The sequence below is a fragment of the Meles meles genome, chromosome 17 (genome assembly GCF_922984935.1).
Source record: "Meles meles chromosome 17, mMelMel3.1 paternal haplotype, whole genome shotgun sequence".
NCBI lineage: Eukaryota > Metazoa > Chordata > Mammalia > Carnivora > Mustelidae > Meles > Meles meles.
The window spans coordinates 66,262,153-66,406,331 of NC_060082.1; the positions used below are offsets into that span (position 1 = coordinate 66,262,153).

At 41.0% G+C, this 144,179-nt stretch overlaps 1 protein-coding gene and 1 pseudogene across 1 annotated transcript; both read right to left on the bottom strand.

Annotated features, from left to right (window-relative positions):
• Window positions 1-6,704: 6,704 nt before the first annotated feature.
• On the bottom strand, window positions 6,705-102,893 carry MROH9 (maestro heat like repeat family member 9). Its single transcript, XM_045982310.1, has 20 exons — window positions 102,757-102,893; window positions 82,371-82,506; window positions 81,709-81,795; window positions 79,221-79,325; window positions 75,847-75,982; window positions 69,915-70,039; window positions 65,868-66,017; window positions 63,067-63,221; window positions 60,609-60,774; window positions 59,371-59,513; window positions 58,305-58,442; window positions 56,511-56,631; window positions 46,069-46,210; window positions 43,649-43,821; window positions 36,911-37,063; window positions 36,693-36,809; window positions 36,338-36,440; window positions 26,304-26,366; window positions 24,505-24,750; window positions 6,705-6,787 (listed from the first exon to the last, which is right to left on the bottom strand). Exons 1-20 carry the CDS (start codon window positions 102,891-102,893, stop codon window positions 6,705-6,707), a joined length of 2,679 nt encoding a protein of 892 aa, XP_045838266.1.
• Window positions 41,068-43,199, bottom strand: LOC123928207 (annotated as a pseudogene).
• Window positions 102,894-144,179: the final 41,286 nt, after the last annotated feature.

Consider the following 144,179-nt stretch of genomic DNA (forward strand, 5'->3'; position numbering starts at 1 on the left):
TCTCTGGGTCAACAGTGTCAGAACTGAATTGTAGGACTCCCAGCTGGTGTCTGGAGAATTGCTCGATGGCGTAGGGGGATGTGGGAATTGGTCTCAGAGCCATAATACTAATAAGAACAAAATGAATGAATAAACATTAGACAACATTTATGCAGTCTCCATAATGAAAGTCAAAGTTACCAAACGGTAAACTTGTTAGTCTTTTTAGTGGTGTGTCAAGCCAATGAATTATCCAAAGACTGAGAGACAAGCTGAAAGTGTAGATAGAAATCTACCTAGCACCAAGGTTCAACTTCCTTAGTCCTCAGGCCAGGAATAAGACTAAGAGATGCCTGTGGGTAATATGATGTTGTTCAAGACGTGGGCAGAAAAGAAAATGACGACCAAGAGGAAAAAACCGACGAAGAATGATTTCGACTCTGAAAGACCTGGTTTGAAAGTCAGCTCCAGCGGGTATTAGCTGCGTGAACTTGAGAAAGTTATTTGATTTCTAAATCCTTTTTTCAGGCAGGAAAACAGGGATGTAGACTGCTGCGGAAGGTGGCCGCAGGGAGAAATTAGCTGCTGTACTTGGAACAGCAGCATATGTTACTCGGCAGAGAGCACTTTTGGAACCATACTCATTTAGCACTAAAGCATGATCATTCGGAAAGAAAGCACAGCTGGTAGGGAAAATGTGGGCACAAAAAATATGCTCTTCTGTTTAAGAGAAGCTTCCTCAGGTTAAGACAGTGCATGTTGTAACTCTTGGTAGAAGTAAGCAAGTAGCTTGAGAAATCAAGCGGTGAATCACTAAAAGTGGCTTTTATTTAACTGCTTATACCGGAGCCAAACCTAATCTGTTTTTCCGTGACACATGCATTTGAGCATTAAAAGATTCTTAAACATCAGTGAACACCAAGAGTAACTTGAAAGGATTACGAAGAAACATAAAACAGTTTCCCAGGACCAGGCGTCATCCTAAGCCTGCTGGGTCAGAAATGAAGGGCGAAGTCCACGAATTAATCAAATCCCTTGTAATACCTCACCTCACCCACTAGCTCTGGAAGGAAAGGAAGCAAAAACCTTCCGCAGGCATGAGAACTGCTGAGTTAAAGGACTGGCAAAGTCCAGCATATAAACTTGCCCAGACCACGCTAGATTGGGTACCCTTGGTTACACAGGCTCCGGGTTCTGGCTGCTTTGGTCAGCTCCTTAGTGGGGAGCAGCGGCACATGCGCACAAACACCTGCTTCATGTCTTTTCGGGTAGTGCTACTTCTGTCTGTGCTTGACTTAGCTACAGGGAAGGCCTGCATCTGGTTCTTACTCCAGAGTGTGGGGTTGAGATACTCTTAAATTCCCATGTGACTTGCATAAAGTCTAGAATAAAAAAATTGCCTATGAGCTGTAAGTTTCTCTTTCATGGGATGGGGCTATTAATCGTAGCAACTCGATAGAATAACGTTATAGTAGTGAATTCCTACATTACATGACTATCTTCTATTCTAATCAAGATCCGGAAGCCTTGAATAGACAAAACTCAGGGAAACAGCATGAGTTCTATAATGTTGCCATCGAGATAGCTTAAACTATAGAACTACCCAGTACAGAGCCTGGCATAAACAGATTCTTAGAAGTACTATTGCCTTCTCTCTTTCCCTCCTCATGGCAACTTTTCATGTTCTGCCCTGCTTGTTATTTTGCACTGTTACTATTATCGCTTGCATTATTTAATCGCCTGTTTGTCTTGTCTTTCCAATTACGCTTTAAACCCTTCAGAGGAAGGGAATACATGTTACACTCTGGTGACATCCCCGTGCCTAGCATAGGACCTTAAAACAAAAAGTAGTCAATAAAAGTGTCATTTGATGTAGGACAAAACACCATAAAGAGTGTTAGAGAGGAGTGACGGGAGTTTGCAGTGAGCAAAGTGAAGAGTGTCAGATGTAGAGGAGAGTTCACATTATGGGCGTTTAATCTCTTCCAGCAGTTGGAGTGTGGCTTCTGCAAAGTCCTGTCTTCCTCTCTCAAGCTTCTTTTATCTAATCATTTAATTTGAATGCATATTTGAAAAACTTTAAATAATGGAAATCATCTTAAAAGATACAGTCCTTCAGGCTGGCTCCCCAGGGAGAGGTCAGGAGAGCTTGGAAGAGGCCTTGGTGGGAAAGGGGTGGTGGTGAAGCAGGTAGATGCAGCGATTTATTGGCACAAAAGTCACGCTTCCTCAGGGGTTGCATGTCCAGTTAGCATGTTAAATCTCTACCTTGGGCATGATTTTTAGTGTTATAATGAGGGGGAAGTGGGTGAAAGTTCAGTGCTGGGGTCCATCTTGGTGCAGACTGGTTGGGTCTGGGTTTTGCCAGTCTTTGCAGTCAAGTCCCTTTTTTGGGTAAACGTTCTGCTTGTGCATTCCTGCGACGTATGCTGCTCAATGGGCGCTGCGTTTCAGCTGTCAGAGAGTGCTGGGATTTGTGGTTAGGGTCAAAGGAACCCGAATCCAGCCCTGTTCTGTTTCAACGGGATTTCAAAATCAGGAACTGGACCTCGAGTTCTGTAGAAGAGTTCAGAGAGATGAAATTTGGAATGTCTTGGATGTAGTTAGTGGGAATGAGAAGCCCAAACTGAGGGCATGAGGGTGTAGAAATGGGATTATGAGTAGTAAAATGACCATTTATAGCTGCAAACGTATAACTGAACATGAGACATTCTGGACGAGATGAAGCTTTACCTGCATTGGCTGGATCTGGTACTTACAATGTAGAGTATGAATTAAAAATTGAGTGATACCTGATGAACTGTGGAAATTGCTCAAGCCTATCCGGAAGCCTGAGTCACCTGAGCTAACACATGCTAAATGCGCTTTGCCTACAAACCACCTTAGTAAAGGATCATTGTGGATCCACCTGAATTATGTTTCAAGTGGTGTAGCTAACTTTGGGAGAAGGAAGCAAAGCAGTGAGGTCGCCTGAGTTTTGGAGGCTCAAACCAAGAGATTAGACAGCACTGATAAGGAAACCGAGGCACAGTTGTGGCCAGGAGGCTGTTCTCCAGCCCATCACACTTCTCCTCACCCTTGGAAACCCTGGTAGCCCTGTGTGCTTGCAACTCCGTAATTGGCATGATGGCTCGCAGAGGTTGAAGGAGGCCAATAGTGGCCGTGTTGGTTTTTCCACTGTGGAGGGGAGATCTGATTGTCGCTGTGGATTTTGAGGATGGCTTCCCCCAGGAAGAGTAAACAGAAGGACTAACCAGTGGCAAAGATGACAGCGTCAGTGTTTCCCTCCTTGGTGCCATCTTCAAAGCGCACTACTGTTTCTGTAAATGCCTTCAGATTTGACCTTGTAATAACACGACCCGAGAGAACGACGCTGGGAAGATCACTATTACTGTGGGAAATTGCTGAGCAAATTATTTGTTGAAATTAAAGGGGTGGCTAGGATTCTAGGATGTGTGGCTCTTCATTCAAGCTTAAATTGTGCCTTATTCATCTAGGCTTTAGGTACAATATTTCACCATGCTGCTTAGAAAATGTGTTCTCTTTCCTAAAAAGATGGAGCCATGACTTCATAAAAGGGCGGGCATTTGGGCTTTTTTTTTTTTTGGTAGTAGTATGTGTGAGTTGTATAGACGAAGCTGCCTCTGCTCTCGTGTCCGGTTACAGGCCCTGGTGGTGGTTGATGGCGTTGTGGTGAGGGTGGGGCAGCCGCCAGGAATGAAAGTCTGAGGAGGCAGGAGAGTCTGCACCTTGAGCAAAGCCCAGAAAGTCAAGTGAGAGATGAAGTCCCAGGGGCATTTGGGTAAGGAGCTGAGCCTGCTGGGGTTCAGCTCCTTCAACTCTCTTTCGGAGTCAGCCTGGTTGTAGGAAGGTCACCTTCTCCTCCTCCATGCGAAAGAGTGGGCTAAATGCCAAGCCTTGCTACTTTGTTGCTATTAATGAAACTGACATAATTTCACTGTAAAAAGAAGAGTCCCTCGTCAAGTATATTACAATTTATTGTCTTACTATCTATAAATTCTTTACTTTTCTTCCCTTAAATTGAATATGTGTCAATGGGCCAAAGTGCTTGTATATGTGGGGAAATCTCTCATGACTATGACTGTTAGGCATGTAATTAAGATAATGTTTTGTAATGGGGAAATCACAAGAGGGCATCATCTCCTTAGATGACCTTAATACAGATTTCTAATCTGCAGAGCCCAAGGACAGACTGGCTCTGTCCTTGGTATCACTCTGCTGCAGGAAGTAATAAAATATCAGATGGTTTGTATTAATTTCTTGGAAACAAGTGCTGGAGAAAGTGAAAACATCAGATAAGTATACAATAAATCTTGGTTGGTACTATTTCTACTTTCTGACCTTCCTCAGTCCTCAGATCTTTGGTCCTAACCCATTTCTGGCTGTATCACATAGACGAAAGGCAGAGTGGCTGCAGGTACTTAATATACTTCTTTTCCCCCATAGAGTTGCACTAGAAGGCGAAGCATATCAAAGTAAAAGATCTCTCTGACTCGTCACTGATAACTGTCTAGATTACAACAAAAGGTCTAGATATTCTCTTGGGGGTCTTCATCAGTTAGCAACCTGGTAAGCAAAGACATCAGCACGATGAAAAATAAAAATTACAATACCAACTTTTGTATCAACATGGACGGGACTGGAGGAGATTATGCTGAGTGAGATACGTCAAGCAGAGAGAGTCAATTATCATATGGTTTCACTTGTGGAGCATAAGGAATAACATGGAGGACATGGGGAGATGGAGAGGAGAAGGGAGTTGGGGGGAGTCAGAGGGGGAGATGAACCATGAGAGACTGTGGACTCTGAGAAACACACTGAGGGTTTTGGAAGGGAGAGGGGTCGGGGGATGGGTGAGCCTGGTGGTGGGTATTAAGGAGGGCACGGATTGCATGGAGCACTAGGTGTGGGGCGTAAACCATGAATTCTGGAACACTGAAAAGGAATTAAAAAAAAATAACTCAGCAAACAAACAAAAAATTACAATAAAGTTCAAACTGGAGAAATATTCATTTAGTAGACTTGGCTCTCCCCACTAGCTATGTACCTGACCATGAGCAAGTCATTTAGAGCCTCTAGACATCAGAGTTCTCATTCATTTCGGTGTAGCTCACCCTGTTGTAATGGGAGGTATTACACGGAAGGCCTCTGGACATGGAGAGGCGCTAGGGATGGTGCAGTGGAATTAACCTGAGGAGTCTCTGCATGAAGTTCTGGGATCTTTCTATGACCAGGTGTGGAAGAACCGTCTGAGACATTACTTCTGGGTGTTTTAAATGCTCTCTTTATAGGAGTGTGGCTTTGAGCATGAACATAAAACAGCTTGGGTCCGTATTGAAGGAAAATGAATAGATGGAAAGAAGCTTGGGAATGAAAAAAGTCAGTAAAAACGTGAACACGTGAGAGATACTGAATTCAACCTTAGAAAACACTGCCAGATTTTTCATGTTAGTGATACGTCGATCTGCAGTGATGCAGAGTGAATGCTCAGAAATGAATCTTCTTTCTCAGTTGAGAAGGTAAATTTGTACTGTGAAAAGTAGGAGTGAGTCATAAAATACCACACGCACGATCTAACCTCCTGCAAGCTGGCAGCTGAGCTTTCCTGACTTTCTCCTCCGCTTCAAACACGATGGCCGAGTTAAGTTCTATCATCCCGGCAGCTCGAAGCTGACGGCGGTGCAGGAGAGAGAAGTGATTCCTGTGTGATCGCCTCACGAAACTGCACACAAGGAGCCAACAAACAGAAGCAGGAAAGATTTTTTATGAGTTTAAGAAGAAGCAAAGTGGGGCGCCTGGGTGGCTCAGTGGATTAAGCCGCTGCCTTTGGCTCGGGTCATGATCTCGGGGTCCTGGGATCGAGCCCCGCATCAGGCTCTCTGCTCTGCGGGGAGCCTGCTTCCTCCTCTCTCTCTGCCTGCCTCTCTGCCTGCCTCTCTGCCTGCTTGTGATCTCTCTCTCTGTCAAATAAATAAATAAAATCTAAAAAAAAAAAAAAAAAAAAGAAGCAAAGAGTTGGGGGTTGGGGGAAAGCCGAAAAGGAAGGCGAGGCCCGATGGATGTGCCGGGGACTCCTGGAATCCTCATCCAAATCCTACACGTTGATACCTGGTGGGATGGGCTTCCACCTTGGCCCTACGAAACAGCTGGAGGCCGTGGCCCTCACAAGCCGGTGTCTGCTTCACGTGCACACACAACCGCGGCTCAACCCCGGGGGCAGGTTTTAGTTTTCAAGCTTGACCCATAACTTTCCTGGGATCTTGTGATACCCTCCCAAGAAAGAAGGAAACTACAGACTTTTTAATTTGTCCCTGATGATTTTATTTTTTAAATTTTGGTATTAAGTTTTCTATTGTAATCCTGCCGTAGCTAACATTCAGTGTTTTATTAGCTTCAGGCATACGATACAGTGTAGAGACCTACATAATTTTAATAGCGCTGGATAGGATACGGTTTCATGTTAAAGCTCCCGAAACAAAATAAATAAATGTAAAACTCTGTATTAAAACATGAACACGAATTTTGTTTTTATTTTCATGCTTGGCTACAGATTAGAAATAACCATCTCGATAACACCTTTTTCCTTTTCTCCTGCCATTTCGGCTACCTCCTCCCTCTGAGAGAAACAGAACACAGGAGTTTTGGAATCAAATAGATTCCAAATCAAATAGATTGGGGGTGAGAAAGGGACTAGAAGCAAACGTTTATGGGTCTGGAACGTGGCGTTGAGCAGTTTCTTGGATGATGGCGTCTATTTTTTCTGTGATATAGGGAGGAAAGTCATCTGCTGAGAACGAGTGGGCAAGTGGTGTAGGGAGAAACTTTGGGAAAGTGGTAGAGGCAGGAACTATCTGCTTGTCTTGCCTGGGGCCCCAGGGGGTGAGTCAGCTTTAAGGAGCGCGCATCTCTACTAGACCTAACTTGTTCATCTGCGGTAGCGCCTTTTGGGTACTTGTGTGATTCTTCTCCAGGAGCAACGTCCATCTAGGATTTAGGATCGAGAAGGGACATACAACTGAAACTGTGCCCCACAGGGTTAATGAGGTTAAAACGATCCCTAGCAAGACCCCCCTGACTCCTCCCTTCTTCACAGAAATATTAACCTTATCTTTTAGCACAAACAGGGGACGCTCCCTGGCTAGACCAGTCTGGGCTTGACCACAGACTCACACCTGCGCAGACAGATTATGGCGTGTGCGCAGATTAAAGTGATCCCACCATAATGTTAAAATCTCTGCCTGGGGCACCTGGGTGGCTCAGTGGGTTAAGCCTCTGCCTTCGGCTCAGGTCATGATCTCGGGGTCCTGGGATCGAGCCCCGCGTCGGGCTCTCTGCTCAGCAGGGAGCCTTCTTCCTCCTCTCTCTCTGCCTGCCTCTCTGCCTACTTGTGATCTCTCTCTGTCAAATAAATAAATAAAAATCTAAAAAAAAAAATCTCTGCCTAAAGAGACACACACTGCCTTGTTAATGACACGACATGCGATGCGCGCATGGATGCGCTTCCCAAGTACGCACACATGACCTCATACCCACCTTTACACGGGATGACAAAACTCCCCTTTCTGAGTATTTATCCTAACCTAAAATAAAAGAAACCCACTCACCCACAGTTGGGCAGTCACAGCTTTGGAAGTTATTACCCATGATTCCTTATTTGCATCTGATCACGTTTCCTTCGGCTGACAATCCCGCCTGGCGTCTGTGTCTGTGCTTCACCAAGGGGCAAATTCACGTTCGTTCAGTTATGTAACAGTGAATTGAGCCAACCTTTGTGTCTTCTTAGAAGGTCCACCAGAAGAAGGCTGGGGGTATCATGTCTTTTGTTAGGAAGGTTGCTGAAGTGGAAGACAAGAATCCTAGGCTGTGCAGAGAAGGAAATGAACGTGTGAGGGGAGGGACTCAAGGGTCTGAATGTCCCAGGAAAGTGGAGACCTGGTGTGGTAGGGATGAAGGTTATGGGATGGATCGTGTTCCCGCAAATTCCTTTGTTAAAATCCTACCCCCAGCACCTCAGAATGTGACTGTATTTGGAGACAATTTCTTTAAGGAAGTAATAAAGCTTAAATGAGGTCATGGGATGGGCTCTGGTCCTGTATGACTGGCGTCCTTCTAAGGAGAGGAGCTATGGCACAGACACATAGAAGAAGGACCATGTGAAGATAGAAAAAGCAGCTGTGAAAGTTAACTTTAGATCTCAGCTTGCCTGGGATAGGTGAGGCCCAGACAGCTGGTAAAACATGACTTCTCGGTGTGTCTGTAAGAGTTTCTGGTTAGTATTGAGTCAGTAAAGTGAGTAAAGATTCCCCTCACCAAGGAGGCCATCCACCATCCAATCCATCGAGGGCCTGAATAGAACGAAAACATGAAGGAAGGGTAAATCTGCTCTCTTTTTCAGCTGGAATGTCCAACTCTTGCCCTCAAACATTGGAGCTTCTGGTTCTCAGTCCTGGTTCTCCAGCTTGCAGACAGCAAATTGTGGGACTTCTTGGCCTCCATAATTATAAGAGCCAATTCCTATAACAAATCTCCTGTATATACCCTATATAGGTTCTGCTCTGGAGAACCCTGACTAAGCCAGCAGAGAGTGGCCTCAGAAGAAATCAAACCTGCCTCATCTTCACCTGGGACTTCCCAGCCTCCACAACTGTAAGGAAATAATTTCTGCTGTTGAAGACACCCAGTCTGGGGTCCTTTGTGACGGCAACCCTAAGAAAGTCTAGAGAAGTTTCAGGGTTCTAGAAATCTAAGAGGTGGGGGTCCCGAAGCAGGATTGCTTGAATTTGAGGTACAGGTGGTGGAGTAATTCCTGGTGATGAGAGGCCCCGGGTGCAGCTGTGGGACTGAAGCGGGGAGGGGTGAAGGTCCTGAGATAAAGGAAAGCAAAGCACATGATATGAAGGGACTGACTGAAGACCAGTTTCACGATGTAGTAAGAAACTGAAATTTACCACGTTGAAGGCAGTTGAGGGATCCGTTTACAATATGCTTCCTAAATGTCCTTTATAAAAAATGATCATGAAATAATGTGAAAGTGGTTTTTTTATTTCAAACCGTAAAATAAAATCTCTGAAGCCTGGTTTGCATGAATATAGGCCTGTTAAAATATAAATGTTCTCTGAAGCATGATCTGATGTGTCTGCCCTACAAAATGCTATTATCCCATGACTTTTCCTCCCCTATAAACTCAGTTTCATATGGCAGTGAAATTCTGTGGGTGGAGAGTTCACAGGCAAAGAATCTGGCATGCAACTTGGTGTGTTTGTGGAACTGGTAAGTGACTCGGCAAAGGGAGAGCTGTCCAATTCCTCCTCCCAGTGGGGTACTTGCCAGATTGTTGGGACCTCCTAAGGTAAACAGCTTTAGCAATAACAGGATATTACCAATCCGTGTAGAAGCCGCCTCCCATCTGGAACTTTCCTAGTTCCCCATGTCACTGTCTTTCTGAAAGCAAATAGGCTCAAGTCGTTCACCCAAGCAACTCCAAGAAGAGCAGCTCTGTTAGCCATGATCTCCAGAGACAGGGAAAGAGCCCTGTTGCGATGCATCTAGCACCAAGAGGGCCTTTTCTGGTTGCACCATTAGACATGGGCAGAGTAGGGGAGGCTGCATGGAAGAGCTCGCTCTCACCCACGTTTCTCCCCCTCACCTACTTTATGGTTCCCCGCCAGAACTTCCCATCACCTACCTTCCTTCCTTCCTTCTTTCCTTCCTTTCTTGCTCCCTCTCTTTTTCCTTCCCTCCCTCTCTCCCTCTTTCCTTTCCTTCCTTCCTCCCTTCCTTCCTTTCTTCCTCTCTTTTCTTTTTTTTTCTCTTCTCTTCTTCTTGTCTATTCCCTTACCTTCTGCCAGACATAAGCTTCGTGAAGGCAAAGATCCTTTTGAATTTATTTGCTGCTGCATCCCCAGCACTTAGAACAGAGCCCGACACCCAGCAAGACACTCAGTAGCAACGTGAGCTGAAAATCCTGGAAAAATGTGTCCTTTTTGCCCTCACTGTGCCAAAGAGTCCAGTTTTTACTCATTCACCAGGAAGTTGATTTGGGTTTTTTAATTTCATTAGGGCCCAAGGAAGAGTTAAACCATGTGAGGCTTTTTGAGGTTTTAAGCTGTGCTTGCCCTGAGGCCACGAATCTGCTGGAAACTGTTCTCATTTACGTGGCAATATGTGTCCTGCGGTTCTCTGTGCACACGTCAAAGCACAGGGAGAAATTACAAGTTTCTATGGCAGTGGGCAGGTCACTTCACCCTAAGTCTTGCTTTCCTCCTGGGCACACTAATGTAACAATACCTACATCCCAGCCGTGTGCTGCCCATCCTGAGGTGTACATGCCATTGCCTGGTACCCCGCCAGGGGGCACTATTGCCACCTAAACGCCACTAAGCCACAGCCAGGAGAACATTTCCGTGATCAGAAGCCGTGGCAGAATACGCAGGATGACCTCTCTGTGGCCTCTGTGTCTCCCTCCCCTAATCTGGTGATTCTCGGAAGAGTTTTCCTTCATTTCCCCCCACCCCCTGTAGAGCATGGCTGGGTTTGAAGAATTCTTCTCCCTTGCCTGGAAGCGGGTGTCCGGGTTCCAGAAAGACTCTAGAATGTCTTACGGAACAGGCGGAGAAGGAGGGTTATTTTCGCAGGGACGTGGTACCATTTTGGCAGCTGCTTGTTCTTCCTCAGTTCACTTACGTTCCTCTTCCTCCACCAGACGGGGGGGACCGTCGCATCCAGGCTGTGCTCCAGTTTCTAGAGCAGTGCCTCGTGCTAGCAGAGAGGTACTCGGTTGGATGGAAATAAAATGAGTGAGGAAACGAAGATAAGCAGCCGTTTCCAACTGTACATAGTTCGCTAGTTCTAAGTTCATGGCCCGTATGTGCCTTTAATGCTTGTAAGAGTAGAGATTATGGTGTCATCTTAACGGGCTCACATACAACTTTTTCATTTAGAAGAGACACGGGGCTTTGTTTTCTCCCCTAATCGTAGGAACCAGTGGCCCGTGGTCGGTGACGGCCCGCTGCCACGCCCGGGAAGAACACAACAAGCTCATCAACAGTCACAGCAGCAAACAAACGGCGTTTCCTATGTGCACTGTCCTGATGTGTTTTGTTCTGACACTAGTTAGCTCGTTCAAAACACCTGAAACAGCACCATAAGGGACGTACTGTGATCACGTCCATGGCACAGAAGAAGAAATCAAAGCACTAAAAACAATCACCCACGGTCATACAATGGTTAGTGCAGCTGGGACCTGAGCCCGGGCCGGCGGGCTCCAGAGTCGTGGTGCTTAATTACTGCTCTACAAAGCCTCTTTGAATCAGTGAATTCACAGTAAATGTGACCAATGATAATAACTATGTAGGGGGACAATGTTTTTGATATTACTAACGATTTTGTTGTTCTTAGAATCTCCTGAACTTTATGATCCTTTCCCTCCAAATCTTAGCAATTTGGTGTCCTCAGGGAGAAAAGAACGCAGAATACACGAGAATTGCCCTGTAAGCTCTGGGCAGAAACAAAAGATCTGAAAGAATCCCACTGCAGGCGGACCTGTCTCCTTACTGGGGGAGAAAGAACTGGGAGGTGTGGTTCCGGCCACGCTTCCCGTAAATTCTCTCGATGGGAGAGAGGGACAGATGCCCTCCAGGGAGCCACAGGTCTGGGGAAGAAAGGATCGAAGCCTCTGGCCCATCCTCACAGATGCAGGGAAGCACCAAGAGAGCTTCCCTGGTCCAGCAGGAAGTGGGGACGGTGGAATACAGAAGGCAAAGTGCCCCAGGTGCCCCAGCTAATGTCCCACAGTTGGTGTCCAGAAGAAAGAACAGGTTTTCTCCTGCATCGGGGAGGCCCTGAGTGGCTGAGACAGCTGAGTGTCATGAGGTTTTGAGATGGGATGACCTAATAGTTGGCCCACAGAACCCCTGACAGACGTGAGGTCGGGTCAGCCGAGGTCATTGTGGGGATGCTGAGCAAAGGCGGGCTACACCCACTTTCTTGTCCCCAGAGCACCTGCTGTCTTGGCGCTGCCTGAGCCCTTTGACATCCTGTCTACAGGATGGACGGGGGGCAACCCCCTGAACGGACTGAGGAGGTTTCTGTCACTGGGTGGAAAGGGGGCTTGTGACAAAGATTAAGTTATTGTAGAAAAGTACAGTTAATATAGAGTAACTAAATGTGTTGCATAGTAGAATTTGTGCTTGTGAATAATCTTCTGTGCAGTAGGTAACATTTAGTGCTTAATGTATGCCAAGAACGATGCCCAGTACTTCCCGTCAGCTCCTCAGGCTTTATCTCCTTGGAGTTGAAATAAAATGACAGAAATTTGGGATGAATCTTTATCATCTTGTCCCTCTTCTCCTTTATATCCAGTTCCTTAATGACCCACTAGGGCTCAGGCTCCTTTTTGTCTCTTTGCTTCTCATGGTGGTTACACGTGGTGGCTGTTTTCTTCGCAATAGAGTGACCACATTCCGGCAGGCAGAAAGGACGTCCTCTGCCTCCAACCATGAGTATACAGCAGTGAGAAGGAACAGGGAAGCGTAGTAAGAAACTACCACTCAGAGAAAGGACGGATGGGAGATGTTGTGGTCACCGGCCCGTCGCTGTCATCAGATTCTGCTTGGTGGACATGGGGAGGACTCTGCGCCTGAGCACAGGGGTGAGCTCGTTGGTTAGACAGTCTGGAAACTCCCGATTTGACTCTGTTTTCTGGGAGAATCTCTCTTGTCCATTGTCCTCTGTGGACCTGGATCTTCCCTCTGCAAGGCGAGGATTATGATGGATGCATCATAATTTAGGAGATTGCCCAGCTTTCGAAGTCTGCTTATTTTGGTGGGAGTTTGAGTGCCCTGAGATTACTCCAGCACTTGAAAGCTGTTATGGGCCAGACTCGGGGCTCCTTTGACCAATTTCTTCTATTCAAATTTGCGGGTCTGCTTTCTGTTTGCTTCCAGTCATTTCCACACATAAGAAACAACAGTCAAAGATCTTGGGAAGACGTGCTTTTTACATGTGAAAATTCTGATCTCTTCCCTACAGCCTTCGGAGCTATCTTTTTCGATGGCTCCTGCTGTGAGGAAATTTGAGAAATTGCAAATTCCATCTGCAACAGAAGCTTTCTGCTTTTACGTGATGGTAGCCCTGATTTTACTCTGCTTGTAGGGCCTTCTGTTTGGAGTACACCCGCAGTGAGCTTTCCTAGCTCAGCAAGGCTACAAACTGTGGGGCTGTGGCCGACGGCATTCTCCCCAAGCGGGTGCAATGTTACCCCAATCCTCTGTGCCCTTCCTACAACCTTACCGTGACGCCTCTCCTCATGAATGATGGGTTCCAAGCTCCTTCCCCAAACGTCTGGGTTGCTATGGCTACAGCAGAAGCGGCACTTTGTGACTTCCAAGGATAGGTCAGAAAAAAGGGATTCAGCTTCCTTCTGTGCTCACAGGGCCTCACTCCTGGAGCTGTGAAAAAGCCCGGGTCGCACAGAGAAGCCGGGGGTCGCTGTTCTGGACAACAGACCCAGCTGAGGTTCTAGTAAGGGCTTCCATCAGCCTCCACTTACAAGAATGGTTGGGACTATTCAATCAAGTGAAGTAACAATAAAAATGGTCACTTTCACATAATGCTGGAAGTAAACAGAGATGTGGCGTGTTGGATGATAAACACTAGTCTAGAAGATGATTAAATAAAATTGTTTTAATTACGGGTTGATGAATTAAAGACCTCGATCATTGTGATCAGTTGGAACCAGTGAACAACGAACCTTCCAGGACTATCATTTACTCTGAAAAACACTGAAGTATTTTCTTTGCCCATATAGCAAGAGTTTTATTAAGGTAAGTAATTTTTCAAATGTTTGAGAACTCTCACTTGGCAGACTTTTTGAAAGACAGTTGCTGACTTATTAAAGGGAATCTAACATTCAAAATGGTAAATGGGTATTTGGCAACACCTAAGATTTTAAGGAAACACCAACTGTGTATACTAAGGGTATAACACGAAGATAAGGAAGTATGAAAATTGTGCATAAAAAAGTTTGTTTTGAAGACCTTATGTCTCAAGTGATTTATTATTTGATTTATAAGAAGCTATTACAAGTGAACATTTTCCAGTACATCTGAGTTCCCCATGAGATGCTATGTTAGCGAACATAATTAGGATACACTTTGAGAATCTGCAAACTTGGAAATCCAATGGTTTCACATTAGAAATGCATTATTTTGCTCACATGATGTGTGTTGGACACCTTGTTTGGGAAGTTTTCCTCCAAATAATGACTCAAGGATCCAAGGACCTTTCATGTCATGTCGCCATCATTTTTAACAAGTGACCTTTGATGCAGAAAAGGAAGAGCACGCGCATCCAGTGCCTAACCACGTAGGCACAGAAATGACACTCATCACTGTCACTCGTATTGACTGGCACTTGCCAACTTAACTCTGAAGGAGCCTGGGAAATCTCTTCCTATGTGCCAGAGAGCGTAAAGGAACTGCTAAGGATCGAGTCACTCTGATACAAATTCCATTATTAAAGCGATTATACAATACAATTGAAGCTCCTCGAAATAAGTCAGTCAGAAAAAGACAATTATCATATGATCTCTCTGATATGAGGAATTTGAGAGGTGGGGGGGTTGGGAGGTAGGGAGGGGAAAAATGAAAGAGAATCGGGAGGGAGACAAACCATAAGAGACTCTTAATCTCGGGAAACAAACTGAGGGTCGCCGGGGGACTGGGGGATAGGAATAGGGCAGCTGGATGACGGACACTGGGGAGGTCTGGGCTATGGCGAGTGCTGTGACGTGTGTAAACCTGATGATTCACAGACCTGCACCCCTGCGGCAAATGATACGTCGTATGTTAATAAAAAATAAATAATAAAATGACCGAAAATTCAAGCTCCTATACAATTGTCCATTTTTAGCACAATACAAAAAACCAAACTGGACCAGAACACGGCTCTAGTCTTGTCAGTCCAATGCGAGAACACCGTGCCGTGGTATATTGGATCAGACTGCGGGAATCCAGGCCTGACTCAGGGGCAGCCGTGTTGCCCGGAGGTCACAGCGTAGCAGCCCAGAGCAGTGATGGGATGGAACTACTGTTTTCCTCAGGGGAGGGGTTTCTCCTGCTGGGAGGAAGACTTGGGTGAGGTTATTTATTCTCCTCCAGAAAGGGCCCCTAACACTCACTTATTGGGAGACACAATTGCCGAAGAGTACTTCATTATGACAATAAAGTACAGCAGGGGCGCTTTACCGGGGGCGGTTTTATGGCAGGGATAAAGATTTGAAAGTGTAATTTCAGGTTGTGGGAATTGGGTGTGCGGAGCGGGGCCTCGTTAATTAGAGCAAAGACTCAGTCACTGCAGTGAAGGGGTTTGTAAATGCGAAAAGAAAAATAGTTGTTATTTCTGTGGATGTGAAAGTCTGCGATGGGTGGGTTCTGCTCTGAGCAGCCGTCAGATCCCCAGGCTGGCGGGGGCCCTGCTGTGCTCACAGGCGGCGGGCGAGGCTGAAGCGGAGTCGCCAGCCGGAAGGGAGACAGCGGAGGACTAGGGTATGGGACTTCCTCTGACCAAGTGATGACAAGGCTGTGCACTTTGCTCTGTGCGTCTTCCACTGGTGAGAATGTCGCCCCCCTCTAGTCTTCAAGGTCTCCGGTTGAGACGCCCTGTGCCCGCGCAGGGCCTTTCTCCACCCCACAGGGCCGTCCTTGGCCTTGAAATCACTTCCCAAGACTTTCCTCACATACTTCAGCACCACACAGGCCCATATTCAGATTATACTTTGCTTAGTTGCTGTGATAGGCAGAGTTTGAGCAGGGAAACCATTTCCTGCAGTGTGTCCACAACCATGGAAAGTAGATTTTCTTTTGGGCTTTGCTACCTTCACTCGCATTCTGGTTTCATTTACCAAATACAGTCACCGGTTGATCTGCAGGCCTCATAAGGACACACTGAGACCCTGAGGGCAGCTGTTCGCTGCCGAGGCTCAGTGCCCCTGAGGTCACATAGCAGGAGGGAGATTTGAGAGGCTCTTCCTGGGCTGGGACATCACAGGCGAGATGGGAATCATGGACACTGTAGCAGAGGCTAAAAGTGTCACTCTGGTGCAGATCATGGTTGAGAGAGGGTAGTGGGCTTGGTCAGGATGTGGGGTCAGTGTTCTGCTGCTCAGGGAGAGTGAGCCTGTTTTCTGGCACTCTTTGAAAAAAAAACAACTGAGATAATATTCGCGCAACTGAAGTTATTTAAAAGCGTACAGTTCAGTGGTGTTTCGTGCTTTCATACTTTTGTGCAACCACCACCTCTGGTTCTAGAACGTTTTCATAACTCCAAGAGGAAATGCTACATCCATTAAGCAGTTACTCCCCATTTCTTCCTGTTCCCTGTCCCTGGACACCACGAGTCTGCATTTTGTTTCTGTATATTTATCTGTCCGGGTATTTCATATAAACGGAATCATGTAATATGTAGTCTTTTGTGTCTGGCTTCTTTCACTTAGCGTAATGTTGTTACAAGATTCCTTTTCCTTTAGTGCCCACGGTCTTCAGTCACACCGCTTGGAGGAATAAAGAGGTGTAGACCAGGTGGGGAGTGGTGGGCAGCAAAGCCAAGCTTACTGAGTGACAGTACAAAGCTCCCAAAGACGGAGAGGACCCAAGAGGGTTGCCACCGGAATTTTCTAGGTCTAGAAACTTTTATGGGCTTATTGGTGGGCTGTTTTAATCTGATTAACCCTCCATGAGGGTTTCCTTAACCTCCATTAAGGGTGGTTTCCATTAAGGGGGAAGGGGCTTGTCCCTGCCTCCCTTTCTTCCTGACTATCTTCCATTAACATTTTTTTAAAAAGATTTTATTTATTTAATTATTTATTTATTTGACAGAGATCACAAGTAGGCAGAGAGGCAGGCAGAGAGAGAGGAAGGAAAGCAGGCTCCCTGCAGAACAGAGAGCCCGATGCGGGGCTTGATCCCAGGACCCTGAGATCATGACCTGAGCCAGAGGCAGAGACTTTAACCCACTGAGCCACCCAGGCGCCCCTTCCATTAATAATTTTAAGATTCAACCATGTCATAACATGTATTGTATACTCCACTCCTTTTTATGGCTGGATAATATTCCATTGTATGGATAAACCATATTTTGTTTATTCATTTATCTGTTGATGGGCATTTGGTTTGTTTTTCCCTTTATCTTTCACTTTCAACAGACACACTGTTATGCAATTCGGTTACTGTTGACTTCTTAACCCGCATACCAGATACTTTTGCATTTAAGGGTCTCCTGGACAGTATGTCACAGCGCAAGAGGAGGAGGCCAGAGAACCTCCAGCCACGTTCCGGGAGGAGCCAGCTCTGGGTCCTGCAGAGCTGTGTGTCAGTCCTCCGCTGCCTGGCACTGTCTCTCTGACCTTAGTCAAATCTTAGACGCTGTCTTCACGTGCAAGCTTGGGCTAATAAAGTTTGCCTTAAATGGTTATCATGAGGACTGTAGGAGTTAGAATTTATATGAAGGCACTTGTCCACGGATTAGCACACTTTGTACTTGTCAGTTCCCCTTCCGATGCGTAAAGGCGTTTCAGGGAAGACTGGCTGCGCGGACGGGAGATGCGTTGGGGTTGCCTGCTGTGCCTTCTTGACCCCAAATGGCAACTGCAGGCCGTAGGTCCCAGCCCAGGGGCATCCGGCCAAAGGCAGTGGCTGCTGTCAAGTGAGCTAAAGCTTCCTTTGCGTTTCAGGGTGGCTTTGGCTACTCACAAATTCCTCTTCCTCTGGAAGGACCCTCTCCCCAGGCCCGATAGCCGTCTCATTGCTTGAGTCTACATTCAGTCTTTCGTGGAAACAGGCACAGAAATGAATAATGAATTCATAATTAATTCGAATGAATTAAAAAATGAAAAAAAAAAAGATTCCTTTTCTCAAGGGATCTTATCTAGTGGACAGAACATTTGAATGCGGCAGTGAAAATCTGCTGTCATATTGTGCCTTTCCTGGGAGCACACGAGGACACCGCCGCTGGTCTCAGGAGGCCAAGGCAGGGCGCCAGGAAGAGGTGATGAAACGGCTGACTCCCAGATGAAGGGGAAGTAGTGAAGTAGAAACATCATGCGGGTGAAGCAGGCTGAAATCACTCGACTTAGATTCTGGGCTTCACCTCTGACATCTGTAAAGCTGGGTAATGTTAGAGTTGTAATGATAACAACACTGTTAGAAATTCCTGGGGGCGGCACTTGGGGGCTCTTGATGCTATTATAAGGGGAAAGGGGAAGAGGAGGGTTGTAAGGGCAGGACCAATAATAAAAACAGTAGCATCCAGGAATGATTGACTATTAGTCATTGTGACGATTAATCTATTAGCTATCCTACCATAGTAAGTATAGACTAGACAGTTTACTTAAGCAGTAACTTAAGTAGTAAGTTAAGTAGCAAGTTAAATAGTAACTTAAGTAACTAAAGTAGTCTACTAAGTAGACCTAGACTGTCTCGTCTACTGAAGTGGTCTAAGCTTACTATCTTAGGGCAAGTTAAATTAATGTCTTCAAATGCTGAGGGTTGGGTCCATTTGTTATCCCATTTTACAGAGGAGGAAACTGAGACACAAAGTTGTCAGCGATCCTGCCTGCACCCACATGGCTAGCAAGTGGCGGAGTCCAGGCCACCTCTTTCTAGAGTCCTTGCTCCTGATCACTGCGTTGGGACAACTGCAAGTAGTTCCTTAGGACGGCAGGTGCGGAATAAGAGGAGGCTGGGACAGATGAGGTTGGAGAGGTAAGCATGCCCAGGAGAGGGAAGGTTGGCCAAGCTCAGGAGTTAGAATTTTATGCTGAGTACAACCAGGACTTACTGAAGACTTAAGTTTTCCTGAAGTTTTCCCTGGGGGGATCCTATAGGCAGAGCGAGACTTCTAGTGATGAGCTCCAGATCAGTGGGATGTCAGCTGAGGGCTCAGAGTCCAGGGAAGGAGCTCTGCTGTGGAAGGTCACCCAGCTGTTGTCTTAGTCCCCACAGCTTGCATATCCAAGGGTTGGGGGAAGGTGCCTGGAGAGAACATCTCACCCAGCTCAGAGGCTTCCAGGAATAACCTACAAACTCAGGAATCCAAATCAGGGCCTTTACTGACGGCATGATTTGTTTAGACACAATATTTTATGGGGTGTTCCTATACGATCATACCATTAAAGCCTCATAGTAATCCTGAGCTTGCTTGGAGAATATTAACCCCTTTCACAGAAAGACAACCTGAAATGAATTATTTAAAAGTAAGCACAGAAGACAGGACTCAACCTCATGTCTCCTCAATTCAACAGTTTCTTCCACTGTTATCCCAAGAGGGAGACATTGCGGTAGTGGTTCACATTGATTGTTGAAGGGCTTTGGGACCACTGTGACACTTCCTTGCTGGGACCACAGTGACACATTCTGCACCAAATGCGCCTTCCTGTTTACCCACGTGACTACTATAAGGTGTTGCTGCCTCAAGACCATGCACACGATTCACTGCTCATTAACTTGGCATCAGTGTCTATTTAGAAATTGCAAAGAAAGCAAAATACACCAGAAAGTAAACCAACTAATGTAAGTATAGTAAATTTTCTATTTTTACTCTGTCAGATGTTTAGAATCTTGACCATGCTGGTCTAAACAATAACTCTATTTAGAATTCAGGTACTTTTCCTTTTTACAGGGAAATAGACTCTTCCCCTGCTGGTCACCCTACTGTGGAAGGAAGGACTGGAAATATCTTATTAGAATCATGTATCTGGAAATGTTTAGTTTATATCCTTATTGCCCAGTATAGTGCCTTGCGTGCACTAGACACTGAATAAATGTTTGTTTATAAATGATTGGTTCCTGTCTGATTGGTTCCTACTGTGTAATAAATACTAAACTTTATGAAGTTTTTCTCCACACGTCAGACACAGTGCTGGATACTGAGAGACAGAAATGTCTAAACCCAATCTCCAGGACAAAATGATGCATTTGATTTACAGTACTGTCTTCCCTCTAGATCCACCTGGGTTCTTAAAAAACACGAATGCCCAGGCTTTTGGCACAAAGATTCTGATGTCAATGGTCTAGATCTGCTTATTGTTATTTAAAACAAAACAAAGCAAAAAGTAAAACCAAACAGTCCAAGTAATTCCAGCGTATAACTAGAGTTTATCTCAGTGGGAAAAATGGACCCATAAAAGGCATGTACAATGGCATAGTGATTAAGTCTAGACTCAGGTCTAGAGTCCTTGAGGTCAAATGTACTACCTGCCTCTCCTTAAGCTGGTGATGATGTACCCAACCTCTCTGAGGCTCAGATTCCCTATGGGTACAATGGAAGCAGTAGTAATAGCCAACTATTAAGATATTTGGGAGAATAAATTTGGATGGTGCAAACCAAGCGCTTTGTACAGTGTCTGGCATATAGTAGCTGCTTAGTTTTATCAATTATTATTACTCTGTTTGAGGACAGTAAGCAGAGTGTGCTACGGGAACACTTTGAGAGTTGGAGAAGCTGCTCAGGAGGAGGATATTTTCTTCCCTGGCCAGGTGCCACCATCATTTTTTGTACAAAATAGAGGTCAGTTGTCATTTCTGGAATAGTGACCTCACTGGGAACTACTTGCGTAGTAGTTCCCTCCGGCTGCACAGATATCAAAGCTAATAGAGTGTATGGCGGTGCCCCATCTGCATGATGGGGCAAAAATTCTCTTTCCCAGAATTATTGTGAAGATGAAATAAAATAATTGTAAGAAAGTGCCCATCACATAGTAGGTGTGGAACAAAGAGGGAAGAGGAGATGGGAGGGAGAGGGTGGAGAGAGAACCAGGTGGTGATGAAGGAGGTTATACTGTAGGCTGAGTGAGGGCGGGTAGCCCAACAGACTTTGAAGAAAATGTCTAATAGAGAAGTATCAGAGAGTATCAGCTCTTTTGCGGTAATCTCAAACCTCAAACTTTGTATAAGGTCTATCACACTCATTGCTAAATCTGCTTGTTTGTTTTTTGGAGTGGGGAGAGTTATAGTTTGGTTTGGTTTGCTTTGTTTTATAGAAATCCAGGTGTGTGGGGTGCCTGGGTGGCTCAGTGGGTTAAAGCCTCTGCCTTAGGCTCAGGTCATGGTCTCAGGGTCCTGGGATCGAGCCCTGCATCGGGCTCTCTGCTCAGCGAGGAGCCTGCTTCCTCCTCTCTCTCTGCCTGCCTCTCTGCCTACTTGTGATCTCTGTCTGTCAAATAAATAAATACGATCTTAAAAAAAAAACCAGTTCATTAAAAAAAAAAAAAGAAATCCAGGTGTGTTCGTTTCCTTTTTCTACTCTGTCAAATTTAGCACAAATTTAGTGGCATAAAACAACATCAACTTATGTTACAGTTTTGGAGTTCAGATGTCAAAAATGAGTTTCACTGGCCAAGATCAAGGTGTTGGTCAGATCGTGCTCCCTCTTGAGGCTCCAGAAGGGAATCTATTTCCTTGCCTTTTTCTGGCTTCTAGAGTTGCATTCCTTGTCTCCTGTTCCCTACCTCCAACTTCAAAGCAAGTGTCTTGCATCTCCAAAAATCTCTTTTCTCTCTGATCTAACTTCCCTTGCAAAGACCTTATAATTATTTTTGGTGTCCTGGATAATCCAGGATAATCTCCCCATCTCAAGATCCTTTAAATAACCACATATATAAAATTCCTTTTGCCATGTAAGGTAACAAACTCGCAGATTCTGGGAATCAGGAATTGGATCTCTTTGGTAAGGTTACTAGTTAGCCTATCACACTAGGCATCTTGCAAGTTTAGAAGGTGGGCAAGGAAAATTTTTTTTAACATTATTTTAATCTGATTTTACAAACATTCCTCACTTTTTCAGATGCAACAGCACAAACTATTAGAGTTGTAGAGTGACTCAACTTTGAGATGTTAGTAGGCTTATGATTAAAATAATACATATTATGTTATATTTATAATATATATAATATATATATTTTATATCAACATATAATGTATTTGTTTCAGGAATATAGGTCTGAGAATCATCAGGCTTACACAATTCACAGCACTCACTGTAGCACATTCCCTCCCCAAAGTCCATCACCCAGACACCCCATCCCTATCCCCCACCTCCCAGCAACCCTCACTTTGTTTCCTGAGATTAAGAGTCTCTTATGGTTTGTCTCCCTTCCTATCCCATCTTGTTTCATTTTTTCCTTCCCTACTGCCCACAAACCCCCACCCTTCCTCTTAAATTCCTCATATCAGAGAGATTATATGATAATTATCTTTCTGTGATTAACTTATTTCACTTAGCATAACACCCTCCAGTTCCATGCATGTCATTGCAAATGGCAGAATTTCATTTTTGATGGCTGCATAATATTCTACCATCTATCTATCTATCTATCTATCTATCTATATATATATCATATCATCTTTATCCATTCATCGGTGGATGGACATCTAGGTTCTTTCCATAGTTTGGCTATTGTGGACATTGCTGCTATGAACATTTGGGTGCATATGCCCCTTCGGATCACTACGTTTGTATCTTGAGGGTAAATACCCAGTAGTGCAATTGCTGGGTCGTAGGGTAGCTCTATTTTCAACTTTTTGAGGAACCTCCATGCTGTTTTCCAGAGTGGCTGCACCAGCTTGCATTCCCACCTAAAGTGTAGGAGGGTTCCCCTTTCTCTGCATCCTTGCCAACACCTGTCATTTCCTGACTTCTTAAGTTTAGCCATTCTGACTGGTGTGAGGTGGTATCTCACTGTTGTATTTATTTTTATTTCCCTGATGCTGAGGGATGCTGAGCGCTTTTTCATGTGTCTGTTAGCTATCTGGATGTCTTCTTTGCAGAAATGTCTGTTCATGTCTTCTGGTGGGCAATGAAATTTGCCCTGATTTTGAAAAGTGAGGTCTGGAACATCTGGGTACTGTGAAGCAATATGGACTAAAGAGTAGATTAAAATGATCCATTCTTTCATTATTGTTAATAGTAAGTAACACTAATTAACATCTGAAAACTCTTGCTGAAACATGAGTGAAACATGGCCTGTTAGCATCTCGTTCATCTGGCCTGTGTTCACTGAGCATCCATTCTGAGCCAGAGTACTTAACCGAGTGGAAAACATATTTGCCTTCAAGAAACTTCAATTTTGTGGGGCAGAGAGAGAGAAAACAATAGTAATTTAACTATAGGCAGGGAAATGCAATGAAAGCTACACGGAACACTAAGGCAAAACATAGGAGCAACATGAACCTACTTGATCAAAGGGGTCTGGAAAATACATCTCAGAGGTATTGGTCAGGGTTCAAGTAGAGAGGCAGAATCAGGGATTTGACTGCAAGGAGTTGGAGGTTAAGTAGTCTCAGCAAGGCTGTTGTCTTCACATTGATGCTGGAGCTTGCCGTTTGCAAGGCATGCAGTTGGGAAGGGAAGGGGCACGTAGAGTGGCAGTGGGAGAGGACGGGGGAGAACCCACAATCTTGGTAGTATGTTACTCTCCTATGGCCTCTACCATTGAAGCTGTTGATGATGTGCATGGCTCGCAGGAGAAGCGGGTGTCCTTTGTCAACAGAATTAAGTCAGAGGAGTCGAAGGAGGACCCAAGGCAGACGCAGTGGCTGCTGCCCCACACCAGAGAAATGAAAACATCCATGCACTGCACGTGGACATATTACAAAGACACAACTCCTGAACCATCTGGGCTTTCAGCTAACTACAAGTCGTTTCCTGTAAGTGGAGGGTCTGATGTTAGGGAGGGAGGGCAGGGTGGGAGGGAGATACAGTGATGAACCCAAGCCACAGGTCAAGCGAGATCACTGGGGACTTTCTGATGGGTCAGGACAGTGTTCGACTGCATCCTGAGGGCAATGGGCCACCACTAACGAGAGTGGGTTATCCAATTTTCATTTTGAAAGTTTTCAAGTGATTAGCACGACATCATCTTCCCCTCAGGACTCAGCTCTCCCCATTCTTTCCTTGCCCACCTGTGTCCATGACCAAGTCTCCAGCTTTCCCCCAGTATTCTTCTTGCCTCAGAAATAACATCTCCCTATTTCCCTTCCTCCTTCCGTGCAAGTCCCATTTCTTCCGTTTTCAATACTGCTCTAGGCAGCATTTGTCCCAGAAGGATGGAAATAGGCACAATGGTGTGTCACTAGACCATGACCTTCCCGAGAACAGGAACCTTGTTTATATAATCCAAATGTCCCCACTGCCTAGCACAGTGCCTGGTACTTAGAAGGTGTTCAGTAGATGCTTATCGATTAAATAAAAATCCAAGAACTTCTCATCAAACACTTTGCTTATATGATTTTTCAGCTGTATTAATCGATCACTGTTGAACATAGGAAGGCAATGGATTTCGATATTTGAATAGAGAATTAAGTGACAGGAAAGGCTTCTAGAATCCTTCAGAAAAGCATGTATGTATAGACTCGTTATCAAGAGGAAAAGGAAAATCATTTCTCTTCTGAGACGTGCTCTGAGCCACAGACCAACATCTCATTCTTTCCTGAACTGTTTCCTAATTCTCACCCATATGAGCTTCCTTGTCATTCCTGGTGTCCTGAAACCCCACAGGACTGTCGGCCGGGTTGTCGGGCCACTTATAATTATAAAGAGGCTTCAGTTTTTTTGTGTAGATAGAGTTAAATACTCTTCGAAAGATTTGTTTAAGGTTGGAGGAGGTCAGTCTATGGGCTATTTCCTTAAAAACGGTGTAGGTTATCTCCGCCAACTCCCTGGTCTCAGGGTCTTTGTCGCGAAGCCTCTGGTCAATGGCTGTAAGAGAAGAAGGGCCTTAGTGCAAGTCGTCTCTCTCGTGGTCGAGAAGCTCTAACCATGGACAGAACCACCACCTTTCACAGATTCTCTCCTTTCCTTCCCCGACCCCCCCGATTTTCATTATTTTGACTAGAAGCATCCAGGAAGCTCTATCTGCTTATCCCCATCAGACCTCAATAAAGAAAACTAGGAACACTCACTAAATATTTACAGAGTGCCTATCATGTGCTGAGCGTGCTAAGTAGTGAGAACATATATTCATGAAGAGGTTCAGTAGTGCTCATAATAATGACAAAGTTGGAATCAGCCTCAATGTTCTTCAACAGAGAACCGCGTAAAAATTAGGCACATCATAAAATGAAACACACACACATCGTCACATGAGGATGTAAACCCACGGTCCTTGGCATGAATATGTGAAGTGAAAGAGTTATACAACCACGAAGGCAGTTTAAAAAATCAACGTGTAATAACTTACATTCTTTAAAAATGTCTGAGATAATATATAATGCCAAAATGCTAATACCATTCTATCCAGATACCAGACTCGTAGGAGTTCTTTTCTCCCTAACAAAAAAGAAATTGAGAGGGGAAAACAAGGACAGAGGTGGCAAGGGAGAGGAGAAGGAGCAAGAAATGAAGGAGAGAAGGAAGAAAACGATCCTGAGAGACATGTAGGCAGACTTATCGTGCTTAACATCGGTAGGCGGTCAGTAAATAGATGTTGAATAAACGGGTGGACGGGTGAACGAGCGAGTGGAAGAGGGAGGAAGATAATGACGTGTCAGTGTGGGCTCCTCGGTTGCAACAAACGTGTCACCAGGGGGAAGGATGTCAAATCGCGGGAGGCATGTGGGGTCGGGGCAAGGCATATTGGAAATCTCTGTACTTTCCTCTCAGTTTTGCTGTAAACCTCAAACTTCTCTGAAAAATAAACTCTCTGACACACATCAGAAAAGGGAAGGCAGTCAGGCTGCCACCCGATTTTCTACCTCACCTATTTGTGAATCTGATCCTGGGGAGGAAATGAGGCCAAGAGGGAGACGCATTCCTGGTGCATGAGTGCACTGCTCTGCTCTAAAACGTAAAGTCTTGGAGGGAAGGGACTTTGCCTGGTTCCCTGCTGGGTGCTCTGCAGCCGGAATAGTGTCGTCCCATGGTAGATGCTGCAAAATATTTGTTGGATAGATGAATGAGCGGATAAATCTTCAACTCTGTAGGTCCTGAGGGCTGAGGGTGATGTTAGGTCTCAAATAATGAGAGGGTTGGATAGATTTAAGCACACACACACACACACACTCAGAAAGGAAGGGAAGAGAAGGAAATGGAGGAGAAAGGAAGGGAAGCAGGGAAGGGGAAAGGAGAAAAGAAGAGACGCCCTCCAGCCTAGTCCTTCCACGGATTCCCCCTCACCACTCTCCTCCCATCCCCGGCAAAACAGCTGGAAGAACACACCTGTGAACTCAATTACTAATAGTGAGTTCACTTAGACATACACGTAACTTCAACACTTACCATTGTAAGTTCAACATTGTAACTTCAACACTTACCCTCAAGCATGACTTCTATTTCATCTCTGAGCAGTAAGTGGCCTCCTACTTTTGCTAAGTACCCTGTGCACAAAGTAAAATTAAAGTTACCCCCAAATATCTTATGCAAAGTCATTCTCTGATCTGGCTGCCTTCATAGCTTTCTTCAAAGGAAAACATCTCTAGGTTATCTTTGAAACATCCTTTAGAGCTTTCAGATAATCACTACGTAATGAAACTCTTTATTGAGATATATTTACGTGCAGAAATGTGCACAAATCATGATTGCACAGCTTGGTGAACGACTGCAAAGTGACCACTTCTAGCTACCACTTAGACCTTAAATAGAACAAGTACTAGCTTCCAGAAGCCTTCTTCATGCCTTTCCCAATCTCCTCTCCCATCCTTTCAAAATACTCTTTTGCTCAACTTGACCATTATTGTGACACTCATCCAGGCTCCTTACTGTAGCGGTCGTTCACGTGTCGCTTATTTATTCATTTCTCATTTAGTTACAGAATAGCTCCCATGCCTGCGTTTACCCTAAAAATGCAGAGCTGAGGAGCTTTGACAGAGACCAGATATATCCATAGCTTAAAGTATTTACAATCTGGTCCTTTGCCGAAAGGGTTTGCTGAACCCTCTTATAGGACGTTCTGTCTTATGAATGCAGCATTTTAAAAAAATCCGTTCTGCTGATGCTGGACGGTGTGTTGTTTTCAACTCATGGCTATTATGAATGATGATGTTATTATGGGCATTTTGTATGAATTTTGGTGTGCGTTTGTATGCACTGTTTGGTTTATAGCTACCAGACGACTTACTGGCTAATGGATATGTTTATCTTCACCTTTAATCATTACTGCCAAACAGTTTCCAAAGTGGTTGTATCAATTTTCACTCCCACCAGTAACTATGAACCTTTCCGTTTTATATCCTCTCTGCCACTTGACATGGTTAGTCTTTTTCCTTTCAGTTATTCCCATGGATTTGGTAGTAGTATCACCCTGATTTTCTTTGCCTTTTTTGGTGATGATTAATAAGTTTTATATAGCATTTTTTGGCCACTTGGCTATTTCATTTACAAAATATCTGCCTGTTTTTATATTGAGTTCTTTTACTTAGGTATTTGTGGGCATTTTTTATTTGGGATACTAATGTTTTTTAATGTCACATGACTTACAGACATCTCCTCCTACTTTGGGACTAAACTTTCCCATTTGTATTTTTTTTTAAATAAGTAGAAATCTGTAATTTTAATGCAGTCCAATTCACCATCTTTTTATTTATGGTCAGTGAATTTTGGAGTCCTGATAGGAAATATTTGCTGTCTCAAGGTCACACTGATATTCTACTATACGTACTTCTGGGAGCTTTACTGTTTTACCTTTTACCCTTTGGGATTGTAGACCGAACTGCAATTATAATACGTAAAGTAGGAGTCAATATATTTTTTATGTGTGCGTGATTAACCCAGCACCATTAAGAGACAAAAACACCAGTCCTTTCCCCACTGCTGTGCAAAGTCACTTACAACGTAACCTGTGTGGGGGTCGGTGCAAGGTCACTTACAACGTAACCTGTGTGGGGGTCGGTGTCTTGACTTCATTCTGTCGGTGCCACTGCGACACCACCTTCATGGATGACACGTCCCGACACCTGCCAGCAGCAGTTCTTCAGCTGTGTGGTTCTTTAAATTATCTTGGCTCCTCTCTAGCCATTAAATTTTCATGTGAAGTTAAGAATCAGCTTGTCTCATTTCACACATGCGTTCACACACGCACGCACGCACGCACATGCACTCTGGGTAAAATTTCATTTGGGATTGCGTTGAATCTACAGATCAGTTTGGGGAGAGTTGACATTGCCATAATATGGAATCCTTTAATCCACGAACATGATTTGTCACTCTGAAGTTTCTAAAAACTTTCTCAATGTTTTCTAGTTTTCTGTGTATCAGTCTTATACATCTTTCTTTGGTTTTGAGGTATTAGACGATTTTTTTTGGGGGGGTACTGTTGTATTAGGCATTTTCAAAAATTTTTTTTCCTGGAGCACCTGGGTGGCTCAGTTGATTAAGTGTCTGCCTTTGGCTCAGATCATGATCTCAGGGTCCTGGGTCGAATCCCACATCTGGCTCCCTGCTCATCAGGGAATCTGGTTTTTCCTCCCACTCTCCCTCTGTGCTCTCCCTCTTTTGCTCTCTCTCAAATAAATAAATGAAATCTTTTTAAAAAATGTGGTTTCTTGGTCATTTATTTCTGGGATATAGAAGTCCAATTAATCTTTGTATTTTGATGCTGTAGCTAGGAAACTCGCTAAATTTCATATTATTCAAATAGTTTTTTTCTGAATTCTTTCCAGTGTTCTAAATATTTTTTTTCTAAATATTTAAAAATATAATTATTTATCTGCAAATTTTAAAAGTGTTATTTTCTTTTGTCTAAATGCATATATTTTATTTTATTATCTTATTTTAGTTGTGGGAAAGCCAGGGGATATTTACTAGAGTGATCAGTCTATTGCAAGTTTTGGTCTTTCAGTTCAGTGAAACCTAAAATTATTGCACTGTTTTTCAGCTTCCCAACCACCCTTTTGCATTTAGAATTGGCAAAACCTAAAAAGGGAGATAATCCCCAGATATCAGGCATACTTCTTTGGGTATTCTATAGTATACTATAGTATACTTCTGTTTTGGATCCCTGCCTTTATAAAAGCTCTTAAATGTTTTCAGATAGGTTTTGAAACTGTTCTTGTTATCCTCATTTTACAAATGATACAACCAAAGCCTACAGAGGTTGAGTGACTTGGTAGAGGTCACGCGGCTAACGGGCATTCATTCTGAGATGTGAGCGCAAGCTGATCTAACCCCCACCAATATTTCATGTTGTCTCTACTTCAGCCAAAACAGAGATCACAAAAATCAGAACCATTGATCATTTTCAAAACCCATCTACAGATCATAAAGCTCAAGCTACTCTTCTTGGCATTGGGGGAGCATGGGCTTAAACCTTTGACAATGCTTGAAACAAAAATGTCTGTTGTGGGGTATCCTTATATGTCAAGTTTTTCTCCTCTGCTTAATTTTGTAATCCAATGCAATTCCTTTTAGAATGAGAGAGAGAAAACAAATAGATGAATGAAAGTTTCCCATGCCAGAATGTACTGATTTCCCCCCAATGTCAAATGGCTTCTTTCCTCTAGTTCTCTTACTAACGCTGCTGTGTTTTAGCTGGACATATGGCCACCCAGCAGACAGTGAGATTTTCATGACTTCTTTGCACTTTGGCAACATGTGTGTGTTCTGGGCTAGTGATCATGTAGCAGAGGTAATATTAACTGTTTAAGGAACTGGCTGTGACCTCTTGACATGTTTTTCCTTTCCAGTTGACTGGCATGTAGAAGTGGTTGCAGGTGCTGGAGCAAACGTCTTGGACTTGATGTAGGAAACTGTGACAAGGTCACTCAAGCAGTAGAAGAGCTGGTGCCAATGTCCTGGCACTTGGCCTGCTGTGTGAGAGAGAAAAAACTACTACCTTGTTTCTGCCACAGCTGTATTTGGGTCTTTCTTACACTGCAGGGACATGTTTCATAAATGCAATATAACCACCAAAGGAAAAGCAACAGGTGGCAAAGTTAGGCAGCAACTTTGAATGGCTTTGAACAGCAACTTCGAACACTGAATGGCTCTCCTGACATGGCAGTTGTGAAAGTCACAAATGAACGATCAGGCAGAATTTGAAAATTTGACAAACATGGCGGAATATCCAAAATGCCAACCATGCCCACATGAGTGTGACCTCAGTGGAAGATGGCAGTTGGTGGTGGTGGGGAGCGTGGTAGACAGGAAGTCCGAGCTCCAGCCATGAGTGTGGCGACTGTGGAGTTAACAGTCCACTCAGTTTGCTACCATGAAGAAATGCAGGTTCAGGGGCTCCTTATCTTTCCTTCCCCCACTGCCCCCAAGTAATTGGACATCCAGAGAGACTCGTGCGAAGTCTCAAATTTTACATGTCGGGACTAGGACATATTGCTAGCTGTCAATAGATATCATTGTCCTCTTCTTGCCCATTAAAAACAAAACAAAACATAATTCCAAGCATTTCTTGCAACTAATGATCGGTTACTGGGGGTATAAGATACACCATTGGTTGAGACTTTGTAGAAAGCTTTGTAAGATGGGGCCGAACCAGAAACAAAAAGCTGATTTTTGTTTCTTCCTTGGTGTAAGTAACACCATTGAAATGCTGAAAGTAATCAGAAAACACAGATGGGAAGAGATGCCACATGCTAAGGACGGCTAGCATTATACAGCCAACGATGCAATGAATATCTAGGTACACACGTCATTTCGCACATGCAAGTGTGTCGAGAATAAATCTTCCCAAGAGGAGGTTGAGTCAAGAGAGTACACATCTCCCATTTTGATGGATGCTATCCAACTGCTCTACTTACAGATGGTGGCTATTTACATTCTCACCAGTGAGGTGAAGAGATTACCTACTTCCAGCAACCTCACGGTGACCATTCAGTGTAAAACTTTTTGGTCTTTGTCATTGTGTTGGATGGAAACATTTCATCTCAATTTGCATCACTTTTTGGATGTTATGGAACATCCAAAAAAAAGTTATGAAACTTTCATGTTAATGAGCCAAATAATTTTTTCATGTTCAGTGTCCATTTTTCTAATGGGTTGTCTTTTCATACGAATTTGTATAGAATCTTTGGACAGGAAGAACTCACCCTTCATTTGTGGTGTCATAAGTATTTCATCTCAGTTTGGTTTTTTACTCTGTTTATAGTGGCCCCCGCAGAAATATTTACACTTTTCATAGATTATCAATATTTTCTTTACGATTCCTAGATTTTGACTTTTACCTTAGAAAGATCTTACCCAACCCCTGATTATAAAGCAAATTCTTCCATACTAATTTTTGCTTATCATTATTATGGTTTTATTTTCAGAATTTGAGCCTTTGACTATCTGAAATTTATTTAAAGTGAGAAGTAAGATGGGAATTTTTTAAAATTCCAGATGGCTCACCGGGTGTCCCTGAACTATTTAAGGAATATTCTATATTTTCATCACTGTTAAAGCCATGATTCATCTTAAAATAGTGCATGTTTTGATGGTTATTTCTGGCTGGTATTGTTTGTCTATTTATTCCATGTGATTTTATGTTCTGTAGCTGTATTAATATCTGATAGAACTAGTCTTCTCTGTCTTTCTCCCTCTCTCTCACTCTTTTTTTTTTTTTTTTTGGTCAGAATTTCCTGGATATTCTCGTATGTTAAATTCTATGTTAATTTTAGAATCAATATGTCACTTTTGAGAAAAGAAAGTCCTACTGATATTTTATTATTTTTCATTTTCTTTATTTATATTTAAGATTTTATTTATCTGAGAGAGAGAGAGAGAAGGCACATGAGCAAGGGGAGGGGCAGATGGAGAGGGAGAAGCAGACTCCCCCCTGAGCTGGGAGCCCAATTAGGGGCTCTATCCTAGGACCTTGAGATCATTGCCTGAGCCGAAGGCACACATTTAACAGACTGTGCCACCCAGGTAACACCCTAATGATATTTTAATTGGCATTTCACTCTATGCCTATATTACACACACATTAAAAATTTTTTAAAAATTTATTTTCCAGAGAGACCATTAGAGTACAAGCAGGGGGAACAGCAGGCAGAGGGAGAAGCAGGCTCCCCACGGAGCAAGGAACTGGATGTGGGACACTATTCCAGGACCCTGGGATCATGACCTGAGCTGAAGGCAGATGCTTAACCAACTGAGCCACCCAGGCATCCCTTCCATGTACATTTTAAATTTTGATTTTTTTTTTGCCAAAATATGGTTTATACCTTTCTATTTATTCAAATCTTCTTTGCATCTTTCAGTAATATTTGCAAGTTTTGTTTTTTTTTTTACTAGAAATATCATATATATTGTAGAGTTTTTTCTGGATCTCCCTTCCTTCAGTTTGTCCATACTTCTTCCTTTCCTTCCTCTCCCTCCCCCTGGGATGCTTTCTTTCTTGCCTTATTTCCTCTTCCCCCCTTGCCCTCCTTTCCCCTCTTCCCTTCCTTCCTTCCTTCTTTCTTCCTCCCTCCCCTTTTCTTTTTCCTTAGGATTTTGTAGACACTAGTCTTTGGTATTTTAGGGTTGAATACTGAAGTAGAGAAATCTAATGACAGATCTACTTATTTTGTAATTTATAGATGACCTTTTCCCCCTAAATGCTCAAGAATACTTGAACTGTGAAGTTTCATAACTTTATTGTGAAATGTCTTAATGTTGTATTCTGTATGTTTCTTGAAAAATTATTTACCACCTCAGTTTATTAATCAAGTCTTTTTTTCTTTCTTAAATTGTATCTTTGAATTCCTTTTTCTGCTCTAATAATTTTTCTTCTTCAGGGATATCATTTATGCATAGTTCCATTTCTTTTTTTAAAATTTAGTCAAGTTAGTTAACATTTAGTGTAGTATTGCTTTCAAGAGTAGAATTGATTGATCCGTCACCTACAGATGGATCCTGCAGAGCATCCTGTACTCGATACAAGTGGTCTCCTTAATGTCTGTTGCCCATTCAGCCCCTTCCCCAACCCACCACCCCTCCAGCAACCCTGTTTGTTTCCTGTATTTAAGAGTCTCTTATGATATGCCTCCCTGTTTTTTTGTTTTGTTTTTTTTTTCCCTTTTTATTAATTTTTTCAGCGTAACAGTATTCATTCTTTTTGCACAACACCCAGTGCTCCATGCAAAACGTGCCCTCCCCATCACCCACCACCTGTTCCCCCAACCTCCCACCCCTGACCCTTCAAAACCCTCAGGTTGTTTTTCAGAGTCCATAGTCTCTTATGGTTCGCCTCCCCTCCCCAATGTCCATAGCCCGCTCCCCCTCTCCCAATCCCACCTCCCCCCAGCAACCCCCAGTTTGTTTTGTGAGATTAAGAGTCATTTATGGTTTGTCTCCCTCCCAATCCCATCTTGTTTCATTTATTCTTCTCCTATCCCCCTACCCCCCCATGTTGCTTCTCCATGTCCTCATATCAGGGAGATCATATGATAGTTGTCTTTCTCCGATTGACTTATTTCACTAAGCATGATACGCTCTAGTTCCATCCACGTCGTCGCAAATGGCAAGATTTCATTTCTTTTGATGGCTGCATAGTATTCCATTGTGTATATATACCACATCTTCTTGATCCATTCATCTGTTGATGGACATCTAGGTTCTTTCCATAGTCTGGCTATTGTAGACATTGCTGCTATAAACATTCGGGTACACGTGCCCCTTCGGATCACTATGTTTGTATCTTTAGGGTAAATACCCAGTAGTGCAATTGCTGGGTCATAGGGTAGTTCTATTTTCAACATTTTGAGGAACCTCCATGCTGTTTTCCAGAGTGGTTGGACCAGCTTGCATTCCCACCAACAGTGGAGGAGGGTTCCCCTTTCTCCACATCCTCTCCAGCATCTGTCATTTCCTGACTTGTTAATTTTAGCCATTCTGACTGGTGTGAGGTGATATCTCATTGTGGTTTTGATTTGTATTTCCCTGATGCCGAGTGAAGTGGAGCACTTTTTCATGTGTCTGTTGGCCATCTGGATGTCTTCTTTGCAGAAATGTCTGTTCATGTCCTCTTCCCATTTCTTGATTGGATTGTTTGTTCTTTGGGTGTTGAGTTTGCTAAGTTCCTTATAGATTTTGGATACTAGCCCTTTATCTGATATGTCGTTTGCAAATATCTTCTCCCATTCTGTCAGCTGTCTTTTGGTTTTGTTAACTGTTTCCTTTGCTGTGCAAAAGCTTTTGATCTTGATGAAATCCCAATAGTTCATTTTCGCCCTTGCTTCCCTTGCCTTTGCCGTTGTTCCTAGGAAGATGTTGCTGCGGCTGAGGTCGAAGAGGTTGCTGCCTGCGTTCTCCTCAAGGATTTTGATGGATTCCTTTCTCACATTGAGGTCCTTCATCCATTTGGAGTCTATTTTCGTGTGTGGTGTAAGTAAGTGGTCCAATTTCATTTTTCTGCATGTGGCTGTCCAATTTTCCCAGCACCATTTATTGAAGAGGCTGTCTTTTTTCCATTGGACATTCTTTCCTGTTTTTATCTATTTTACTTTTCCTTCTCTTCCCCTATATTCACCTGTTTTGTTTCTTTAATTCCACCTATGGGTGGAATTTTATTTTAATACAAAAATCATAATCATATGATATGTCTTTCTCTGACTGACTTATTTTGTTTAGTTCTATCCACATTGTTACAAATGGCAAGATATCATTCTTTTTAATCACTAATATCCATTGTGTGTGTGTGTGGTATCACATCTTTTTTATCCATTCACCAATGGGTGGACATTTGGGCTCTTTCCATAATTCGACTGTTGTTGATAGTGCTGCTATAAACATTGGGGTGCACATGCCCCTTCAAATCAGCATTTGTGTATCCTTTGGACAAATACCTAGTAGTGCAATTGCTGGGCCATAGGGTAGTTCTGTTTTTCACTTTTTGAGGAACCTCTGTATTGTTTTTCAGAGTAGCTACACCAGGTTGCATTCCCACCACCTGTGCAAAAGTGTTCCCCTTTCTCCACACCCTATTGTTTCCTTGAGTCATTAATTTTAGCCATTCTGATGGATATGAGGTTGATCTCATTGTGGTTTTGATTTTAATTACCTCAGGATGAGTGATGTCTTTTATTTATCTTCCATATCTCTCATTGTCCCTTAGTTTTTCAAACTATTTCTTGCTGGTTTTCTTTCCTTTCGCTAGCATTTTTCAGCCCTGTACCCCTTGTCTTTTACTGTGTTATCAACAATATGTATTTTCTCTTCTGCTGGTTGTAGTGCATTTTTTAATAATGGCTATATATTTTTTCTTATGCTTCCCCCCATACTTTGAAAACTTATTTTTCCTGAGCTCCCATTTTCCCATCCTTTAATTCCTGTGTGTTTGTATCTATACCTTAGATCTTTATATAAAAAAGTTTTGGATTCACAGAAATACATATCCTCATTTTTATCTGGTCTGTAGAAACATTTTCTAAACTTTGTTTTTCTTTTTTCCTCTATTTTCACCCTGGAAATACCTCTGTAGAAAGATAGTGCTTTTTTTAATTACTTATTTTTGGATCTTGCAATATTATATACAGACTATATACAGAATATATAATACAGTGTTTGTGGAAAGTTCCAAGGTAGAATTCAGGATAGCAGGAATTCTTTCTGGTTTGAAATAAAGCTCTGATGACGCAGAGTTTTCTGTATGTTGTATTCACTGACTCCTCTGAGATCAACAAATATCAGGAGCTCTAGTGATGACCACAGTTCAGTTTGTCTTCTACCCTGACTGACTGACAGGCTCTTCTCTACCAGTACAACACGACTGTGTTTCCTCAGTCCTTGGTGGCCCTGCTATTCCGTGATGCCAAATAGGGCTGAGGAAAGATCTCACTGTCAAACTGGGAGCTCGCTTTCTGTCATTCCAAGTAAATGTTTGCTAATTTTGATCTTTATAGTGATAATTTAATGGGGAAAAAAACACTTTTTGGTCAGGTTTGTCCAAGATCAGAAACTTTAGGTATCTTCTGTTGGAATCTTCCTTCATATCCCCTCCCCCAACAACATTAAAAAAAAAAAAACTGCTGGATTTGGTAGCATTTCCTCATTTGTTGTAGTTTGTGGTTAGAGATGTCTATGTTTTATTAAAGATGGTATTTGTATTTTTTTATATTATTCTTATTCTTTGGGTAGTGATTGTTAAGCAGTGAGGGGGAATAGTTAGCAATGGTTTGCCACCATCCTAAATTTGAAATTCATCCTGTTGGGTACACTTTGTGTGAGAATTTAATCACACAGAAATACTCACTGCATTAGAAAGTAGAACTCTATTCTCATCACGGGCATTAACTTCGATTCATAGATGTCACCATGGCAGTTTTGTCCATCATAAACAAAGAAAATTTATATATTTTTAAGAAACTCTTCCAGCTGTTACCCTATTCTGTACCTTATAAGGAAAATTACATAATGAAAATTGAATTTTCTTTACCTATTAAAATAACCGACGCTCTCCTCAGATATACTCGGGAGCTTCTCAGGAATCCTAAGGTATCAGATATCAAATACGTAATGTAGTTCTCATGAGATGTAACCTGAGAATAAAATGAAGAAAAAAATACTCAGTCATTGGAAAAAGCACATTTGCTCCCTCTGGAGAGGCTTCCAGAAAAAAGAGCTTGGTTGCTTATATCCAGTCAGGGCTGATTTAAAACTAGGGGTAGGAATCTCTTCACTCTCTTGTTTATTGATGTTACTCAGGTTATTACATGACTCCCAAGCCTTTCGTCACTCGGGGTCGCCTTTGAAGCCAACTTGGTAACTCTGTAGCTCTCACGGCCACTTACGAGATTGCTGCAGATGCTGAGCACCACCACCTCGAAACTGTAAAACTCGTCCTTGAGCAAATGCCACGTTGGCCAGTTTAATTCTGAGACGCAGATCGCTAACGTATACTTACATGCCTGCGGAGTAGAAAAGGGTCGCTGAGGGTTTGCTCATCTGCGTTTACCTAAAACACTGCGGTTCTCTGCAAAGCTAAGAAAAACAAGATTGCAGGACTTACTTGAACGACTCTAATTTCTGTGTCTTCCAAAAACAGGATCAGAGGCACCAGGCCTCCAAGAATCACATCATTCAGCATCCATGTGTACTCACTCATGTCCCTGAGTAGTTCGCCGAAGTGCTGAATGGCCATACTCCGGATGCCCCCAGTGCTCTAGAATATGCACACGGAGAAAGGCCCCATTTGAGGATATCGCTAGGGTTCTTTTCTGTGAGCAGTGGGAGATATATATCTCCCATATATATATTTATCTATATTTATTTATATACATTATGTATAATATATACATTTATTTATGTACAAATATAATATATATTAAATATAAATGTATATATTATATATAAACATGTATATGTTTAAATATATTTACATGTATGTATACTATATGTATATATATACCATATGTGTTCATACATGCATAATTATCATTAAAAAAATTTTTTTGAAGATTTTATTTATTTATTTGACAGACAGAGATCACAAGTAGGCAGAGAGGCAGGCAGAGAGAGGGGGGAAGCAGGCTCCCTGCTGAGCAGAGAGCCCAATGCGGGGCTCGATCCCATGACCTTGGGATCATGACCTGAGCCGAAGGCAGAGGCTTTAACCCACTGAGCCACCCAGGCACCCCTTAAGTTTTTTTCAAGGTCATTTATTTATTTGTCAGAGAGAGAGCACAAGTGGAGGAGGGGGAAAGGGAGAATCAGGTTCCCTGCTAAGAAAGGAACCCAATGCGGCACTTGGTCCCAGGACCCCGGGATCATGACCTGAGCCGAAGGCAGACGCTTAACTGACTGAGCCACCCAGGCATTCCTATCGCTTATTTTTAGAAAAGATTCACCAGGGTCTAAGTAGTCAGCTCTTTTTGATTGTAAAATAAAGATTTGCTTACCAAAATTCAAAATACATTAGAAAAATTCCCTGTGAAAAGTGTTTCTTAAATTCAGGAAGACAGTATTTAATAATGTCCTAAAAAGATAAACTGGAATAATCTGTATAACCTGGAAATAATTTCTATAAACATACTTAAAGTAAAGTAACATGGTGTATTCAAATGCTGTAGACCTTTGCAGATTGCCAAGGAATACCAAAGGGAGATCTCTGCACACTGGCATAGAACCAGGTTTCTAAGGGCTTGCTTATGCCAGGTAGGAAGGTTATGGGATTATAAAAAGCTGGAAAAGAAAAACTGCAAGTTAGAGAAGAGGTTAATTTTTTAAAAAATATAATATCACTTTCCAGTTTTTAGAAATGTTCATGATTTCATTTTTTTTTAACTTTCTCTTCTCAGGAACATATCAGATATATTCCCAACAAAAGACAAATGGCTAACATTCCTTCTTGTGTTCCTTCCCTGAGTTAATAAATGTGGATCAAAACAAAAACCTAAAGCAACGGTCATCGAATCATGTCCTAAGGGCAGGAAAGCTGATGTAAATGAGCAAAGCAGATGGCATTGAAGGAAAGCAGGGAGAGATGGAGGCTGAGACAAAGCAAGCTCTGGGGCTCTCTCAGAGAGGGCATCTGGCTCCTGCAGACTGTTGCCAAGGGGGCTGGTGGGCTCCAGTGTTCTCAAATCTTCTGAAGCTTCATGAACAATTCAGATTTCTGCGAGAAGTCTCCCAGTTTAAAAATATCAGACTTAACACTGTTTGAGAGTCAAACTTAAAACACCGCAAGGTGCATTCGTCCGAGGGTTACCTGTTCATACCCTTGGTCTACAGGAAGACATGCGTTAACCACTGAAAGCCTATCTAGACCAGTGGAAAGAGCTTTGAAGTGCCCCACACCTGCCAAAATCCCAGTTTTGTCCCCCAAAGATGAGTCAGCTTGAGCAAGTTATTTTTTTCTTTTCTTTTTAATTCTTTTCTCATTTGTATTTTTTTTTATTTGTTTATTTACAGCATAACAGTGTTCATTGTTTTGGCATCACACCCAGTGCTCCATGCAGTATGTGCCCTCCCTAGTACCCACCACCTGGTTCCTCAACCTCCCACCCCCCCGCCCCTTCAAAACCCTCTGGTTGTTTTTCAGAGTCCATAGTCTCTCATGGTCCATCTCCCCTTCCAGTTTCCCTCAACTCCCTTTCCTCTCCATCTCCCCATGTCCTCCATGTTCTTTGTTATGCTCCACAAATAAATGAGACCATATGATATTTGACTCTCTCTGCTTGACTTATTTCACTCAGCATAATTTCTTCCAGTCCCGTCCATGTTGCTACAAAAGTTGGGTATTCATCCTTTCTGATGGAGGCATAATACTCCATTGTGTATATGGACCACATCTTCCTTATCCATTCATCCGTTGAAGGGCATCTTGGTTCTTTCCACAGTTTGGCGACCATAGCCATTGCTGCAATAAACATCGGGGTACAGATGGCCCTTCTTTTCACTACATCTGTATCTTTGGGCTAACTACCCAGCAGTGCAATTGCAGTCATAGGGAAGCTCTATTCTTAATTTCTTGAGGAATCTCCACACTGTTCTCCAAAGTGGTTGCACCAACTTACATTCCCACCAACAGTGTAAGAGGGTTCCCCTTTCTCCACATCCTCTCCAACACACGTTGTTTCCTGTCTTGCTAATTTTGGCCATTCTAACTGGTGTCAGGTGGTATCTCAATGTGGTTTTAATTTGAATCTCCCTGATGGCTAGTGATGATGAACATTTTTTCATGTGTCTGATAGCCATTTGTATGTCTTCGTTGGAGAAGTGTCTGTTCATGTCTTCTGCCCATTTTTTGATATGATTATCTGTTTTGTGTGTATTGAGTTTGAGAAGTTCTTTATAGATCCTGGATATCAACCTTTTGTCTGTACTGTCATTTGCAAATATCTTCTCCCATTCCGTGGGTTGCCTTTTTGTTTTGTTGACTTTGCTGTGCAGAGCTTTTGATCTTGATGAAGTCCCAAAAGTTCATTTTCGCTTTTGTTTCCTTTGTCTTCAGAAACATATCTTGAAAGAATTTGCTGTGGCTGATATCAAAGAGGTTACTGCCTATGTTTTCCTCTAGGATTCTGATGGATTCCTGTCTCAAGTTGAGGTCTTTTATCCATTTCGAGTTTATCTTTGTGTACGGTGTAAGAGAATGGTCGAGTTTCATTCTTCTACATATCGCTGTCCAGTTTTCCCAGCACCATTTATTGAAGAGACTGTCTTTTTTCCATTGTATATTTTTTCCTGTTTTGTTGAAGATTATTTGACCATAGAGTTGAGGGTCCATATCTGGGCTCTCCACTTGTATTTTTTTTTTAATTTTTTTTTTTTTATTTATTTGACAGAGAGAAATCACAAGCAGGCAGAGAGGCAGGCAGAGAGAGAGGAGGAAGCAGGCTCCCTGCGGAGCAGAGAGCCCAATGCGGGGCTCGATCCCAGGACCCTGAGATCATGACCTGAGCCGAAGGCAGAGGCTTTAACCCACTGAGCCACCCAGGTGCCCCTCTCCACTTGTATTTTAATCAAATCATTGCTATTCATTTTTTTCTTAACTCTTTCTTATAAGCACCAGATTTTAATATTTGTCAATAAAAGGTCAGTTTTTTGGGTAACAGCATCAAGAACATTGATGTTCATTCCTCCAAACAACCAAATTTGAAGTCTACCAAAGCAAAAATCAAAAAGCAACCCCTCCTACAAAAAAATAACAAAAATTGGGACGCCTGGGTGGCTCAGTTGGTTAAGTGGCTGCCTTCGGCTCAGGTCATAATCCTAGCGTCCTGGGATCGAGTCCCGCATCCAGCTCCTTGCTCGGTCGGGAGCCTGCCTCCCCCTCTGCCTCTGCTGCCACTCTGCCTGCCTATGCTCACTCGCTCTCTCTCTCTGGCAAGTAAATAAATAAAATCTTTTAAAAAAATAACAAAAATCACATTTTGGGGCTCAGTACATTTAGCAGCCTTCCCTGTGCTGTCTAATCATTCTTCAGATGACTTTCAAAAAAAAAAAAAAAAACCCGAAACAAAATCACAAACCCCCTAGGTCATCAACATATACATTTTCTACTTGCTTTTTAAAAAAATAAAAATAATAATAATAAAAAAGAAAATTGAAGGAATTCACAATCAATTGCCTGACTCATACTGATCTAGAGTATGGCCTGTGAAGGTCAGGAAGCCTATCTGCAAATATGTCAGAGTGAGTCAGGCAGTTAGGGGGTACTGGTCTTCAAGGTTTGGCTTTCTTCCAAACTGTAAAAGACCCACAAGTCCAAGTATGAAGGGACACAGAGGAACTCCTTCGAGAATTCCACAGGACAATACAGGTGCCCATGCTGTTCTTCACAGAGTGACAGGGCTTCCCTCAAACTGACACAGTGACCCTGTGTGAAATATTTCCCATCCTGTTTCAGTACTTTTACTGAGAGGTCGAGAATCAGTCTGAGAAACTCCCATGTGGACTCTTCTTCTGGAGATACGGGGATTGGATCAGCTGTCCCATCATTAATCCTGTAGTCAAACTCTCTCCCTTCTTGGGTTTACCTCTTCAGCGCTGGTGTAGTCTTCTCCTAGAACCTGAGAGCAGCATCCTCTAAGATCGTGTAAGACACATGTTTAGTAAGACATGTTTCTGACATGTGTTTCTTACGTCCGTCCATTTGGCCAATCTCTTGCCACAGTGACTGTCTTTGGTTCCAGTTTGACTATTTCAAGTAATATGCCCCATCTCTGGCCCCAGAATCAGGGGGTCTTTGCCACTTTCATCTTTCCCACTGCACATGATGGCCTGGGGATACCCAAACCACTCTCTGCCAGAGTAATAGCCCCACTAAGGAAGAGAATATTCCCGAACTGCGTCTGTTGTAGAATTTTAATGTTTTGATGAAGTGAATCTCCTCATATACCCCTCTATCCATGTCTTCCTCAACCGACGACCATCGGCGGTGGGCGGGTATCTGTCAGTGGCCCTTCCCCGAACTATGGGTGGTCATCGCTTCACCTGCCCAGTACTGTCCTGACTTAATTCTTTCATTCTTTCTTCTATTTTGTTCAAAAGACTTGTGATAATTCTGAAGATCCAACAACACCAGTCCATGTGGGTAAATTCTCAAATTAGCAAAGTTGTCATTTTTGTTTATGCAGGTCGCTAAATAATTGTGGTCTTGACAAGTGTTCACCAACTCTGTCATCTCTCCCTCCGGGAACATGGGCTGGGGCCTTCTAGAATGTTCTCACCATCAGCTTTGGTGTGGACCTTGGAGTTCAGGTTCTGTGCGGAGCTGCTGCCCTAGGGAGGCAAGGCCTTGTGTTGTGCCTGGGGGAAGTGGCCATGGGAGCCTGGGGGCTGCATGCCTATCATTGTTTTTCTTTAAATATGGAGAAACACAGTAGCATAGTTTCATTGATATCCTAATATTTTTCAAACAGTCAACCTCCAAGGAATGACTTAACTTAAAGTGATATTTAGTAATTTTCTCTTCTCTCTGATTTTGCTTCTTTTCATTTGGTGTGGTATGATTGCTTATTTATTTAGTTTAGTTTAGTTTTATTTTCCCTCCAAGTGATTTAATTTTGAAATATTTTTTTACATGGACATTCCAACTATTTATTTAACTGTCTGAATTTGGCCAAATATTCGCTTCTCTTTGCTTCATTTTCCTTGTATGTACACTGGATAATAGTAATAGTTGTTTAGAGAATTATATGAGTTAGTACATGTAGAACCCTTAGAATAGTGACTGGTACTTAGTAAATGCTCAATAAACCCAGCCATTATTATTATCATTATGTTATTTTGAAAATAATTCTTGTCATTAAATGACTTCTTTCTATAGCTTAATAATACTATGCTTTCTTCAATGGAATCTGAATAATTAAGAGCTTAGAAATTTTTGGAAAATAATTTTCTATGAAATAATTCTCCAATTCACAAATGACTCATTACAGAAGTCTTTAAAAATAAATATTCCCTATGGCATACCAAAGTGTCTTTGCTTATTAAAATATGTTACTGTCATCCAACTTTTCTGGAATACTTTACCATACATAACAAGAGTTTTCAAAATGCCTAACTTCTTGATGAAAGACCTTTTATTTATTTTTTTAAAGATTTTATTTATTTATCAGAGAGAGAGAGTGAGCACAAGCAGGGCGAGAGGCAGGCAGAGGAGAAGCAGGCTCCCTGCTGAGCAAGGAGCCTGAAATGAGACTGGGTAACAAAACCCCGGGATCATGACCTGAGCTGAAGGCAGATGCTTAACGCACTGAGCCACCCAGGCAAGCTGATGAAATACCCTTCAGTGTTTTATATGATAAGAACAAACACACTGGGGGCATTAACATGTCCTCTCTCATGCCCATAATGCACCTGCTACTCTCTCTGTTTTACAGGTGGGAGACCAGGGCATAAGGAACTGAATAACCTGCTTAAGATTTCCCAGCTGGGAGGGGCCGGATGAGGGATTTGAACCCAAGCAGGCCAGAGCTAGGCTTAGCCGAGATATAGCCCCTCAGCTATATACATTTCCTCTTTCCTCCAAAGACGGAGGATGCTCTTTGATTCTCCTTTCTTATGGACAAATTTTCCAGGTTCTCATAGTGTAGTTATATATACGTACATAGGTATATAACTATATACATAGACAGTACTTATTTGACTAATATTGTCATCTCTGGAGAAGAAATGGTAGTTCTGCACAAAATGACTATCTTCTGTTGATTTATTCTGAAATGTAATAGCATTGCCTCAGCTGGGGCTTCCGCTTAACTATAAAACTTAATGATTTCACGTATCTAACTGTGTGACTCACGTGATCCATCAGAGGACAGTAGCTGGAAGCAATTCTCGTGCACAGAGAGGAGTAGGTCACCTTGTCCAGTCTGACTAGAAGTTTTCGAAGGGTGATTAAGGCCCGAATTATAACAGTTTTGTCTTTTGAAAGGAAGGCATCCAAGATGGACACTAACAAGCTGCAGACATTTTCTATCTGTGTATAAGAGAGGAAATGGTTGGATTTTGGAACTAGAAGGAGACATGACGTAGCATTCAGCACTCACGCGTCTGGGTCTGGGCCCCTGCACTCGCGCGCTGGGCTGGCCTCCCAAGACGCAGTTGTCAAGTTGTCAGAACTTCTGTGAGCTGATTGTTCAAACAGACTCTCAGCTCTAGAGAAAGAACCGATAGTTGCCAGAGGGGAGGGAGGTGGTGGGGAGTGACACCGGGGAAGGGGATTAAGAGTCGCTTAGGATGAACACTGTGTAATGTCCAGAATTGCTGAGTCAGCGCGCGGGCCGCCAGATACGAGTGGAACACTACTTGTTAACTACACTGAAGTCACAATTAAAAAGTCACTATTATGGGTGTTGTGCAAAAACAATGAATACTGTTACGCTGAAAAAATAAATAAAATGGAAAAAAAAGTCACTATTAAAAAATAAGTTTTGGAAAACTAGGAAGAAATAAAGCCAAGGTAATAAATACTCAAAACCCATGACTTCCTATTTCTTTTGCTTCTCTGGACTCTTACATGTCCTTGAGGCTACTCACAGACATTAATACCTATCTGGTGGGAATATTAAATAATGACGCACTACCAGACCTCTCTCCCCAGTTCTGTGTTCAATGATGTCCCTTTGATAGCGCGAAATAGCCGCGGTGAGAGTACCGCAGAGCAACAGGTGTTGTTTCCAGAGCTGGCGGTGAAGCATTCAGCAGCACAGCATGAGCAGGGCGACCTCTAAACTAGGCGCTGGTGACTCGTGTGGGCACGAGAACCCCTGAGCTGCTGAACCAGGTCATGAGACTCGATGGCTGATCAGAGACCACAGAACAGAAAGCAAGGAAAAAGGCAAAACGAAGATACCAAGGGAGAGAAACAAAGACCGGAAAGAGAAGATGCAAAAGAAATAAATACGATTTGCCAAAATAATAGCCAGAGGCCTTGTGTTTGGCCGAAAAGCTGTCTTTACCAAGAGATAGGACATGACCTCAGCCCAGCTCACTCTCCACTGTTTCTCTCTTACTCTCCTAGACAACCTTGACCCAGAATCTTCCTTGCAGTCATTAAAAACATTGGGAAGAGTGCTAGAGAAGATAATAAATAACTCTGCTACTAAAAGAATGTCACTGACTTCTGTGACTTAGCGAAAGCAGAGAACGGATCATGGCTCATGTCATTCTAAATGCAAAATGGGTGCCCAACGGACAGCCTTTGAGCTTTCAGAGACAAATGCTGAACAGGTAAACGAGGGTTTATTATTAAACTTATTAAACCAACAGTGATTTACAGAATCAGCATAACCCCATTAGGCAAGGTGCTTTGGGCTGGGTCAAACAGGTGGTGAGGCTCGAGGAGGCCCTTGTGCTACAGCAGCACCTGGGTGTTGCCTGTGAGTGTTGAGTCTCTCCGCTGCGCACCTGAAGCTGGTGACACGGTTTGCTCACTGGCATTTAAAGAAAAACTTGAAAACAAGAATTTATAAGAGCATCACAAAACATGGTTTGTTAGGTTTGATCTTCCAGGAAGGCAAGAAGTATTCACGCGACTCAGTAGGAAAGCGTGTAAGACCGTGGCTCTCAAGTTTAAGTTATTACGACCGCCTGGAGGACTTTCAGAGGCACAGCCTGGCGGGCCCCACCTCCACGACTTCAGAGTCCGCAGCTCTGGGGCGCGCCCGACCATGTATATTTATGCCAGTTTCTGGGAGGGGCTGATCGTGCGGGTTCAAGCAGCGTAGACAGAGAACTGCTGGTGTGAAGTACTGTGGGAACAAGGGCTCACGCTGGACGTGGCTCTGCGAGGGATGCACCTGCCAGGTGCGAATATTCAGCAGAATTCGACCTGAGCTGAAGAGGCAGACAAAAGTGAATGTGTACGGGAGGAGGAGTGTGCTGAGCCGAAGCAGCTCGAGCGAGCGCTCTAGGATCGGAGTCAGTGTGGGGGCAGGTGTGTAGGTTGGAGGGGAAATGAACTTCCCTGTGTGTGGCTTAGACTCCGAGAGCTTGCGTTGGACAATGTTGGTCCATTCCAAGGGCCAGGAATGATTTTCCAGGAAAAACAGAAACAGGGTGATTAAGCTCCTGAGTACTTACCACACTGCTCCCATTCAACCCAGGCTTTGGAATTGTGTTAGTGTCCAGAAACGGAGACATAGCCGTGTTGGATCAGGAAGGGTCCTGAGCAGTGGGAAGCCCTAGACTGCGACGGCGGTTCACAGACCACACACTCACGTGCCTCGTTGATAACTGGCGCCATGCTGGCGATTTTCTGAAGGCTCAGCTTGCTAACCACAGGATTGGCGTCATTGACCCAGTTTCTGAAGAGAACCAGAAATTCTTCTGGGAATGGGTCCTTGAAGAAATGATTCAGGAGCTGAAAGAAAACAGTCGGTACGTTCATAAGCGGAGTGAAGGCTAATTCATGTTTTCTGCGTCAGAGATAAAAATGGAACATTCTCAGTAAAACTGAAGCACAAGTTTCCCTAAAACTCCAGTTACTTACACATAGCCCCACACGTTTCTGTGTTCTCTGGAAGCAGAAGGCAGCAGTCCTAATAGGAAACACATGCATTTATACTTTTGTACGTATCTACAGTTGACCCTTGAACAACACAGGTTTGAACTGTGTGGGTCCCCTTAGATACGGATTTCTTACAGCATAATGTTGTGAATGCATTCCTCCTCTTCATGATTTTTTAAAACAACATTGTCTTTTCTCTAGCTTCCTTTCTTGTAAGAATATGGTATGTAATACATACAACACACAGAATATGTGTTGATTGACCGTTTATGTTATTAGTAGTTAGGTTTTGGGGGAGTCAAAAGTTGTATGTGGATTTTGGATGGTATGGGGTTCAGCATCCCAACTCCCACGTTGTTAGGAGTTAAATATATGCATTAAATTTTTTTCTCTCCATTGCTGGCAACTTAGTGACTCAATTTAAATTACTTCCCTGTCCCACATTATAGTTAGGTGGATGAGTTCCTTGACAGTGAATGTTTATATGTACTAGGAGACCGTGCCTACTGTGGGCCAGACATTATGCTAGTAAGTGGGAACACAGTAGTGAGCAAAACAGTCTCCATCCATGACCTTGTGGGGCTTATAGACTAGCAAGAGAGACTGATACTGGACAGTATTTTTATACTACACTATTCTGATGAAAACAGAGTTGCTAATTGCGATCAGTACTAGGAAGAAAAGCTATAAGGTACCACGAAAACATCTAAAGCAGAACCGAATTTAGACTGTGAAGTTGTAGACTGAGTTAGAATGAAAAGATATTTAGATTTGGACTTGAAAGCAGAGTTGGCATTATTTAGATAAATTGTTTAGAGAAGATCTCCCCAAGGAGTAAGCCATGTGCAAAGGCCCTGTGGTAGATGAGCAGGGTGTGTGTGAACACTAGAAGGAAGGCCAGAGTTATAGGATGGGAAGGGATGAGAAGATTGGAGGGTAGTGAGACTGGTGGACAGGTAGGACAGGAGACTCAGGATGCGGAGGAGTTTTAGTCTTAAACAGCTAATACCCAAAACGAAGATATGATTACCATGAGGTTTTATGCATCTAGTAACTAGCAGCCAAAATATACATATTTTTAAATATCTTAGAAACACAAATGACAGTTTAGGAAAAAAATGTCAGGAATTTAAAATATTATTAAGACCGGTCAAGTACACAGAATAATAGAGAACAAGAGAGCCAACACTGAGAGGGAAGGGCAGATCATATATTCTTCTCAATTTCCAAACAACTTTCACAAAAATTAATTATCAGATCCAAAAAATCAATAACTTCCCTAAAGTAAATAATTTAAAAAGCACCTTAAAAAAAATCATTGTGTCTATAATAAAAGAGGAACCCAAGAAGAAAGTTTAAGTGGAAAAAAAAAGCCTAAAGCACTTGAAAATTTAAGAGAACTCTCCTCTATTTTGTGGATCAAAATTATAAACCAGAGAGGAAATCAAACATATAACAAAGATTATTGCAAAAACAATAAAACAACAAAAATAAAATGTTTCCCTGTGGTTGGAAGGAAAGTCCTAAGTTCATTTTGCTTAAAAAAATGTTAAAAATGGGGGCACCTGTGTGGCTCAGTGGGTTAAAACCTCTGCTTTCGGCATAGGTCATGATCCCAGGGTACTGGGATCAAGCCCCACATCGGGCTCTCTGCTCAGCGGGGAGCCTGCTTCCTCCTCTCTCTCTCTCTCTCTCTCTCTGCCTGCCTCTCTGTCTACTTGTGATCTCTGTCTGTCAAATAAATAAATAAAATCTTTAATAAAATGTTAAAAATGAATGAATTATTTATTTCCTGAAATTGTGAGAATGAAATATCACAAGAAATGAGATTGAGCTACAGAAAATTAGTGTAAGAAAGTAATGAAGGTAGAAGCAGAGGTTATGGAACTGGGAAACAGAAAAACAGTGGAATTAGTCAATCTAATGCCTGTGCTAGAAAAAAAAAAGCATTCAAATAAACCAATGTGACCAATATAGTAAGTAAACATAAAATGAGAAGTGAGAAAAAGGGTGTGAAATAGATTAAAACCTTCACAGGATATCGGATACTCTGTGTCAATGGGCAGCTTTTCTATATTACAGGTTTTGTCCCAGTCATGAGGCAAAGAAAATTCGGTAATTGAAATTGATTAGGAACAATGGAAGACTGATGGTTATTGATGTGTTATTTCCAAATGTTATCAAGTTAGCTCTTTCTGAGTGATCACACACCAAAACATAAAGGCATATTTTCTATTTGCAACTAGTAACTAATCTGCGGGTGATAATTTGGTACTATGTGAATATTCTCCAACAATCTTTCACTTAAAAGTTTTCAAATTCGTTGGTACTTTTTTTCTTTATTTAGTTATCACACTGGGACTTGCAAAGTGGTAATTTTCCACGTCTAGTGTTCCTTCTACATTTACTGGCTGGCATCCGTCTCTCTGTCTCTCTCTTCTAGCATTCCACGTTTGAGTCCCACCAAGGACTCAAGCATTTAAATTTTTTTCCCAACATATTAAAATTATTTGCAGTTACTCCTTTTGATACTAAATTTGGCCAGCAGGAGCCCTTTCAAGTTGACTTTTGTGTCCTTTTGACATGATGTATCTATCTTTGAACACTTCTTTGCTTGTAGAAAACTAGATGTACCAGGCTTATCTTATATTTTTCTTGCCACCATTTCTTCAAGGAGACAAGGTTCCTTTTAGTGAGTAATGATATTTGGCAACCATTAGAAATGTGTACTAGAATGTACACATCGTTATTGGAATATCATGTCTTCTCGGCCTTTACTTGAAACTAAGAGTTATTTTTTTTTTTTTAAAGTCATGGGTGGGGCGCCTGGGTGGCTCAGTGGATTAAGCCACTGCCTTCGGCTCAGGTCATGATCTCGGGGTCCTGGGATCGAGCCCCGCATCGGGCTCTCTGCTCCGCAGGGAGCCTGCTTCCTCCTCTCTCTCTGCCTGCCTCTCTGCCTACTTGTGATCTCTCTCTCTCTCTGTCAAATAAATAAATAAAATCTTAAAAAATAAAATAAAATAAAGTCATGGGTTTATTTTGACAATGTTGATATATTCAATTCAAATCTAACATAACAGAGTTTATGTTAACTTTTAATGGTTTTATGTTTGCCTCATCTTTTTCTTACCTGGAAAAACTTTGTGCCAATAGTGTTAGTATGTTTATTTGCTTATTTGCTTTCTGCTATATGAATGCATACCATAGTCTTAAAATTATATCATCACCTTACAATATTCATAAAACTCCTAAGTAAAAGTTAATTTTTTTATAGATTTTTTTGTCCTTAGGATATATTTCACTAAGGATGTGTATAGTCAAAGTACATGTTTACATGTTACTTGATATCCTTTGCAAATGTGTGTGTGTGTGTGTATTTGAGGGAGAGATAGACAGAGAATCATACAATTCACTGGGGAAAATACTAAGATCATAGTAGGTAAACAGGCAAAGGAAAGATCAGATTATTCACAAAATGGAATTTTAAAGGCCAAGGCAAAAACACATGATTCATAAAAATAATCTGACCAGAGATAACAATATGTTATTTTTATTTTTCGCACATCAGGATCATATACCTAGAGAATCCAAGAGAATTAACCAAAATATTATTATATACAATAAAGTAGCTGAATTTAAGATAATACAGTTTAACTAATTTTCCTGAACATCCAGCAATAATGAGCTTGAAAACTGAATGAAAAAGCCATATCTGTGAAAACAGTATGGAGGTTCCTCAAAAAATTAAAAATAAAAATATCCTATGACCCAGTAATTCCACTACTGGGCATTTACCCAAAGAAAACAAAAACACGAATTAAAATTTTTAAATTTAAACTCAATTATTTAACACACAATGTATTATTAGTTTCACTGGATTCATTAGTCTTATATAACACCCAATGCTCATGACATCACATGTCCTCCTTAACGCCCATCACCCTGTTCCCCATCTCCTTTCCCCCCCCTTCCAGTAACCCTCGGTTCGTCTCCTGAGATTAAGAGTCTTATGGTTTGTCACCCTCTCTGATTTTGTCTTTTTTTGTTTTTTCCTCTCTTCCTCTATCATCCTCTGTTTTGTTTCTTGAATTCCACATATGAGTGAGATCATGTAAGAGTCTCTCTCTGATTCACTTATTTCACTCAGCATAATACCCTTCAGTTCCATCCATGTCTTTGTAAATGGCAAGATTTCATTTCTGTTGATGGCTGCATAGTATTCCATTGTGCTTATGTACCACATCTTCTTTTTTTTTTTTAAATTAATTTATTTATTTTTATTTGCTTATTTACAGCATAACAGTGTTCATTGTTTTGGCATCACACCCAGTGCTCCATGCAGTACGTGCCCTCCCTATTACCCACCACCTGGTTCCTCAACCTCCCACCCCACCCCACCCCCTCCCGCCACCCCTTCATAACCCTCTGGTTGTTTTTCAGAGTCCATAGTCTCTCATGGTTCATCTCCCCTTCCAGTTTCCCTCAACTCCCTCTCCTCTCCATCTCCCCATGTCCTCCATGTTATTTGTTATGCTCCACAAATAAGTGAGACCATATGATACTTGACTCTCTCTGCTTGACTTATTTCGCTCAGCATAATTTCTTCCAGTCCTGTCCATGTTGCTACAAAATTTGGGTATTCGTCCTTTCTGATGGAGGCATAATACTCCATTGTGTATATGGACCACATCTTCCTTATCCATTCATCCGTTGAAGGGCATCTTGGTTCTTTCCACAGTTTGGCAACCGTAGCCATTGCTGCAATAAACATTGGGGTACAAATGGCCCTTCTTTTCACTACATCTGTATCTTTGGGGTAAATACCCAGCAGTGCAATTGCAGGGTCATAGGGAAGCTCTATTTTTAATTTCTTCAGGAATATCCACACTGTTCTCCAAAGTGGCTGCACTAACTTGCATTCCCACCAACAGTGGAAGAGGGTTCCCCTTTCTCCACATCCTCTCCAGCACACGTTGTTTCCTGTCTTGCTAATTTTGGCCATTCTAACTGGTGTTAGGTGGTATCTCAATGTTGTTTTAATTTGAATCTCCCTGATGGCTAGTGATGATGAACATTTTTTCATGTGTCTGATAGCCATTTGTATGTCTTCATTGGAGAAGTGTCTATTCATATCTTCTGCCCATTTTTTGATATGATTATCTGTTTTGTGTGTGTTGAGTTTGAGAAGTTCTTTGTAGATCCTGGATATCAACCTTTTGTCTGTACTGTCATTTACAAATATCTTCTCCCATTCCGTGGGTTGCCTCTTTGTTTTGTTGACTGTTTCCTTTGCTGTGCAGAAGCTTTTGATCTTGATGAAGTCCCAAAAGTTCATTTTTGCTTTTGTTTCCTTGGCCTTTGGAGACTTATCTTGAAAGAAGTTGCTGTGGCTGATATCGAAGAGGTTACTGCCTATGTTCTCCTCTAGGATTCTGATAGATTCCTGTCTCACGTTGAGGTCTTTTATCCATTTTGAGTTTATCTTTGTGTACGGTGTAAGAGAATGGTCGAGTTTCATTCTTCTACATATTGCTGTCCAGTTTTCCCAGCACCATTTATTGAAGAGACTGTCTTTTTTCCATTGAATATTTTTTCCTTTTTTGTCGAAGATTATTTGACCATAGAGTTGAGGGTCCATATCTGGGCTCTCCACTCTGTTCCACTGGTCTATGTGTCTGTTTTTATGCCAGTACCACGCTGTCTTGGTGATCACAGCTTTGTAGTAAAGCTTGAAATCGGGTAATGTGATGCCGCCAGTTTTGTTTTTGTTTTTCAACATTTCCTTAGCAATTCGGGGTCTCTTCTGACTCCATACAAATTTTAGGATTATTTGCTCCAGCTCTTTGAAAAATATCGGTGGAATTTTGATCGGAATGGCATTAAAAGTATAGATTGCTCTAGGCAGTATAGACATTTTAACAATGTTTATTCTTCCAATCCAAGAGCATGGAACAGTCTTCCATCTTTTTGTGTCTTCTTCAATTTCTTTCATGAGTGTTCTGTAGTTCCTCGAGTACAGGTCCTTTACCTCTTTGGTTAGGTTTATGCCCAGGTATCTTATGGTTCTTGGTGCTATAGTAAATGGAATCGATTCTCTAATTTCCCTTTCTGTATTTTCATTGTTAGTGTATAAGAAAGCCACTGATTTCTGTACATTGACTTTGTATCCTGCCACGTTACTGAATTGCTGTATGAGTTCTAGTAGTTTGGGGGTGGAGTCTTTGGGGTTTTCCATATAAAGAATCATGTCATCTGCGAAGAGAGAGAGTTTGACTTCTTCCTTGCCAATTTGGATACCTTTTATTTCTCTTTGTTGTCTGATTGCCGTTGCTAGGACTTCTAATACTATGTTGAACAAGAGGTACCACATCTTCTTTATTCACTCATCTGTCGATGGACATCTGGGCTCTTTCCATAGTTTGGCTATTGTGGACATTGCTGCTATAAACATTGGGGTGCAGGTGCTCCTTGGGACCACTACATTTGCATCTTTAGGGTAAATCCTTAGTAGTGCAATTGCTGAGTCAGAGAAACTCTAGTTTCAACTTTTTGAGGAACCTCCATACCATTTTCCAGGGTGGCTGCACCAGCTTGCATTCCCACCAACAATCCATGCACCGCTGTTTATAGCAGCATTATTTACAAGGGCCGAGTTAAGGAGGCAGCTCAAGTTCCCATGCAGAGATGAAAAGGTAAACAAGATGTGATATATAAAAACAGTGGAATATTACTCAGCCATAAGAAGATGAGATCTTGCCATTTGCAACAACATGGATGGACTTAGAGGGTCTAATGCTGAGTGAAATAAGTCAGACGGAGAAAGACAAATACCATATTTTCAACCATATGTGAAATCTAAAAAAAAAAAAGGAAATGAATAAACAAGACAAAAAGCAGAATCAGATTCCTAAATGCAGAAAACTGATGGTTGTCAGAAAGAAGAGGGGTAGAGGGCTGGGCAAAATGGATAAAGGAGAGTGAGTGATATAGGCTTCCAGTTATGGAATGAGTAAGTCATGGGGATAAAGGCACAGCAGTGGGAATATAGGCAAGGGTCTTGTAAGAGTGTTGCATGGTGACAGATGGCGGCCACACTCGTGAGCACGGCGCAACGTAGAGAGTTGTCGGATCAGTGTGCTGTACACCTAAAACTACTATAATATTATGTGACGGCTGTCTCAAGATACAAAACAAACACAAAAATCTATACTCCAAATCACATTTAATAAAGATAAATTCAAGAACCAAAAAAGGCCACATTTGCACTAACAACTTAAAATAATATAAACCACTTAATAATTCCAAAATTAATATGTAAGACTTATATGAATATGACAAAGTATTGAATTAAAAAAAGAAGCAAAATTATAAAAATACCAAATATTCCCAAGAAGCTCATAGCTTTAATTTAACTGCAATCATAGTTTCAGTGAAAGTTTTTTTTTCTTTTAAACCTGGCAAAATTATTTTAACATGTGACTTGAAAGATAAATACATAGGAAAGACTAAAGACATTTTGAAGGGAGCTGATAGAAAGTTGCTTTGCAAGACATTAAAATTTAGTTGCAAGCTTCCCTAATTCCAGTGTGATCCTTGCACAGCAATGAGAAAATGAATGGACCCTAGAAGAGTCTCCCAGGGCAGACCCTAATGTGGGTGTGGTGTGTCGTGTGTCTATGGAATTAAGGATGGAATTCATAAAGGTAGTGGCACCAGTGAGGAGTGAATTGATTAATTAATGATGCTGGGATAGGAAGTTACTTATTTAGTGAAAACTTTAGTTTTAATGAAAGACGATGGTGTACCTCGTGGTACACCATATAAACTTCATGGGAAACAACATTGCATGTAAAAATTTACATAAAAATATATAAAGTGAACAAATTATACGTGATATACAGTATTTACCAACTCTTTGGCCACAGTAGATTTTTTAATGCTTAATTTTTATGAAAGAAATCATATTCCATAAGCAAAAATAAAAGGCAAACAACCAACTGAGTATTGATTCTCGATCGGCGTTATAATCAAATGCATAACACGTTTGATATCCTTCACGACATTCTGTGGGGGTGTGTGTGTGAGAGACAGAGAATCCTAGAATTCATTGAGAAAAACACTAAGACTGTCCTAAGCAAAAGGGCACAGAAGAGATCGGGTTGTGCAGATTATGGAAATTTAATTTATGGACAGTTATATTTTTGAAATGTTCAACCTCTCTAAAATTTAAAAAATTGAGGACAAATCAAATCCCCCACAAGACATCACCTTTAGTCTCAACTTGGAAAGCTCATCAAGAGTGGCAAGAGTGGGAGCACCTGGGTGGCTCAGCGGGTTAAAGCCTCTGCCTTCAGCTCAGGTCATGATCCCAGGGTCTCGGGATCGAGCCCCGCATCAGACTCTCTGCTTGGCCGGGAGCCTGCTTCCTCCTCTCTTTCTCTCTCTCTGCCTGCTTCTCTGCCTACTTGTGATCTCTATCTGTCGAATAAATAAATCTTTAAAAAAAAAAAAAGAGTGGCAAGAGTGCAGTGGGGTGAGCGAACCACGGGGGGAGCGCTGGGTGACCCTGCTTGCTGGAAATCAGTCTGGCCATAAAATTCCTTACCCTTGAGAATGTTTACACTCCTTAGCTCTTCTTTCAGATTCATGGAATCTACGAGAAGGAAGTAATCTAAAATCCTGCAAGGAAGAAGACTTAGGCACGAAGATGTAAACTCTCGTTACTTATGTCGGTAGAAAATTAGAAATAATATATAAATAAATGGTATGTTAAATACTGCCAGCTAACAAGACTAAGATAAGGTAAAACATGCAGATCGTGTGCTCAGAACAACTAAAGGCCAAGCGACATCATGGTGAGGCCACCCCTCATTGCTGGGTTCTTAGACAGGTTTGTCACTCTCCAAAAGGAGTAAGCACCACATTCCTGATGACAGAGGCCATTAGGGCTCATTAAACAAGATCGGTCACATTAATAATGCTCATATAAATCTCGTGCTTTTGTCAATTTCTTTTGAACATGTCATTTTGTGGGAGCCATGGTGGATGTCCTATTTGGGTCTACTTAATGTCTGAACACACTGAAAAGGGTGATACGATGAAAAGAATGAGTCACATAGTAAAAATAATGAGAGATTCAAATGGATTAAAGCAAGTTTGGCAGCACTGGTGATTTTCGAGTGCAATGTTCAGTTAAACGGACTATGTATCTTTCGGGAAACTTTAGAAGTAGGGACTGTTGTGTATGGGTATGTCTTTTACAGTTTATTACCTGTTTTGCTGACTATGATGCTTGAAATTATGTCAAATTTTTGAGGCTATTTGGCATAACACCTTTGGTTAGTACTTTATTATGTATTATGTCTATGGAAAAATTAATAGTTGACTCAGAGAATTTCAACTTACAGAACTTTCTACATGCCTTTTCTAAGCAAAAGGACTTTCTCAATTTGCTCAGTTCTAGTATAGCATTACAATATATGGTGTAATGTTAATATAAATATTAATATATTCTATATTTTCATTTTAGTTAGTTATTTGGACCATTTCTTTTTCTTCCCCCTAGATAGTCTGAAGTATCATTCAGATCTCAGGTATTATCTACTATCTTTAAGTAAACTTTGAGTGTACTTTAAATATTCCTTGGTCTACTGTATTTTTAATTAAAAAATTTTTTTGTTATGTTCAATTAGCCAGCATATAGCACATCACTAGTTTTTGATGTAGTTTAACAAGCCCGCGGGGATGTGTGAACCGGTACTACAGAAACAGTTAGTGTTTGTGCAAATCCACATCTCCTAGGACATGACAAAAGTTATCTGTCATTGTCTTAACTCTGGGTAAGAATTAATATTCAGAGAGGGAGATAAAAAGATTGGAGGGTTGGGCGCCTGGGTGGCTCAGTGGGTTAAGCTGCTGCCTTCGGCTCAGGTCGTGATCTCAGGGTCCTGGGATCGAGTCCCGCATCAGGTTCTCTGCTCAGCAGGGAGCCTGCTTCCCTCTCTCTCTCTCTGCCTGCCTCTCTATCTACTTGTGATCTCTCTCTGTCAAATAAATAAATAAAATCTTAAAAAAAAAAGATTGGAGGGTTGACTTAAGTTTGGATAAGGAATGAGAACCTGGCTGTTCACAGTCATCTACTGAAACTTACTTCAGTGAGGAATATTACTGTGATGATACTGTCTTCTGACCGTCTAGGATCTTCCACCGAGAGCTTGTAGAGATAATGCAAGGTCTCTGGAAACTGTGGGAAGTTGTATTCACTGAGAGTTCTGTCATGGAGAGTAAGGCACCGAGTTAGCAAAGAAGAGGAGAGTCTCCCTGCATCAGCCACAGCTAATGGTAGGAAAGAGAGAAGCATTATTCCAATATTTTATACCTCCCAGATGAAAAAGAAAGATATTTTCTAATATCTCCTAATCCAAGGTAAACTGGACCCCATCCTGAATTCTACACAGGCTCCAGGGAATTACAGACAGCTGGATCACAGGCAGTGTCTCATTCGTTAACATCACTCCTCTTTCCCGTCTCTCCCCCGCTGACCCCACAGCGGAGGGTCCTGCAACACGACAGGCTGCCTGACCGAAAGGACAGAAAACAGACAGTGCAAAATAAATATCTTGGCAATCCAGGAAGGCTGAGTAGGTCATCGTCAAGGTTTTAGACCAAGTCTTTCCTTTGAGTGATGTAATGAAGAGGAGAGTTTGGGACTACCCTGTTTTGCTTGGGAGAAGTGGTGGGTCCTGATTCACAAAAGCCCTTCTGGGCAGTGGCCAGGCTCACAGTTGTCCTGACACGCCGGCCTGGCCCAGATGTGGCAGGACTGTGAAAGTCGCTGTGACGGGTTTTACTTTAGGACTCCAGGTTGGCATTTTAAACCAGTGCTTCTTGATCTTTAATAAATATACACATTACCCACGAATCTTGCTAAAGTGCAGATTTTGATTGATTGGGATTGGAGTGGGCCATGAGATTCTTCTATTTTAAACTTCTAGGGGATGATGTTGCTGCTGGTCTGAGGACCACACTTTAAGGAAGAAGATCCAAAGATATTAAGGATATTGTGACATTTAACTAGTGGCCACATATGTTCCTGGAATCTGTGTGTAAATAAAATGCCACTTGAAACACATGAAGGACCCAGAGACCATATAGACTCTACTTTCTGGGTTGGTTACAACTTTAAATGGTCTATTATCTTGTCATGTCTTGATTCTTTTTGTAAAAGATTTTATTTACATATTTGGCTGAGAGAGAGAGAGCACAAGTAGGCAGAGAGGCAGGCAGAGAGAGAGGGGGAAGCAGGCTCCCCGCGGAGCAGAGAGCCTGATGCGGGGCTCGATCCCAGGACGATCATGATCTGAGCTAAGGCAGAGGCTTAACCCACTGAGCCACCCAGGTGCCCCCAAGTCTTGACTCTTTATCAGAAAATCTGATCCCTGTAATCAGAAACTGCTGTTCAGTAAGGAGCTAACTAGGGGGAAAAAACCCCACAACCTTTTCCATTACAAGAAAAGTAAAAGTTCTCCTTCGTTGTACTTTCCAAATTTGTTCGTCTCATTGAGAACAGATTTTTACTGAACCCCTTTAAAGTGGGAGCACATCTGTGACTGTCTGATGCCCACGAAGCTGGGATCCGCTAACAGCAGAGGAAGAGAAAAATCACATTTTCCTCTAGTTCTCCATAGCTGAAAGGGGAACCTATTCTCTGCGGGGAGGATGATAGGATGTCTGTATCGTCGAGTGGGAGAACCGGGAAAGAGAAAACTACACCAATAAGTAATAAGCCCCTAAAATAAGGGAGTAAGTAGAAACCAGGGCAATTCAGATCCTTAGCGGGGAGGGGGAGGTCGGAGTGGATGCGGACTGTGCTCACACGTGGCTTAGCTGAAGAGAGCTGGAGAAGGGGGTAGAGACCCGGCACCTGGCGGAGCCTCCTTCTTACTTGGCGACGAGGTAGACCCCGTGATGGTGGAAGAGCGCTTGGCTGAACCGGCTCCAGCAGTTCTTCCTCTTCAGGGCCATGTCCACCTGCTGCAGCCCCGAGCAAGTCAGCAGCACCCGCAGGGCGTCCTGGGCGTAGCTAAGGCCCGGAGAAGAGAGTCACCACTTGGCAGTGGCCTTCATGTAACCACGTACGCGTGACCCGCCTTTGCGGTGCGCCCGGGCAGGGAAAGGGCTTTGGGAAAGGGCTCGCGCCCAAGGAAGGCAGCTCTCCCCGCCCGTCATCTTCCCTGACCAAGGCGCACGGGGCTCGGGGTGCGCTGCAAGGGCGGCGTGTACAGTCGTGGGCCGGGCACCCGCGCAGCGGCTCGTGCACGAAGGGTGTTGAACGGCGGGAGACTGCGCAAAGCGCCGCTGCTCTCTGCCGCGGCCGCTCGGCACCAGTAGGCACGTTCCCGTCTGCGTGGGGCCGCGTGGGGCGCGTCTGCTCGGGCGCCGGGAAGGCCCCGAACACCCTAGCGGAGCGGGTCGCGCTCTGCAGTTCTGCCGGGCTTCCCAGCGCACCGCGGCGAGGGCAGGTACCAGGCGGTGGGGGCGCGCGTCCCGAGCGCGGCCGAGCTGACGGGGTGCGTCGGGGGAGGGAAGCGCTGGTCTGGCGGGTGCGGACGGGACTGTGCGCGTGCAAGGCCACACGCCACGCGCCAGCCGCAAGCGACTCCCCAGCTCACAGGCACGTCGACGCGCGTTACTTTCCTGTCCCCTGCGAGCGCAGAGCCAGCGGCCGGGCGAGCCCCGTCCGGCTTTGGAGCCGACGCTTCTGGCTCTCCCCGCCCGGGCACCGCGCGCTCCCGCGGCGACACCGCGACCCGCCGCCGCCGCTCCGGGCGCGCGGGGCACACGCTCGGGGCGGCCCGCGCACCTCTCGGGACTTGGGGATTCTGAAGGCTTCGACCCTCCCGGGGGAGGAAACCAGGGAGCGCAGACGCTGCGCGGTGAGGAGCGCCTGAGCCCGAGGGGCCGCGGCAGCCCATCCCCCGCCGCGGCGGCAGTAACGGACGCGGGCTCACACGGTCCTGTCCTGGGTCGTGAGCCGCAGGTCGCCGCTGTAGAAGAGCTGGAGCACGAGCGCCATCAGCAGCTGCGGGAAGAGCTGGGCCACCGCCTTGCGGTACGAGGCGACCGGCAGCAGCGCGCACAGGGCCTGCGACGCCTGCGGGGGGAGGAGGCGAGGATGCACGTTCTGCCCGCACACCCGCGGCCTCGGGGAGGCGGGAGGGGGAAGCACCGCCCCTCCCGCGACCCCCCTGCGCACGGGCATTCACTCGTTCTGGTCCATTCTGAGCCAGGACCTGTGCCCGGTGCTCTGTGAGCTCCCCCAGCGCGTCAAGCATCCTTGGCTCCAAACCAGCGGGAAGCAAGGTGGTTCCCAAGGACGACCACATCCCAGTGTCCCCTTCATCTGCGGCCATGGAGAAGGGTCCTGCCAGGAACCCAGGCCCTCCCTGCGCTTGAACAACCCAGGCGGTGACATATTGCCGAGGAGGCAGGCCAGGCCAGTGACCGTCATGTGGCCAACGGACCACCGCGACGGCGTCCGCCACGTCCAAGAACCACCCTCCCTGGTGTCTGTGGAGCACGACCCATCTCACCGCCACCGTATCTCCATAAGACTGGAACGGACTCCCGCGAGTAAGATTTCACCCCTCAGGAGATGGAAAATGGTGGGCACAAATGGCCTTAGGCCTTCATAGGCCTATAAAAGTCTGTGCGGTGTAGTGGGTGGTGGTTCCCTGCCACCATCTGCCACCGTCTCCGAGCCTCACCTTTGCTCCCTTCTCTCCTTTTGGTTTCTCTGCGGTCGCTGATGTACCAGGCAAGGTTTCATCACTATGGAGCTTGTGTCCTTCTCTCTGTCTAGAAATCGCCTGCCTGGATATTAGCAGGGATCACGGCTTCATTCCCTGACTGGGTGTTGCCTCCACAGAGCAGCCTCCCCTGACCGACTTTCCGAAGCCCACGCTGTCACTTTCCTTTCCCCACATCACTTGATGTCTCTTCTCAGCTAAATATCGTCTGACACATGACACACCTTTTTGTTCATTGTCTGTGTTTTTTACCAGAAGGTAAGCTTCCTGATCAGGATGCGGCATATAGTAGGCACTCAATAAGTGCATGTTGGATGAATGAATGAATGAACGAATGAAAGCAGGACAGTGTCCAGAAGGACGGCGGAGCCTGTGGGCAGACCGGGATTTTCACGGTCAGAGAAACACGAGGACAGAGACGCACTCCTGATGTCCCTTACCGCTACAGGCATCATGTTGGTAGTATCGAGCGAGAACCGCCTTCTTTCCTTGAGGCTGTCCTGCATTTCTCCAGGCTTTCCTTTCAGTATCAGCAAGATCGTCTTCAGCACGTGCGGGGCCACGCTGGACTCGGAACCTGCCGCGTGCCACATCAGGATCAAAGTGCTGCAAACACAGCCCACCCCCGCCCCACCACAGTGAGAATCAGGCTGGTCATTTCCTACGTAATTCTGTGTCACGGATCAGGAAAGGTCTTGGGTTTACATGTTTTATAGCAAAGACATTGCAGACAAATCGAAACCAACTTGATATGCTCATTTCCAAAGGATCCCATTAATCTCTTGTCCTTGAAAACACAGGAAGGATTTCAGTGAGATGTTAACAGAAAACACCGTCTGCAAGTTCACTTCCTAGCACATCTAAATGTCTGTCCAGGTCAATGCCAGGAACTGATAAGCTTTCTCCATTCCATACTCTGGCCCCCCACCTTGTGATCTTGTTTATCCAGGAAAAATGGAATATTTAAAAGCTGGTATAAAAATACAAATTAATATAAATAAATATATCAACTTAAAAAACCCAAATAGAAATACTAAGCAAAAAAACTATATAAATTTAAAAATTAGAAAAGGAAATTTTATTTATTTATTTTAACTTTTATTTATTTGACAGAGATCACAAGTAGGCAGAGAGGCAGGCAGAGAGAGAGAGCAGGCTCCCCGCTGAGCTGAGAGCCCGATGCGGGGCTCGATCCCAGGACCCTGAGATCATGACCTGAGCCGAAGGCAGAGGCTTCAACCCACTGAGCCACCCAGGCGCCCCAGAAAAGGAAATTTAAATTGAGCTCAGAGGAGTGGGCCCTTTTGTGAAATGTCACACATTTAATTAGCGACACAGGTGTCACTCACAAGAACCCTGGCTTCTCAAGTCCCAGTCCCCTAGGTCCTTTCTACATGCCTGGCCATTCAAGATGACTCTTTCTTATTGCTTATCTTAAAAACTGCTACACACCTCTGTGTGGGCATATGTTCCTGATCCCTTGTCAATTCATGCTGGGCTCTGAACCTTATTTTGTCGTCTCTCTGCATTTAGGTTCCTAATAGGGAGGCCTGGTCCTACAGAGCACAGACATACCAGCTCTTTAGAACCATTATTCCACTGCTCCCGCCTTCTGGGCTCAGCTTTAGAACTTTGCTTGGAACCACATGGACATCCAGTCTCATACGCCCCGTATCATTCCCTTACTTCTAGATCGAACCTTCCAGGTGACCAGACATTCTCTATCTCTGATTTAGCTCAACTCCAAATCCTAGTCCTTTCTCCCTCAGTCCTCACCTACTAGTGCACAAGATCTGCCGGTGACCGTTTTAATTAAATTCACCTCACTCGGGTTATGCTCTCTCTGTCGTTCGTACGGAGTCACTGGCAACGCCTATCAATGTTGGGCTATTCCTTCTCAACAAAAGGTTTGGAGGCTGGTAACATATTGCATACAGTGGCTTCTTACTTCCTGAATGAGAAAACACTGAGACTCACGAAGATTTTTGATTTCCAGGTGTCTTCTCGGTAGTAAAATACTTTGTACTTATGAGCCTCCCAAATAAATATAAGCTTTCAGTTAGGGGGAAAAAAAAAAGTCAGTCGTATAATTGGTTTATCACTTTGTGGACGTTGATGCCCTTTCATGGGTGTTAACTCATCTAACCCATATAATTGCTGTATAGATAAAGAACTTTTCGCACCTCACAGACAAATTGGGGCTCAAGGAGTTTAGAAACTTGTGTGGCTGGGAAGGAATTCAGACCCATTTGTTTCGGAAGCCTGAATCCTCTCCATAATGTAACTTCCTGCCTTGTGTATGGTTAGTAGTAAAGAAGTATTACTTTCCTTCTCAAGGTCCAGATGACGGGAATGGGGGGACATCATTTACGACTCTCTTCTGCTGTGTGAGTCTCAGACTGTCCCACTGGCCCACACTGGTATTCTCTGCTCCTTAATATTTTCTGTGATCCTCAATCACGAATTCCAGATAAATAGCTAAGGAACAGCTACTTTTAATGTTTCATTATTTTGCCGGTGGATGGAAGTACCTTACATCTGTTCTTCATAAATGAGGGGGGTGGGGAAAGCCCTATAAATGTAATCACTTATGGGGAAAAACCCACCATCACTGTGCGGAGAGGTTGGTTCCTACGGGTTAGGCAGCAGAACACAATTTAAAGCCTCAGATAAACAACAGTGACAACAACCATTTGTTGATGGTGTTTACCGTGCGTAGGTATTGTATGAGAACAGGAATAAAGCGCATGATCCTTTTCACATTTTATGGTCATACTAGGTGATGCAAAACAGATATGCTTTTTCAGACAAAAAGAAGCCAGGCCTGACTTGCCAGCTCTGTCGGATTCTGGAGGCTATGAACAAAGCCCCTAGAAGGGGTGAGGGAGACTTACTTACTTGTCTGCCGGGACTGGGTAATCCATAAGTTGGAAGACAACCTTCTTTGGTGAGGTGCGTGTTAACAAGGTGACGACCCGCAACATTGTGCGCTTCATAACGTGAGAAGGATTCTCACACAATTGCTTATAGATGGTGTCCACAATCTTCGACACCTGGAACAGCAATGTAACCGGTCAACAAGAGCCTCTTTTTCCATGGCCACCTCTAAAGCAAGGCATTTCTTGGATGTAAGAATTCAGCCTTTCTCAGAATGGCCAAGACAGCAATTAATGCACAAACAAGCACTAGAGGGCAGCATATTTATGTGTGTGACTCCACAATGTAGAACATCTATTGGGATGAGAAATAAGCCTATGCATTTATTGATAGTGGGAAAATACCCATTTTTTTTAGTTTATTTGGGGGAAGGTAGACTTCCTTATTTAAGATATATAAGCTCAGTATAGAAAACATGTATAAAAAACAACATGGAGATTCCTCAAAAAGTTGAAAATACAGCTGCACTACGACCAAGCATTTGCACTACTGGGTATTTACCCTAAAGATACAAACGTAGTGATCTGAAGGGACACATGCACACCAATGTTTACAACGGCAATGTCCACAATAGCCAAACTATGGAAAGAACCTACATGCCCATCCACAGATGAATGGAGAAAGAAGACGTGGTATATATACACAATGGAATACTATGCAGCCATCAAAAGAAGTGAAATCTTGCCATCTGCAATGACGTGGATGGAATTAGAGGGTGTTATGCTAAGCAAAATAAGTCAGTCAGAGAAAGACAATTATCATATGATCTCTCTGATATGAGGAATTTGAGAGGCAGGGCGGGGGTTTGGGGGGGTAGGGAAGGAAAAAATGAAACAAGAGGGATTGGGAGGGAGACAAACCATAAGAGACTCTTAATCTCACAAAACAAACAGGGTTGCTGGGGGGAGGGGAGTATGGAGAAGGTGGCTGGGTGATGGACACTGGGGAGGTCTGTGCTATGCTGTGAAGTGTGTAAGCCTGATGATGCACAGACCTGTACCCTTGGGGCAAATAATACATTATATATTAACAAAAATAATTTTAAAAACCCCCAAAGCAAAAACAAACAAACAGAAAAAAGAAAACATGTATAATTCAAGTCCTTTAAGAAGGAAGTCAAAATAATGGAACACAATAACAATGGAACTGTATACTTCAGAAAACCTTTCTGACAAAGAAGACTTGAATTTACATAGGGAATGGATGAACTATGTGTTCAAAGAATGACCCAGAATGGTAAACACTGAGTCACATAATGCTGCAAATTCTATTCATAGGCCCTACGTTGGTTTTATTTTTTTCCCCTTTTTATAAAGGGGGAAAAAGGAAAAAAATCTCCTTGAAGAAGGAGATTACGAGCTAGACCTGAAATTTGTCTCAAATTAATGGCTGTTTATTCAACACCAGATTTCACCCAACAAGATAACTTCGCTTTTTGTTTTGAAAACATTCCTTAGCGATCAGAAGCTGAAATGTCGGTCGGCATAATTTACATCTCACTGCAGTTGTCTCATACACAGCCAGTTATCTGTGCAGAACCCCTGCTCCAAGCAATAAGTAGAAAATAAATGAATGAATAAACAAACGGTTAAAAGTGCAGGACATTCCTCACGCTGTGCATGCTCCAAGGGGAGCATGAAATGGGGGACACTGAACACTGCTCTTCTCCACAGACCTTTGAACGATGAGTTTAGAGCTCTTCCTTCTCACCCCCTTCTCCTTGCGGCAGGGCCCAGAACAAGCCAGCTATGGTATCGTGCACTGAGGATGGCAATCATGATCTGCTTTAGTTCTTCAGATTTGCCGTGTTAGATTTGCTTAGAGATTGTAAGCCCACATACTCAGTGTGCAATTTAGGGATTTTTCAGGGCTAATTTTAACTGTGCACAATTTTCCATTATAACTGATTTTGTTTTATTTTTAAAGTATTTTATTTAGTTAGTTTTACAGAGAGAGGGCATAGGAGCGGGAGGAGCAGCCGCGGGGGAGGGAAGGGAGAAATCTCCCACTGTCTTCACACGGAGGGAGGAGCTCTGCGAGGCTGGTTCTCCCAAGCCCCAGACCGTGACCTGAGCCAAAGCAGAGTCCTGTATGAGCTATGAAATGTGAATTGCATTATTTTCTTGAGCCAAATGCTGTTATATTTACATCGATCACTGGCATCGCACAATACAAAGATGGTGAAGTCTGTGCTATTTAAAAATTGGTTTTCCTTTTTTTTTTTTTTTTTAACTTAGAAAGGCATTAAATAGAAAATAGAAATGCCATGACAAATCGAGAGAGAAAGAGACTGTGGAGGAAAGGCAAAACACTCTTCATATGTTTGTATATCCAAAGACACTTTTCCCCCTCTGTTTTGAACAGGAAACCCAAATTCATTTACACTTGGCCCCACCAATTGTGCAGCTGGCCCTACAGCGAGCTGAGGGTCCTAGAAAACTTTTCCTAGTGGTTACACATAGGATTTCAATTATATATGTACCATTTTACGGTTTTTAATGTATTCTTTTAAAAAAACCGATGCAGATGTTGGTAAGATATTACGATTTGGTATGATTGGTAGGTAAACACTCATGACATTATTTTCTAAACTCTTCTGCGGGCTTCAACGACTTCACACACACAAAAAGCCTCATCGGATTAATAACATCATGAACAATAGCAAGAAACACACGGGAAAAAAAGTTTAGGCATATAAGAGAGGCAACAAGAGCACATTAGAGAAGAAAATCTGTTTCTCTACTCACTGTCGAGGATCTTACCATGGTGACCTTATGTGCGTGATATTCCAAGGTCAACTTCAGCAGGGTCGATGCCCTGATTGCGATTATGTTATTAGGTGAAGAGAGTCTCATGAGGAGACTCCACACGAAGTCAGTCAGCAAGGACGGCAGCAGGGTGAATCCTACACTCTGAAACCAAAAAGGAGAGCTGTGACCTCACGCCTTACCTACCGTAACGTACGAAAGACAACCGAATTCAGTCATCCTGGATGAAGCTCCCGGGCCAGGTAGGGCCAAGTGATTTTTGTAGGCCGTAGGCATTTCTGCTGTTGTGGCCCTCTTCCACCATTCAAAAAGGTTAAAAATTGAATTTTACAACTGTATTGCTATTGAGATGACTATAATTCAAGTGGAATTACATTTATTTTTTTCTTCTGATTTTTTTAAAAGATTTTATTTATTTATTTGACAGAGAGATCACAAGTAGGCAGAGAGGCAGGCAGAGAGAGGGAAGCAGGCTCCCTGCTGAGCAGAGAGCCTGGTGCGGGACTCGATCCCAGGACCCTGAGATCATGACCTGAGCCGAAGGCAGCGGCTTAACCCACTGAGCCACCCAGGCGCCCCTTTCTTCTGATTTTTAAAGTGGCTAAAACACTTTTATCTAAATAAGTCACCTCTTGGGCCAGGCCAGGAAAAAATGAAAAACCATGGTATTACAATTAGGAGGAACTGTAAAATACTGATTTTACACCAATTCAGCTGTTCAGATATTAGAAATTATTGTGGGATTCTCTAGTTTTGGAAATTAGCTTGCTGAGATCTGATACCAGCATGATTAGCAGATGCAGGAGAGGATGAAGTAAGAAAGGCAGGATGATTCAAGGGGTGGACTGGACTTTCCTCTTTTACAGAGAAGGACCAAGAAACAGGGAGAGAGAAAGGCTCATATGTCAATGACTGAGGTATAAGAACAATTCAAACAATCCTTTTTTTTTTTTTAAGTCAGAGTAATATCCATGGACCATAAAATAGCAAAATTACATGATTTTACATGGATCTCTCAGTTAAGAAAGATGGACGAAGCACATTTTTTCCTTTCCTGTACACAAATATATGCATATATATTGCGTATTATATTATAAACACACACACACACACACACACACCATCATTTTCCCAAGTACAGAAGGTACCCAGTCTTGCCAGTGAAAGCTTATCTGCATCCCTCTTTAAAGGATGTAGCATAGCTCTTTTTGGTCAGTAGGGCAAACTTGAGGTTTGAGTAAAAATGGGGGACCCCCAGTCTCCCTCCTACTGGGCAGAGGGGTGAGGGGTGGTATCCTTGGAATGCTGTGGAAGAAAGCTAAAGGAGGGTCACTAAGGCTTGGTGAGATTGACTGAGTATCACAAATAGTTTGCCCTTCTTTAAGAAAGCCAGATTTCATTATATGATTAGTCGAATTAAAAAAAATTGAAATGGGGGAATGTTCTCTTTTAAATCTCTATTTGTTTATTCAATGAAATTATTTTAGTGTCTAAGAGTTGTAGAAGGAGCAATTTCTAGTGAAAATGAGAACTGCTAGAAGTTTTTGTCATGTGAAGGTCCAGGTATGACAGTACTATATCAAACGACAGGGACTCCCTATAAAATGTGATTTACATGTTACTCTTTAGAAATATACCAATCCCGTAGGACCAGCTGGAATCTTTAGAAATCACTTATATCTCCCCAATTTCTTACTCTTTTTTTTTTTTTTAACATTTCATTGATTTATTTATTTGAGAGAGTGAGCAAGAGAGAGAAAGAGAGAGAGAAAGCATGAGCAGGGACAGAGGGAGAGGATGAGGGAGAAGCAGACACCAGCGGAGCAGGGAGCCCTATGCAGGGCTTGATCCCAGGAACCTGGGATCATGACCTGGGCCAAAGGCAGATGCTTAACTGACTGAGCCATCCAGGCGCCCCTTGTTTCTTACTCTTATACTGTGTTATTACATATTCTTGATGCTACTCATTGTAATGGCTGCGTGATAATCTATTAACTTGATATTCCATAATTTATCATCTATTTCTCTGTGTTTTCACAAAATTTGTTTAAAAAATAAAGCAAACATCTGTGAAGAACCTCTCCTCACAAATAGCTGTATTATTTTTAGTTTTTTTCCGTTGTGGCTCCTTCAGAAGACAGTGTCCTCTCTTATAACTGGTCACTATATAAAAGAATGGCTTCTTAATCTGTTAACTGCTTTTTAAAAAAATTTGATCCTCCCTTTTCATGGTGTCTTGTTTATAGCTCTCTTGGCTGAAAACCTTGGTGCTTATCGTCCTATTCGCCTCCTTTGGACTTTGTCTCTGGCCGTGGTCTTCTTGATCCCCTTGTCGCAACCTCCGATTCTCTCGGTCCAGCCGTTCCAGTTGCCGCTGAACGCGCTCGCCTCGGGGTTTGCCAGCTACTGCTCTTGCCCACAGGGCACCACTGTCCTGCTTTGGTGTCACAAGTGGGACCCAAACAAGAGGTCATGAATGCAAGGATCCAGGGCACCCTCCCCACAAATCCAGGATTTCCGAATCTGAAGAACCTTCAACTCAGACAAGACAAAACACAACCTGAAATTGGTAGTAGCGAGGACGGCGATCTGAGGAGTCAGTCCTCCACTCCCAGCTCCATCATGGTGCTCAGGGTCCCAGTTCCAGGGTACTGGAGTGGAGGATACAAGAATGTGGAAGAATTTTCGAGTAAACCTATAGAGATGCTTGGTTTCTTCACACAAACGGACCATTCCATAGTCAACCAGTCTCATGATCTTTGAGGTGAACGGAATAAGAATAATGCTTGATTAAGAGTCATTTATGGTTAAATGACTCTTAATCTCACAAATAAACTGGGGGTTGCTGGGGGGAGGTGGGATTGGGAGAGGGGGAGCGGGCTATGGACATTGGGGAGGGGAGGCGAACCATAAGAGACTATGGACTCTGAAAAACAACCTGAGGGTTTTGAAGGGTCAGGGGTGGGAGGTTGGGGCAACCTGAGGGTTTTGAAGGGTCAGGGGTGGGAGGTTGGGGGAACAGGTGGTGGGTAATGGGGAGGGCACGTTTTGCATGGAGCACTGGGTGTTGTGCAAAAAGAATGAATAATGTTACACTGAATAAATAAATAAAATGAAAAAAAAAAGAATAATGCTTGATTTTGGAAACATGCATCATCACGCAAACACATATTTAAGATATCTATGCAGTATTTTTGACCATATTAAGTAAGATGTTTGCTTCCACAGCTCCTCAGCCTCCCACAATTCTGTTTCTCTCAGCCAGGGGAGGAGAAGTCACTGCTTTCTGTATCCAGTTTTAGGAGGAGCTAAAGGCTCTCCCCCTGTCAAGAGATGAACTCGCCTGAAGGACTTCCCCAGCAGCTTTGCTGAGCTGTTGGCTTGACGTGTGTGGCTAGAAGCCCATCTAGGGACAGCCTAGGCTGCTGCCCAACCTAGGCGGCCGAGCAGGGTGACCTCTCAAGCAGATGGATAAGCCACGGACTTTGAAGAAAGCGAGGGACTACACGGAACCTCATGGTTTTTCCCCAGGGTTGGGTCAAGGCAAAAACTATCTACTTGGCACTGAAGTTTATCACTTCAACTTAGAAATTTTTTTAACACTTTATTTAAAAACAATATCTAAATCAGGTTATTTTGATGTTTGTTGAGTGAAACATAAAACTATCACAAAGCCTGTTAATTGGTGACTCCATTAAGTTTACTAAATAAATAACCAGAAATTCCCCATCTTTAGTGTATATATAATGACCAAAAAAAAGAACTATAAAACTAGAAAACACTTCTCTCATTTGCATTCTGTAAGGATTACATAAAATAATATTCATTGCTGTATTCAGGAATAACAGGCATCATTCTTATTCATAGGGATGAAAATTGGGAAACCAAAGAGTCTACAGGTTACTTACTCTGGGCTTCGCCGAACTTTAAAAACATGGAAAACATTAATTAAAAATGTAAACTGTTGAAATAAGTTGCCACTCAAGGTAATAACACACATGAAATAAAAGTCATAGGACCAAGTGCAGGGGGGCAAGTTACCTGGGTAATTTTAGTTTTGTCCCGTTGCAAGATCTTAGGTAGGAATTCCATATCAGAGGGAGTAGTCAGGAGGCAGTGATTACCAGACTTCTCGTACATGGCGGATCTTTTCCTTTCAGTATTCGCTGCATGAAGGAAAAGATTTTAAGGTTTTTACGTGATCGTCCGTTCCTTCTATGACATTGCTATTTCCAGTTCCTCCTTCCTTCCCAATTCTGGAGATCTAAAGTATTCTGAACATTTAACTCCCTGCTAATACTTTCATCCCATCAAATGTTAGGACAGCACTGATCCAGGGTCCATACACGTTCACACGAGGTCTCTGTGAAACACACATGCAGGACACAGACGACTTTAATCGGTTGCGCACATATTGAATACATTTAGGCCATCAAATGCATCGCCCCCCGCACTGGGGAAGCTGTGGCTAAGTCGGAGTGCTTCTTGGTGGGAGAGCAGACTTGGAGTGTTTTGCGAGGAGCCTAGGAAGCTGCCTCGCAGCAAAGCCAGAAGCTGTCAGTGAAGACTTCAGGTGCCGATGCTTTCGGTCCCGGAGAAGGGGAGTTTCCATGATTTCATTGGTTTGCTAACAGCCCTATAGAGATTTCACTGACCTACAGTTTATTTAAAATGTACGTACTGCATGGAGCACTGAGTGTGATGCCAAAACAATGAACACTGTTACGCTGTAAATAAACAAAAAAAAAAAATGTACTTTGAAAAACAACCTGAGGGTTTTGAAGGGTCAGGGGTGGGAGGTTGGGGGAACAGGTGGTGGGTAATAGGGAGGGCACGTTTTACATGGAGCACTGGGTGTTGTGCAAAAACAATGAATACTGTTATGCTGAAAAAAAAAATAAAAACAAAGGTAAAAAAATGTACAATTTTAAGTTTTTAATATATGTATATGCCAGTGAAAATATTACTGCAGTAAAAAATAAGCAAATACAAAATTTTTAAAAAGCCACAACCATATTCATTTCCTCCAGCACACCTGCTGCCTGTGTCCACCCCGATCCAAAGGCAACCACAGATCTGCTTTCTGTTATCGGCTGTCAAGTTCATGTTTTCTGTCTTCTAATTTTATAAAAATGGATTCACAGAGCATGTAATCTTCCATGATTTGGCACTTTTCACTCAGCAAGAGTATTTTGTGATTCATCCAAGTTGTCTGGATCAAGACTTCTTTCCTGTTTTACTGACGAGTACCGAGTACCACTCGTTGTAGGTGCGTACCCTCGTCTGCTAATCCATTTGCCGACTGGTAGACACATCTGGGTTGTTTCCGGTTTTTGGCTTTTCCAGATAAAGGTGCTGTCAACATCTGTGTACAAGTCTTGGTGTGGATATCTGCCTTCACTCCTCTTAGGTACGGCCTAAGTGATGGAATGACTGGATCGTTTGGTATGTGTGTGTTATCTTTTTAGGATACTGCCAAATTATTTCCCAAAATTGTTGTACCATTTCACACTCCCTGTAGCAATGTGTGAGAGTTTCGGCGGCTTCACATCTTTAATAACATATGGTACGGTCAGCGTGTCCATTTGAGATATCCTAATGGATACGGAGTGGGATTTCATGGCAGTTTTTAAGTTACGTGTCTTTTATGACCAAATGTTGAACATCTTTCGGTGTGTGTCCTTGCCATCTGTGGTTCTTTGGTGAAATGATTCAAATAATTCAAATCAAATTTACTGTATTTTAATTTGTTTCTGCTTTCTTACTGAGTTTGAGTGTGCATTTTTAAATTCTGGCTACAGGCCTTTTCTCAGATATGTAACTTGCAAATATCTTCTCCCAGTGTACGGCTTCTCTCTTCTCTTAAGTGTCTTTCGAAGATTAGAACGGATTAATTTTTCATTTTTCAAATTTATAGGTCATGCTTTTGGTGTTGTATTTAAGAAGTCCTTGGGGCACCTCGGTGGCTCAGTCAGTTAAGCATCTGGCTCTTGATTTTGGCTCAGGTCATGACTTCAGAGTCCTGAGATGGAGCCCTGAGATGGGTTAGGATTCTCTCTTTCCCTCTCCTTTTCGTCCTCCCCCACTGCCTTCTCCTCTGCCTGGTCTCAAAAAAAAAGGAAAAAGAAAAAGAAAATCTTTGTCTAATTCAAGGTACAAGAACTTCTTTTAGTTTCACAGTTTTAGGTTTTGCATTTAGTCTTATGGGTCCATTTTGAATCAATTTTGCATTATGTAAAAGATACAGATCAAAGTTCTTTTCTTTTGCATGTATATAACCAATTTTTTCAACCCTGTTTACTGATGTTTTCTCTTTCTTCACTTAACTGCCTTTGAATTTGCATCAAAAAGTATTTGACCATACATATGTGCATCAATTTATAAATTTCTGCTCCTGTTTCCTTGAGGAACACTGGTCTCTAGTTCTGTTTTGTTTTTCTTTTTCTTATAACGTCTTTATGTGCTTTTGGCATCAGAATTTTGCTGTCCTACTGAATGAGCTGGCAAGCATTCAGTCTTTCTCACATCTCGGTAAGAATTTGAATAGGATTGATACAGTTTCTTCCTTTAACTGTTTGCTAGATCATTTCAGTTTGGAGATTATATTTTCATTTTGCTCAAAATACTTTCAGTTTCCATTTTTATTTCTTTTTCTGACTAATGGGTTACTTAGAAGTGGATGACCTGGTTTCCAAATATTTTGAATTTTCCAGATCCCTTTCTGTTTTTTATTTCTAATTTAATTCCATTTTGGTCAGAGAATAGATTTAGTATGAATTAAAGACATTTTGCTTTCTTAAGACTTGATTTATGGCTTGAATACGGTCTATTCTGGCAAATTTTGTTTTTCCTTGAGAATGTTCATTTTTCCATTATTGGTGGAGTGTGCTATAAATGTCAATCAGGTCAAGTTAGTTCAAGTCTGTATCCTTAACACTTTTCTGTGTCATCATGAATTATCGAGAGCGGGGTACTGAATTCTCTGATTGTAATTCTAGATCTACTCCAGTTCTATACATTTTTGTTTAATGTATTTTGATTTTTAATTTTTATATATTTTTGTTTTTAGGGACATATGTATTTAGGATTATTATGTCCTATTAGTTAATTGACACCTTTATCATTATGAAATTATCCTCTTTTTCCCTGGATGTATTCTTTGCTCTGAATTTTATATATATATACATATGTTATATATATATATATATATAACATATATATATAACATATATATGTATATAACATATGTAACATATGTACATATGTACATATATACATATAACATATATATATGTATATAACATATATAACATGTATATTTTTGTATATATTTTTTGATATTGACTTAGCCACTCTAGTTTCCTTTTGACTAATGCTACTATGCTATATCAGTTTCCAACTTTTAACTTTTATTGTCTTTGTGGCTTTGCATTTAAAGTGGATGTCTCATGGGCAGCATATAGCTGAGCCTTGATTTTGCCCAGTCTGAGAATCTCTGCCTTTTCATTGGAGGTATTCAGAATATTTACAATTACTCTAGATGGCTTTAAGTCTTCACTATTTGTTTTCTATTTTTCCTGTCTGTTCTTCCTTTTTTTTTCCTTCTTTGTCTTGTCTTATCTTTCTCTTCTTCTCCTTCTTCTTCCTCCACTTCTTCTGAGAAAGAGAGAGAAAAGGCTGGGGGCAGGGGACGGGGGAGTGGCAGAGGCAGAGGGAGAGGGAGAGGGAGAGAATCTTAAGCAGATTTGGCACTCAGCAGGGAGCCCAACATGGGGCTCCTTCTCATGACCCTGAGATCAATGCCTGGGCTGAAATCAAGAGTTGGTCGCTCAACCAATGAAGCCACCCAGGTGCCCTTTTTTGTCTTCTTTTAAAGTACCTAGTACATTACATCTCCATTTGGATTTATTATATGTAACTCTTTGCTACATTATCTAAGAGGCTGCTTTAAGCTTCTTAGATTTTATATTATACCTCTTTAGCTTTTCACAATTTACTTTTAAGGGATATTTCATGACTCTGTGCAAGAACCTGGAACTGTGGTCGTAGTCCCTCTCTCAATCCTCTGAGCTATTGCCATATATTTAGCTTGCACATTGTGATTATTTTTTGCCTTCAACAGGTGATCGTTGTTTTAAAAGATTTAAATAACGAGAAGAGAATTTTAGTATTTACCTACATAGTTTTACCCCATTATTCTTAATTCCTTTATGTAGATCCAGATTCTCACCTGGATTTTTTTTTTTTCCTGAAGGGTTTCCTGTAGTATTTCTTATAGTGCAGACCTGCTGGTGATGAATTCTAACAGCTCTTGAATATCTAAACATGTCTTTATTTCACTTTCGTTTTTAAAAGAATTTTTGCTGACTGAAGGATTCCAGATTGACTTTTTTTTCCTTTCAGTACACTGGGAGGCTGCACTACTGCCTATGGCTTTTATTGTTTTGGATGAGAAATCTGCCGTCATTTTTGCCTTTGCTCCTCTGAATGAAATGTCTTTTTTCCTCTGGCTCTCTTTAAAATGATATTGTTGATCTCCGCTGGAGTGTCCTTCCGCTCAGACATTGCAGTTTTCATCTCCAGAGGCTTGGCTGAAGTCTTTTAGAAATTCTCCTGTGTCCCTACTTCACACACTCGTCTTTTTCTCTGACTCCCTCAATGAATGGAATATATGACAGTAACTGCTTTAATGTCCCTGTCTACTAATTCTATCATCTGGGTCAGTTTTGATGAATTTTTCTCCTCGTTACGGGTTTTAGTCTGCTTCTTTGCATACCTAGTAATTTCTACTGGATGTCAGACACCGTGAGTGTTAACTTGGTGAGTGTTGGAATTGTATTCTTGGGAGTAGTCTTGGACTTCATTCTGATGAACATTTAAAGTATTTGGAGATCATTTGATCTTTTTAGATCTTGTTTTTAAGCTTTGTTCACTGGCATGAAAACAATTTAGTCTAGAGATAATTTTTTTTCTTCTAATGAAACAAAATGCTTTGAGTGCCTTTTTTACTTATAAATTATGAAGTTTTAAATTCTGGCTTAGAGTCACAGGCACGATTCCCAGCCTTCGGGAGCTCACTGGATTTTTGTCTCTAACTGTTCTCCCTCAGCCTCAGGGAGTCTCCTCACGGGCTCTGATCACTCCATGCCTGAATGGTTAAAGTGGACCCTGGCAGGTCTCTGGAGGTCTCTCTTTGGGCCCTCCTCCTGCTGCTCAGGTCCCAGGCCTGTAAACTGGTACTCAGACCTGTAAACTCTAGCTGTCTTGATTCCTAATTCTGTCTCTTCAGCTTGGTGAGACAACTGGGTTAGAGCCTAAAAACTCCTTTAGGCGGTAAGCTCGGGCGATTGGAATCCCACCTCGTTTACTCATTTGTTCCCGTCTCTCAGCAACCATTGTCCTTTGTTATCTGATGTTCAATGCCTTAAGAACAATGATATACATTTATATACTTAATAATCATGTATTATGGGAGGATAAATCTTTTATCCGTTTAAGTTATTTGGAAATAGTTTGATACTTTCAGGACTTGCTTTTATGCTTTGTTAGGCTGCCCACAGCAACACTGACTTTAGTGTTGGGCTAATTTTTCCCAACCACCAAAGTGAGAATCTGAATATTCTATCTGATGCCCCATTAGAGGGGAAAAGTATGCCTCCTTTTTAAAAGTCCCATTGATAATCTTTCTTCTTCTTCCCTTTCTCCCCACGGAATTCCTGTCCCCATCATTAACACACAACAGTAATTAAAGTATAGTACTTTATAGATCTCGAAGAACCAAATATTACTAGTCATATTACTATTACATATTTTGCTAATTCTAAAAAAGATTACAAAATATATTTTAGAAAGTGGGACTACAGATGTTGGGAAGGATTTAGAAATCTACAGAGCCTTCTTGGGACCCTTAAGTGGAAGAATTAGGGACAAATCCTTAGTATCCATTAGAAGAGATGGTGTGAACCATTCTTACCATTCTGACACTTCGCAATGCAGAGGAGGTGGTACAGGCCTGAGGACGCCTGTTGTGTGATTAAGGGATCACTGTGGCAACACAGAAGAGACAGTTCTGCTGCCAGGACACCCAAACATGGGGCATCAACACTTGCCTAGTGGGAAAACAGAGGAGAGAAAAATGCATTAACTGTGCGTAGTTAACAAGGAGTGTCTGTATCTGGTCCTCTAATATATATGTATCAGACTAGGATTAGAGGATGAACTTCAGACTTGACAAAACCTTTATTCAAATATGTTCCTGATCCTCAATTTCCTCATCTGTAAACTGCGGACAACAAATGCTTTCTTGTAGTAGTTACTGGGGGGCCTATTTATGACAAAAAGCAAGTTCTTGCTTTCCAAGCCAGTTGCTCTGGGGAAATCATCTTCCCTGGGCGCTAGTCTGCCCGGTGCCCTCACCTGCGGCTCCCTCCCCACCGCAGCGTTCAGGACTTGGGTCTCTCCCGAGCTGTGTGTTCGCACTTCTACCAGCTTTGATTTGGACTCATCTCTACCTTTACTTGTGGAGTTTGTTTTGCCGGTCTTCAGGTCGATTTCTGGGGTGTCCAGGATAATTTGAAAATTATCTACTCGTATCCCGGAGATAAAGCGAGCCTAGGGCCCTCCCACTCCACGGCCATCACCCTCCTTATATCCCACCCGTCTTTCAAATGCTGATGTGCCGAAGGAACAAACCTGGGGAAAATCTTCTGTCCGTGATCCACCACGGCATGGTTAGCTCACATTTCCTTGCCTGTTTGAAAACTGAACAGTTTAATGGGAGGGACGAACATGACAGCGCAGAGGTCAGATAAGGAGAATTACTGCATTAAAAGTATTTTTGATAGAAAATCCAAGTCAAAATCAAAATCCTGACTACAAATGGGAGTCAGGCTTGTTCGATAGGATGAAGGCCTCTGAGACCCGAGAAGACATTGGCTATCGGGTAGTTTATGGGGGAAAAAAGTCCCCCCGCTGAATGGATGGCGCCTGAGAGCAGAGTGGACCGTGACCCTAGAGAAGGGCAGACAAGTCTTCACTGAGGATGTTCGACGTCGGACGTGGAGGTTCACAGAGGACGCCTGTGGGAAGCTCAGCTTTTAATTTAGTAATACATCCAGCTGTTTTGGTTCGTGTATTTGTCCTCTCTCCTCCATCCATTTCATGGACGAGCCCTCTTTAGAGGACATTACCCTAAAGAGAAAGTTCGGTCTTATGCCTCCGGGGCTGACCGGGCTGAGGCGAGCGGAGCCTCCGTGTCCCGGGGAACGCCGCTGTGTCTCCACCTGCTGGCGCTCCGGCACGTTGCAGAGCGAAGTGCTAAGTCACCCTACGAGGCTTCTGGAAGGAATCTGGAAAAGTAGGAACCGTCAATTCAGGAGAGCCTTCTGCCACAGAAATGGAATTGCATATTTATCTTTTCACAGTTGAGCGGTGGGCTGTGTGTAGGGGGAATGACCTTTATGAACATCATCAAAGTCGAGAAGAGGAGATAGAAGATGACAAAACTCCAAAATGTCTTACCCGTTACCTGAGTGGAACTCACTAGAACGAACGAACGAATGAACGAATGACTACATGTATACTGAATGAAAATGTGGAAGCAGATAGAAGCATACGAATAGGTCTTGCGCAGACAGTCCCCATCAAATTCTCGCCGAGGGTCTGAAGCATTCAGGGCCTACGCAGCAAGGAGGCCGGAGATGCGAACCAAACTCAATGTCAAGCCTTGCTGAGAAACTTGGTGTGATTCGCCTTTCAAACATTTGAAGGGATGGCCAGCCATTTTAGAGAACCGGAGAGCCAGAAGACTGGAACAAACCACTCCATCCCTCTTTTGAAATCATCAACACGATGCAAAGAACATCACGGATTAGTTTTCCTCGTGTAAGCAAATTGTGTAACATCCCAAAGCTGATGTTAAACAAAATAGTAAGAATTCAGGTATGTTCTAAGGGTTATCTAGGCTTTTAGTCTCAATATGTCTGGAAGCCATTTGTATAAGTAGTAGAAAATGGCTACACAAAGACGGTATCATAAATGCATGTTTCTGATCCTCTTTATTCTGAACTCCTAAAATATTTCAAACAATCAGAGGAGCAATTAGAAGTGCACATTTAAAGTCACAGTTGAGGACGAGCTACGGTGAGTGCTGTGAAGTGTGTAAGCCTGACGATTCGCAGACCTGTACCCCTGGGGCCAATAATACATTATATGTTAATAAAAATAATTAATAAAAAAATCACAGGTAAGGATGAGTTGCAAAACAGAGGTTGGGTACACAGTATCCGTAAGAGAGAGAAATGTTTGTAGATAGTAAGGTCTCTTGGAAGGCAATGATGTTATTAAAAACATAGAAAACTTCAGCAAATACCGGCAATTATGAGATGCCTATTTGTTCTCCATTTGAAAAGCAACAATTAGAAAGTCCAGTGACTTGCCCGTGTCGTGGAGGTGTAGGGAAACAGTCAGTGTAACATCCGCAGGAGTACGGACGAGGTAGTTCTGTAGTGCTGAAACGGTAACCTATTCCTGCTCTGTGATCTATCATCTTTCTAAGTATTTCTAAGTACGTATGTACTTGAACAAAGGTGACCATTTGTATACTGTTGAACTAAAAAAAAAAAACCCTAAATATTCCTGAATGTCCATCTGTAAGTAGATTACAATATATGAAAACTACAGATACATGCTTTGGCTGAAAGAATGAGATAACCCCACACATGTTCCCATGGAGATCCCTGAGGCACGGACTGTTCAGCGAAAAATCGAACTGCAGAACCAGGCACAAATATAATGGGGTTTTAATAAAGAAGCACTACGTAAAATCCGTGTATCTCAGAGCGTGCCTGCGTGTGCGGGTGTGCGCACGGGGCCGTCAGCCGGGCCGACCCGGCAGCCCGCGGGGAGGAGAGTGAGGGCTTCTGCCCCATCCTAGCGCGCTCTACGATGACACGACTCGGCATGACTTGTATGAGTTTCAAACAAGTGCATAATGGTTTAAAAATATGTTAGGAAAAGGAGAAATGAGGAGGAAGGAGGGATGGAGGGTTAATAAGGTTGCACGTGACACGGACCGCGACCCACAGAGAGTGGAGGTGACGAGTCGGCGACACGTTTGGCCACTCCTTCTGCGGGCGGAAAGCAGAAAGGGTCTTAGCAACTGGTTGAGAGACTCTGCTCTGACGGGCCTAAATCATGGAGTATATTGACTCTTTTCTTCATGTCCCACCTGCCAGCACGCTCCTACCAAGCAGGCGCTTAGGAGTTTTCAAGGCCCCAGGCCCGGAAAGCGGGGCTATGGCAATGCGGCCTTGGAAGCCCGTGGCGTGATGGCGCTGGGTGACTTACGTAGCCCCTGACTTTCCGGGATGCAAAGCTTAGCACCCTGCTGATGATCACCATAATCCTCTCCTGCAGGTAGGAGCTGTCTTCGTTCATCCACACAGCCATGTCCTGTGGAAAACACAATCATCACCCTAGAGCCGGGGTTTCCATGTCTACAAGCTCCCTCCGTTAGTCTGCAACTTCGCCAAGTCAGGGGCCCCCGCGGACCCTGATTATTTCATATCTAACCTACATTTATCTCAAAAAGATGTCAAGCTAGGAGTATGCTACTCCATCTACTGGCATAACTACACCCGGGTTGTATGTTATTTAATTTCATGCAATGGAGGGCGCCTGGGTGGCTCAGTGGGTTAATTTCATGCAATGGATATTTACTCATGATGTGCATTGTAAGTCGCTTTGTCAGTCATCACGGAAAGTTTATCAAGAGGCTGTCGTGGGATTCTTAGCAGCTTCTCCTGCTTTTCTTTCAAAGGACGCATCCGCTCTCTGTCTCTCTCATCACAGGATCCGATTTTCAGTTTTAAAAAAGAATTGAAATGTCATCTGGTCCTGAAATGTCATCTCACTCCAGAAGTTCCTCTGCAGACTCAACACTCAGATATGTTCTGGCTCATAGTTGCAGAGAATATTCCTGGAGACAGCTCGGTTAGAAAGTTCTTGCTAATTCTGATTCATCTCCATCTTGCTGTAACTCTGTTTGTTCTAAACCTTCAGAGGCAGCAACATATTTACAAGCTTGGGAAGGGAGGAAACGGCATATGCCTCACATACCAACCACCACTAACGGATTTCTTTCTTTCTTTCTTTCGTTTTCTTTTTTTTTTTAAACATTTTAATTTATTTATTTGCCAGACAGAGATCACAAGCAGGCAGAGAGGCAGGCAGAGAGAGAGGGCAGGAAGCAGGCTCCCGGCTGAGCAGAGAGCCCAATGCGGGGCTCGATCCCAGGACCCTGAGATCATGACCTGAGCCGAAGGCAGAGGCTTAACCCACTGAGCCACCCAGGAGCCCCCGCTAACAGATTTGTTTGTTCGAATCCACAGTATTTGTGCTAAATCTCCTCCTTTCACTTGCTCCCATTGTAGAAAACTCTTCTGAAGTCCACTTCCCAGGGCAGAAGAGTCTCTAAATCCCAGGGGGGCCAGGCTGTGCCTTTCCCAAGAGTGGGCTTTTAGCTCTTTCTGAGAATCAAGTGAGTTTCTAGACATGGATGGTATGAGAACATGATCAAGGAACAGGTTTCCAAGTTAGAGAGCCCCCCCCCCTTCCCCGTTCATTAGCGTGGCGTATATTATTGCTTCCATTTCCTTATCAGCAAAATGGGGGAAAATCACAGTAGCTTCCTCGGAGGGTTATTTTAAGGATTGCATGAGATAACCTATACGGGAAATATTCAGCTTAGTTAACCTGATGTAGAGTAAATGCCCCTAACAGTAGTTATTGGTTGAAAGCGCATGCGTGGGGAGGTGGTTGTAATAATGGGATAATAGTAAGGACTTTGAAGAGTTGTGAGGTTAAATTTTTAAAAATGCACAGAAAATACTCGACTCAAGGTAGGCACAAATTAACTCCGTGTATTTTGTTTTCCCTCGCATTCCTTCTTGTCTTCCCAGATACCAGTTCTGTTTCTCTACTTGAGTGTATTTTATGATTTGCCTAAACTCAGAAAGCTCCTAGTAGCGTAAGTCAACCTGGTTTCCCAGTATTTCCAGTCAGGTGCCCCCGATGCCATCATATTAGAAGCCGTTGAGGATGGTAAGACATCCTGAGCAGCCTCCTGTCTCTGCCTGGGACGTTAAAGACACCGTGAGGTCCGGACGTAAGTGGGGATCCGGACAGTTGTTGGGCTTTGCTCTGACACCACGGTGTCCGTGAAGCCAGGATGCTTCGCTGCAGCGGTGCTGGGGAGGAAGCAAGCCCGCGGAGACCATCGAGGCATGGCTGCATGGACCCGCAGGTAGACCAAGCCGATCGCCCTCTCTCTGCTCAGCCGCACTGTATCACTCTTACATTGCCACAGAACAGTTGGCTTCTTAAGTGTTTTGTCGCTGCCAGCTTCCCAACATCGAATTCTTTTTTTTTTTAAAGATTTCATTTATTTATTTGACAGACAGAGATCAGAAGTAGGCAGAGAAGCAGGCAGAGAGAGAGGAGGAAGCAGGCTCCCCGCTGAGCAGAGAGCCTGATGTGGGGCTCAATCCCAGGACCCTGGGATCATGACCTGAGCTGAAGGCAGAGGCTTTAACCCACTGAGCCACCCAGGCACCCCCCAACATCGAATTCTTAAAATTATGTCTCTTTAATTGAAATAAAGGGAAGCGATTTCATTTTGGGGATAATTAGACGACCTGGGAGGAAAAGAAAAAAAAATGAGCCACCAAATACTTGAAGGAGACATAATAGGCAAAGGGAAATACTACGTGAAATATAATGACCTCTTGAGATTTACGACAAGAAAACAAAATTGCTCATTTTCCCTTTATTTTACCTTTAAGATTTGCAGTTTGTAGAGATCTTTAGACACTAAGATCAGAAGAGTGTCCTCAAATAAGTTTAAAGTGTTTTGATATAAATTCTGAAAAACAAAAACAGTGACACAAGCAGCCGGCCAGGTAAAATTAGACACAGCTTTGTTCAGTGTCTACGGCTTGACGCCCCGGGGTCCTGCGTTCTCCCCGTAAACTGGAGGTAAGAGAGGAGAGAGACAGCCAGAGAGACCAGAGCTCTCGGACCCGCCACGCATCACGCTCCAGCTTCCAGGGCGGTGCGCCCTGTGGCTGTGCTGGGGAAACCGAGGCCGAGATGTCGCTCCCCTCGCTGCAGGGCTGCTCCTCCCTCCGCCTCTCCCTGCTCTTACTTCCCTCCTGGGAGCATTTGTCCATAAACGCTTGTCCTTGCTAAAATAATGAACCAAAAATCTCTTCATTCATCTATTCCTGTAACTCCTATGCAACCCATCAAATCCCATGAGTTGTAGAATTCACAAGGAGTCCAGGGGGTACAGATGAAAGCTGGAAAGATGAAAGTGGTTAATCTATGGTATCGATAAAAGGTGAAGGACATAACAAGGATTGTGACCTGCGGAGGGGCGCTGGCGTGACTGCTGTGCCGCGTGAAGGCTCCTGACAATTAAGGGACGCAAACGCTCACCTCCAGGTCCTCTTTGTCTTCTTCCCTGGTTCCCATCTCCTTCACTTCCTCAAGACTTGGTATAGAAAATACCATTTCAAAGGAGGACTTTATTATCTTCAGTTGGGTTTCGAACTGCAGTAGGGGATCTACATAGCTGGTAAGAAAGAAGTGTAATTATTAAATAGAGGAGAGAACAAATGTAATCTAAGTTTAGTGGCTTTTTCTGGTGTAAGAGGGAATGGACTAGAAAATGAGGCCCAGCTCTTGGCTTTATACAACATGTGGGTTTTACATATTCTCATAAAAAGGGCAATGGTGCTTTAAATGTAAAGGAATGAGTTTCTTTTCAAAAACCATCTGTAATCAGTTATTTAGAAACCAGAATATATTTCTCCATAGACACAATAATGTAAAGAGTGGTTACAATTCCAGGCAAACCCGCAAAGCCATGCTGAGCTTTAGCTGAAATATATTACTGCCACATTTTCTCTAAGCTGTGATACGACGCTTCTTACATTTTAATGTTTCTGAAATTATTGGGATGCAGCCTCTAATTCTTGGCAGAAGAAACCTGCTGTCAGCAGTTGGAAAGACAAGTTATGACACAGTTGTTATCCCTTAGATATGTGTGATGTGAATAACAGTCCTTCTGATTTTTTTTTTTTTGAGGTGAAAGTATTGTTTTTTTTAAAGATGGTGATATAGATGGTAAGGTAGGAAATTCTGTTGTTGGGCTCAGAATATCTTTTTCTCTACTGGATGGGAAAATCAAAGTGTCTAATCCCACTGTTTGAAATGGAATTTCTTAGACTATGTTAGATAATTTTCAAATCTTGGGAAGATTAATTTGACTTATTCATTGCTTGAATGAATTATTAGACTCTGAACAGCTTCCAGTAGAATTTTCAGGGGACGATAATTAACTTTTAGGGCTAAATACCTTGGCTTAGGAAAATGCAAAATTAAGATTTTGATGAAATAGTGAATAGTTTCTTTCAATGTACTTTGCAATCATACTGCTAGTCCTAAAAATGCTAAAATGTTCCAAATCATGACTAAAGATAAGAAAAGTAGCATGATCCTCTAAGCCTGTGCATAACTGCTAACAGGCAACAGATCTTCAAATTTTAAATGTGAGGAAGGCTGAGTGTGAGACACTGAGGATGCTAAAGAAACAAGACACACGCAAGTCTATGGGTCAACATGGACGACTGCCGTTGAGGATACATTTTTTTTTTTTTGATGCACGTGTAATTCGCTTTCAAAAGAATAGTTAATTAAGTTACTAATGTGTTTTACAGTAAGTGACATCTTAGAATTAAGAATTTCAGTGTAAATGCTTTTTTATATTCCAGGGTGCACAACCAGGTGATAGAGAAAGGAATTGGGAAAGAAGAATAAGCATTCCTCACTCAAGTACTGTATGATCAGTAAGCAAAAGGCAACACGTTTTGCAAGTATAATCTTAAGAATCACAATTGAATAAAACAAAGTAGATGCCTCCTAATAAAAGCATGGGGAAATTATATTAAACAGATCACAAAAAAATCAGGAGGGACATTTTAATATGATAAAATGTTTAGTTCAAATAAAAGAATATTGAGAGATAAATATATGATCATTTGAAATAATAAGAGGGATAGTTAATAACACATAGAAAAAAGTTAAATTATTAAAAATAACTATTAAAAGTACAAGGTACTGAATTATTTAAAATAAAAGAGGAAATAGAAATTGTTAAAGAAAATTATTAAAAATACAAGGAAAAACAAATAGTCATAGAATATTAAGCATTCAATTATCAGCATAATTAGGTAATTATAATTACCTATATAATAATAATTATATATAATTATATATAATTTTATATTTATATAAATTTAAATTTTATATTTATATAAATATATAAATTTATATATAATTATATACAAAATATAATTATATATATAATTATATAATAATAATTAGGTAGGTAAAAATTTAAAATTCTGCAAAAGAGGAGATCTTTACTAAAATTAATAAGAAGGTATAGATAAATTATATTAAATGAGATAACAAGGATCGTCTTTCTCAATAATCATGGTGTGCTGACAAATATTTATCACATTTGTAATATTTGTTTTATTCTCATATCATATTTGTAAATATATGTTTTATTCTCAAATCACAATGAGAAATCTATTTTAAAAATGAGAAAATTCAAAGTCCTTAAAAATACTTGAACATCATTAGAATTTTTCTCATTTAAAATAAGGGGCATTTGGGTAGCTCAGTTGGTTAAGCATCCCACTTTTGGTTTTGGTTCAGGTCATGGTCTTGTGGTTGTGCGATTGAGCCCTGGGTTGGGCTTGGTTCTCAGTGCAGAATCTACTTCAGATTCTCCTTCCCTCTCACTCACCTTCTCTCTCTCTCAAATAAATAAATAAAATCTTTTTTAAAAATAAAAAAATAAAATGAGAGAAAAATGGCAAACTAAACATGTAACCAGATTTTAAAGCTACTAAAAATATAATCAAACAAATAAAGGGCATAAACAAAATGAATAAGTATGAAATGAGGAAAGGGGAATAATAAATATAATGATCCATGCTGGCAAATTTAATAAATATTTAAAAAAGAAAAAAGAGGAAAGAGAAACTAAATATTAAGAAAGCCTACAGAAGTAAAAAAAAAAAAAAGGAGTAAGCTATTTTATGGGTTTAATAGAAACAACTAAGACTGATTTATATTATTAAATTAAACAGGTATATGTGAGGATATAGCTTGTGTGAAATTTTATGAACCAAATAATATTTGGCCAACATACAAAAAGCAAAATCTATAATAAATTTTTAAAATTAAAGGAAAATTATTGCCTGGAGGACTTTCAACACATTTAGGTAGACCAAAAAGAAAAAAAAAAAGTTAAACTTACTTGTGGAGCACAAGTAATAACATGAAGGACACTGGGAGAAGGAAAGGAGAAGTGAGTTGGGGGAAATTGGAGGGGGAGACGAACCATGAGAGACTGTGGACTCTGAGAAACAAACTGAGGGTCTTGGGGGGCGGGGGCGGTTGGGTGAGCCTGGTGGTGGGGATTAAGGAGGGCAGGGATTGCATGGAGCACTGGGTGTGGTGCATAAACAATGAATCTTGGAACACTGAAAAAAAATAAAATAAAATTACAAAAAAAATTATGAAACAGAAGGTTCTAATCCAGGGTCTGCCTTTTGGTGAGCCCTATAAAATACCAAGTTTTGTTTCTACGTGTCTGTGTGTATTTTGTGGGGTGGGTAGTCCAAAAGTTTCATCAGTTTCCCAAAGGAGAATTAAAATAGGTCAAGCAGCACTGATCCTGAGGACTTTATCACCAGACACTAGGGATTTTACTTGCCCGGCATGCATCATCTTAGTACGTCTTCACGGCAATACTGAGAGGTGAGTACTTTCATGATGCCCAACTTTCGGACAAGGAAGCTGAGGCACCGGGAAGTTAAGTAACTTCATCAAAGTCACAAAATCTGGGAGTGGTGGAACTGATATCAGAACGATCTGTTTGTCATAATTGTCTTCCTTTAATTTTATTTGTCATTTTTCCAGAAATTTGTCATATTTCCAGATTTTATTTGTCATACATTGGCCAAGTACTATCTGGTACCTAAAGTATTATTTTAGTACATAAGGTCTTCATGTGCATCTATTATCTGTCTTTGTGTAGTACTATTCTGTAAATTCTAGTTAATTCACCCAGGCAAGATGTACACACAGACCTCAACATAAAACAGTAAATAGGCTTATAAGTTCAGAAGAACCACCAATGAATGGTAATCAGGGATCTGTTTATAACTGGTTATTCAAAACATTTATAATAAAAGACAATCTCAAAAATATTAACTAATTCCAGAAAGGCTGGGAAGTTGATAGAAGAGGAGGATCCAAGCTCACACTGTCCAACATTTGCAACTAGAAAATGCCCACATCAGTGTAAGTCATCCAGAAAAGGACTCAAGGACTGGCAGAACAAACTCTACAACTAAAGGTAAAAAGGCCATATATAAGAGGATAGAAAGGGCAGAGACTTGGTGGGGAGCTAAACAGACCATGGGCCATCTGTGGGAGGGACGGAGCTTGCAGGCCCAGAGAGAGGAGTGAAAAGGACCCTAACACTGGAAGCCCCTACAGGGAAGACATTTGGCTTTGAAAACTAGAGACGCCAGATTTCATGAGTTCTGACCACCCATGGGACTTAAAGCCTGGAATTTTAAAAATCAGCAGGCTTGGTTCTGGGACAGCCTAGAGGACAATGGAAAGCAGAGTCTCTGCCCTTAAAGGGATAGCAGATGAACAGCCCGTGAAGATCCGGCATAAAAGCAGCTGTTTGAAAAATGCTTGGGGCTTCTGGGATGGAGTGTTATTTACTAATCTCAGATCAAGTCCTGGAGGGACAGAAGTCACTGGGGAACTCCTGCAGGAACAGAGGAACTGGCAGGATCCCTGAGGGACTTCTCCGGGAACTGAGGAGCTAGCGGGTGCCGTTCCCCTCCCCTGCCCTTCAGCATAAACACACAGCCGCTTGCAGGAACCAGCACTGCACAGGCATTCACTACCCGACTTGCTTACACCAAGGTTCCCCAGGCCCCCAGCTTCAGTGGATGTGTCCTTTCCAATTGAGCTTGCCGCAGTCCTGGTGCCTTTTGTCCCTTGCCCTCGAAGATGGGCCCAAACCTTGCCAACACTATCTCCTGGCCCACTTTGTGGGACCTCAGTCTCCCTGGGTGGCAGCAACCCCATGGAAGACTAATGCACAACTTGCTAAAACTGGGAGCCCCCCCCCCCCCCAGTCAGCCCATCCCACTGGCGGGGACATGTCCACTCCAGTCGCTCTCGGCCCGCTCACACAGGGGCTGCAAGCCTGACAATGTGCAAGCAGTGCCAGCAATGGCCAGCGCTGCTCCAAGGTGACTCTGGCCTGTGGCGAGAGGAAGATAATGACACATACCAGTCAGAAGGTAAAGCCACAGCACCTCCTGCGGTGGCGCAGAAGGACCCAAGGAGGTCCGCACAGGACGCACAATTATTAAAATGGCAACACGTAGTGATAAAGAGAGAATTTTAAAAGCAAGAGAAAAAATGACAGTTATATACGAGTGAAACCGCATACGTTATCCAGCAGATTTTTAGTAGAGACTTTGAAGGCCAGAAAAGAGTAGCGTGATATATTCAAAGTGCTGAAAGGGGAAAAAAAAAAAAAATCTGTGACCAAAAATACTCTCTCCAGCAAAGCTATAATTCAGAAGAGAAGGCGCAATAAAGAGTTTCCCAGGCAAACAAAAACTAAAGAAGTTCATGACCATTAAACCAGCCTTACAGGAAATGTTAAAGGAGACTGTATGATTATAAAAGGAAGACCATAAGTAAGAGTAAGAAAAGTAGGAAGGACAAAAGCAATAAAAATAAGTCTACCCATAAAAATCAGTCAAGGGACCCACAAAATAAAAGGAGGTAAAGTATTACATCATAAACCAAACATGTGGAGGGGAGAGGAGCAAAGAATGGGCTTAAGTGTAAGGCGTATGCAGAAATGTAATATACAAATCTAATGGTAACCACAAATCAAAAACCAGTAATATATATGCAAAAAGTAAAGAGTAAGAATCCAAGTATGTCACTAAAGAAAGCCAGCAAACTGTAAGAGGAGAGCAAGAGAAGAGAGGATCAAAGAGGAGCTATAAAACAACCACAAACCAAGTAACAAAATGGCAATAAATACACCTGTTACTTGGAAGGTAAATGGACTAAATGCCCCAAACAAAAGATATAGGGTGACAGTGAATTTAAAAACAAGACCCATCTATATGCTGCCTACAAGACTCATTTCACACCTAAAGACACGTGTAGATTGAAAGCAAGGGGATGGAGAAACATTTATCATGCAGATAGATGACAAAAGAAAGCCGGGATAGCCATACTAATGGCTTTTCTCTTTGGAGAAAATAGAATTTATGATAAAACTGTAACAAGAGACCAAGAAAGACACTATCTAATAATAACATGGACAACTGAACAAGAAGATATAACAATTGTATATATTTATACACCCAACATTGGAGCACCCAAATACATGAAACAGTTTATAACAAACATAAAGGAACTAATAGATAGTAATACAATAATAGTAGGGGACTTTAACACCTCATTTATGTCAATGGATAGATAATCCAAACAGAAAATCAACAAGGAAACAGCGGTTTTGAATGGCACAAGGGATCAGATAAAATTAGCAGATATATTCGGAACACTCCATCCTAAAATAGCAGAATACACATTGTTTTTTGTTTTTATTTTCTAGAGAGAGAGAGAAACAGAGTGAGTGCAAGTGGCAGGGGGTGAGGGAGAGATGGAGAGAGATAATCCCAAACTGGCTCTATTCTCAGTGCAGAGCCTGAGTTGGGGCTCAATCTCATGATCCTGAGATCATGACCTGAACTGAAATCAGGAGTTGGATGCTTAACCAACTGAGGCACCCAGGCACCCCAGAATACACATTCTTTTTAAGGGCACATGGAACATTCTTCAGAATAGATCACATAATGGGCCATGAAACAAGTCTGAACAAACTCAAAAAGATCAATGTCACACCATGCATTTTCTCTGATCATCACACATGAAACTAGAAATCAGCCACCAGAAAATATCTGGAAAGAGCACCAAAACATGGAGGTTAAATAACATGCTACTAAACAATGAATGGGTCAACCAGGAAATCACAAAAGAGATTAAAAAATTACATGGAGAGAAATGAAAATGAAAACACAATGGTTCAAATCATTGGATGCAGCAAAAGGGAAGTATATAACAAAACAAGCCTACCTTAAGCAAGAAAGATCTCAATCTAACCTACACCTCAAGGAGCTAGGAAAAAAACAATGGACAAAACCTAAAACCAGCAGAAGGAAAAAAATAATAAAAATTAGAGCAGAAATAAATGAAATAGAAACTAAAAACACAATAGAACAGATCAATGAAGCTAAGTTCTTGGGAAAAATCAATAAAATTGATAAACCTTTTGCTAGACATCTCAAGAAAAGAGAAAGTACTCAAATAAAAAAAATTAAAAAGAGGAGAAATAACAATGAACAGCATAGAAATACAAATAATTAGAATATTATGAAAAATTATATTCCAAATTGGACAACCTGGAAGAAATGGATAAATTCCTAGAAACACAAAACTACCAAAACAGAAATAGAAAGAGATAGAAAATTTGAACAGACTGATAAGCAGCAATGAAAATGAGTCAGCAATCAAAAAGTTCCCAACAAACCAGAGGCCAAAACCAGGTGGCCTCACAGGTGAATTCTACCAAACATTTAAAGAATAGTTAATGCCTTCTCAAACTTTTAAAAAAGTAGAAGAGGAAGGAAAATTTCTGAATTCATTTTATGAGACTAACATTACCCTGATATAAAACCAGATAAAAATACCACAAAAAAGAGAACTACAGACCAACAACTCTGATGAACATAGATGCAAAAACAGCATTTTTCACAGACGTGGAACAAAAGATACTAACATTTGTATAAAATCACAAGACCCCGAATAGCCAATGGTCTTGAAAAAGAAAAACAAAACTGGAAGTATCACAATTCTGGACTGTAAAGCTGTAGTAATCAAAACATCTTGGTACTGGCACAAAAAGAGACAACGTGGATCAATAGAACAGAATTGAAAACCCAGAAATAAACCTACAATTACATGTCTATTAATTTTTAACAAAGGAGGCAAGAATATGCAATGGGAAAAAGACAATTTCTTCAACAAATGCTGTTGGGAGAAGCCTGGATAGCTACATACAAAAGAATGAACCCGGACCACTTTCTTACACCATACAAAATAACAAACTCAAGATGGATTAAGAATCTAAATGTGAGACCTGAAACCACAAAAATCCTAGAAGAGAACACAGACCATAATTTCTGACTTTGGCCGTAACAACATCTTTCTAGCTATGTCTCCTGAGGCAAGGGAAACAAAAGCAAAATTAAACTACTGGGACTTCATCAAAATAAAATACTGCACAGCAAAGGAAACAACTAACAAAACTAGAAGACAACCAATGGAATGGGAGAAGATATTTGCAAATGACATGTCCAATAAATGGTTAGTATCCAAAATATAGAATTTATGAAACTTAACATCCCCCTCAAAGTGAATTAAAAAATGGGCAGAAGACATGAACAGACATTTCTCCAAAGAAGATATCCAGATGGCCAACAGACACATGAGAAGATGCTCAACGTCACTCATCATCAGGGAACTACAAATTAAAACTCTAATGAGATATCACCTCCCATCTGTCAGGATGGCTAAAATCAACAAGAAACCACCGATTTTGGCAAGGATGTGGAGAAAAAGGAACCCTTTCACACTGTTGTGGGAGTGCAAACTGGCACATCCACTGTGGAAAACAGTATGGAGGTCCTTCAGAAAGTTAACAGTAGAACTACCCTACAGTCCAGGAATTGGGCTACTGGGTATTTACCTCAAGAGTATGAAAACACTAATTCAAAGGGATACGTGCACCCCTATGTTTATAACAGTATTATTTACGATAGCCAAATTATGGAAACAGCCCAAGTGTCCATTGATAAATGAATGCATAAAGAAGAAATGGTGTATATATACAATGGAATATTATTCAGGCATAGAAAGAATGAAATCTTGACATTTGCAACAACATAAATTGATCTAAGGAGTATAATGCTAAGCAAAGTAAGCCAGTCAGAAACAGATAAATGCCATATGATTTCACCCATCTGTGGAATTTAAGAAACAAAACAAACATACAAAGAGAAATCAAAAGAGACAAATGAGAAAACAGACTCTTAACTAGAGTCTGGTTAAAGATAGTTCCCAGAGAGGAGGTGAGTGGGGGGATGGGTGAAATAGACGACGAGGATTTGGAGAGGGGTGTGGGGGGTTGGGTGAGCCTGGTGGTGGGTATTAAGGAGGGCACGTATTGCATGGAGCACTGGGTGTGGTGCACAATGAATTTTGGAACAATGAAAAAAATTAAATTAAAAAAAGAGAACACTTCTCTTGATGAGCACTGAGTAATATATGGGACTGCTGAATCACTCACATGATTGTACACCCGAAACTGTATATTAACTACACTGGGATTAAAAAAAAAAACTAACAAATTTCATTTATGAGTATGAAGTTTAAATTTTTAGAATAATAATTTTTAAAATAAAATAACATTATAACACCAATTATGATTTATCATCAGAATGTAAGGATGGACCAATAGCCTAAAAACTATTAATTAACACATACCTATAATAGATTAAATTAAAAATCATGCATTAATCAATCTTGAAAAAGTAGTAAATAAATAGCAACATCATTTTTTTAAGGAGAATGAGTAGTTTGAATAATTTCTTAAAAAGTTTTATTTAAACCAACATTTTGCTAATTGAGAAGTCGTGTATGAGTTTTTATTAAAAACAGGAACAACATAAGGGTTCAATTTCCTATTTTAAAATACTGTGTTAGAATTTGTTGTTTTTCAAATAAGACATGGTCTAATAAAAATAGTTCAGTGAGCTCAAACACAGGATAAATATATCCCCCCAAAATCCCACATGTATCCCAGCATATCAGAAATTGCTGTTCAAACAATAAAATTGGGGAAGGATGGAGCCAAAATACAATATAAATAAGAAATCAGTCTAGTAATGTGCAGAATCTATGTTAAAAATACCTCAAACTTTTAAGGGAGAATACAAAACATAACTTGAATAATTAGAAAGATAGATTTATAAATAGGAACATCATTTATAAATGTCAATTATTCTTAAATTATTTTACAAACTCTGAAAGCGCAATTAAAATTTCAGGACATTTTCATCAGAAGTTGATAAAACACATTGACCTTCCCCTTAGAAAACTAAATTGGAGAGATTATCAAAAGTTACCATGCTGGAAGTGATCAAGAAAATAAGGAAGACCTAGTTCAGTCAGATAATAAAATCTATTATAAAACAGCACTAAGTCAAAACAGTTTAGTGGTGGCACCACAATAAAATTCTAAACAATGGGAGAGAATGTAAATTCTAGAGAATATCTAATATGGGAGTAGAAAATACCAGTATTAAATATTCTTGTCTCCCCTCCCTGGCCGAATGTGGCACTAATCTATTGAGAATATTTCATGTTGGATCAGAATGTGTTCTTAGAATGCCTTTTTTTTTTAAATTAAAATTTTTTTTGAGATATTTATAGCTTTATATGATGTTGTAAGAAATGATAAAGAGAAACATCTAATATACTTCCCACAGTTTTCCCCAGTGGTGACATTCTCCAACGATTATAGCAGAGTATCGCGACCGGGTATTGATAGTGATTCCTCCCAGCCATCTTGTTCAGATCCCCCCGGTTTTATTTGTGCTCGTGTGTGTGTGTGTGTGTGTGTGTGTGTGTGTGTGTGTGTGTATTTAGTTCTATACAATTTGATTGCAGGTGTACATTCCTGTATCGACCGCTGCCATCAAAATCCTCAAGAACAGCTTGGAACCCTTAAGCACGTAAGTATTCCCTTATACAGATGAATGTAAAAAAGCATTCAGAGTTTAAACAAGCCTTTGGGAATGAAGCACTTTAAATCAGTGTTATCTGCATTGGGATCAACAAATGTTTTCTGTGACGGTCCCGATGACAAGTATACGAGGCTTTGCCGGCCAAATGGCCTATGTCTGCTCAGGTCTGCCATATAATGCAAAAGCAGTCATAGACAATGCATGAATAAATACATAATTGTGGCTGTATTCCAACAAAACTTTGTTTACCAACCTTGGAATTTGAATTTCACATAGCATTTGCATGTTGTGAAATATCCTCCTCCTTTTAAACCTCCCCCAACTATTTAAAAATGAAAAAAAAAAAAAGAGGGAGGGTGCCTGGGTGGCTCAGTCTGTTAAGCATCCAGTCTTGATTTTGGTTCAGGTCATGATCTCAAGGTCACGAGACAGAGCCCCGTAGAGCTCTGCACTGAGCGCAGAGCCTGCTTAGGATTCTCTCTCCCTCTCTATCTTCCCCTCCTCTCCCCACTCTCACTCCCTTTCTGTCAAAAAAAAAAATGTAAAACACATTCTTATCTCTCAGAATGTACAAAACCAGGAGACTACAAAAACAGATTTAGCCCATAGGGCAAGTTTCTTGACTTCTGGTTTGCATAATGGAACTGTGAAGATAATTTAAATTCATTCATAACATCAAAAATATCTGTTATAGCCTAGAGGGTAACAAAAATCAACGAACAGAAAACTAGGAGAAAGTGAACATTAGTAAAGTGTGATATAGAATTAATTTTATACCAGATGTCATACAAAAAAGTGAAAGAAAAAATAGCAATGATGCTAAAATCAATTCTGAGAAGATAAGAACAAAAAATTTTAACCCCATAGAAATGTCATGAGACACTTACTAAGTACATGCCAAAAGGGAAATCCTCATGAAGCTGCAAAGACCACGAAAAAATTCCCACATGAGAAAATTCATAAATATATAAACATACAGAAAATATTAGGTCTTGCTTTTTTTTTTGAAAGGAATACAAATTAAAATAATAATGAGGTACAATTTTGGGCCTATTAAATTAGTAAAGTAGAAAAATGTATGTAAGGATCTATGTCTTCTGGTGACTAGGCTTTGAAGTGGGATTTTTAGTGGCATTTTTCTGGACAGCAAACTGACTCCTTACTAAAAGCTCTAAGTAGGTTTTCAGTCCCATCTGCAATAGTTTGGGATCTTGGGAAACAGATGCCAAAACAGGATTAGAGGTGCATGAGATTTCGGAGAGAAGGAGAGAAGGAAGGAAGGAGGGTTAGAAAGTATATAGACTATAGCAAGTTCTAAGAAGGGTTCAGCTAGGTTGATGGGTTTCTGAGATTCAAAGTCACCCACTGGAGTTGACCATCCCACCAGGCTGCCTGGACGGTCAGGGAGCAGTGAGGGCTGTCCGCCAATTAGGATTCCCAGCAGCAGGCCATTTTTGTGGTTGCCTGTCATCTAAATTGGTAATCTCACCCTCAGAATTCTATTTCAAAAAAATATTTCAGAGGAGATACGATCTTTTATGTACAAAGATGATTATCATATTATTGACAAAATAAAATATAATTTCAAAATTGGGGAATCTTATACTGCCATTAAAACGAAAATATGAGCATGTAGGGAAAAAACTTAAGACATAATACCAAAGGGAAAAATATTACAGAAAATCCGATTAGCCTACAATAATTATACTACCTGCGGATCCGTTCAGTACTGAAGAAGTGAGGAAGAATGCAAGAAAGAAAGAAATAGTAACTGCTGAGTTGGGATGGTGGTATTTGGAGCCGTTTTCTGTTTTTCACAACTGTGATTTTTCTCTATTGCATTTTGAAGATGCGCAGTCAGTGAAATGGGGGAGTGTTAGAGCTTTAGCCTACCTGGAGTTCATAGCAAGGATCATGGCTTGGTCACCTAACAGGCCTGAGTACACGTCCCATAGGCAGGCAGCTATATTCTCCTGGAAGTATCAGGAAAAAGGAAAGAATCAGTGTTAGCAGGCCTGCGAGGCATCCCATGGAGTTCTCTCCTTCCCAGAGACTGGGCTGGAACACGAGTCCAAGAGTTCGCAGCGTTGAAAACAAACCAATTTAAATCCATGATAGCATCTTGGCCTGAACGGTGGCCTTTTCCGCCAACCACTGTGTTTCTGTAATGAACACTTCCAGACAAAATTTTGTCGGCCATGTTCATTACCAGGAGCTCCTCTGCCCACCACTGTCACTGATCAGTGCAATCCACTCAGTGGGGAGTCTCTTGATAGAAAATACCCACAGGAGGATTTAAGTCAGGCCTTACCGAAGAACGTCTCACGCCATAGAAGGAGAACCACGTCAAGGTCAGTGCACAGCTCTTTAAACTTATCAGTGACAATCAGTGAGGTTCCATTAAGACGTCCTGATTCTTTACTGAAGACACTGGAGAAAGCCTAGAAGAGCTTCTCTTCCCTTGCGTGCATCCTTGTCTTGTTACACAAGCCTCTGTTGCAATGGCACCTCCTTGCCTCAGACCCAATAGTACTGTTTATGGAAAATCTCAGTCTATATTTCTGAAATAACTCAAAGTTCATTTTTAGGTCCTGCCGTGTAATAACGCCATTTCTAAGGGCACGTACGCCTTCTAATGCATGTGTAATTGCCGCCACTGATTACCTATTACCCTAACGAAAGCCCTTTTCTGTCTGTTCAGTGCTCCTCCCCTGACTCCAGCATTGAATGCCCTTTGGGATCTATGTCCTGTCTTTTGTGGGGTGCGAGAGCTATTCTCATGGATAGGGCTCCATGCCTGTCTCTTCAGTCCATATTGTGGACTGCATGTTTGTGCTCCCTCCAAAACTGTGTGTTGAAGCCCTAATCCCCAGTGCGACGGTATTTGGAGATGGGCCTCTGGGAGATAATGAGGTTGAGATGCAGTGACGAGAGTAGAACCCCAAGATGGAGTTCATGCCCTTATAAGACAGATGCAAGAGAGCTCGCCTTCTCTCTCTTTCTGCCACGTGAGGATGCGAGGAGAAGACGGATGACCATCTGAAAACCAGGAAGAGCAACAACCTCGCCCAGACACTGAATCTATTGTGCTCTGATCTTGGCCTTCTTAGCTTCTAGAAGTGTGAGAAATTTCCATTGTTTAAGCCACCCAGTCCGTGATATCTTGTTAAACCAGACTGAACCGACTAGGACAGTAAGAGAAACTTCCTGTTCGGGATCTGAACTAAAAACTGGCATGTCCCCAGTAGACACAAGTACGCTGTCATGACCGTCCCTGGTGAGAGCACACAGAACATTTCCTAACTCCTCCCTCTCTGGGCTGGGCTCAGACAGTGGTGCAAGAGTTATTCTTCTTTCTCTAAAATATTTTTTGAAAGAAGATTTATTTGTTTATTTGAGAGAGAGAGTGCATGAGCAGGGGGAGGGGCAGAGGGAGAGGGAGAGAGAGAGAATCTCAAGCAGACTCCCTACTGAGCGCAGAGCCCTACACAGGGCTCAATCTCATGACCCCAAGATCACTACTTGTGCTGAACACTCAACTGACTGAGCCACGCAAGTGCCCCATTCTCTACAATATTTATATCCCTATCCACCATTGATTCCTAACAACAGCAAACATGACCCTACTCAATCTTAAGAGAATAATTCTTTGCTATGTTGCTTATTACCATATTGCATGTTATCATGACTTAGAGAACTCATAAAACCTTTTATATATGCCTCTAGAGAATGAATAGGTCTGTATTCAAGACCAGCCACTAAAAACCAAACCAAACCACGGCTTTCATGATTGTGATGTACAGCCAGGATTGAGCAGCACTTTTTTTTTTGAAGATTTTATTTATTTATTTGCAGACAGAGATGACAAGTGAGCAGAGAGGCAGGCAGAGAGAGAGGGGGAGAGGGAAACAGGCTCCCTGGTGAGAAGAGAGCCTGATGCAGGGCTTGATCCTAGGACCCTGGGATCATGACCTGAGCTAAAAGGCAGAGGCTTTAACCCACTGAGCCACCAAGGCACCCCAAGAAGCACTTTTTAAGTGAACTATTTCCTCTTAATTATGGAGCTTGCTTCTCCATCACAAATTGCCAACTAGTTGATCTATAATAACATGGACCTTAGCTTCCCATCCATTAGCTAGCTTCTCTTTTTCTCATGGAGCCAAATTTGTGACTACGACTCCATCACCAGGTTATCGTTCTTCTCATATTACTTTGGCATCACATTTTTGTCGAATAACTGATTGACAGCCTGTCCCCTCCTGGTTGTGGACATGCTTTTGCCTGCACCATAGGTACCGCCAATGTTAGCGGAATGCCAGAAGCCAGTGCGCACATTGGCAAGTGATAAGGATTGTCTAACATCTATCAGCTGGTTCTGTAGTGATGTCAATCAAGTACGTTACAGGAATTGTCCGGGAATTTCACCTGCTTTCCCCAGTGAGGTTTTTTCTTATGTTCGGGCTCTGTAACATGCTCAGCAGTGTTCCCAGAAATTTTCAGTACCTCCTCTGGGGAGTTATGATTATCACTCTGGCTTTAATGTCTATTATATGGATAAATTCTCTTTCATCTCATTTTCAATTACTCCTTAATCACCATGGCTCTCCATTGGAAACCCACAGTAAATGATGAAATGGTCACAATCCTGGAAACCTGTACTTTGTAATATATTTCATAATACTAGGTTCTAGGACCAGGCTGGTGCGCCTTAAGCTTCCATAATTATTATTTTGGCTTTCTTCTTTTAACTGACCATCTGCTTTTTATATATATCTTATATCATTGACATTTTTGTTCATTATCTGTTGTCATTCTTGGCCAGAGAAATTGGAGTCATGCCAATTTGACTAGTTCCTTAAACCTCAGATGTTTCAAATCACATACATGATGTGTTTCTGATGCCACCTAAGCCTGGGGGAAATGGTATTACCATAATAATCATTATTCTGAGGGAATTTGAACTCCCCTGTAGTAATTCTCGAACAATCCCAGGAATGCTCAAAGGGAACCATGGACATGGTCTTCTCCAGTATGATGTGAATTCGCACATTTTCCTTTATCTCTAGCTCACTAGAATCCTCTCTTCTTCAACAATAACAAAATTCCAAAATTCAGGGAGATATAGAATCTGAATTGAGGTCATGAATATCTAATGCCTTTACGTCTTTGGCTTCCTGTCTTGCTGGTGCCTTACCGAAGGTGTTTCGCTGATATTCTCAGATCCCTCCAACCGCGGCAAGGCCAGATACCGAGAGATCTGAAGGCTACACCCAGGATTAGCTCCTCCCTGACTCCCAAAGCCAGTTAAATTACTTTCCACTACTGCAGAAGCCACCAGAACCAGCATAACCACACTGTACACTCTCAGTATTGTGGTTCTTTTAGTTTTCACTTATGACTTACACTCCTAGGAAGATTGGTAAGAGAAATCCTTGAAAGAGAGTTTACTGGGCTTAATGTAGAACTGACTCAATCTTTCTACATGGGTCATTTTCTTTAAACTAGTTTTGTGCCTCAGCTGTCTTTTCTTGGAAGCTTTCTTCCAGGAAGAAGAAAGGGGCCTATAATGCCAATTCTCCAGACATTTTAGGATCTTATGATAAACAGGGTCTAGGCTCAAGATGGGACCCCAAATACACACTTCCCTCATCAAAAAGTCTTTGCCATCCTTATAAATCTTCCTTCCCAGCCAAGAATCTTGTTATGGAAAGATGGGGGACTAAATAGCTCTTTAATATCTGTCCAAGGCTGAATTCCCAGGACACAGACATTTTCAATTAACCATCGGATTTTTTTTATTTTTATTATTATTATTTTTTTTTTAGTGTTTATGACATGTTAAGCAATGGGGCTAGGAGGAAAACAGATAGTTTTGGCTTTACTCTTATGGGAAAGCAAACTTAAAACAAATAACAGAAATTGTTGTGTTTTAAAAGAGGAATTACAGGAATTACTAAGGGAAGCTACCTAGTAAAGGATATCCAGGAAATTTTAACTTTAAAAGTTTTAATTTCAACCTAGAGATGATGGTGGTGGAGGGAATGGAGAAAGAGTGTTTGGAATAGTAGAACAGTATGTGCTAAGGACTTGAGTGGGAAAAGGGTTTGATGCATTAGAGAAGTGGTTCTCAACCCTGGCTAAGAAAACCCAGGCTAAGAAAACTCACCCCATGCAAGTGAATCAAAATCTCTGAAGGTATGGCCCTAGCAATAGTATTTTTTTTTTAAAGCTCCACATGTAATTCTAATATAAGCCAGAACTGAGAACCATTGCATTAGAGAACATGTAAGAAGGCCATGTGGCCAGACCAAAAAGAGTAAGGAGAGTCATAAGCAATGGGGCCAGAGAGGCCAAATCAGGACAAGTCCTTCTGTGAAACCTAAAGATGTACTACTCATCTCTAAGAACAATGGGGAATTATTTTATCAAAGGGGGGGGTCACGATCACAGTGCTGCTTTGTAGACTTCTTTGAACAAGGCAAAGCTTTAGATTTGAAGCATGAAAGCCATTGGAGACTGGGATGGGAAGAGTTCAGGACAGGGTTGCTGCCGATTCCCCGATTAGTGGGTTCACTATGCTGATGCATGAAGTTTGGGTTTCACATGGATCTGGGTTCCTCATCAGTCTTCAGACACAAATGAATCTATACACAAATGAACAAAGAAAAAAGGTGGTACCGGCCAAACGTTACTTTTCCTTCCTGTAAGACCAGAGTCAACACATGGGACTCTCAAAAAAGCAAGATTGTATTATTGTGGCAAAGCCACTTGATTTCCATCCAAAACCACGTGTACTTGGTACAGTGCCTGCCTTTTGATGGATTCTGGTTTAAAATATTAATACGCATTGAAGAGACCTTGACATGGCATGCCTAGAGACTTTACACCTTTCTTTTTATCATTTTTCCCAGGTGGAGTTTTGCCTCCTGTGCTTCTTTGATTCCTCTACCCCAAATGGAGCAGTGAGCATTTCTCATGAATGGCCTGTTGATGGCCACTGGGGTAACTCTCTTGAGGTGACTCAAAAGTTACAGCATGACTGTAAAAGCATAGGACACCTATAGACAGAGAGACCCAAATTTCCATGACCTTCAAAATGGGGAGGGTTTCCACTTTCTTTGCCTGGGGCCAGCAAAAAGAGGAACTTCGTTTTTAAGCTCAAGTATACACAGATATCATAACCAGTTAGTGTTTCCAATATCAATCCCCAGTCGCATCTACTTGGTACTGGTTAGTCAAAGGGTCGTTTCAGGTCCAAGTCTCAATATGGTTCCATTCACGCATTCTAAAACTGTCTGGTAGTGGCCTGTTATGGAGCCCTATGTTCACACATATCTGTTTCAATATCTGATAGAATTCTGCTGATAGAATTTACTGCTTTCATTCCATCTCATCTCTTTAAACCATCAGAACTTTAATAGATAGTGTTCTTAGTATGTAATATAAAAAAAGAAACTGAGTAAGACAGATCATGGAAACCATCGTGTTCACATCAACTCCAACTGTTCAAGAGGGTGAGGATCTCTAATTATTCTCATTTTCTGAAGGTTCCTTGTGACTCCTTTCTGTAACACATTCCTAATTTATACCTCGGTGAGACTCCTGGGTTGGGTCTTTAAGGATTATCATAATACTGTAAATATTATTCACAAGTTCCCTGTGAAATTCACTGAAGCAGAAAATTTTAACTCCAAATAATTTGTAACATTTAGCCAGCTGGTAATTGCAGACACTTTCTTTGTGTCCGCATTTTAGAAAGAGTATGGAACTGGCACTTATGGAACAATTTCAAGTCAGCTCTCCCCATCCATCTACGACTTTAATTTGCTATCTCTCGTGCTTTTCTTATCCACTTTGATTATGCTAATGGTATCTGTGAACACTAATACTTCCAGGTAGGTCATCTTACCAAACTGCTTCTGTATTCAGTATGGAAAGTTTCCTCTTTAAACTAATAAATCTTCAAAGGACAGAAAAATTGTTATTATCCTCATTAGTCAACATTATCTGGTCAAGTTGGAAGTGGTAATACTGACTTAGCAAACCTAACCCATGGAGAGCCACAAATATTCCAACAAGTAGTCCAGTGACACCTGAAAAGATAGTGTGTGTTGGTTCAGTGATTATATTAATATTTACATTAATTAATATCAACAATTTTTAAACTTCCAGATTTCTTTTTACTGTTACTAGGGACAGGCATTTAAAAATAGCTGTTGGAATGAAGCACAAACCTATGTTTTAATTATATGAGTACCCAAGGCATTAATCTCTTCTCAAACAGTCCTAGAGCATTATTGAAATTGTCTCATCCCATATATGGAATGGAATATTATGCCTCCATCAGAAAGGATGAATACCCAACTTCTGCATCAACATGAATGGGACTGAAAGAGATTATGCTGAGTGAAATAAGTCAAGCAGAGAGAATCAATCATCATATGGTTTCAACTTACTTGTGGAGCATAAGGAATAACATGGAGAACATTGGGAGATGGAGAGGAGAAGTGAGTTGGCGGAAATTGGTGGGGGAGATGAACCAAGAAAGACTGTGGACTCTGAGAAACAAACTAAGGGTTTTGGAGGGGAGCCGGGTGGGGAATTGGGTGAGCCTGGTGGTGGGTATTAAGGAGGGCACGGATTGCATGGAGCACTGGGTGTGGTGCATAAACAATGAATCCCAGAACACTGAAAAAATAAATTTTACAAAAGGAACAGCACAAATATGCAAAGAAAAAAAAAAAGAAATTGTCTCATCAGTTAACATTTTGATGTGTCAATTCACTAATACACACACATCAATCCTTTCATATGGAGAAAAATTTTATTCTGTCCTGAGTTGATTCTTCAGTATGTTTTCATGTGTAACAAATAGTGCGGAGTCCAAAAATCTAAAGCCATGAGATCTTGGGACGTCTTAAAATGTTACAAACCACTATCTCACTAATAGAAGTCCCAGAGAGAAAGGATGCAGAAAACATAAAAGAGACATTGTTCAATCAATAATGCAAGAAAATTCTTTGGAGATAAGTGGCTGGAGTTTTTAGATTGAAACTTGACTCTGTGTCTGTATATTTGAATAAAAATTACAACTAGACAGATATTTACTATATATCCACCACACAAGGAAATTTCTTTAGGTTCCCAGGGATAGAAATTGTGCAGGTGACATTGTTTTGCAACAATGTGACGGGATTATGTGTTAAAAATAAGAGTGGGACAATGGATAGTCATATTTAAAAACACAAATTTGTGTATTTACCTCATGTCTACACAAAAATAAATCAAAATGGATGATAGATCTAAATGTAAGAGACAAAACTATAAAACCTTTAGAAGAAAAGATAGGATGAAATTTTTGTCATATTTAGTTCCAACAGTTTTCTTAGATATGTCTGCAGAGCACAGTGAGAAAATTTGCAAATTTTCGATCGACATGCAATAATAATATGGCCAATAATATATCCCTCAAAAATGATCAAGAAATGTACAAGGTCTACATGAAGAAAAAAACTTCACTGAAGATTCAAGTAAGTGGAAAGAAAAATACATGTGCCAGATGCCAAGACAATAATTTAAAGGAGTGATTTCTCTATAAATTAATATATAAATTTAGTGTAATTCTAATTAAAATGCCAAAGAAATTCTGGGAGAAATTTGAGTATATTCCAAAGTTCATCTGGAAGTATAAGTGAGTAAAAATTGCTGGTATATTTTTGAGAAAGAGAAATAATGGGATAGATTTGTCTAATTAGATTCAGAGAGATTTCATTTTATATATTTGAGCTACCTGTAGTCGTTCAAAAGTGTGATGACTCCTTTACTGCTGATGTGCTGTGACGACATTGCGTATCCCCGTGGAAGCCACAGGATTCTGCTGCGGTGGTTGCTGCCATTTGTCAAAGGCATTGGTGTTGCCGCTAGTGCAGGCTGATGGCGTCCCGTGGCCACTGATGGCCATTATCCGGAGAACGGGGGTCATGCAAAAGTTGGTCTGGCTTTATAACAAGGGCCACAGGCAGCCTCATTCATTCTCACCATTTCCAGCTGCTTGTTGGCTTTTCTATCTCACAGCAGCCCATCACCCTAGGACTCAGCAGCTGCCTCCGTGAGAACCTCTCCTTCCCTCTTCCACCAGCCCCTTGTTCTTGAATCGCCACCTGGATAATCTTCACTTGAGATGTGCTCTTTTCTTGCAGGCTCTTTCGTTCTTTTGGTTCTGCCTCAATGGGAGTGGTCCTGACATCCTTGAATCCTAGCAGGAACTCAATTTAGGCTCACACCCTGACATCGGCACCAAACAAGTTTATGTTTTGTATCCCAAGAGCCATCTGACCATCTTTCTCTCTCTCTTTTTTTACATTCGACTATTTTCAACCCAAGACTATTTTCAGCCTCATTCTCTTGAATATAATTTGATTTCTGGACTTGATCTTTCCCAGAGCTAAGAGAAATATAAACCCAGCTTCTGAAAAACAAGTTAAAACCTGAAATTTGCAGTGTGGTTTTAACCTTCATAGGACCATGTTCTTAAATCTGCAGGCTCAGCAGTTGCCTAATTTCTATTGTGGTTCCAGAGACAAATATGTAGGTCTATTATACTAATTGAAATATCACAAATTAACTCTTTAGGCTTACTAAATTTTCTGTACACTTCGTATTTCAATAAAACTCTTCTTCATCCTATTGGCAATGATCGTGTTTGGACTATTCTATTTCTCTGATACTGTGTCTATCCTAGTGGATCAAGATTTTGCATGGTCATCCCTCACTGACGGGAAACCTCCACTTTGTAATCCCTAGTAGCAAAAGAAAAACACAAAGCTTCAAATTTATATAGGAAGACATCTTGCTCTACACTAATTTATTAAATAGGGTCTCTTCTCCCCACAAGGAAATAAAGGGGATTGTAGGTGGCTTAGAGATGAAGAAAAAAAAAATCCAATGATATAAAAATAAATAAAAGCTAAGAGAAGATAAAGGAAAAATTAGTATAAAATTGAGGCTAAGAGAGAGAGAGATAGTTAAGAGCCCCTTTATAAGGGCAAGAGATAGATTGTACGCTTAAGGACAAATACATTGTTTGACCAAATGATGAAACCTAGATTACCTATACAAGTGTCTCTCTGAATAAATTTTAAAGCATGACATCCCATTTATTTAAGGATTTTTAAAAGTAATATATGCACATGCACGGTATAGTGGGTATACAGTGGGCAAAGTCTCCAAGTTTTGCCCCAGCTCCCTTACCCTAGTTCCCAGCCCCAGAATTGTTGCTGGTTTCCTGGGCATCATTCCAGTGATGGAATACGCAGACACTTTACCTCTGTGGTATTTTCCCAAAACATGTATTTCCAGTGTAATCATGTGAAAAACACCAGATAAATGCAAATTGGAGGATATTTTACAAAATATCTAACCAGTACTCTTCAAAACTGTCAAGGTCATGATCAGCGAAAGATAGTGAAACAGTTATAGATTAGGGGAAGCTAGGAGACCTGATGGCCGAATGCAGTGTGGGATCCTGCCTTGGAATCTGGAACAGGAAAAATGGGTAAAATCCAAATAAAGTCTATAGTTTAGTGAATACAATTGTACTACTACTAATTTCTGAGTTTTGACAAATGTGTCATGGTTCTATTTTTCCTGTAAGTGCTATCACTGTGCTCTATCCTTCTCTTCTCTGCCAACCCTCTACCCTTGATTCCCTCCTAGAAAATGGTCTCCATTACTGGTATTTAAATCTGATTCAATGAATTTTCCATCTCTTTTGGTTATTTGAAAAGCATTACAATATTATTAATACAGAATCCTGTATATTTAAAATCTTCAACTTGATAATTTATTCAAAGGTCCTCCGTAATCCCCAAGGCAGGAAAGATTCTTGGTTATAGGAGAGACACAGTATAGCTTGGTACTTAGACTGGCCACCTGCGGACCCAACTCCACAAGTTCATAACCTAGCTTTGCCACTTGGTAGCTATATGACCATGGGCAGGTCACTTCCTGCCCTCAGTTTCTTGAATTTCCAAGTGGTGATAACAGTAGTACTTACCAAGGAAAGGCTGTTGCAAGGATTAAATGAGTTATTTACTTAAAATGCGCAGAGCATGCCAAAAATGTTATAAACGCTATGTAAGTGTTAGTCTCACTATAACTGGAGTGGGGAAGGGGTTCCCTCTCTCATAGCTCCCTTCATCTTCTGACCCAGATGGTAAGAAGGGTTTCCACAGTGATGATGGAGGGAAGGATGAGGCTGTTAAAGCAGATTGGGTAAGAGATGGGCGGGGGGGGGGGCACTGGGATGGTGAGTCAAAACTTTCACCATTTCAATCAGTGTTGAAGGTCATTTCCAGGGGTATATGAGGGTGAGAAGCAACACAATTCTACAAGGAAGAAAAAACTAAAAACAGTTTTCAACTAAGCTGCCTCTTTTCCTTGCCTCAAGCACAGGTATTTTAAACTCTATTTATGATATCCCTATAATGGACACAGTGAGCAAGTTATTTTTTTTTAACCCAAGAGATTTCAGTTACAATCATGTCTTACAGAATATCGCTTACCATGCGATGCCATTTCACATTGGACTGCAGAATCTGGAGACTGGTTGCTAGTTAGAGAGAAGGAGGAGACTAGTTAAAAGGGAATCAACTTGATCTCTTGTCACCTTAGTAGGGCAAATCTCCAAATTTTAAGTTAGTATGACCTTGATGGCAAAGGCCTAGAAGGGCAATATATGCACACACACACTCATATGCACAATAAAAGTTCAGATAAATTCATGATGCATGTAACTGAACAACCCTTAACAAAAAGATTAGGAAACAGAACACAGAACCATGTTAAGAGAATAACGAAGTTTAGCCAAGTAGTATTTATTCCAAACATACAAGGATGGTTCAGTAAAAGAGAACCTATAACACAATTATTAACATTAATGGCTTTAAAAAGAAGAAGATTCACACGATAATTTTTGTGGCGGTAAAAAAATCTGATAAAATTTTAAGTCTACTCTTTTTTTTTTTTTTTTTTTTCCGAGAGAGAGGGAGAGAGATAATCTTAAGTGGGCTCATGCCTAGTGTGGAGCCCAAAGAGGGACTGGATCTCAAAACACTGAAATCATGACCTGAGCTGAAATCAAGAGTTGGACACTTATCCAAATGAGCCACCCAGGCATCCCAAGTCTATTCTTGACAACAATTCTTGTAGAGTAAATATGTGATAATTTCTTAATGTGATATATAAACACAAAAGCTAGAACCAATGTAATAAGGAAATAGGTAGAAGCATTCTCACTGAAGTCAAGAATGAAACAAAGATTTCTGCCACTATCTGCCATTTCTGGATATAGCGTCCCATATTTTTAGAAAATAGAAATAATATACTAAACTTATAAGGGAAAAATTATATCATTTTGAATTATTTACTTCATGGGAAAGAATGTGAGTGTTTTTTAAATTTCTCTGTTATCAGAATGATTATATTGGAGTTATTAGTTACTATGGTCTCTGGTAAAACCCTTTTATACAGACTTTAGGACCTGGGATGCTTTTGTTTGTTTGAGGAGATAGCCCTTTGATAATGACTTGTATTTCTTCCATTTTAATTGCTGTCTAGATTTTCTAGGTCTTCTGAAGTTCTTAAAAAATTTTTTTTGAATAGTTTTAGATTTACAGAAGATTTGCAAAACTAGTACAGAGATCTCATACACCCTTCACACAACTTCCCCTAATGTTAACATCTTACATGACCTGGCATATTTGTCAAAACTAAGAAATATTAGTACAATTACATTCACTGAATTACAGACTTTATTTGGATCTCACCCATTTCTTGTGTTCCAGGATCCAATCCAGGATCTAACACTGCATTCAGCCATCAGGTCTCCTAGTTTCCCCTAATCTGTGTTTCACCATCTTCCCTTGTTCATGACCTTGACAGTTTTTCTAAGAGTACTGGTCAGGCATTTTGTAGACTATCCCTTGATTTGCATTTATCTGGAGTTTTCCCCATGATAAGACTGGGAATATAGGTTTTTGGAAAGAATGTAATAGAAGAGAAGTGTCCTTTTACTAGTCTCATTATTGCCTCTTACCAAATTCAGAAATTCAGCTTTGTCTTTATGTATGCCTTCTTTCCTACTGCCTTCCTTGAATTCATTTTTTGTTTATTTTTTTCTAAATTCTTGTTCTGGATATTTGATTAAATGTTTTCATTCTTTCTGGTAGTTTAAATATTTACGTTTATGGAGCTCTTTTTTTTATTAACATATAATGTATTATTTGTTTCAAGTATATAGGTCTGTGATTTATCACTCTTATACAATTCATAGCACTCACCATAGCACATACCCTCCCCAGTGTCCATCACCCAGCCACCCCATCCCTCCGCTCCAGCAACCCTCAGTTTGTTTCCTGAGATTAAGAGGCTCTTATGGTTTGTGTTCCTCTCTGGTTTCATCTTGTTTCATTTTTCCCTCCCTTCCCCTATGACCCTCTGTCTTGTTTGTCAAATTCCTCAAATCAGTGAGATCATACGATAATTGTCTTTCTCTGATTGACTTATTTCGTTTAGCGTAATACCATCTACTTTCATCCACTTCATCACAAATAGCAAGATTTTGTTTTTTGATGGCTCCATTACATTCCATTGTAATATATATAGAGAGATACATATCTCTCTCTATATATATTCTCACATCTTCTCTATCCATTCATCTGTTGATGGACATCTGGACTCTTTCCATAGGTTGGCTATTGAAGACATTGCTGCTATGAACATTGAGGTGCATGTGCCCCTTCGGATCACTACATTTTTATCTTTAGGGTAAATATCCAGTAGTGAGATTTCTGGGTCGTAGGATAGCTCTGTTTTGAACTTTTTGAGGAAACTCCATGCCCTTTTCCAGAGTGGCTGCATCAGCTTGCATTCCAGCCAACAGCGTAGGAGGGTTCCCCTTTCTCCACATCCTCTCAAACACCTGTTGTTTCCTGATTTGTTAATTTTAGCCACTCTGACTGGTGTGAAGTGGTATCTCATTGTGATTTTGATTGGTATTTCCCTGTTGCCAAGTGATGTTGAACACTTTTTCAGTGTCTGTTGGCCATTTGGATGTCTTCTTTGCAGAAATGTTTGTTCATGTCTTCTGCCCATTTCTCGATTGGATTATTTATTCTTTGGGTGTTGAGTTTGATAAGGTCTTTATAGAGTTTGGATACTAGCCCTTTATCTGATATGTCATTTGCAAATATCTTCTCCCAGTCTTTCAGTTGTCTTTGGTTTTGTGGACTGTTTTCCTTGATGAAGTCCCAAAAGTTCATTTTTGCCCTTGCTTCCATTGCCTTTGGGGATGTTTCTAGGAAGAAGTTGCTGTGGCTGAGGTCGAAGAGGTTGCTGCCTGCATTCTCATCAAGGATTTTGATGGATTCCTGTCTCACATTGAGGTCTTTCATCCATTTTGAATCTATTTTTGTGTGTGGTGTAAGGAGATGGTCCAGTTTCATTCTTCTGCATGTGGTTGTCCAATTTTCCCAACACCATTTGTTTAAGAGACTGTCTTTTTTCCATTGGACATTGTTTCCTGTTTTGTTGAAGATTAGTTGACCATAGAGTCGAGGGTCCACTTCTGGGCTCTCTATTCTGTTCCATTGATCTATGTGTCTGTTTTTGTGCCAGTACCATACTGTCTTGATCACAACAGCTTTGTAATAGAGTTTGAAGTCTGGAATTGTGATGCCACCAACTTTGGTTTTCTTTTTCAACATTCCTCTGGCTATTTGGGATCTTTTCTGGTTCCATACAAATTTTAGGATTAATTGTTCCATTTCTTTGAAAAAAGTTGATGTATTTTGACAGGGATTGAATTAAATGTGTAGATTGCTCTAGGTAGCATAGACATTTTCATAATATTTGTTCTTCCAATTCATGAGCATGGAACATTTTTCCATTTCTTTGTGTCTTCCTCAGTGTGTATTCTATAGTTTTTGAGTACAGATTCTTTGCCTTTTTGGTTAGATTTTTTCCTAGGTATTTTATGGGTTTGGCTGCTCCCATGTTAGGGGCATAGATATTTAAAATAGTTAGATCTTCTTGTTGGACAGACCCTTTAAGTACATAAGTATATATAAGGTATAGTGTCCTTCCTTGTCTCTTATTATAGATTTTTTTAAAAAAGATTTTTATTTATTTATTTGAGAGAGAGAGACCACAAGTAGGCAGAGAGGCAGGCAGAGAGAGAGAGGGGTGGAAGCAAGCTCCCCATGGAGCAGAGAGCCCAATGTGGGGCTCAATCCCAGGACCCTGGGACCATGACCCAAGCCGAAGACAGAGGCTTAACCCACTGAGCCATCCAGGTGCCCCTTATTATAGTCTTTAGCTTAAAATCTAGTTTGTCTGATATAAGCCATCCCACCTTTCTTTTGATGTCCATTAACATGGTAAATTGTTTTCCACTCCTTCACTTTAAATCTGGAGGTGTCTTTGGGTTTAACATGAGTTTCTTGCAGATAGCCTATCAATGGGTCTTGGGTTTTTTTTTTTTAATATTTTATTTATTTATCTGACAGAGATCACAAGTAGGCAGAGAGGCAGGCAGAGAGAGAGGAGGAAGCAGGCTTCCCACAGAGCAGAGAGCCCGATGTGGGGCTTTATCCCAGGGGCCTGGGATCATGACTTGAGCCGAAGGCAGAGGCTTTAACCCACTGAGCCACCCAGGCACCCCAGTCTTGTTTTTTGTTTTTTTTAAACCATCCTGATACCCTGTGTCTTTTGGTTGGGTACATTTAGCCCATTTACATTCAGACTAACTATTGAAAGATATGAATTTAGTGCCATTGTCTTGCCTATAAGGTGACTGTTACTGTATATTGTTTCTGTTCCTTTCTGGTCTGTTACTTTTAGGCTCTCTCCTTGCTTAGAGGACCTCCTTCAATATTTCCTATAGGGCTGGTTTGGTGTTTGCAAATTCTTTTAGTTTTTGTTGGCCCTGGAAGCTTTATGTCTCTCCTTCTATTTTCAATGACAGCCCAGCTGGATATAGTATTCTTGGCTACATATTTTTCTCGTTTAGTGCTCTGAGTACATCATGCCAGTCCTTTCTGGCCTGCCAGGTCTCTGTGGCTAGGTCTGTTGCCAGTCTAATATTTCTACCATTGTATGTTACAGATCTCTTGTCCCAAACTGCTTTCAGGATTTTCTCTTTGTCTGTGAGACTTGTAAGATTTCCTGTTAGATGCTGGGGTATTGACTAATTTTTATTGATTTTGCAGGGGGTTCTCTGTGCCTACTGGCTTTTAATGCTTTTTCCCTTCACCAAATTAGGGAAATTCTCTGCTATAGTTTGCTCCCATATACCTTCTGCCCCCCCTTCTTCTTCTGGGATCCCAATTATTCTAATATTGTTTCATCTTATGGTATCACTTATCTCTCGAATTCTTCCCTCGGGTCTGTCATTATTTCTCTCTCTTTTTCTCAGCTTCTTTATTCTCCATCATTTGGTCTTCTATAACACCAATTTTCTCTTCTGCCTCATTTATCCTAGCAGTAAGAGCCTCCATTTTTTATTGCACCTTATTGATAGCTTTTTTTATTTCAACTTGGTTAGATTTCAGTTCTTTTATTTCTCTAGAAAGGTATTCTCTAGTATGTTGTATGCTTTCTTCAGGCCCAGCTAGTATCTTTATAATCATCATTCTGAACTCTAGTTCCAACATCTTACTAATGTCCCTATTGATTAGGTCCCTAGCCATTGATACCACCGCTTTTTTTTTTTTTTGAGGTGAGTTTTTCCTCTTTATTATTTTGTCCAGAGAAGAATAGAAGAATGAGAGAACAAAACGCTAAAAGGGTAACAACAATCCCAGAAAATATACACTAAACAAATCAGAAGAGACCCAAAACCAGGGGGAAAAGAAAGGGGGAAAAAATATATATATCTATATATCTATATATATATATATATGATCAGGGCTGGTGAATAGAACAGAGCCACATACTTGATTTTGGGTGTATTTTGGTCTGTTAGAATATACTTCCTTCCAAAACTTTAAAGAAAGGAAAACTTATAGCTATAAAGAAATCAGGTTAAATATGACAAAGGGACAGACTATGACTGTAAAGATGAAAATTTAAAAAGTTTCTAAAAAAGGAATTGATGAGGATTTGGTTGAAAAAAGAAAGAAAAAATTTAAAAAAAAGGAGAGAATGTGTTCAGGCAGGAGACTAGAACAAAGCCATACACTAAGTTTAGTGTATATTTTGGGATGTTAAAAGAAACTGTATCCCAAAATTTTAAAGGAAGAAAAACTTATATGTATACAAAAAATAAGGTTAAATACAATGAAGGGATAGAATATGACTACAAAAATGAAAATTAAAAATGATTTTTAAAAGCATATTGGTAAGATAAAATAGTTTAAAAAGGTTAAAATAGGAAAGAGGAAAAATTAAAAAAATAGAAAAAAAATAATGAAAATTTAAAAAATTAAACTTTGAAAGACTAAAGAATCATGGGGGAAAAGCCATGAATTCTATGTGCTCTTTTCCCCTAGCATTGGTGTTTTGCAGTTCTCTTTGATCACTGAACTTGGTCTCAGCTGGACGTTCTTGCTGATCTTCTGCAGGAGCGGCCTGTTGCCCTGATTCTCAATTGTCTTTGCAGAGGCGGAACCGCACCGCCCTTGCCAGGGGCCGGGCTAAGCAATCTGCTCGGGTTCGGGTTCGCAGTCGGAGCTTTTGTTCCCTGAGCGCTTTCCGTACCGCTTGGGAGGACGGGAATGAAGATGGCGGCCGCCCAGTCTCCCACCAGAGGAGCTGAGCACCTCGCAGAAAAGCCGTCAGTCTCTCCCGTCTCCCTGGTCTCCCGCCGTGCTCCGAGCTCCGCCAGCCTGTGACCGAGCGTTTCTGTCTCGGCGCGAGGCCCGTGTGGAGTCTCCAAACCCAGCAGATTCCCGCCGCGCAGCCACGCTGCTGCTCCCAGAGAAGGAAGGGGCGTCCCCGGATCTGCCGCTGGTTGACTGCGCCGCGGACCGCGGTTGATGCGCGCCCCGAGCCGAGAGCCCGAGTTCCTCGGCTCCGTCGCTGCCCCCCGCTGCCCCGCTCTGACACCTGGGAGCTCTGCCGCACTCAGACACCCCCGGTCTTCCTGTGACCCCGAGGGACCTGAGGCCACACTGTCCCCGCGAGGATTCCACTCCCCGCTTAGCCTCTGGAGCGACCTCCGGCCACGGAGCAGATTCTAATCGTTCGGATTTCGGCCGCTGCTCTCACCCCTGCGGGTAAGTGGATGACGGAGGCTTCCCCGGACCCCGTCTATCTTCCCGAATATATGTGTCGCGTCGGCTTCACTTCTCCGCACGTCCTACCTTCCAGAAAGTGGTCGTTTTGCTGTTCCTAGAACTGCTGCTGTTGAGTCGTAGGTGTCGAGGATGGTTTGGTAACGGTCTGGCTGAAGTCCTGGGACAAGCCAGGAGCTCTCGCTGCTCCTCCGCCATCTTGCTCCTCCCCCGAAGGTGATGGGGTTTTGTCTGCGCACTGTTTTGGCTGCATTCGCACGCTCTGGATCCTGTGACGCCGTATTGCCAGTATTCTGTAATTTCAGTATTACTTTCGTCTTTGACCCAAGAATTGTTTAAAGTAGAGTAGTTTAGATGGCGCATGGTAGGTTGTTTTTTGGTTTGTTTCATAAGTTCATTCTTACTTTGTAATGTTTTGCTTTGTGATCAGCGAGTGTTTTTGCTATTTCTACATTTTGGAACTGACACAGAAATTTCTAACCTGACACAGTTATCTTTTGTGGCTAGACCTTTTTGTGGGCATTAGAGAAAAAATAGATTCTCTGTTTTTATGGTTCGAGATTGATATACGGATCTTTCTCACAAAACACACACACACACACACACACTTACCTTTGTCTTTGCTGTGTCTTAAATTCTTACTTGCTTTCTGATTCTTTGATGTCATGCTGACAAAGGTGAATTAAAGTCTTCTACTACTAATACTGCAAAAGAATATTTTATATTAGTACCTAAGCCAGTAACTTTCTTATAGTTTGTTTTACTTTACCATTTTGATGCTACTATGTTACATGGAATATACACTGTATTAATTTTCCATTGCTCTGTAGCAAATTACTACAAGCTTAACAGCTTAAAAAGTCACCCATTTATTTTCTGACGGTTTCTGTAGGTCAGAGGATTAGGCTCTGGGTAGGATCTCTGGTGGCTGGAATCGAAGTGTTGGCAGGGAATGGTATCTCATTTGAGACTTAGGATCCTCTCCAAGGTCCTTTGGGTTGGCAGAAATCAGTTCCTTGAGACTGTGAAACAGGGCCACTCTTGCTGGCTGTGTCTGAGGACATCTTGCAGCTCCTAGAAGCCATCCCCTGACACATGGGCAGTGCCTTCTTATGCTCCAACATTTGGCTTCCATCTCCCACCTTTAGACCTAGACTTGTACCAGGCCCGCTTGGGTAGTACACATTTTATTAACTCAAAGTCAGTTGCCTAATAACTTTCACTAAAACTGTAGAATCCCTTTTACCATGTTATGGAACATAGTACTATCCCATCACAGCCAGAGTCACAGCCCACATCCTCCCTTACCTTTACAGCTTCAAGGGGAGGGAGTTACTCAAGGCACAGATCCTGATAGACGAGAATATTAGGGGGACGTGCAATTCTTCCTATGTAGATTTCTGTAATTATTTTATCTTCATTATGGATTGTAAATTTTTTCATTATGTACTGCTTTAAAAAATCACATTTAATGCTTTAAAATTTATTTCGAAGTGTGGAATTCAAGGCTATCTGGATTAAGATCTCAACTCCTAAATTGTTTTCATGATTCCTTGTTTACACTTTCCTGGAACGCTTTTGTCCCATCTTTTTATTTACAACCTTTTTGAGAAATTTTGTTTTATAAATGTCCCCGATATTTAGCATATTTGGGGGGTATTATTTGTAATTCATCCAGGTTCTTTTTTTCTAACAGGTGAGTTTTGATTTATTTATATAACATATATGGATTTTACTTTTGTTGTTTTGTTTAAGAAGACTTTTTGTAATGTATTTATTTTTCAAAACTTTAGAGTGAATCTGATTCCCAACTGTGACCAAAGATGAAATTTTTGAAATCAAAGATGGGTTTTTATTTCCTTCCCTCCGTCATTCCCCATATAATTTTAATTGATTATTTGATGAAACTTTATGCCTTTCTGTTTTACAGTTGACCCTTGAACAACATGGGTTTGAACTGTGTGGGCCCACGTACACTTGAATTTTTTTCAGTGAATACTATTAGTGTATTTTCTCTTCCTTACATTGTTCTTAATAATGTTTTCTTTTCTCTAGCTTACTTTGTTGTAAGAATATAAAATATAATACAAGTAATACATAAAATATATGTCAATCAAGTCAGTAAGGCTTCCACTCTACAGTAGGCTATTAGAAGTTAGGTTTGGGGGACTCAATAGTTATATGCAGGTTTTTGACCCCACAGAGGTTGGTACCCCTAACCACTGTGTTGTCAAGGGTTTACTGTACTCGATTATTTATTAACCCCTAAGTTTTAATACTGATGAAATCAATGTCCTGATATTACCTTCCCTGTTATTTTCTAGTTTTTATGTGTTAATTTTATCATTTCTATATTTTCAAAATTTATAATATTTCCATTGAGTTCTGAAATAACATTCATAATAATCTTTACTTTCCTTTATGTCTTAGTTTTGTATCGAGCTAAATTCACTGCATACTGCCATGCCTTGTCCGTTCATATCTAATTGGGTTAAAGTTCATTTTCTGTTAGCCTGTTGAAGAAGAGAATCACATTCCTTAAGTTCTTTCATGTTAAAAAAAAGTTTGTTACATTCACTCCAAATTAAACTCTGGCCGGACATAGCATTCTCAGGCCACAGTGTTCTCCTCAAGGGTTTTGGAAGCACAGCTCCATCGTCATCTAGCGTTGCTATGGAAAGATAAAGACGAGCTGAGTTTTTTCTTCTCTTGACTGGGTTAATGGAACATTTTTCCTTTTCCCGAATTTCCAATTCTTTGTCTTTGAAAATCACTAACTTTACTGGGATATAACTCACCATTGATTGTCTTGAGTTAATTTTTCTGGGGACATAATCTGCTTTTCAACCTGTATAATCATGGAAACTTTTATTAAAAATTTTGTTGAAATATTTTCTTCTCTTCTGCCATTTTGGTTCTCTTCCTTGGTGATGCCAATTGTCTTATATTCGACCTCTTTTAAAAAGTCTTTCTGGTTGACGTGATCTTGTCCTTAATGCTCCTTATCATTTTTTTTTTTTAATGCTCCTTATCATGTTTTAAGCAATGTTTATTTTCTTCGTACTATTTCTGAAGGGCCCTTTGGTTTTGTAGAATATTTTTTCCCATCCACTCTTTTCTCCTAAATCTTATATCTCTATTTTGAGATCATATTATCTAGATAAAATTGTTTCACTAAATTATAAAGTCGTTTTCATCTGTTCTGTGAAAATAGTTTTTAAAATTATGTAATTGTAATTTGTTTTATATTACCTTTCTGTTCTTTTTTCTTGTGAAATCTTTGTTTACATCCTCTATTGATTCCTCTTTAATTATTGCTCAGTATTGGATGAGGTGAGCTATCCTCAGAATGAGTGTTTGCTGGCCTCTCACGTGGAGGAATTCCCTTCCTGACCTAGAATCATGTGTGTGAACTGCTCTTTCAGAAACCTCATTCTTCTCCATTGTTTGATCCTGGCGACTTCAAAGCTACTGCAGAAGATTATTCGTTCCCAGGGAGGTATTTCTGGATCCAAATATGTGAACAAAAGCTTCATTCCAGAGATGATGTATGTGCTCACAATTTAGTTCTTTTTTCATTAATGGAGTATTTTCAGATGTTTCAAACATTTCGTATTTTACTAAGTGGATATTGCTAGTCTACCCTACCAAAGGCTTTGCTTTAGCAAAAATTTGTTCTTTAAAATTCTCACAGGATTAAATGCGTACATGAATAAACTTTAGGAAAGATCCAGAATTGTCACCTTGATACAAATTTTGTTGTCCTGTTTCTGCGTGTGTATGGTTTATTTTAATAAATAAATTGTGATTAGCAAGTTTTTTTATGCCAAAACTATTTAGTCCCATGAGCCTTTTACTACCTGACAGATCTGTTTCCTGACCCCTTGAAATCCAGCTTCACTGAAGAAAATGAAGTGTTTTCTGGAGGAGAGTTTAATTTTAGACTTTGAGTGCTTGGGGTGGGACCAAACTTTGGTGAGTGTCAACTGATAGGTGGTTTAGATGGCCATGAGGTAATGTAGGTGCTCAGATGCCTGCAAAGCAGGAGAAAATGTGGGCAGATGGTGGGCAAGATGATAGACATGAAATTGGGAAGTCAGTCAACAAAGATGAACTCTTCCAATTGGCAAATTTGGTAAGAACTTTAGAAGATGGTGTATGGTGAGGTAAAGTCTAATATGCCCACAATTCTTTCTTTTAACAACACAAACTAAGAAAAAGAGTCATGTTAGAAAGAAGACAGGCTTTAGGTGCCTGGGTGGCTCAGTTGGTTAGGCAACTGCCTTCAGCTCAGGTCATAGTCCTAGAGTCCTGGAATCCAGTCTCGCATCAGGGTCTCTGTTCGGTATGGAGTTTACTCCCTCTGACCTCCTCCCCCATGCTCTTTCTCTCTCTCCCAAATGAATAAATAAAATCTTTTAAAAATATATACTTAAAAAAAGAAAGAACGAAGACAAGCTTTGACTGCCTAGAGGATTAGTAGGAGAAAAAGTACTTACTTGGGTATAACTTCTCTGTAATTGTCAGTAAGGCACAGTAGTGAAGAGAAACTCAAGTGATTTATCTCTTAGTCAAAGGTAAAATACTCTAGCAACTGAAGGAATCCTTTCAGATGTTGTCCTTTGTCATGGTAACCATATATTTCAGAGGTTCCATTCTGGAATGGATGTGGTTCCTGCCTAGAAAATACTGACATGCCCAAGTGGCTGTTAATGCTCCCCCATTGCTTGAAGAGGGAAGCCTCTGGTTCATTCATTACCAGCACTGAAAGGTAGTTTTGCAAACCACCAGCCCAGTAGAAGGTGGGCAGTGAGTATGAATAAAAATTCACAGAAAGGGAAAACCGATCAATAAATATTAAGAGATGCTTAAGCTGCCTTGAAGTCCTCAAAATGCAAACCAATGAAATACCATTTCACAACAAACAAGTAAAAATAAAATATAAGATATAATTCATATTCCATAAAACTCATTTTTTAAAAGTGTGCAATTCAATAGTTTTAAAATATGGTTTTTTTAAAGATTTTATTTATTTATTTGACAGACAGAGATCACAAGTAGGCAGAGAAGCAGGCAGAGAGAGAGAGGGAAGCAGGCTCCCTGCTAAGCAGAGAGCCTGATGTGGGGCTCGATCCCAGGACCCTGGGATCATGACCTGAGCCGAAGGCAGAGGCTTTAACCACTGAGCCACCCAGGCGCCCTAAAATATGTTTTAAATATATTAGAGTCGAGCAACCATCCAAACTATCTAATTTTAGAATATTTTCATCACTCCCAAGTGAAACCCTGTGCCCACTGGCAATTATTCATCGTCTCCTTCCTCTAGCATCTGCCAGTCACCAATCTATTTTTTGTCTCCACGGATTTGCCCCTTCTGGACACTTCATGTAAATGGAATTACACAGCATGTAGCCTTTTGTGGCTGCCTTCACTCACTCAGCACAGTGATGTCAAAATACGTCCATGTTGTGTCACATGTCAGCACTGCCTTCCTTTGTGTGGCTGCTATTCCGCGGCATGCATCTGCCACACTTTGCTTATCCATTTATCGGCTACTGTGCACTTGGGTTCTTTTGTCCTTTGTGGCTATGATGACTAACACTGTTACGAACATGTATGTACAAGGTTTTGGGTGAGCATGTTTTTATTTCTTCTCTCTTCTGAGAAGAAGAGTTGCTGGTTCATATGGTAACTTTATTTTTAATGTTTTGAAGAACTATAAATCGCTTTCCAAGATGGCGTCACCATTTCAGAATCTCATCAGCAATGTCTGAGGGCGCCAGTTTCCCCATATGCTTGTGAACAATTGATATTGTCATTTTTATTATTATTATTATAGCCTTCCCAGTGGGTGTGAAGTGGTATCTTGTTGGAATTTTGATTCGTATCTCCCTAACAACAGATGATGGTTGGCATGTTTTTTTCCTACTAATTAGCCATTTGTGTGTCTTCTTTGGAGATAAGTCTACTTATCTTATGATTATTTTTAAATTGAGTTACTTATCTTTTTATTGTTGAGTTGTAAGTGCTTTTTCATGTATTCTGGGTACTAGACACTTACCAGATAAATGATTTGCAAATATTTTCTCCCATTCTGTGAATTCTTTTTTCTTTAAAAGATTTGATTATTTGACAGCGAGAGAGAGAGAGAGAGCACGAGCGAGAGAGGGAACACAAGCAGGGGGAGTGGGAGAGGGAGACGCAGGCTTCCTGAGGAGCAGGGAGCCTGATGCAGGGCTCAATCCCAGGACCCTGAGATCATGACCTGAGCCAAAGGCAGAGTCTTTAACCCACTGAGCCACCCAGGTGCCCCTTGTTCAGTGTTTTTAACATGAATGAATGGTGTTAAGTTTTATCAAATTTTTTTTGTGTTGATTGAGGTGCTCATAAGGTTATTGTTTTTTATTATATTAACATGGCATTTTGCCTTAATCGGTTTTTGGATGACAAATCAATATTGTCTTTACAAAATAAGTTCCACATGATCATGGTATGTAATCCTTTTTATATGCTGCTGGATTCTACTAGCTACTGTTAGATTGCTACTATTTTGTTGAGGAATTTTACATCTATATTTATAAAAGTTATTGATCTATAGTTTTCTTGAGATGTCTTTGCCTGGTTTTGGTGTCACAGTAATGCTGGGCTCATAGAATGAATTGGGCAATGTTCAGTCCTTTTTTTTTTTTGAGAAGGGTTTGTGAAGAATTGATGCTGATTTGTCTTTTTTTTCTTAAATTTTTTATTTATTTATTATTTTTTTATAAACATATAATGTATTTTTATCCCCAGGGGTACAGGTCTGTGAATCGCCAGGTTTACACACTTCACAGCACCATAGCACATACCCTCCCCAATGTCCATAACCCCACCCCCCTCTCCCAAACCCCCTCCCCCCAGCAACCCTGATTTGTCTTTAAATACTTGGTAGAGTTCACCAGTAAAACCATCTGGTCCTGAGGGTTTTTTTGGTAGGAGGGTTTTGATTACTAATTTAGTCTCTTGTTAAAATTGTATTAAATTACTTTCTACTTTTTGAGAAGTTTTGATAATATGTATCTCTCTAGAAATCTGTCCCTTTCATTTATGTTATTTGTTGTCACACAGCTGTTCAGAATATGCCCTTAAAATCCTTTCAATTTCTGTAAGTTTAATAGTAATATCCTCTCCTCTGTTTATTTTAGTCATCTGAGTTTCTTCCTTTTGTCTTGGGCAATATAGCAAAAGGTTTATCAATTGATAATCAATTATCAATTTATCAGTTGCTATCTTTTCAAATAACAAAGTTTTGGTTTCAATTAGTTTCTCTTCCCCCCACCAACTCTTTTTCATTCATGTTCAGCCTAAGCTTTATTGTTTTTTTTTCTTTCTGCTAGATTTAGATTAGTTTGCTTTTTTCTTACTCTGGTTTTTAAGGTACAAAGTTAAGTTGTTGATTTTATATCCCTTTGCTTTCTTAACATAGGTATTTACTCATATAAATATATCATTCACACTGAAGGAGCTTGAGTCAGGTAAAGACGAGCCCTGTGAATGGTAATTTTTAAATGGGGGATAACAAACAAGGCAAAGAGTGATGGCTCCTTGCAGGATTTGGGGGAAGCTATAAACCTATTCCGTCATTGCTAGTGAGTCTAGGTTGCTGATTTTCACAGCTACTGTGGTTTTGAGGTTGATTGTCAGCCTTTTTTTTTTTTTTTTTTTTTTTTTAAATAAACACTCCTCAGATGATTGTAAGCCTTTGACCAGTTCCCCAAATTCTGGAAAAAAAGTTGATTTTGACAAGTTTCCCTGTGTTCTTGTTGCTTTTATGGAGGAACAGAGTTTTAGAAGTCCTTTGCCCACCCTTATAAAAATACTTGCACTGCCTTATTTTCAATAGGAAAAAAGTTGGAAAAGATTTCTTGCAGTAAATAGACAAATAAATTGTGATCTCTTCATACAATGGCATTCAGCAGTTAAAATAATGTAACTAAGATTATGTATCCATACATGAATAGTTATAAAAAACAAAGCGAAGAATGATACCTACAGTACAATAATATTTATATAATTAAAACACACACTGAATAATATTTTTGATGGGTGCATATATTGAGAGCAAATTGTTTCTACAAAACATGGGCTGGGAGGATAAATACCATATGCATGATAGTGATGGGGAACAGAATTGGAATGAAGAAAAAAAACAAGACCAACTTTTTCCATAATATTTTCTTTATTTTATTAAAGAAAATGGGGACATGTGAGTGTACACTATATTATTTTTTGTGTTTTTTTTTCTATGTAAAAGTTAGGAAGAAAGAAAAAGTCATAATGGGTTGGATTCTTCTGTTGTCCGAGAATTCATTTAACTCTAATTTTTTGTAATCTATGGGTTTAGAGAAAACAAAAGAAACAGTAAGATAAATAACTGTTGAACCACAATTGTGTCTGTAATAAAATGATTTTGAAATGGCTTTCAAATCTGGAATGCCAAATTCTGTTTTTCATTTTGCTTTTAAATAATTACAAGTTCAAGCCAGACAGAAAAATGTGAATCGTTGGATTTCTTTCTTTCTAAAAATCTCCATAGCCTGTCTCTACTCCAGCCAGGGAGAAGAAACTTTTGGCGTTGCTTCTCTTTCCCCCGTAGTGTTAATCTGGAACCCCTTCCTAGCTTCCAAAGGTAGGAAAGGGAGCAGCTTGATAATTACAGCCTCTTGAAAGAACACAGCATCTCTCTTCCAGAGATTTCTGACATTCGATCAATGATGTGGGAGCACAAATATCACCTGTTTTACACTAGGAAGTGGAAGAATCTGAATTTCCATGACACAAAGATGTTTTTCTTACATGATTATTTGATGAGGTTAAAGGTGAAAAACCAACCACAAGCCTATCTCCTTCCCACCTGGGAATTCAGAAAGTGGAAATGTTCTCACTACACTATGGAACCACTAGGTGTCACCAGAGATAAAATTTGTAGCCACCAGCGATTACAGCTGCACCAGCAAGAGGCCAGTGAGACTCACCATGTTAGTGGAGAAAACAAATTATACTTTAGGTGACAAAATGGAAAGAGGCCGCTCTCCAGCCCAGTACAGCCAAATGGTTTTAGAACCTCTCTTTCACATCTGTGTGTGGAATCATTTGGATTGGTGTAACCTATTAGCAGAAAAATAACTCCACAGGCTCGCAACTCAACAATTATGTTGTATGATGACTGTTAATAAAACAAGGTTAAAATTCCAAACTTCAGGTTCTGGAGTTCCTCCTGGGAATTGTGTCTAACATTTCAACAGCAGTCCCCAGGTGGTATGAGGCAGATCCATCAAATTCTCTTTAGACTAGAGACATGAGATAAAGATTTTTCTTTTTCAAATTCACTTCTACTGTTTGCTTTGGTTTTTTCCCCCTCCTACGTCTTTATTCTGAAAATCCTAACTGGCAAGCAGTATGAATTCAATGCATATTTGTGGAGGGAATAGTAGGAATCGAGGGGAAAAAAACGTTTATTTAGTGCCTCTCTAAGCCCTGGTTTCTGCAACTTTCTTATATTCCTGTCTTATATAATATTCCTGAAAAATCCCGTGAGGTAGATACTGTAACTGTTGCTTTGTACAAGCAATACTCATGTGATATAATCGCAGATGATCTTCTCTTTTATTCTCATTGTTCCTCCAAACACTATTCAGAAGAAAAGCTCTTTCTCTGCTTTTGAATAAAATCCCCAGGTGCACTGCGACATTTCTGATCTCTTATATAATCTCTTTACTATCACGGCTTAGTAGTTAAAACTGCCCGATTTCATGTAATAACTTATTTCAGTCATAATCACAGCTTTTTTTCTCCCCCAAACTAGGGCTGGTGTTGGTCTGGCCACCTCCAGGAGGTGGTACGGTATGCTTGTTCTCTTTCTCATTGAACTCCTCCGTGACCCCGTAATGTGGGTTCGGCGGGGTGGGGAAACGGGAGAGCTGAGGAGGGCAGTCAAGTTTCTCTCTTTGAGAAGTGCTTTGGAGGTATTCAGAGGCTCCTCCTAGAAACAGCTGACCGCACTTCTAAGATGTAAGTTAAGCATTTTCTTTGGGTTGGCCATTCTCCCTCAGTTTTTTATAGTCTTGATATTCTTTAACATACTTTAAATATTTCATTTATATACTTTCCTTTCCTTTAATGTATTAAATGTAATAATAGAACTTCCGAATTTTAGCTAAGCACATGGCTGCTTGGAATAAGGACTGCATTTCTCAGCCTCCTTTATCATGGTCCATGTACAGATTCTTGGAGCCATCTGTAAATTAAGAGACTCTCTTTGTCTTTTTTTCCTGATTCCTACTGTCGGCATGATAATTGCAGACTGGACAATGAGGTGGAAGGCCTGTGCTGAGGGCTTTGATGGTCATGGAACTGATTTAGCAGCCTTGCTCAGTGTACCCTGGGACTGTATTCATAAACACATATATTCTATTTTCTAAGTTTTTGTCATATGCACACAAACAAAATCCCAACTGAGAAAGACATACAGTGAAGTGAGATTTAGTTTGAGGAAAGCTTTTGCTAATAAATAAAGTCACCAACTGAACAATGAAAGTGTTTCCTAATTTGCAGATAAAATGTAGAGAAAATTTCCCTAGTTTTAAAATTACTCTTTCATAAACCTCACTTAAGTCTTTGGTGTCATTATTGATTATCTGTTTGACAAAATAAATGAATAAATAACAGACATTATTACTGGAAGACATTTAAAACAACCAATCATACTTAGACTTATGGCTTATTTTTCCAAAGTAACACTTTCGTGTTTGTAATTTTATGTTACACATTTGTTGTAACATGGATTTCTTAGAAAATTGTTCATAGATCTTATGGTAAAACACAATTGACACTATTTCATGGGGTGTCTCAAGAGAACAGCCGAGGAACAAGAGAACCACCACTTTTTGGGTTGAATGGTGGACATCTGAAGGAGCAGGAAGGCAGTGGGGGAAGGGAGGGGAAGGAGAGGGAAAAGAGACATTGGTTTCTTATTAATGAAAACTTTAAAAAAGTCTTACCCATCCTATGTTTACAAACTTCCCAAAGAAACTTCCTTGTTTTCTCCCTTCATGTTCCCCTCTTTTTTCCTCTTTAGTTTCCTTTCACTTAATTAATTATTTACTTTTTGGGGGGTCATGTTTCAAAATAGAAAGAACGTGGTTTGGATGAGCAGGGAGTAGTCTGATTCTTTTATTTCCTAGCATTTAATTATAGGAATGGTAACTATATGAAGCTAAAAATAATGCCTAGTGGAAAACCATACCTAATGGAAAATCAAGAGGAACGCAGCCCATTGGGACATTCGTGGCATGAACATTATAGTTTAGGCCCATTGTATTTGTTATTTTATTTAGTTATTTCCGACTTTTCTTTTAATTAACAGGAAAATTTCTTTAAAGACTATAACAGATAATTATGCAAGTTTTGGTAGATCAAAACAAACAAGCAAAGAAAACCTTCCCACCTTCACACTGAAGAAAATTCCCCAAACAATAGGCCTTACTTTGAAAGGTGGGTGGCTAGTTATATAGCATTTTCATTTAGACATGGTGATTCTTAGGACAGATTATTGAATTTAGAATGAAATTCTTGTACTGGGAAATGGGGAAAAAAGAGCAAAGTCCTTAACACTTATAACACAGCTTATTACATCCCATTATATAGCAAAGTTTGAGAAGTGTTGTGAAGGAACTCAGGATTCCATGCAAGTCTTTAAATATAAAAAATCGATAATATCCTTGGGACCAGGTATTTAATTTTAAAAGACTCTTTGTAAAATGTAGGGCACAGAACACTGTATAATTTTTTTTTGGCGTTTTATACCACCAAATTTCAGAAGTAGATAGAAAACGTAGAAACTCATTTACATTCAAGAAAAACAAACAAAAAATGACCTCAAAAACAGGATCTACTTAAACACCGGAGCCACTATTGTCTTCCCGAGCATTAAAGGAGTGAAAACACAGAATACTTTGATGGGATTATAAGTATAAAAACACAGAAATTGAAGATTCATCAGTGAAAAAAAGGAAACATTATTACTCTCATAGCCTCTTTTACTATGGGAAGACAGATAATAAACAAGTAAATAAATACAAAATGTAGCATGCCATATAGTTATAAGTGTTACAAATTAAAACAAAGTTAAAGGAGGGGCAGAGATTTGGGACATAAAAGGAGTGAGTGTAATTTGCAAAATACTGTGGGCAGCAGATGTTTCGGTGAGAAAGTGTTGTTGAGGCAATGACCACCAGCAAAAGCAGAAGCTGTGCATCTACCTGGCCAAGGTGCATTCCAGGGGAGGAAACGGCAGGCGTAAATGCTCTAAGGCCGGATCATGCTTGCACTTCCCAAAGACCATCAGGGAGATCACTACAGCAGGATGTGAGTGAGATGGGGTCAAGCATTAGGAGAGGTAATAGGGCGATGTCATTAGGCTGGTAGAGAGATCTCACCATCACTGTGCACGAGAAGAGAAGCCACTGGGGGCTTTGGGCAGAGGGAGGACACGTTTTGACATACCGTTCTGAGGCTGTTTTGAGAATGGTCTGAAGTTAACCTAATGCAAAAGCACAGCGGGTGGTCGTAATAATTTAGGCAAGAGGTCGTGGTGCTGGGCCAGAGTGGAAGCAGTGCGTGTGGGAACACAGGGCTTCTGTAGCAGCTGATGGATTCGATGTGGAGGGGTGAGAGAAAGTCACGAGCAACCAGAAGGATGGACGTGCCATTCTCTAAACTAGGGAAGCCTGAGGTGGAGGGGAGAAGGAAAGGAGATCAATTTTTATACAGTGATTAGGTGGATGTTCTCGTAGAGATGCTGAGCAGGTAGCTGGATCTGAGAAATTATTTTTATGATCAGGAAGCATCCCAAGTCTCTGGAGGCGGTATGGATTAGACCACAAACAGTACAAGCAAAGCTGGTTATTCGGGGGAGAATTAGGTTAGAACTTAAACCCACACAGGACAGCAAAAGAAAGATAAGTTAGATTAAAGAGATAAATGTCTAAAAACATAAGAGCAGAAAATATGAGCAAATTTCTGACCTCTGAATAGAAAAAAAGATCTGAGTGTAAAAATGGTGGGAAAAAATCAAAAGGGAAAATATCGATAGATTTGGCACCTATGGATTTGATATATCAAAAACCTAAAATGTGAATAACACACTTGGAGGAAATGTACCATAGATATGACAAGCGTGGGTCGATAGTCTTATACCTTGACAGATCAGTGTTCAAAGGACTAAGATCCAGTATAAAAAAAGCCAAAGGTCATGAAGATACAATTTATTGAAAAAGAAAAGGAAAAGAAAGTTAATCTAAGTGCTCAAACTGACCAATAATCAAAATGATGAAAATTATACCAAGTGCTCTCCCTCCCTTCTTTTTTTTTGCTTGTCAAGACTGTGTTCCCAGCAGCGCTGCAGGGGACTACAGAATGGGGCTGCGGTCATAAGCTGTCACGCAGTGCTGGGGGGACACGTTTGGACCTTCTCGTCACTAAATTCGGTGACATAGATCTAGACCCTTGGGAGAGTTCTTACCTTGTGGCACCACAGTCACACTTCCAAAGGTGTGAAAGAGACAGAGGCTCGTTCAAACCCTGTCTACAAAGGTGTTCCTCCTAGTGTTATTTATACAGTGAAACACGGGACAGTGGAAGTACCAACCGAAGAAAAATGGTTGCCTTGATGGTGAGGCACACCTAACATCAAAGAATACTGTGCGGCTATTGCAATTTTGTTTTGGAGAATTTTTGAAGATGGGGAAACTCTAAAAATGTAATTTTTAGTAAATAAAATCAGAATACAGAACTATGTACGTCATGAATCTAATTACATAAACATCAGAGGAATAATATGTAAGACAAAAATAGTTCCCCATATAAAAATTAATGGGCACTTAGCATACACAATTTGGAACATATGAAAATGGAAGACTAGACAACAGAAGTTTTCCACAACCCAGATATGGAAGGGAGGACATCTTAGAGCCTCAGGCACCGGCCAAGCCAGCTCCAACCTGGAAAACCTCCCAGGCAACCCACAGGGTTGACAAATAATCAATATTGAAAAATAATAAATCTTTGCTCTTTTAAGCTAGTACAGCTGATGTGGTTTGTTACCTCACAAAAGCTAATCGACACTCTCAGTTACTTAAGCTCAGAGAACAACTGTTCTTTTTTCCATTATTATGGTATCTGAGAAAGGAAGGATCTCATTCCCAGTAAGAAGATGGTGGACGTGAACCAGCAGGCAAAGGGCACACCTTGTGCTCCCTTATTTCAACAAGAGCACACTTTATCAGGGACGGAAGCTTCTTCCGGTTAGCGTCGGGTGGTGACGATCTCAGAGCGGCCCTCCCCAGAGCTGCAGGGCTTCCCCAGAGCTGCCTGCCTCCCGTTGCTTCATCAGCAGCTCTTGTAAAACTCCAGGTGCCCCTCTAGTCTATGTAATGGGAAGACGGACTGGATCCTGGCTCATTGAATTAATAAAGTCCTATTTCAGGGTAGAAGAAAGCAACTGACACCAAACACTTTTCGTCAGGTGCCTGAAAAAGGAAAGGCAGAAAATTTAAATGGCATTTGAGTGCTGGAAAAACAGGTTGTCATTTCTTGGCAACACATTCCAATGCTTTCTTAAGGACCTTGGGTGGAAATTTTTTCCCTCCCTTCATTTTTCAGCCCATTTATACTTCCAGGGAAATCTAATCCCTATATTTCTGATTCATTTACACTTAACTCATTGTAGCGTTTTCCAGGACTATTTCCAGTGGGCCTTTAAAACTTGATTCCATTTACCAAGAGAATGAGCTCCCAGTCCTGCCATCCCAAATAGCACACACACAAAGAGGAAAAATCAGTGGAATGCAGCTTCATGGGGGAAATAGGTCTCAGCCAGATAATTTGCTTTGTTGGTCCCCATGCTCAGCAGAACTCAACAAAGGAAACCAGAATGTCCTGGTGGCCCTAAGGAACTACGAATTAGTTTGGTGGGGAGAGACAACTAGAACCATCTGGAAATGATGATGGACTCCACGCCTGTGAGGGTGCGCACATCACCTCTTCTGCCTGAGTAGCCTGTCAGAAACAACTAAAGCTGTAGCGGGAGCATTGGGGTACAAGAGTCTGTGGCTCCTGGAGTCCCAAACAGACCAAGTTTGGCCATTTGCTGCTGACAAAATCCAAAGGGAGAGAGAAGAGTGATGGTGAAATGAGAAAGGAATTTATCTCAGTGAGGTCAGCAGCGAGAAGACTCTCCTAACGTGCTGAAAATCCTTCCGGGTTTATATAAGGAAAATGTAGGGCAAAGGTGGATACGTGTAGGTAGGCCAGGAAAAGTGACATCTGTCAGTGTCTTGGAGCTGGTCACGGGCAGGGTCTTGCTGGCTCAGGGGTCGTTTTTGTTCCCATCCCATCTGGGGATGCTTTGCCCTCAGGGTCTCCTACCTGAGCCAAGAGACAGAGCTGGAAAGAAGAAAGTAGAAGGGATGAGGTCAAATGAGAGGCAGCCGAAGGCTTTTTTCACAATAACTCACCAGGAGCAGCCTTTGCAGCCAGGAATTGGTTTCTGCTCTCCAGGATGGGATTAAGTAATCTCTTGAATGGCAGTGAACACACTCGGTCTGATGGACACTTGCAGAGAAGGGCTCTCAGCTATCTCAGAGAAGCATTGTCCGACCTCCTTTCCTAAATCAGTCCAACCACCTGGACCCTGTCCCAATGTCCTCTTGAGAGAAGTTGATTCATCGAGTACCCACTCTCTTTGGTCGTCTTTCTCAATTATTGCCTTCCAGTCAGCATTGTAAGCATGCACGACTCTCCATTCAAAGCCCCTTCCTTAGCTCCCGGTCTACTTACTACCTTCTCCCTTGCAACTAGGAGTCTAGGAAAACGAACTCACACTACCCATACTTTGACTCTCAACTGCTTCGCAACCTCTTTCATCTCTACACACATAAACTTTTCCTTGCTAAGCTTGGCCCAAGTTCTTCATAACTGGGATATCGAGTGGAATGGGCCTGTTTTGTAGACAAGCCAAGGTGAGTTGGCTCCTTGGTGGGTCAGAGACTGCACTGGACTGAGTCGTCACACAAAGAAAATGTATTTGTAGCAAATAAGAAGATCACAGGGAATGGCTTCCAAAGCTGTCACTCTCTGAGAGTGAATGAGCTCCTTTCGTCTAGGGTTAGGATGGATATCTAGAGAGAGGAGCCTTGTCGTCCTGTGTAGAGGCAGGCATGAGGTCACACATGTACCTTAAGGAAACATGGCTGTACATACTTCGCATGGCGTGTCAGTGAGGCTAAGCCTCCTCCTCGGGTGGAGATCTAATATTATCATGAAGTAAAGGTAATTGTAGGTCATGCCAGAGGTCACTCCATGGTTGATCTGCACAGCCATGAGTCAGGTTTAGCTCCATTGGTCTGGGAGGTCTGTGCCTGTGGGAGGTCTTCTCAGGACAGCTGCCATCACCTTGGGGGGGGTGGTCTCAGGTTTTTTTTTTGTCTGAGTTAAGAAAAAAGCCAGAAAGAAGTGCTTTCGGGAAAATGCAAGACAGGGGTTAATGAGTTTAAGCAGGTGGGCAGTAAAGGCCAGATCTTGGGGTCTAGCTGGTGACAGTTGTATTACACATCACTCTTGATGTCTCTGCTGCGTTGAACATGAAAGAAGTGTCTCCCTATATTGATGTATCCCCAACAAGGAAGCTCAATTGAGGTTCTGTGTCCAGAATTTATTGGGGCTTCATTACATAGGCATGCTAATTGAATCATTACCTGCGTGACTGAACTAGATCTCCAGCCCCTCTTCCGTTCCTGCAACCCTCTAGGGAGGTAGTTGGTCTTCCTGGCATGGCCAGAAACTATCTAGGGGCCCACCATGCGTCATGTTGTTAGCATAAACTCAGATTAGTTCCCAGAGGTCCATCAGGAATAACAAAGACACTCTTATCAGTAAGGAAATTACAGATGTTTGGAGGATCCCTCCCAGGCACCAGCCGGAAAATACCAGCCAGATTCCGTTTTTACATAACACTCAGCTAAAACCTTTGTAGCCACACTGGAATTCTATGGGGAAGGGGTGGTTTAGAGAAGGGCACTGGGGTTTTCCGATGCATATTAAGTATTCATTAAAAAAAAAAATCTGTGCATGAGAGATTTATAAAAACAAATTGAATACAACAATCACAGAAAGGTATGGAATAATCATACGACAGTTTAATATGTAGGCGTTAAAATTATGCTAAAGAATTTTTAAAGACATAAGAAAAATACTGAGATAATATTAACCTTTTCATAGGGAGAAAGAGTAAGCAAGGAGGACAACTCAGTGAAAACATTAGCATTGACTGCAGTTGGGAAGGAATGGAAAATGGTGAAGGGGTCGTGACTGTCCAGTAGACTCAGGCCCAGGGGCTGGACCCCAGGGGCAGGAGGCTCTCAAGTCCACACCCGTTGTGAGAGTAAAATGGTAAAGCTTTGTGTCATCTGCTGTATATCAGCATGAGATAGGAAAGAAAGTTGCAACTAGCCTTCTGGAAGGCAATAATGAGGAAAAGAACATAAAACTGTTTCATGCTTTTATTTCTCCTGAGTTCAGACTATTTAACGAGAGGAAGGAAAGAGGGAGTGGGGTTTACAGTGGTTACCATTTCTGTAGTGATTCTTATTTCCTTATGCCAACTTTTACTAGTAAATTTCACAGAGTTTTTTTTTTTTTTTTTACAGTGAATGTGTATTTTTCCTCTAAAAAAAAAAAAAAATCCCATAAGTTACAAAGTGGTAACATGGCATTAAGGATGTTTTATTATTGTCTCCCCCCCCTTTTTATTGCCTTCTCCCCTAGAAAAAAAGCAAAACATTTTCTACATGTTCTACAAAGGAAAAGGTTTTACACTTAGAAAAGGCATGCAGTAAACAGTTTCAAAAAATAGGAAGTGATTATGTGCCCGGCAAAGGTTCATCTGAGAATTCTCGAAACCAAGTTTTCTTGATGAATATTTAATGCATCAGTGTGCAAAAATGTACTTTTCAGGTGACCCACACACCAGTCAAACTAGTTGCCTTTGCACCTAAATTGGCTTTATCCATTGCATTACTTTGGGGGAAATTTCCTCCCAGTTATGAGGTTAGTAATGAAGTTGTTACCCAAAATCTGGAGGCACAGATTTTACATTTCTTTGAAATGCTAAAGTGGAACTCTAAAAAAAAAAAGGGAAAAAAGGAATTATTCTTGTATATGATACGAGAACTTAGAGTATTTCCTAAATTTGTCGAATAAAGTATTGTCAAATCAAGATTATTCCCATGGTAGAAAGGAAGTAATAATAGGGATATTCCAAATGTATTTTTCACATTTCAGATGTAAAATGCTTTTATTGTATTTAATGTAATTTCTTATTTTGTATTAGATTTTTATTCCTTTCATTTCTTCATTTAGCACTGAGCTGTAGGATCAGGTTTGTAGCCTGCCCTGAAGATACTGTCCTCTGTCTTCCATGTAATGTTACTTTTCATAGGAATTAAGCTCTTTTTTAAGAGCCTTATCCTTCTTGTCTCTCCTGTAGTTTCTCTTTATTACATTTTTATTTCAGGTTCTAGTCTGTCAGAATTAATATCCATAGGGCAGCTGTTCTCGGTGTCATCAACAGGTGATTTTTAGGTCTCTGAGACCCTATCAGGGGATCTATGTGGTCAAAACTACTTTCATAATAATGAGCTTATGGAGCAAAAGCTTTGGTGGGTAAAACTGCTGGTCCTTTAGTGTAAGCCGTGCAGACCACATGGCCCTGCTCACCGGCACACACTCAAAGTAACAAAGAAAACAGGCAAAGCTAGCACATGTCCTTTAACATTCAGGGTAACAAAAGGGAAAGCACACAAAAGCTCTTCGGTTACATAATGAAATAAGACGAATTCTTACTTTTAAGGAAAAGCACACAGGATTACTTGAGTTGCGCGCTGAACTCTCTACTTTATTCATGAAATTTTTGTTGTTGTTTTACTTGAAGGAAGAAATGACACACTACTGTTAAACAATAAAATTCCACTGAGTAAATTTGGAGATCAAATTGGCTTTATTCAAGGATTCATGAATCAGGCAGTGTCCCATCCAGCAAACAGAAAGGGGCTCTGAAGAGCTACAGAAAAGGAAAAGTTTTTAAAAGCAGAGGAGGGGTCAGACAAGGAAGTCATAAATGAAAAAAAAAGAAAAAGAGGATAATTTTGGATCAGGTCACCTTTCGGGAGGAGACAAAAGGCTCTATAAGATGGATTATTTAACTAGTGCTGGTCGGGGAATTCCAGACTAACTAGTTAAATTTGTTTTCCTGGGGTGGGGGCATGGGGGACGGAAACTGCATTTAAGTTAGACATTACATTTTGGTTTGGTGACATTGGCTAAGCACAAGTGACTCCATTTGGGGTCTGCTGTTTCTTTTTTAAGACTGGTTATTCAGACTCGGGTATTTGGCAGATATTTTCTCAAGAAGAAATGAAGTAAGTTTGTCAGTGCAGCAAAAACAAGTATTTGTTGCCAATGATAAAATTAAAGGTTTCAAAAGAAAATTAGAATCTTGGAAAATTTTGCCTACCACCATGACTTTGACAGCTTCCCAATACATAAAAGCTTTTCTGATGAAATTGCTGGTGATATTAATAAATGTGATTTTGTGTCAATATTTGGAAGATCTGAATAACTCAGTAAACCAATTATGTTTCAAATTACCAATGTATGATGTTACAAAATCAGGCATGAGTGAAAGAGCTCCTTACGGTAAAAGAAGACAAATGGATTTTAATGTCATAGCGTATAAAAAGTTTGCTGGCATGATTTCAGATTCCACATTGCCAGTAACCTTTAAGAAATCATAGCTTATTAAATTTTAGTATGGTAACAAAGAATAGCTACAAATATGGGAAAAGGCACATGGAAAGACATGGTGTTAAGGGGACAACAGGTAAGTTCTGTAATTACTAGAACAGTGGTTCTTTTGCAAGCATATTTCCTATGGAGAAATGTTTTGAAGACAGTAAACTACTTTGTCGAAAATACTGCTTAGTTTAGGAAGTGTTTCCCTGTGTGCAAATGGTCTCTGAGAGCAGTAACTGGTTCATAGTTTTCTTTCCCATCAATAATTTACACGGGGAGGAGACATAAAAAAGGTTGATTGACCTTTCTCAAGGCCCATTTTGATTAACAGTACATTTTAAAGACAATATTTTGAATAATGACTTCAATTTTTACTTTTCTTGTGAACGTTTCTTCATTTCAGCCACTGAAATTTCGCAAGAAGAACTGACCTATTAAGAGATGAGTTTAAAATGTCTTTGAAATACATTTTAGCTCGCAAGTGTCTCACAGATTAAGGCTATGTTCTTGGCAATGCAAGAAACATACACCCTTCTTGAAAACGGTTTTTGGGAAAGAATATGCTTACTTTGGATGTTCCCTGTGAACAGTTAGGACACTCTCAAATAAAACAAATGTTTCCTTTATTTCAGGGCAGTTGAATAATATTTTCAACTACCTCCAACCAGATTTCAGAAATGACCCAAGCTACTGTCACTACTGAGCTCCTGGTGTGACCATTCTGAGGGGTCTCCCTGGCCACAATGATTATAGCCACTAGCGCGTAGGGTTTGACCTACAAAATCCTTTGGAAACTTGACCCTGCAAAACAAAGAGGTGAGTGATAGGGAAGAACTCAGTTTCTCACTAACCAGGGGGTGACGCTCTGGTATCTGCTTTACCCTCCTCAGGCCCTACCACGCGATTTCCTTCCTGTTTCTCAATATTTAGGGAAATCCCAGAATAAAATAGCTTGCCTCTCTAGTCACAATTAGATTCATGGATGAATGGACTTTCTTTACAGATGCAGTGTTGGGATATAAGAAATATATGACTTTTCTTGCTGGGATCTTGAGATCTGGTTCTATGAGCTGTTTAAATGCCAGCTAGGTGATTTTTCAGCATATTATTTGACCTCCCTGGGCCCTAGGTTTCTTCTCGATAAAAGAAAGGATAAAGTGGATACCAGTTATACAGTTCTGTAATTTTATGAAAACTGTCCTATCTTTGGTTCTTGGAGTCCACAGAAAAGAGCCGGCAAGTATTTCCACACACGCCTGCTTTCCCCACCTTTGCAGACTTAAGCCCAATTTGCTTTTGCTGTGCTCACATCTGCTGTCAAAATCATACTCATGTCAAGACTTTAGGAAGCTACTACCAAATAATTAGAGTGGGCACGTTTTCCCGCTGACCTTCCGTCGTTAGCATGGTTAGCATGACTTCTCTTTAAAGAGTTAACCCGTATTAGCATACTGTGTGTCCGTCACAGCTCTACGTGCTTTACAGGTACTACTTCATCGAATCTTTGCAACTTCGTTAGGCATGTACCATTGTTGACCCCATTGAATGGAGGAAGAAACTGAGGAACAAGAAATTGGTTTTTTTTTTTTCTTCTAGTATTCGCTGTGGTCCCTCAGCTGATAAGTAGTAGAATGCCACAGTCTCAACCATAATCCTGCGTTGTTTTCAAAATTCATTTCTGCCTGTTTTCTCCCTCATTTTACAGTGCTTATCATGAAAGTAGCAAGAGCATTAAACTCTCTCTATATGTATCACCCAGCTTCAGTAGGTATCAGATGCGACCAGATGTGTTTGACCTGCGCATCCCTTACCTTCTCCGGCTAGATTACTTTGAAACAAATCCCATGTATTATTTCCTTCCTCCGTGAATAGCTGAATGGGCATCTGTAAAAGAGTCCCACTGAGACCATTTCATACTTAAATTAACTAACAAATAATTCCTTAATATGATCAAATATTTAGTCAGTGTTCAAACTGTCTTGATTGCCTGATAACTGCTTAGAATGTGTTGTTTCACAGTTTGTTCAGATCAGAACTGAAGTGTTTACACTTGCATTTGATTGATACCTCTCTCTCTTATTTTTTAAGATTTTATTTCTTTATTTATTTGAGGGAGCAAGACAGAGCGGAGAGAAAGCACAAATGGTGGAGAGGGAAACAGGAAGAAGCAGATTCCCCACTGAGCAGGGAGCCCCATGTGGGTCTCAATCCCAGGACCTTGAGATCCTGATCTGAGCTGAAGGCAGACACTTCACTGAACCACGCAGGCGTCCCAATAGATACACCTTTTAAATCTCTTTCAAACCAGAGGATACTCCTCCGTCTTCCCTCGACCCCTTGTCATATACCTGCGGAGGAAACTGGTCTGTTTATTCTGCGGAATTCCCCATAGTCTGGATTTCTTTATTGCTTATTTGCTGCTTGGATTCTGTGGTGTCACTAACATGTGCCTCTACCCCTCCCAGTCCCTGTGAACTGGAAATTTGATCTAGAGGTTTGCTAAGTAGATTTGATTTTTGGCAAGAATACTTCACAGATGGATTATGAATGTTTCAGGCATCACGCCATAGCTACAACATGCCTGGCTAGTTTGCTTTTTGTGATGTTGAGATCTGGTTCTGGTGTTTTCAGCCCACGTCATCCCGTTAAAATCTTCCCCGTTAGCTTTTCATCTAATGATTTTAGTATCCACTGATGACCGTTGGTTACATCCACTATTTCATTAGGTTTTGCAAAATGGTGATATCTAATTCCGTCATTCCTTCTGCATTTGTGAGCTGGAATTCTGATACAAGAAAGAATCTCCCTTTGTGAACTATTAGTTCAAAGTCGAGTTCACACATCTTTCTGCCGATCTTTATGTGGTTGACAAACACATCTCGCCTTTGGTGTCTAAAGCAACGTACAAATTAAATTAGTTATAGTAAGATGCATATGTTGGAATTTTGGAAAAGACAAACAATAAAATAAAAAGAATGCTACCATTAGTGTGCCAGTCTTTTGATCACTCATTAACTATTATAACACATGAAAGATGGTTAGCTTAGTTTTCATATTAAATTTTTATCTTAACATTTTATTCTAATTTGGGCTGGCTAATTCATTTAATCATGTATCTGTTCAAGAAATAAGAACTGAGACGTCACTATGTGGAGACACTCTGCCAGTCATTGGCTCTACAACACCAAACAAAACAAGTCTCCGTTCTCTCTGGGGTCCTAGTCCAGTGAGAAAAAGAAAAATTAATAATGACACAAGTGTGAGAGCGCACAGCAGAGAAGTCTTACAGATGGAGGGGCTGCTCAAGGAGTCGGTCGTAGTCTTTGTTTTTTTAGAATGTCCATTCTGAATCCTGAAACATTGAGGCAGCCAACGCTAACGCTCTAGGTGTTCCTGGAAGTCACTAAGTGACCCGCCAGATGCACTGTAGGCATTTCACTGAAACTTCCTGGAGAATGCTGCTTCTCCTTGTCTTTATGATTATTATATTCCCCCAGAGTGGCTAGTGGTTAGTAAAATGTTAAATGGTCTCAATGGAGGCAGCGATGGGTGAGTACTCAAGTGTGGAAGGAGATGTGATTCAGCCCGGTGACTGGCGCATGTCCTTGCAGCATTCTGGGCAGGGGGCTCAGAAGCCCTTACACAACCCTGGTTCTCCACACTGAAGTTCATTGGCTTCCAAGATAAAGTTGTGAATTTAGAAGTTCTGGAATGAGGAACGTATGAAAACTTTCTTATTGACACTGGAAATTCCATTATGCCAGTTTTATAATCACCAAATACCTGCTCAGGTGATATATTTCCACAACATACTCAACATCTATATGGCCAGAACCTGTTTCTGTAGGGCCAAGATGAGCATTTTCATTTTTGAGGACCTGATGTTAGGATTTTTAAAAGAAGACGAAGCTGACTCTATCATTAGTCACAGAGATCTTTATCATTCCACATTTGGGGATTTCCTTCTTCTTTGGACAAAGAAATCAATGATTTGTTAAGAATTGAGAACAACAAAACAAAGCAAAACAGACAAAATAATCCATCCATGAGGGAACTAAGAAATGTTTTTCACAGCCATATGGAAACAAAAAATCATATTAGGAAACTATTTGCCTTATTCTCAGCGATGGAAGAATTTTTTCTTCCTTACTTCAGAAGCACAGGGCTGCTGATGTGGGAACTGACACGGCCCTGACTTCAGTGAGAACTCCTCGCCGGATCCGGAGTTCAGGGTTGAGTATGAGCATCAGGAACCATCTGAGAGAGTCAACAAAGGCTCTTATTCCTAACAATCTGTGAGGTTTGTTTTATTTGTTTGTTTGTTTTTCTAAGTTAGTAAACTAAAAGAGGAAGCACAGAAGCACGTGATAAAAGGATACTTCCTGCCGATGGAGCGTATGCTACGACCCTGGGCTCTTCTTGGAGCATTGCGCGCACTCCCTCTTTTAATCTTCACGTTACTTTTGTGAGACGGATTTCTATATTTTACGGATTTAAAAATGAAGCACATCTCTAACTTATTTATGGTCAGACAGTCAGCGGTAGGATCAGATTTTGAAGTCTAACAGGTTTTTGTTTTTTCTTTTTTTGAAAATATTTTTGGTCATGGCAAAAAAACTTTGCAAAAATGAGAAATATCTTAATTTCTTTTAAGGTTATTGGCTTTTTTACTTTTTACTTTTACTTTTAAATTAAATTTTAATTTTAAATTAAATTTTAATTTTAAATTAAATTTTAATTTTTTAATTAACATGTAATGTAGTACTGGTTTCATGGGTGCAGGTCTGTGACTCGTCAGTCTTACACAATTCACAGCGCTCACCATAGCACACAGGTTTCTAACGACTGTGCTCCATTACATTCAGGTGGAATCGACTGACCCGAGTGAAGCTATCTTTACGAATGGGCTGACAAAATTTGTAAATAATATCCCTGAAATAATCATTATAACAATTCTTAATACTAGGAGGTTTGATTATTTAAAATTCTGAGGACTGAATTTCCAATTGATAAAAAGTTAATGGTTTTGTGAATTGAATGCGCAATAAAAAGCCTGCAGAAATCTTTGCTTTCATTTATATACTGGAAAGAAAAATAAAATCCGCGAAGACTAGCCCTAGTACACGGATACCGAGAGGAAGAAAGGGGAAGGAATAAAGGAGTACAAGGGGCAGAATACAGTTTCTCCTGAAGATTCGGGGTAGAACTGCTTGGTCTGATTTGTCTGAGGCGCGCAGGGCAGGAGTCCTCGGACGCAGGAGGTGAAGTCCCTGAACTTATTTTGTTCACCAGGGGCTCTCCCTGTATTTTAGGGACACACAGAAATCGCTGAAGGACAAGTGAGCGTTGTGACAATGTTTGACTCTTCAGCAATGAGGCCCCGTGGCTTCACAGGGGCTGAGGAGAGAAAAGCCAGGAGCTTCCCCGGGACTGAGATCCAGAGGTTAAAAAGGTATATACTCTCCAAAAAAGTTGAGGATATTTGCATGGAAAAAGAAAAAAAAGCATGCTAATTCACTTTCTAGAGTCAAGGCACCCTTTCACAGAGAACTTCGATGCCTTTGGGGTGTCCTGGGGCTGTAGATATCTTTATCTGTACATGTGTACCTTCGAGGTGACCTGCCTACCATGGGGGCCAGTGACCACATGTGATTATTTAAATTTAACTTAATAAAATGAAGCAAAATAAAAAATCTGATTCCTCAGTTGCCCTAGCCACATTTTTCAAGTTCTCAGCAGCCACATGTTGCTAGCGGCTACCAACTTAGATAGCTTGGCTCTAGCGTATTTTCATGATGACAGGGAGTTCTGTTGAACTGCACTGCTGTGAGGGATGAACAGAAAAGAATTACCGTGTTGGAAGAGTAGATGTTCACAGAAGGCATAGTAAACAAGCAAGTCAGCCGCCACCACCAATGCTGACACCAGCCCAAGAGAGCCTTTATTTTTTTACCACACTACCAGATAAAATTGTCTTTCTGGGGTTTGCTGCCGCCCACCGCTTGGACGAAATCTAGAGCCGTTCCCATGACTTTCGTGGTCACTCTCAAATGTGATCTCTTATGCATGAAACTTTTGAGTAATTATTTGTCTCATTTTATTTAATAATCAAAACTCTTCACGACCAAGAGTTCCTTTAATGAGTTCCCTAAAGAGTTCCTCGGCTGGCGCGCGCTTCCCCCTCCTCTTCCCCTAGTTTTCTGTCCCTGTCAGATTGCCTTCTTTGGAGATGATTCTAGGCTGATCCTTGGGAAAAAATTCTTTGCTGGTTTCCAGGACACTTAACAATGCCTGGCGCTAGTACTCCCTATATCCTTGTAGTTAAATAAATATAGTCACGAGTTTGTCAGTAAATGATGTTTAATTTTATACTCAAGTATAAAATCATCAGGAGTGGAAAAATAAAATGTAGGCATTTAGGAAGAAATGGCATCAATGAACTAAATTACAGTATGAATTTTTTCACCATAAATCTTTTTTAAAATGAAAGTATAATTTATATCAAGTAAAATGCACAGATTTTAAGAGCTGAAGAGTTTCCTCAAATGGATACCCCCATGTAGCCCATATTTTTTCCAAGATCTAGAATATTTTAATCAGGCCAGAATATCTTTCCTGAGTCTTCCCAGTTAATCAACCACCGATTTTCCCACCCCCGAGAACCACAGATTTGCTTTAACTATTATAGAACAGTTTAATAAAAATCAAACACTATTAAATGAAATGAAATACTACAGATATTTTTTGTGTCTGGCTTCTTTAACCCAACATAGTGTTTTTGAGGCTTGGCCGTGTTGTATGTAGTGTTACACTCTGTGGATGGATCACAGTCCGTTCATTCATCTGTTAATGGACATTTGGGACATTTTTCAGTTTTTTAGCTATTAGGAGTAAAGTCACTTTGAACATTCACTTTTTAAAATATATGTTTCCATTTCACTTGGGTAAGTACCAAAATGTGGGACTGACGGGTCCTAGATACGTACTTGCCCAACTTTATGAAAGACTGTCAGGATGTTTCCCAAGTGGTTTAACCATATAATATTCCCACCAGTAGTGCATTAGAGGTTTGATTATTCCACGTCTTAATCAACAATTGGTGTTACCAGTCTTGAAATTTTAAACCTTCCGGTGAGTGTCAATTGGTATCTCATTGTGATTTTAATTTGCTTTTGCCCCCACGACTAATAGAGATTACTTTACACTCTTTCATGAGTAAGCTGGCCGTTTGTATATTTTCCTTGTAAAATGTTAACTCAAGTATTATGTTCTTTAGCAAAATGTATATATCTAATTTAATAATTACATTGAATATAATTATATAAATTAATATATTAAAAATTAGTATTTAAAAGTAGAATATATGTGTATATATATATATCTTCTTCCAGTCTGTGTCTTGTCTTCAGATTGTCTTAACAGAATCTTTCAAAATGTTTAATTTTGATGAACTTGATTTAACTATTTTTTTTTATGATTAGTGTTTACTTGGTCATGTCTGGGAAATTATTGCCTACACCAGCATCATAAAGATCTTTTCCCTAGAAATTATATCTGCCTAACATATATATATATGTATGTACATACATATATTATATATATATAAATATTTTATATATTTATGTATATTAGAGTTCACCCAGGGGGAGAAAACATTCAAGGTTCAAAAGAAAGAGTGGAAAGACCCTATAGAACTATCTCCGAATCCAGTAAAGATCCAATAAATGCTAAGTCTACTTGGTTAATGTCCTGTTCTCCCCACCATGATGGAGACTTGAAACTCTCCTAATTCACTCATCTACCAGGCTATCTTTAAAGTTTTATTTTCCTTTCAAGGTATCATCCAGTAATGACCTTAAACAGATATCACCTCTTGGGGGTTGAGAAGTCCTCACGCAGAGTCTGGAACGTCCTGCCCCTGTACACATGCCTGTGCCAACTCTCCCTACATTAACTGAAAGAAACACTTCTTAATAGGAAGGGCATAGCCCGTGCTGGGATTATGACGTACGCAAATGTAGTTCAGAGGAGTATGAATCTAAATTTTGGAAATTAAGGAAGGAAAAGCCAGAATTAGAAAGAAATATTTAATAAGAAGAATCACTAGATTGGGAGACACGTCCCAGAGAGAGTTGTGAGAGCAACTTCCTAATTGAAGATTAACCTAGTTCATAGAAGTCTTGGAATACACAGCATAAGGAGCAATTCTTTGGCCAGAGCAATAGAGAAGATAACTTAATGCTTTTTCTCAGTTTTGGAAAATACTGCATTACCACAGTTTAAAAAAAAATAATAAAGTAAGGAAAAAAAAACACCACAGGCAAAATTTGAGTTTTTTGCCTTGCCAAGAAAAACAGGAAGACACTTACGCCGTCACTCAAAACTTAAAAATACAGTGAGCTGTGGTTTAATCCATCATCCGCCTTTGACGTCAAGTTTTTACCAGCCATACAGTCTGTCTGTCTTCTTTATCTCTTTGAAGTATTTGGAAAGTAACTTATTTGGAGCCACTTTGGACCAGTGCTGGTCTTCAGGTTCCTGCCTGCCTCCCCCAGGGCGCGGTTGGGAATTGGATCAGCACACAGAGGAGTTCCAGGTTGGGCTGAAGCTTTCTGGCTTTACTCAGTTAGGGAGGCTGTGGACTAACCAGTGAGGGACTAAGTGGGGGGTGAGCAGGTGGAGGCATCGTTGTCATAGTCTGCGGTGTAAGTGATCGTTCTCTGCCATTCGCGTCTCCCTGCGACGGCGCGCCCAGCGCGCTGGTAGGGAGGTCAAGGCACAGTTTCATAGCCTAGGGAATTTTTAGAACTCGTCTTAGCTGAAGTGTCTCTTATTTTGAGTTGCAGAGTCATGAAAATGGAATGGATCATAAGAAGAGAGTAGAAGAAATAGACTGAAATTGGTAGGGCTCCGAAACTGGCTCAAATTGGTTGTCAAAACAAAGAGGGATCTAAAGCAAGTAGTAGCAGCTGGGCCGCCAAGCCAGAAGATCAAAAGTCCACAGAGGAGAGCTAGAAACCCTGGTCAAGGGAGGGAGTGCGGAAGTGGGAGGGCGCTTTGAGCAAATACTGGCAACAGAGGGGCATTATTTAGGCCTGGAGTTTTACTTTCTCGTGCTAGTGTGAAAGCGGAACGAGATTAGAACAAGCAGTGGTATGCAGTTAAATTGAGCTGATGGGCCCTGGACTGGTTAATACAAACTGATATCATGGAAGGAAACTAATAGAAGTTATATTGCACTCTTCAACTTACCATTATTTTTTTTTAAAGATTGCATTTATTTATTTGACAGAGAGATCACAAGTAGGCAGAGAGCCAGGCAGAGAGAGACACAGAGAGAGAGAGAGGGGAGCAGACTCTGCGCCGAGCAGAGAGCCCCATGCGGGGCTCGATCCCAGAACCCTGGGATCACAATCCGAGCCGAAGGCAGAGGCTTTAACCCACTGAGCCACCCAGGCACCCCTCAACTTCCCTTTAGAAACAGATATATATATATATATGTGTGTGTGTATATATATATATATCAAAATATAATATAAAAATGTTAACATCCATTCCAAGCCTAAGTGCTTACGAATAATTTAGACAAAGCACTGTTATCTGAATTTAATAGTTGCCTGTGTATATAAAATATTGCATGTATATTATGTTATATATATTTATATATGTTATCTGTGCCCCTGCTCCTCTGTGCCATCTTAATCTGGTATAATGCTATATGTGCTTTACGACAGAAAATAACTTTGTAAAAATAAGAGCCCGGAGATGGGATGAGGCAAAAGAATGAGATGAAAAAAGAAGTTGCAGAATGAGTTGAACAGATTATGCACTAATAACAACATTGCAGGATTCATGAATGAATTAGAAAGGACAAGGAAATGAATAGGCATGATTAAAAACTGGATTAGTGGCATGGGGCAGATGCTGAAACAATCACAGACAAAAGATTTGAGCAATTAGGGGAAGACGATAGTTATGAAAGACAATGTCACCTAGCATCGAGGGCAGTTGGAACCCCTGAGATAAAGACCTCCACTCAAGATACACCATAATAACAAAAAGTTTCCTGAAATGAAGAGCAAATTGAATTTACAGCTTGAGAGGGCTCTTTGCATATTAAGAAATAATGATAGAAAATCAGTGCTATTGAGAATCCTGGTTAACTTACTTTTAAATTACTGAACTAAAAAAATAAAAATAAAACAAAAAAACCTAAAACCTTTTAAAAAGGAATTGCTTTAGATAGTTCGGCAGAAAAAGTGAGTCACCAAAGGAGGAAAAGATTTCCAGAATATAATGACGCATATCTACAACTTTCTGTAGGAACAAATGTCAGACCCTAGAATATTTAACCCAGCCAATTGTCATTCAGGAAATAGGGGAAAAGGCAGACACCTCATATATGAAAAAAGCAAAGGACTATAGAGCTCAGGGAAGAATTCTTGACTAAAACATTCAATCATAAAACCCAGACAATTAAATGAATTTTAAAGAAATTAAGAACACCAGATTGGAAAAGTGGTCAAATTAAAGAAAAACAAGTACTGGTGGGTATTGAATCCATTTAAAAATAGGGGAAAAAAGAGTTACAGAAATTATGGTTGCAAAACACAATAAAGGTGTTATAACCCTTAAACAAAACTAAGTAACAAAACTAGGAAGGTGAGGCTACTAGAGGGAATGTAACAATACCAATTGCTTCATTGTTGGTGGCAGAGCGGAAAACCAGTCTGATACTGGGAATGTAGCTTTAAGAAAAAGTGACACCAATTTAATTTTCTTCACATATTCTTATTAAAGTTAGAGGGATTTGTAAAATCAATAAGTGATACAGAAGGAATGTTTATCACATGTTTAGCAATTTATTATTTTTTTTGTAAAATTAAATGTTGGGTATTTTATTCAGAACCGTAAAGAGTATGATCCTGTTCTTACAAAATTAATTCCATCTATCTATCCTCCTGGCCATTAGTCTCTATCACTCTAGTAAAGTTTTATTTTTTATTCTTTTTCTAGAGTTCATTTTTCTATTACTTGCTTTCATGTAAACATCACATTAACTATCTCTTAACAAATTACAAAATTTAGTATTTTCATCATTATTTAGTTATAAATATATTTCTATTTCCTTTATGCTCTCTCTTTTAAACCCTGAGGTTTTTTTTTTTTTAAGTTTTTAAAAAATCTCGTAGAGAGGGGATACTCAAGTTATCTTTTTGTTAATTAATTTTTCATTTAAGGTTATGCTATGTGGCTAATTGTTTATATATTTTATGCTTTTGAAAACAATATGTATTTTCTTTTTTTTTTTTTTTTAGATTTTATTTATTTATTTATTTGTCAGAGAGAGAGAGAGAGTGCAAGTGCACAAGCAGGCAGAGAGGCAGGCAGAGGCTGAGAGAGAAGCAGGCTTCCCGCCGAGCAAGGAGCCTGATGCGGGACTCGATCCTGGGACCCTGGGATCATGACCTGAGCTGAAGGCAGCAGCTTATCAACCGAGTCACCCAGGTGTCCCTATATTTTCTAACTAAAGGGAGAAAAATAATTTCTATGGATGGGAGAATAGAACTACAGATGTTAGACCGAGTGTGGTAATGTTTGATTCAAATCCTCTGTATCATGCCTGTTTTTTATTTGCTGTGATGGGGGACACGCTTATTTCAGAGTTCTGCTTATGTATTAGGAACTCCACTTCTTGGTGCATACACGTTTGTGATTGTAATTTCTTCTTGGTTGACTTCCCCCTGTACTGTTATGTTGTATTACACTTTATTTATATTAACTATCTTGCTCTAAATTCTATATTATCTGATATTAGCTTTATAAAATAAGCTTTTTTTTCTGTTTAGGTTTATATGGTAAATCTTTTTTTAGTAACTGCATTTTTAGCCTGCATGGTCTTATTTCAGTTGTATGTCTTATATGTAGTTGATAACTGGATTTTATTCTTTATTTTATCCAAGCTATTCATCCCTATCTTTTAGCAGGTGCTCTCATTGCAGTTATATTTATTTTAATCATTAAAATGTGGATTTATTCTTTGTCTTATTTTGTGTTTATCTGCTTAC

Excerpts from the sequence above, each read along its gene's own strand:
- MROH9 (XM_045982310.1), bottom strand. The coding sequence starts at position 102,893 with ATGGCCATCAGTGGCCACGGGACGCCATCAGCCTGCACTAGCGGCAAC. Across the intron at positions 81,796-82,370 it reads AAGACAAAGAGGACCTGGAG|AATTTATATCAAAACACTTT; the intron begins GTGAGCGTTTGC and ends TTTGTTTTTCAG. Across the intron at positions 59,514-60,608 it reads CCAACATGATGCCTGTAGCG|GCGTCGCAGGCCCTGTGCGC; the intron begins GTAAGGGACATC and ends CTCCCCCCGCAG.